General features: G+C 31.2%; 3 protein-coding genes and 2 long non-coding RNA genes across 20 annotated transcripts; 3 read left to right on the top strand and 2 right to left on the bottom strand.

Moving 5' to 3' along the window:
- Nucleotides 1-31,433: 31,433 nt before the first annotated feature.
- Nucleotides 31,434-34,341, bottom strand: LOC118443351 (uncharacterized). Of its 3 annotated transcripts, XR_014982527.1 has the most exons (4): nucleotides 34,247-34,341; nucleotides 32,622-34,120; nucleotides 31,816-31,983; nucleotides 31,434-31,669 (listed from the first exon to the last, which is right to left on the bottom strand). It is a non-coding gene; the product is annotated as an uncharacterized LOC118443351 (long non-coding RNA). The 3 variants fall into 3 exon arrangements; XR_014982526.1 differs by lacking the exons at nucleotides 31,434-31,669; nucleotides 31,816-31,983 and having other exon boundaries at nucleotides 32,006-33,374; nucleotides 33,530-34,120; XR_014982525.1 differs by lacking the exons at nucleotides 31,434-31,669; nucleotides 31,816-31,983 and having other exon boundaries at nucleotides 32,007-33,042; nucleotides 33,179-34,120.
- Nucleotides 34,342-34,400: 59 nt separating this feature from the next.
- Nucleotides 34,401-98,583, top strand: dsx (transcription factor doublesex). Of its 12 annotated transcripts, none has more exons than XR_014982621.1 (10): nucleotides 34,446-34,486; nucleotides 35,213-35,285; nucleotides 44,145-44,677; nucleotides 44,990-45,218; nucleotides 49,474-49,733; nucleotides 49,897-50,080; nucleotides 64,847-64,990; nucleotides 85,014-85,263; nucleotides 92,734-92,843; nucleotides 96,729-98,582. XR_014982621.1 is itself a non-coding variant. In XM_085659473.1 (10 exons), exons 4-9 carry the CDS (start codon nucleotides 44,630-44,632, stop codon nucleotides 85,256-85,258), a joined length of 1,110 nt encoding a protein of 369 aa, XP_085515599.1. In that variant the 5' UTR covers nucleotides 34,446-34,486; nucleotides 35,213-35,285; nucleotides 44,145-44,377; nucleotides 44,496-44,629; the 3' UTR covers nucleotides 85,259-85,263; nucleotides 96,729-98,583. The 12 variants fall into 12 exon arrangements, 10 of the variants coding, with proteins under 10 accessions (XP_035726083.1, XP_085515599.1, XP_085515593.1 ...); XM_085659473.1 differs by lacking the exon at nucleotides 92,734-92,843 and having other exon boundaries at nucleotides 44,145-44,377; nucleotides 44,496-44,677; nucleotides 96,729-98,583; XM_085659471.1 differs by lacking the exons at nucleotides 34,446-34,486; nucleotides 92,734-92,843 and adding exons at nucleotides 34,493-34,861; nucleotides 35,674-35,755 and having other exon boundaries at nucleotides 96,729-98,581.
- On the bottom strand, nucleotides 90,754-95,578 carry LOC118443352 (uncharacterized). 2 transcript variants are annotated; one of them, XR_004838649.2, is made up of 4 exons: nucleotides 95,387-95,578; nucleotides 92,658-92,763; nucleotides 92,398-92,592; nucleotides 90,754-91,357 (listed from the first exon to the last, which is right to left on the bottom strand). It is a non-coding gene; the product is annotated as an uncharacterized LOC118443352 (long non-coding RNA). The 2 variants fall into 2 exon arrangements; XR_014982624.1 differs by having other exon boundaries at nucleotides 92,301-92,592.
- A 3,563-nt stretch (nucleotides 98,584-102,146) lies between the features above and the next one.
- Nucleotides 102,147-103,110, top strand: Uxt (Uxt prefoldin-like subunit). Its single transcript, XM_085659318.1, has 3 exons — nucleotides 102,147-102,174; nucleotides 102,280-102,397; nucleotides 102,557-103,110. The coding sequence occupies exon 3, from the start codon at nucleotides 102,562-102,564 to the stop codon at nucleotides 102,991-102,993; it is 432 nt and encodes a 143-aa protein (XP_085515444.1). The 5' UTR covers nucleotides 102,147-102,174; nucleotides 102,280-102,397; nucleotides 102,557-102,561; the 3' UTR covers nucleotides 102,994-103,110.
- A 150-nt stretch (nucleotides 103,111-103,260) lies between these two features.
- Nucleotides 103,261-115,115, top strand: LOC118443267 (cysteine sulfinic acid decarboxylase). Of its 2 annotated transcripts, XM_085659317.1 has the most exons (11): nucleotides 103,261-103,785; nucleotides 103,905-104,148; nucleotides 104,218-104,416; nucleotides 104,499-104,875; nucleotides 105,838-106,029; nucleotides 106,543-106,579; nucleotides 111,626-111,816; nucleotides 111,937-112,017; nucleotides 112,440-112,602; nucleotides 112,855-112,994; nucleotides 113,549-115,115. In XM_085659317.1, exons 1-11 carry the CDS (start codon nucleotides 103,514-103,516, stop codon nucleotides 113,711-113,713), a joined length of 2,061 nt encoding a protein of 686 aa, XP_085515443.1. In that variant the 5' UTR covers nucleotides 103,261-103,513; the 3' UTR covers nucleotides 113,714-115,115. The 2 variants fall into 2 exon arrangements, 1 of the variants encoding a protein (XP_085515443.1); XR_014982575.1 differs by lacking the exons at nucleotides 111,626-111,816; nucleotides 111,937-112,017; nucleotides 112,440-112,602; nucleotides 112,855-112,994; nucleotides 113,549-115,115 and adding an exon at nucleotides 110,539-110,870 and having other exon boundaries at nucleotides 106,543-108,642.
- Nucleotides 115,116-122,526: the final 7,411 nt, after the last annotated feature.

The following is a 122,526-nucleotide window of genomic DNA, read 5'->3' on the forward strand; positions in this document are numbered from 1 at the left end:
TTACAAAAAAAAAAGAAAAAGATATTAATTAAAGGGATAGGACGTTCGTTACCAAAAAGTAAAGGTATCGGAAAGAAATGAATAGAGTTGATCATCGAGATTAAAATCATAATTGAAGAAAAAGGAGAGAAAGAGAGAGAGAGAGAGAGAGAGAGGGAGAGAGAGAGTGAGAGAGAGAGAGAGAGAGAGAGATGGAAAGAAAACATTGGAATGGAAAGGATAATGCGAAAGGGCGGAAAAGGACGACTGTCGACTCGCCGTTCCCCGCGGCCGGGACAAGGAAAAAATTCGCCGAAAATCCGGGAAAATCGAATAGAGCAAATAGCCTGCACGAAAAGACATGCACATTCTATATACCTATACGTGTTATATGTATATGTATATAAAACCGAGGAGGAATCGACCACGTATTATCTCGTCGCGCAGATCCGCGGAATTTTTTTAACATCAGTCGTATTGCGATCGCATCTTTAAAGTAATAAAAGATAGAAAAGAAAAAAAGGTAAAGGAAAGGATAAAAAATAGTGGAGATATGTATGATTGTCGTTATTCGCGTACGTTGCACGTCTTGGGACGCTCCGTTTATACGTGGCCGAATAAACTTAAGAGTTAAAAAATAATAAACTCTGGATTGCTTGTATAAAAAGAAAAAGAAAAAAAAAGAAAAAAAGAAAAAGAAAGAAATAAACGAATAAAAATTTAAAAAGAAAATTTCAAAGACATAAAGAAGATGCAAGAGCGAAATTTTAATTATAGTTTCAACAGATAAGAGACTATTTCTGATTGATGAAAATTATAAAAGTAAAAAATTGGAATTGAAAAATATAAATTTTGAATTTTTCGTGGAAAGAAATAAAAAAGAGAAACTAAAGCGTGTTCGTAGGATCAAAAAGTTTTTGTCTAAAGTTATAAATTAGATAATTATTAAAAAAAAAAAAAAAAAAAGGTAAAAAAAAAAAAAAAAAAAAAGAAAAAAAGAATAAAATCAAAAGAAAAAAAAAATCCAATTTAATTCTATCTTTCATTATTGGTATAACACTCGTCAAAGTTCGGCTACGGTGCATAGAGCTATGTCCCATCGTCGGTGACGTCCGCGCGATCGGGCCAGCTCGTCTAACTCACATAGATATTAATCTAAGTAAATTAGATCGCGATCGTTCAGAGCAGAAATCGAGAGCAGCGTGATGTGACCATCGACGGACGACCGGATGGTGTTTCGGCAGCAATCTTCAATTCGTCATCATCGTTCTTTTCGTTCTTAAACAGACCATAGATGCATTATATTCACTAGAGATACGCACAGGAATTCGTTAGATATATTCATACCGGATAGAATCGAACGCCAAACGGTGCGCGATTTCGTTCGTTTGAAATAACGCACACGAGAACCCGCCCTTAACCTTCCGAAGAACTCACGATGATCCAACCGACCCGGTCCAATCCGACAGTTGATAAAACCGATGTTAACCGCTATAACTGGACATACGAGGCAATAACGCTATACGACGCAGGGACAACACACAATAAACAATCACGTTTATATCTATAATCAATACTTAGAAATAATTATTTCTTGCTAACACCGTGGCACATCGCTCGTATCCTCTTGAGATCGAAGATACGAGAAGAACAAGAAAAATGAATTGTTACTCTTGGATCTTAATATGATCTCATTTTAAAAGAGGAAGCAACGTTTGGCTTTTATCGGTGATGGATAAGAATGTTTTCACTTGGATGACATAACCGAAACGAAATCGTACGATCGTCGTCACTTTCGTCGTATTCTCATTCACGACGAAAAATTCAATCATTATAATAAGAAACGCCAATGATATTATTCCGACGATAATTATCGGCACGATCGTACCGTACGTCGCAGAGTTAGGAAAAAATTGATCGATACTCAAAAAATTGTATCGTTCCTTTTTCTCTGCTTACTTTGTCATTCCTCAAATGGTATGATTTTTGTTCGTTTCGGTAATTCAATTCACCGAAAAGACCGGCGTTCGCGAGACGATGCGATGAGCGATACTCCTCCGATGATCGATCCGTGAAGAAGCCGAACGTATGCAAATACGAAAGGAAATAAGGAACAAAGAAAGAAGAGAGAGAAGGAGAAACTCGGATAAGGATAATAACGATGAAAAGGAGGCCACTAGCGACGAACGATAGTCGCTGGCCCATGAGCGTGGGTAGAGCCGATCGACGTAACGTAAAACCCAAAAAAAAACATAACTCTAAACGAATAATCGATGGAAACCGAGCACGCCGCTATATATATATATATCTAATATATAAAAACAGAACAGCGAAAGGATATCAAAAAGGCTTACATTATCGGGATGAATAAAGCAAAAAACAAAAAAAAAACAAGAAAAAAGCACAGAAAAAAAAGAAAAAGAAACGAAAAGAAAAGAAAAGAAGAACAGAATAAAATGTAACCTATGTACTTAACAAAACAAAAATCGCAGAAAAAAAATGAAAAAGTATTAAGAAAAAAATTAATTAATAGAAAATCGGAAACCTTGCCACTTGCAATTCGTTTTTAAGACGCGACGCGTTCAAAGCAATTCGCACGACGTACATACTATATGTATATACGAACAATCTTTGTAGGAAAAATGAAAAGGAGAGATAGAGAGAGAGTGAGAGAGAAAGAGAGAGAGAGAGAGAGAGAGAGAGAAAGAGAGAAAGAGAGAGAGAGAGAGAGAGAGAGACGGAAAGCTTGCGCGAGAGAAAGAAAATCGGAGAGAAAGGGGAAAAAAAGAAGAAGGAGAATGAAGCGAGAGAGAAAGAGAGAGAGAGAAAGAGAGAAAGAGAAAGTGAGAGAGAGAGAAAGAGAAAGAGTGAAAGAGAGAGAGAGAAAGAGAGAGAGAGAGTGAGCTGGGAGTAAGAGAGAATGCGTAACTCGTAATAAAAGAGATTTAACAAAAAGAGAGAATGAGCGAGAGAATCGGTGAAGCTGATCCGCTAATCGACATTCTGATTTTTCGCAGATTTTCGCGCGGGACAAGAGGTGTGTCCCCTCCGAGAACCTCATGACACCCGGTCCCCACTCCTGTAACTACTATCGCCATTACTTACCCCCACTCCTCCTTCTCCTCAACACCCATAATCCTTTCCACGTGGAAAAAGGTTTTGCTTCCAAGATCCGTAAAAAAAAAAAAAAAAAAACGCGTTATTGAAACCTAATGAAACTATAAACTACCTAAACAATAATTATTAAACGATAAAGAAGGGTTAAGAGTATTTGATTAATTGAATTATACCTAACGATTAATTAAAAGTAACTAATGACTAATGATACTTAACGATAATATGATTAATGATATATAGTATAAACGGTACGAAACAACCCGGTACATGGCGGCTAACAAACCACCCACCGTGACCGGACGGTTCTTCCTGATCGATTCTCCGACGACGATATTATAAGAGAAGAAATGATAAGAGAGAAAGAGAGTAAGAGAGACAGACAGAGAGAGAGAGAGAGAGAGAGAGAGAGAGAGAGAGAGAGAGGAAGAGAAAGAAAGAATAAATAAATAAAATAAAAAAAAGAGACGTCGAGGATCAGACCGCGACGTCGCGATCGTCCTGAAAACAGAGTTCCTTCGTTTCTCCTGCGAGCGAGAACGAAGTGTCCAATAGGAGACGCTTTTTTCCAGGATAAGAATCGATAGAAGAACTGTCGCGCGTCCGAGTGGTCGTTTCTTACCCATCATTTATACGCTAGCTTGTAACTTGAAACTTAAGTGTAATAATGATGAAAATGATACATAGGGAAAAAAGGAACACGTATGTACGTACACGAGTATACACAACGTGAGAGCGCGAAAGGATACGCGAGATGTGAAAAAAAAAGAGAGAGAAAGAGAATAACACTTATTACACACACAAAAAAGTACACGGAGAATATACATACAACACAAGCATTAATGATACCTAATAATATAATTATATTATTGATATAAACTTACGATTATGAGCTATCCTAGTGGTATTATAACGACGACATAGTTGATTGATCTGTTTAATATTGAATGTCTGTAGATCACGGAGCGTTTGGAACTCTATGCTACACCCTTTCGATCATCGATCGAATGAATCCCACCCCCTATACAATTTCCTCCTCCATTCTCCTCCAAGCCACGGAATTTCGATCCCACCTACCCCAAAAACAGCGCCCCAAATTATTCACGAGACATCATTTCTAAACGATCGTCGAACATCGATTGGTACGCTACCGCGATTGGTCAAATTAACCCTCGTGATAAAAAGAAAAGAAAAAAAAAAAAAACGTGAAAAAAAGAAAAAAAAATCCGCGAAATTCATTAATAATATGATCGACGAAAACAAGAATAAGCACTGAGAAACAAAACCCTTCGTTTTTTTTTTCTTCTTTCTTTTTTTTTTTTTTTTTTTTTTTTTTTTTTAAGGAAAAGAAAAAGAAACGAGCGAAGCTGAAGCTACCTCGAAAGTATCGCGCGAAGGATTGTTCTTCTTTTTGTTTTCGTGGTTTTTGAATAACCTGTTATGCGTATGCACGAGCAGTAAATTCGTACTACGAGCATATTTTTACGAGACACAATCTTCCCCTCGAACTGCATTTTCCGTTCGAAATTTTCTCCGTACTCGCGCGAGCTACGCGCGACAATTAAAATGTTCGCAGACAACTGGTTTTACGTTGATGTGAATACTTATAGCTATTAGAAAGCTCAATGTAGCTTTCTTTCGTTACTCATCTTCCGAGACAAGCTTGTACGAATACCTGCCGAGCATATGTCAAAGCTCGTTAATTAATTTAAAGAAATATTTGGACTTAACGTTAATACGATCACGATATTATCATCAGATATCAAAATCAATCAATGAACTTTCGAAAGGATCACTAATTAATTAACGATTCAAAAAGAACAATTAAAAAAAGACAAAAACACGATTGATAACGCGACAACCTTCGCGCGTGAATGATCGATAATAATACTTAGAGGAAGCAAAAGCACGATCGAGATTAAAAGGTAAAGATAATAAAAAGTATGGAAAAAAGAAAAAAGAGAAGCGAGGCCTAGAAAAAGAAAATTCTGTGTGAAGAAATTCCTCCAAACCCCTCTGCCTCTGTTTTTTAGGCATACGTGTCGCGTGACGTCCATCGATAAGAATTAATCAAGAAGAAGAAAGAAAAAAGAAAAAATAAAAGGACAAAAAGATCAATCGAGCCGATCTATTGTTTATCATAATAGAGTATATCCGATTATTTTAAGAGAATTAAATAATCCCGTTTGATACGGGATCAAACATTATTCTTCTCGATCGACGTCTCCGCCTGTAAATTCGCCTCTCTAATTGTTGAGTTTAAGTTTTATATATCAAGAACATCATCGCGCAGATCGAGGATTCGATCGTTCGATATCCTAGATCTCGCATGTTGTATCTTTGTACATTCTGCAAAACGTTCGTGATCTCAATGAGAGAGAATCGGACGATACTCTGTTTTTCCGTATTAACGATACGTTTTATCGCTAGTCAATCTTTTTAATGGAATCGCGTTCAGTGCCACTCCTTCCTCCCTATTCGAGTGGCCGGAACACGGTGATTCTCGAGATCTGTACGAAAAGAGTAAAATTGTTTTTGTTTTATCGGTTACATACTTTGACTTTACTGCTGTTGACTCGTTATCCAAGTTATGGAAACGAGAAGAGAAACGAGGCTGGTCCATCGTAAGTTAAAAAAAGAAAACGATTGTTTACCGTTCTGTTTTTCTTTATTTTCTATTTTTCCATTTAATTTCGTGAGGTGGAAGCGGCACTGTCACGGCTCTGATTACTATTCGGTGATGTCCGCGTTAAAACAAAATGGTTCATCGCCGGATGGCTATTGTACAGACTTCGCCGTTATCAGAGGGTAACACGGACAGTAGGGGAAAGCAGTATTAATGAATTAATTAGGGACGACCTTTAAGAGCCACGCATATTTAGTGGAACGCTCGTACGAACGTGATCAACTCGTCGGAGATTCTGTGTTATAATTTTTATTGTAGAAAAACAACAATTGGCGATTTAAAAATAGGTAAAATATATTGCTAATTACACAACAATAAAATTCAATTCGATATTTGTTAATATTTAATGTTGAACATTGAAATGATCGAGGAGTCGATGGAACGATCGTACGAGCTTCGCTTCCTTCCACAACCATAAGCAATGTTTCCCTCTCCGACGAAATTCTTCAAATATCAAGAAGAAGAAGAAATAAAACATGATACATTGAAACACGCATTTTACACATGCACACAGACGCACCTTTACACGCAGGTTCTTAGCGTTTTTGTCCTGGATTTAATGTACGTACAAGAATGGCCAATCTTTATGATCTATTACAAAAGATCGCGACAACCGCAAACCATCACAATTTAACGTGTAAATGATGCAGACAACGAGATGCCGCGCAGTGCACTCGTACAGCCTTCCCATCATTTCAACCGGATTTATGTTTCCTCAAACAAACGAAACGTCGACGAAACTTCTGTTCTGGCCATGTCATTACGATGATGTTATACAAATAATCGTACAGTATCGTGATCGTCGTTGATACTCCGGCGAATTACAAATAGTACAAAATAAAAAAAAAAAGACTGGTTCGCTTTTGGTCCGTACAACATGCGATCTTGGCCTTTATTATTATCATCATCGTTAATCAAAGTCACAACCGGATTTCGTTGAACATCACTCGACAATCTCTCGATTTTTCCATATTAAACAGAGACCAAAGATCTAACAGATCATATATTCCGATTTAACCGGTTTTAATTTAACCAAATTCCAGAACAACCATGTCCGATCGAATTTGTTGGATCCTGACCGTCTAGTACGTACGTTAATATCCAAAAGCCATCCTAAACCCTGAACCTGATCCCAGCAAAATGATAGTTTAGTTCGACCTGGGCAAAGTCAGGCGAGCGTCGGGCCGGCTCTCAATTTTGAAATAGCCATTTCGACTAAAAGCGAAAAAATGACAGACCCCCAAAACCCGATGCAATAGAGGAAGGCAACCGGATCAAAATAACCGCCACACGAATCAACAGTTTCTCGCGCGGGGCCCGGCCGCGGCTGCCATTAGATAACTCCGCTTAAGAAAAGGAAGAAAAAGGATTATCCTTGACCACCCTTCGTCCTTTCATATCCTAAATCCTTGAACCCTGATATTTCCTTCTCCCAAAACCTCGATCCTTTTCCTCTTACCTATCCACATCCAGGCTGTTAAAAGGCCAGGGACCTCAGAGGATATCTAAATAACTTTATTAGTTGCGGTAGCCTGTTAGCGCCGGGGGTGCATAAGTCCCTCGTGGGCCCGCAAAAAAAGAACGTCGCCAGGTTAGCCGCGGCCACGCAATCTGCGTGGATTCGGGTCCCGCGCCCACTCTCACTCACAGCACACACTGGGCCGACTCGTCCGATAGAATGTGCCTTCAGTGTTGATTTTATACGAAAAAAATACTAAAATTATACAAAGGGGCCCGACATAGACCGAACGCCCACCCAAAGCCTGACTGGTGCTCGCCCGCTGCCCATTTTTTTCATCCTCGACCGGTAACACGCAAAAGCACACAGGTACAAAAGCAGGCACACGCACACAAGTACACCTACACAACTGTCACTCTCTGGACTCAATTGACTCTGCTTTTTGGTATAGCTTACATTTCGTGATAACCTTAAGAGTACTCATAAAAATTCTTAATTTCTTATAATCATTGAAAAATTGAAAAGACACATTCGAGTATATAATTTGTAAGAAAATCGAGGAGACGAAAGTGCAAATAGTAACGTAATGCCTGTACCCTTATCTTAGGGTACCAAGAGAGAGGTTACAGGTAATCCCTCGAGCGTTTTCATCCTCGCGTCACAGGAGCTCTTAATGGGCTACCCTCGGAGAGCAGCAGCACGACCTATACCAACTCGGTGATTTCCGCGGAATATCCGCAACTTGACATATGAAATATTCAAGCTCGTACCTCGCTCGAGGCCTACTGAGTACACGCGACGTTTCCCTCGAAGTGTCGGCTTCTCCGCAAAGCAAAGAGTCTATCGAGAAAGAAGAGAGAGAGAGAGAGAGAGAGAGAAAGAGAGAGAGAGAGAGAGAGAGAGAAATAGAAAGATAAAGAGAATAAAAGTGCTTAAAATAAGACATCGAACACATTACATATGCACGCACACGCACATACACATACATTCTCCAAACCCACCATCCCAGCATGAAAGAAGTTTTGGTTATCGCAAGGAGTTCGGAACGCTGCTATGCACCGATAACACACACGTATATTGATTAAATGCAATTACTATGCGATAAGTATACTTACAATAATATATATGTGTACTATGGTCTCTCCCACTCCCCATCGAAAATGCCCGATCTTGTTACGATCGTGCAGCGAGCTCGGTGTGCCTCTAAGAGATCCACTAGAGTTTTGCAGTGATCGATCCTAACTCGACGGTGCCTCACACACAGCACACGTAACATCGATAAACCCCCATAACACCCGTAACCCTTGAAACTAACAGCCCTTCCCCCCGAAAACATTCCCTAAAACTATGCCCCCAAAACTACAAGCGTAGAATTAACCGCATTAACTATGAATGACAAGAGCTACGTAAGAGCTAACTAACTAACACTACAATTAAACTTACTTAATTATTAACAATTAACAAACAGTAAAGCAGTATAAACAGTAAACGCCCAGTAATCATTGAATTGTGTGTCGACAACTACATACTAACTACCTACCGTATATCGAAGTAATAGCCGTATGTAAAACGAATGAAAAAAAAATAACTTGTATTCTACCAGTTGTATCAGCCAATCCAGTTCTAATAAGCAAGCGATTAAAAATAACCCAATGCCCGATTTTAAGCCCGAACCGTTTAGTCCATCTTCTCCTCCGTTCCTATTCCATAGTCCTTCCTTCTTCCTTATCAGATACCTAATCCGGTGGATTAACCGAATCGCGAGTGCCGCGAGAATCGTCCTTCTATCCCTTCCGACTTATCCGATCTACCACCACTACTACCAATATCCGATCCAAAAAAAAAAAAGAAAAGAAAAAAAGAACTCCCGATCACTGATCAAATCCACGGAACGATAAAACTCCCTTCGGTATAAATGAGAGACGCAGTAAAACAGAAAAAAAAAATATAAACGTTAATTCCCGCTGAGTAAAAATAATAACGATTAGTGTTTTTCCGTAAACAGCTTTTACGAAGGACGAAGCAACCAAACCAAAAAAATTAAAAGAAAAAAAATAATAACAAACGAAAGGAAAAGAATTCAAGAAACAGAAGACTTCGTATCGTATTACGATTGTATGCACATGTGTGGGGAGACCATGTAACTTTTAACTCCGCCGCTCACGATCGCCGTCTCGGCACTCGCGATCAGTACCTCGGGGAGAATCTTTTCCCTTAAAAAAGGAGAAGGAGATCCTCGCGTGACGACCGATCGCGAGTACGAACGCGCGAGATTAGCCCTCGAACCCACCTTTACCCATCCTCCACGAACCGGCTATCATTAGCAGCTACGTCCCAAAATATCCAATCTAACCCACGAATTCCACCCACGAAAGACTAGTCACCACCACTATCGCAGCCACCACCGTCACGAACCACTACCATCACCGCCATCACCATCGTCCCGTCCTAGCCCTCTCTTTATCTACCCGCAACCCTCGATTCCCTACGTGTTGTATTATCCGTTATTTTCGATATAATATTATATATAGTATACTAATGATATTTAAAGATAATACGACGACGATAAGGTATGGGAGACGTTTGGTCACACACAGATAGGACATCACACGGATTACGCCATCCTCACATGACCATTTTGATCGACACACACACATACATACCTACATAATACATACTCGCACACATACATAGTCTACAAACGCGCGCAGACACCGAGGAGAGATATACTTACAAAGAGGGAGAAAGAGTGAGAGAGAGAGAGAGAGAGAGAGAGAGAGAAAGAGAGAGAGAGAGAGAGAGAGAGAGAGAGAGAGAGAGAGAGGGAGAGAGAGAAAGAAAGAGGGAGACACACACGTACACGTACACGCACAGCAACATACGCGCACGCACACTAAACAGGTACCAGCTGTAATAGACAGATGTAAAACAGGAAAAGTAAAACAAAAAACAAAAAAGGTAAACCATGAATAACAGAACACTAGTTGCCGTGCAGTTTGTGAAGAAATAATAATACAAAAAAAAAACATAAAATAAAATAAAACATACACGTAATGATAACCACCGACCTACCCGCGGGTCCGCTTCGTTCTTAAATAGCCCCGCGAGGCCAGTAGTCGGCACACGCCCTCTTTACTTTACCATCGAGATCGCTTGAGGAAGCACGACGAGGACGATCCGCAGGGATTCCGCAGAGGAGGACGCGATTATATATATCCCGTCCTCCTCCTCCTCCTCCTCCGCTAAACGAGCTCCTCCTCGTTGGTGCAAGATCCTCAAGCGAATCGGTTAGCGGGGCGCGTGAGTCGCCGGCACGGACTCAACGAGATCGGGGCGTGAGAATAATATCTGCCTCAGCGTAGCTAAACGTTTTTGTACAGAGGACTCTAAATGGAGATTGCATTTAACTTGATGTAAAATCTTGAGTTTACAGAGCAGCACTATACATACCACACAGATGAATGTATATATTTTTACGTTACAGAATATGCCTGAGCTTTAACAGACAGGCGCCATAAGACTGGTTCTCATTTCCCACGAAACAATGCGTATATAAATGCCACATAACTTTTAACGAAGAGATTGCGCGAGAGAGAGAGAGAAAGAGAGAGAGAAAGAGCGCGAGCGATAGAGAGGTATTGAAAAAAAAAGAGGATCCTATATTATAATGTAAAACCTAATGATATTTGTATACAGTAATGCGACCCACCTGGTACCATCGAACCGAGACACAAGGGGGTTGGAATAAAAAAAAGAAACAAACAAACACACACGTACACGCCAACGGTCAATGAGACTTAGGGCTGCCCGCTAGCAACACCAAGGTACCGCGAAGACCGTTTGGACAATTCGAGAGGTCGATTCGTGCGATCTGTCGATCACGGAAAAATCAAAAAGAAGAGAAACGACGTGAACGGGTGGGATAGGGAGTGGGCGGTGAGAAAAAATAATGTGACGAATCGATTCGACTCTCGAATTGGATCCAAACGATTGACGGGTACTAAACTCGATATTAACCGTCGACGAGGAGACCGAGGGGGTGTGAAAGAGCGAGAGAGACAGATAGATAGAAATTAAAATGAAAGATATAGCTGAACGGACGCTAATAATTGGCATTCGAATTCGCGACGCAACCCGTGAGAACGTTTTTTACACACCGTGCTAAATTAACATCCTGATTTTTACATTAGGCCGTTATCTCCGCCGAACCTTATCGAAAACTTCCAACGAAAAACCTCAAAAAAAATAGGGCGAAGATAGAGAGAGAGAGAGAGAGAGAGAGAGAGAGGGAGAAAGAGGGAGAGAGAAAGAAAGAGAGAGAGAGAGAGAGAGAGAGAGAGAGAGAGAGAAAGATAGGGAGGGAGAAAGATAAAGGATAAGTCGTCGTCGTCGAGACGGTATTGTTTGTCAAGACGGTCGAGATGTAAAGAAAAAGAGAAAGAACAAAAAAAAAGAAAGATAAGAATGAAGGAAGGAAAGATGGCGGCGCACGAAAAGAACCCAGGGTGTGTTGCCTGCGGGTACCCCGACAGAAGCATAACGCGGGTAGGAGTTTCTAAACAAGAATTCCCGATGCACTCGAGTTCCCCTGCGACTCGAGTCGAGCGGGAAGGTCCTAATTTTCAAAATAAAAAAAAATTAATAATAATGATAATAAAAAAAAAAAAAAAAAAAATACTAAATCCGTGCTCGCGGCTTCGTTGGTCGGAGTTCAACGCGATACAACGATCGTCTCGACATTGGCTCCTAGGAATAGATTAATAAACATTTTGATAACGTGATCATGGCTTGGAACAAACATTTGAGATATATGAATGGGAACAATATCGAAGACGATCGATAGATCGCGTTAAAGCAAAGATCGACGGACCGAGAGGCTATTCATGACACACGTTTGAGTTGCAGTGCAAGCGAACATCTGTAGAGCCATATACGTATAGTATGTTATTGTATCTTTAAAGAAAGGCGAAGATTAGGAGAGGATAAAGAGAGAGGAATGAAAAAAAAGAAAAAAAGAAAAAGAAGAAAAAAGAAAAACATTGTGGAAGAAAAATTTACTCGAAGACAATTATTAAGCGTAGTAGGTGTACATTTTTATAAAGGTCGCGGTTGCATTTCGACAAACCAAAAAAGAAACGTTCGATGCAGCAAAAACGAAATAGACAGGGAAAAAGAAATGGAATCAAGGGGTGACAGAATTTGTAGCGAGGAATCTTGATAATAATATTAATTCGAAACAGAGACATGAGAAAGAGAGCGAGAGATTCGAGCGAGATGTGAAACAAATATAGGAAGAAAGGGAATGTGTAAGAGCGAGTAAGATATGGATGCATGAGAAAATGAAAGATAGATAGAGAGAGAGAGAGAGAGAGAGAGAGAGAGAGAATGGGACAGAAAGAGAGAATGGAACGAATGAAACAGAGTGTAGAATGATAATGAGCGAACGTATGAGTGAGAAGTAATAGAATGATAGAAAGCGGGAAACGATGAGAGAAAAAGATAAAAAAAAAGTAAAGCGAAAGACAGATATGACAGAGAAAGGAGAAGGGAAAACGTAGAGAAGGGTCGTTATGATCCAACATCGCGATGGCGGCTTGGTCACCGGCGGCCCCGTCCGAAACGGGTGCAAGTAACTTTAGGTGTATAAAGGAAAAAAAAATGATTAAAATTTTACCTATCCTCTCGTGGTTTTTAGACATTATTGTAAAAAAAAAAAAAAGATAGAAGGGGAAAGAGAGAGAGAGAGAGAGAGAGAGAGAGAGAGAGAGAGAGAGAAAGAAAGAAAAGAAAGAAAATAAAGAAACGAAGAAGCTATTATAGGTAATGACTGTGTTATTAGTCGAATGTGAAGATGTATGAGAAAGAAAGAAAGAAAGTTCTAAGGATAAGCGTGAATGAATGATCGAAAGAGAGAGAGAGAGAGAGAGAGAAAGAGAGAGAGAGAGAGAGAGAACAAGAATAAATGAAATGAGAAGCCGAAGAAACATTTATTGTAAATTTTTGGAAGTGATTTGGTCGCTCGGTGACTGTGCCACGATCTCGATGAAGATACTCAAAGTTTCGTGCGAAAATTCGAACGGAAAGGAACGTAAAGATTACGAATTGTCGACGTTGTATCGATCAATTAATCGTCGAACTTCGTTTTGACGACGTCGTACCGACAGTAATTGTAAACGTTTCTCTCCGTTTGCCCATACGACAACGTATTTTTCCTTTTTCTTTCTCGCACGAGAATAGAAAGGATAATAATATTTCGCGACATTTTTCGAACAAAAATGAAGAAACGAGAAAGAAGACCAAAAAAAAAAAAAGAAAAAGAACAAAAAATAAATAAAGAAAAACAAGGAAAAAAGAGAAAGAGAAAGAAATAATGGAAACGAAATAGTTATTTCGTATTCCAAGGAGATCTAACGCCCGTGCTCACTTTCGATTAGAGCACATTTGTTTCGATTTCGAAATCACGTTTCTGGGGCTTTTTATATATTTTTGGCAATGATATCTCTTGATAAAGTTAAGATATATAAGCGCAACAAAATAATACATGACGATTTGGGGAATGCTGACGAAAGGGGCGTGCATTAAATTAAGCGAAAATACTTCGCTGATGTCTATTGTTAACTAAGATTTCGAACGGATGCGAAATAAAAAGAGAAGTGCACAAAAGATAAATTCAAAGAACATAATAAAAATGATCGACTTGTGAAAGGGAAGAAAATAGAGTGCGTAGACGAACTTGAAAAATGAAACATAGAGAGATTGAGTGTATGTGAACGTCTGTACGTGTTTGTGTGTGTGTGTGTGAGAGAGAGAGAGAGAGAGAGAGAGAGAGAGAGAGAGAGAGAGAGAAAGAAAGAGGAGGAGAAAGAGAGAAGAGGAAATAAAAGGGGAAAGTTGTGGTAAAATAATATTTAAATATTCGTATCGAAACAAGAAAAAAAATTGTGTAGGGCCTCGATATACTGGTGTACGAAAATGAGTGGAACGATATGAAAGCGTTGTGAAATGATAATTGAGAGAAAGAGCGAATAAACGAGCGAGCGAGAGAGAGAGAGAGAGAGAAAGAGAGAGAGAGAGAGAGAGCGAGAGAGAGTGATCGAGAGAGAGAGAGAGAGAAAAAGAGAGAGAGAGAGAGAGAGAGAAAGAGCGAAAGAGAGGGGCCGAAACTACTAAAAATATTTATAATATATGGCTACAAGTACAAATTACTTCGACTACTGAGCGTAGGTGTATTGATGTGTGAACAAAATTTGGTTGGCCGATGACCGTTTTTGAAAACCATCATACTGCGTATCAAAGTATGTAAAATTTATTGAATAAACGCTAGCGTATTATGATATAATGTAATCTAATAATGTAATATTGTAATGACGAGTCTAAATGATGATGTTAATTTGAAGTTTAGGAGCGCGCGTGAGAGTGCACATGAATGAAAAAAAGAGAGAGGACAAAAAAAAGGTTATTGTGCATACGAAAACAAAAAAAAAAAAAAAGAAAAAGAAGATAATGACAAATTACACCTTTATAACGATTATCAGTATGATTAACGATTATTGTATTGCGATTTAAAAGAGAAAAAAAAAAAAGAGAAGAAAGAAACGATTGTCAATCACTCGCCACATTTCGTTAATGCCGCCACGCGTTTTTAAACGATTTTACGCTCTTTGGTCTCACCCTTTGTTCTATCTGAACGTTTACATATGATTCCGTTCGTAAAGACGTTCGTGATTATAGCGGCGATCACCGATAAAAAAATAATAATAATTATTATTATTATACGTGTATTGTACATGACAGCGAGAAAAAAGGTATGAGTTGTTCACAATTTCGAGACACATATATACGTTCTTGGCAAACTATACAAAAAGAAAAAAAAAAGGGAAGAGAAGATCGACTCGAGCGCTTAAAAATGGGGAAAATGATTGACGAGTACGACAGTGAGAGAAAAAGGGAGAAATTGAGATATTGAGAGAGAGAGAGAGAGAGAGAGAGAGAAAGAGAGAGAGAAAGAGAGGGAAAGAGAGAGAGAGAGAGAGAGAGAGAAAGAGAAATAGAGAGGGTGATTGAATGAGTGTGTGTGATACGTGTGATATGTACAAGCATGTTTGTGAGCAGAAATGATAGAGTGAGAGAGTGAATGAGATAGAGAGTGAGAGAAAAAAAATATTAGAGAACGAAAGAATGAGAAAACTAGCAAGGGAGAAAATTCACACGCTGAATTACTCGCACGGGAACAAAACGCTCGACGGCCCGCGCGACTAGAGAAACAAGAATAGGAGAAATGCGCACAAATGATAAAAAAAATTTTCAGTCTCGCGAAAACTCAATCCTCGGCGACGTTCGGCATGGATCGGCCGAGGGATAAGATGATACAAAAAAAATGTAGAAGGCGACGGCTAACTGGCCACTTTTTCGGCGTACACTAATTCCATATCCGAGAAAAGATGGATATGAAAATCTCATGGTAAGCTTGCCCGCACCCGGCAGCGACGCACTCTCGGCGCCTCGCTAAATTCTATTTTTGTAAGCATATTTCTATAAAGGTATACTAACGATACGGCAAAATTTATTATTCCTAGTGTGGTGAAAATGAAAATTGAACGTTTAGATTTCGTTAGTATAGTGTAAAGATGATGATGAAATAAAAAAAATTAACGATGTCTAGGTCCTATTCGTGTACTTAAAGGTGAAGTATAAGAAAAAAAAAAAAAAAAAATAATAATAAAATTATATCGTCGGCGGCGTCGTAGGTTGTAAAATTGTACATAAATTATTGCAAGAGGAGGAGCGGTGGGTTGCCTCGCTGACGCTTGGGCGCGTGGCTAGCTTTCTCCATTGATCTTTCGGCCCAGAAGAATTATTATTATTGCCCCTCGTGGATGGGCTAAGCAAGCTTTTCGGCCAAGGAATCAAAATTCGTTTTCTCAGTTAGTCGTGCGAGCCGTTAATCGTACCCCGACGTTCCTAACAACGTGTCACAACCGCGAGAGCAAATAAATTTAAATGAAAAGAAAGAAGAAGATAAAGGGAAAAAACAAAACACAAAAAGAGAACAAAGACGGAATAAGTATGAAGTTTCAACTGTCTCGTCAAAGAGAGAAAGAGAGAGAGAGAGAATGAGAGATAGTAGAACAAATCTATGCATGAATGCGTGTGTATGCGTGAATGAGAGAAAATGAGAGATGTGATGAGAGCGAGAGAGCGAGAGTGAGAGAAAGAGAGAGAGAGAGAGAGAGAGAGAGAAAGAAAGAGACAACACGAAGGCTCTCCCTTCTCGATGACCTAGGGTGAATTCGGCGACGATGCACTGCCGCTTTTTGAAGCAAAGAAACAAAATAATATATATAAATATAAAAATATTATATTATATATATATAAATAAATAAATAACTAAATAAATAAATAAATAAATAAATAAATAAATAAATAGATAGATAGATAGAAGCACCAAAAATGGCAGACGGATATCGTGCGAAATTCCGTAACGCAATCAGGGTGAATCGATGGAGTGGCCTCCTCGAGTAGAAATAATTTACATATTTTTTTTTTTCTTTTTTTTTTTGTTATTCTAAAAATGAGATTAGAGCTAATTATTATCAAAATTGATCGTTTTAATAGCTTAACGTAAATTTCAACGAAAAATAATAAACCCCCCTTTAAAAACGAAACGATTTCCTATAATTAAGTGTGTATATGTGCGTGTGTGCGCGCGTACGTGTGTGTGTGTGTGTGTGTGTGTGTGTGTGCGTGCGTGCGTGTGTACGTAATCAATTTTTATTCGGTTTGTTTATAATAAATCGCGAGTCTGTTCGATCACGTGGATATTCATGAAGGAAAGGCCACCTCGTCGAAACACCAACGAAGCGTCGATACATCGGTAGAAGGGAGTGCAATGGGCACGTGAGAAAGGGCAAGAAAGAGAGGGAGAGAAAGGATGAAAGGTGAGATAGTAGCGAAGGCGTGAGTGAGAGAGCAAATGATAATGAAAGAGAGAGAGCGAGAGAGAGAGAAAGAGAGAGAGAGAGAGAGAAACAGAGCGAGCGAGCGAGCAAGAGAGAACGAGAGAGTGAGAGAGAGAGAAAGAGAGAGCGAGAAAGAGACGAGAGAGGAGATACAAGAGTATCGTAGTACACAGAGACACGAATCCCATACACGTTTACATACACATCACACGCGCGGACTTACACGAAGGATATAACACGCAGGATACATCCACGCGATTAAAACAATACTACTGACACACAGGGACACGCAATATTATATATATACGACTCCATAGATGATGGCGCGGCACACTCACATAGTGTCTCTCGGATTGTTCCACAAAACTTTTCATTCGAGTTTGCTTCAAGAAACCTTCTGTTTTCTAATGTATGACGTGTTGTTGTCGATATATAAAATAAACTTAATAAAAAAAAATACATAACTCCAGCGTTTATACTCATTGATCAACCACCCTCAATCGAAATCCATTTATTTCAATCTAAGACCAAGGACAAAGGTAAGATTTCGTATTATATATTTTTGAAAATTTAATAATCAATTTTTATTAGACATTCGATTAAAGTTATTAAAATCTTCGTACATTTAATACAATGATATTGAAAGTATATGTCGTAAATTAATAGGGCAATTTTTCTATCATCAAACGTTATCCTTATTTATAACGCTTTGTTAAAGATGAACATGTAATATTAAATGCTAAACTTGATATATAAATCGTGCAGAACCTCTTAGTATATTTAAAAAAGAATGTACGCACTTACGTATGCTGTACATACACTTATACACACACACACACACACATATATATGTATATATATATATATATATATATATATATATATATATATATCCGGTAGGTATAAAATGGTCAGATTGAAAAGCGCAGTCGCTTAGTTTAGTGGTCTAAGGCAGACCGTTTATATGTCGGAAGGTTTCGGATCTTAGATCGTTATTTAGAGGAAATGCTAATGATGAAGACTCGGTGAAAGGACTGAATGGAGTCTCATGGACATAGGAAAAGGCATTTTAGCTGAAAAGCTTGAGTACTGTTCCGTTCTTCTGTGCGACGGAGTATAGAAGAACCGCCCTGAAGCATGTAAATTCGCTTACGCGTCTCTAAGGGCCATCCACCCTTCGAACAAACATTCCACGTGAGAGAGACCTTACGCGGCGCGCTTCATTAGACCCTTAATGAAATTTCAACACTTTAACGCCCCGATGCCCCGTGAAATACATAACCAATGAACTCGTTTTCACGCACGACTGCCCCATATCTTCAACGTGGCCTCTCGGGTTCTTCTTTCACCCTCTTCGGGATCTCGTCTCGGAAGGAAAACAAGGGTAGGAATCACCCTCCGAAGAACATTCAAGTATTCAAGACGCCAAAGTGTTGCTTTTACATCGACGATCCTAGAGTAATATTCTTGAAACTTTTGTCCGAGTTGTTAGTACGGTCGATAAAATAAATTCCTTATTTACCGACGAACATAACCTCATTTACGTTCATTTACTCGATCATTTTATACATTTAACATAACACTCGATAAAATTTATCATTAATCCTTAATCCTATTTGAATGTATATATTACAGATATTTAATTGAATATTAGATATTTAATTAAAATTATGTTAATTTTATCCTTGGATAATATTCCTAACATTGGTAAGTGTTTTCTTAAGAGATAACTGAAGTATCAGTAGAAATCTGTAATGGATAATATGCTACCTTATGTTTCAGCTGGAAAACTACTAACGATTGGTCAATCAGTCAACAATGCATTGATTAACAGCTCTAGAAAATTGCAAAGTATGCTATTATTATAATTAGAAAATTATAATACTTGCGAGGTTAACATTTTTATTATACTTTTTTATACTTATATTAATTCTTTTCCTTACTAATGACAATTATAATCAATTAATGTTGAAAGCTTAGTTTTATACATTAAAAATAATTATAATCTATTGTTGCTATACTAAAGGAGATTACAGTCAACTGACAAAATTCTTACTTTAATTAAGAATTCTAAGCGAATGCAACTTATCTTGATATCCTCATTTATACTAATTCTATTATTAATTTGCGGAATTAATTTTTTCCTTTTAATCCTTTTAATTTATTTTTAAATAACAATAAAGATACAACGAAGAGATATTAATTTCACAAAAATGAAAACGTGAATTATTAAAATTATTGATTCAATTAATGGTTAAATAATCAATTAATTTGTTAATTAATTAATTAATTCGTTAAATAATTAATTGAAAAAGTAAATAATTGAAACTCGTGTAAAATGAACAAAAATTATGTTCATTGTGATGGAATAAAAATTTTTAACTCACAATTCTGTCATATTCGGAATTTCTTTTCCATTGATTAATATTTCCGTAAATATGTTTTCATTAATGTTAAAAGTATGAAAATTTGCTATATTTCGTTATTCATTGATTATACTAATCAGAAGAAAGTACTACTTTTTAAATTAAGTGGCTATGTTATGCATTTTCTTAGCAAACAGAATTTTATTAATCGTGTTTATTTTGCTGTAGCTTTAAAAGCACATGAATCATATAATACTATGCTAAAATTACAATATATTTTTTTATCTATCTCTACGAAATTCGATCTTAATATTTTAAAATTGAAAGCAAAATTTTTCTAATATGTTATATCAAATATATTAATTACGTTTAATCAAAAATGTATTACAACTAGAATGTATTACGTCTTGCATCGTTAATTACAAAAACTTAGAATTATTGATGGGAAGAAATGATAAATATAAATATATATATATATATATATAAATAATAAAGTCATGATATGCGACGAAGCAAAATTATAAACAACCAAATTATTAATCAAAATTTTATTGCAAATCTATTTCATTGTTAATTTCTGTCAAATTTATTGCGTAAAATCAACAACAAAAAATATTCTAAAGTTTTGTTATATTTATCGAAAAGAAAAAAATTATTTTGAAATATGAAAGTCTCAGTTGCAGAGTAGGTAGTCCATCATTAGATAAAACCGGTTTTTTGAGGCCATTCTGCAGACGTGCTGTCTACTATTCGTTTTGCATATAACTGATCTCGAAACCTTTTTTCGATTGATCGATTAGTTCCTTATCTTTTCACAGTGAGATGAAAAGTAAGAGGGAAAAAAAAAGGAGGAAGGGAGGGTAAATAGACAAGCACCTAACTTCAATTCCTAGTAAATTTATGGTGGTTGATAAATCATTGACTTTCAATTATGAAGTCTATTTCTCTCTCTCTCTCTCTCTCTCTCTCTCTCTCTCTCTCTCTCTTTCTCTCTTTCGTTCTTCAGCTTGTTTTTTTCCTTCATTATTATAACAGCAAAAAATAATCTCATTTACATATCCATGAGTTTGATTAACACTAATCTTATTATAACATTATTTTAAATCACTTTAGTGACTCATTTCTAAAGGTTCAAAAGTATTTAAAATTACTATGAAGTTATTTAGTATTTGAATAATTAAGAAGAAAAATAAATATTGTATGTTATATTTTTACAAAATTAATAAATAATAAAGATAAACATTACTAATTAATTAATGATTCTTTTTTCATTAACCATAATTCACACAAATATGAAGACTTTGTCATTGGCCCTATTGATTTTGCTCTTGAGAAAGTTACAAATATTCTCTCGTAAAATTACAGATTTGTAATATACAATATTTTTTTCCCGCCAGATAGATATTAATTGTATCGGCCATAAGTAATTATCAATATTTATAATGATTTATTAATTGTTTCAATGGAAACAAAGAAAAGGAAAATGGGAAGAATGAAAATGCTTTTGGTAGAAAAAAAATGTACATGTTATTGCAAAGTATAATAAAATTAATATTATTTATTGCAAATTTAATTATAGAAAAATTCATATTATTTTTTCTTTCGTATCGCATTTTGTCACGGCTATTCAAATAATTTTCACTGTGATATGCATATATATTCGCATAGATACGGATTGGTATGTGTTGGTAAGAAGGCAACTCTAACCGAAAGAAGGTACGATGCAAGTAGGCTCAAAATAACCATCAGTATAGCTGACCCCTTATATGCTGGCATAACGCGCCTACATGCGTCTTTCGGATTATCAAAATACTTAAAATATACTGACACGTTGGATATTTTCAAACGTTTAAATTGAGATTTATCTAACAAAAATCTCGTGTCGAATCGCTATCTACAAATTATTAGCAACATGTAATACATACAAACATGTATATATATATATATATATATATATATATATATCCTTTTATGAACTATGAACTCATGTACGTTTAGTATAAATTATTAATGTAAACAATAAATACAGATATAAATTCTGAAAAAGCAATTAATATATGAACTGTGACCTTTTGCGTGTATTTAAAAAAATCTTTTGCTTAGACTTTTGAAGCAAGCAAAAATAATTCATATTTTCAATGGATTCTGTTTACATCATCCGTTCACAAACAAAATTAAATAAATATATATATATATTCAAAATATTCATATATTCTAATATCTACATATATATGCACTTAGGTAAACGTGTAGTATAGAATGAATAGGATAAGTTGACAAAACAAGTTCTTAAAATAAATTTTCTTTGCCAAATGATATTAACTGGTCGTCTTTTATAGGATTATAATCATTCTGTAAAAGTAATAAATTCGTCACAACTTATATTTAATTATCAAAGTTGGAGGATGCACAAGTCTGATGTAAAGTTGCACAAATGATCGTTATAGTCGAAATTATATTCATATTAAATGTCACTGTACTTCTCTACTATCACATTAACTTGTGTAATATTTCGTAAAATTCGTTATTCAGTTTTCAACGAAGAATACTATAATCTACACTTATTTGTATTTTGCCAACTAAATATTTGCATCGTGTTTACTTTGATGAGAACTTCAATATATAGAAATAAATGTGTATAATAATAATACTCATTTATCTGTGATATTATTAAAGTTATTTATAAAATATATTTAAAGTTATTAAATTTTACAAATATATTAATTTTAATATCATTAATATGAGCGAGAAAAAAGATATGAAAAGGATTGTAGTTTTTAAAAATAAAAATACATCTTCAACTCAACTATTTGGAATTCAAGAAAAAAGAAAAAAAAGAGAAAGAAAGATAAGCATGCTCAATGATTGGTACGACGTGTTTGCTTCTGCATGAATTCATCGATCGTTCTATGTCTGTATCAAGCTTCGAAATTCACGATCAAAAGATACGGATCGTCCTTCTTTGAGCATTATCGATGATCGTTCAGTTGGCGATAAATGTATCGTCCTTCGAATCTGATGTCGCGCATATACATTTTTCCTTTCTTAATGATCCTCGTCTCCTACTATATATATAAACTCTTGTTTTAATGTTGAACACAATATTCATTGATAATTAATATTAAAATAATTATATGGAGGAACAAGTACACATATTTTTTTATATACATTTAAAAATATAAATATATGGATAATATAAAAAGGACGTATAATTTATATTATACATTCTGTTCCGTCTGCTTGAAATTTCCATTGACGGAAAAAAATCTTTCTATAGTACCCTTTTATAATATCTTGAAAAATATTACCATTTTCATAAATCCAACTGATCCAATCGCGAATAATTATGCATCAGCATTGTTAATGTAACTTTCTCTTTTTATGTTAATTTACCAACATTTTACCGATTGTATTTTTGCTGGTAGCAGGATAGAATTATTATATATCTTACTTACATCTCTATAATTAGATCTCATAGTAATATCTCGAGTGATTCGTCATGCTCGAGAAGCTTAACATTACATTTCATATTATTAATCTTATAATTATATTTCTTCGTACTACTTTTTGATTAAGATATAACATATAAAAATTAAATACAAAGGAACATATTGTTTAAAAAATTATATATTATTCGTATTAATATGATTCGAAAAAGATTTATCGAAATAAAATTTTTAGAAAAGAAAAAAAAAACAATAATCATACATTTTCTCTTTAAATTGCATTTAACTTTTAATTTATTTTACGTACGAAAATTTTTTCTAATCTTTACATAGACATTTTCAAGGAATCAGAATATCTTGCGAAATTATCATATGTTATATTATTTTATGTCGATGATGCAAACAATTCTAATTATCACTAGTGCAAATCAATCCTTTCAAATTCGTGCTTTTACACATACGTAATAAATGACATAATTTAATGTGTTCAATAGTATTTCCTTTAAACGATGATTATTGCAATTTCATGTATTCTATTCTGTGAAATATGATGAATATTCAAATTAAAAAATCAGATCATTAATCACTTAACTAATGTATTCTTATATTAAACAATATATATATATATATACTTATAAAATATTTACTCGCATAATGGTATACATGATCATACCATATAAAAGATTAAGAGAACTTTCCTTTATCCATTCATTGATCCATTACTATAAGAAATAAATATACCTATAGTTATATAAAATGTAAGAAAAATATATCCATTTTTATTCAATAGGCATATGTATTAAACATCGATAGAAACGAAATTACGAAAAATCAGGAGATAATTCATCGATGATCTGTAAAGAAAAATTACTATTATGTTAAGATAAAATTGAGGAAGTAACATTGAGTGAAAAAAAAAAAAAAAACGAAAAAGAAAAGAAGAGAAAAAGAAAAACAAAGAAATAAATCGCGTATGATGAAACCGAAAAGAGATTAAATATAACGAGTAGAAAATTATAGAGTCACGTATCCAACAAGATAAATTTTTTAAGCGAATGCGCAGTTTAATTAGTATCGTTGTCGTCGTAATCGTTATTATAGTAAAAGAGAAAAAGAAAGAGAGAGAAAAAGAGAGAGAGAGAGAGAGAGAGAGAGGGAGAAATAGAAAGAGAAATTCTACGCCTATGACAAATTTAGCCTCGAGAAAGATGGATGGTCGAGGAAGAGGAGTCACGTCTGCAATGTTGCTACTTTGTATGAGCTCAGAGGGACGTACAACGCGCGAGATCTGCTGTCGGTGCATCGCCGGGAGAACGAAATTATGCGAATGCTAAAATGTTACCGGGGAGCCATTCTATACTGTGCTGTGCTGTGCTGTGCCGTGCCGTGCCGTGGCGTGGCGTGCCATGCCATGCCATGCCATGCCGTGTCGTGCCGTGTTGAGAAACTTCCATGAGAAGGTAACGAGCGCACCAAAATCGTTCTACGAGTTGGCTCCATTGGCGTAGGCATCACCGATAGCAATGATTATTTTGCATTCATTTAATCACTCACTTTATTATACTTTATTTCAAAAACGAAACTGTATAATATAAATATTTACATTTTTTTTTTTTGTTTTGTTTCGTATATGCCTATATAGAGAAAAATGAGCACAGTCGAACTTTCAATTGATTCTTCTTGTTTAATTATTTCAATTTTAACAATAAAAATTATTGTTTGCATGGCAAATGTTTCTTTAATTAAAAGTTATTCTAACAGAATACATGTAACAAAAAATTACGGTGGAAAGTATTTTCGAATTTACGAAGAAGTATTGTTTAGAAATGATGATTTAAAAAAGGTACTCCAAAATTGGACACTCAATCTTTCACATATTAATAAAATTGGCTAATATAAACGTTTTTTTTTTTTTCTGTGAAAAATTAAAACAGACTTCTGTTATGCAATATAGAAAATTTTATTTAAGGGATAGGAAAAACTTTTAAAGGAAGGAAATATTTAAGAAATTTAATATAATAATGATAAATTTCAAAATTTTGTTTGTTAACTTTGTTAAAGAATATTTATCAATTTAAATATTAAGTTATATCGAAATGATGACACGTTGAAATAATTTCATAAATTTTAAAAATAGAAATCGTGGAATAGAAGAAAAATAGAAGAATTCGTCATTTATTAATGCTCATTAACAAATAATTGAACATAATTCTATTTCTTCTCTTTCTATTGTTATTCTGAAGTTCTGTTCATTACTAATTCGACTTTGCTTATTTTCCTCTATGAATATGTACATATATAATATTATAATTTTTTATAGTTCATATTATATATTATACACACATACACACACACACGCACGCATACACATATATATATAATACAACATACACAAAATAATATTTAACAATTTATGTTATATTACAATATATTTAAAAATTATATTTTATATTGTATAATAAAATGAAAATGTCTGCGTCAAACAAAATAAACTATATTGATAATGGACTACGACAACTATTTTTTATAATTTTTCCTGAACAAATCAGAATTTAGTCAAATCATAAATGATATTTAATAATGATCAATATAAGCAAATATAAATATTTTATTCATATTGTCCGAAGTTTTATGACGAAAAATTCAAAAAGTTGCCCATAGCCTGTTTATATAAAACACGCCGTGTATCTACTCAAGAAAGGTTAAAAAGACGGTGCAACGTGAAAGGGATCGACTTTATATATATCTTTTTTTCTCCAATCTCATTCGATCGAAGAATCTTCACTACGTTCTGCCTCTTTGGACACGCCTCTACACGCAAGATTTGCGCTGCGTGCTACTTCGTGTTCATCTTATTAAAATTTTTAGACCGAACCTGACAAGTTGTCCTGTCGGAATGCCATTGATTACTTTCTGTGTAAAATCAAAGTACTTATAGATATAGAGAATAACATTCTAAATTACATTTTCTTTATCTCTTACCTCCTTTCACCATTTTATTTCGATAAGACACCTATATAGCAAACTATCGAAATCAATTTATTTCTATTTTTTTTTCTTCTTTTTTCTTGGAAAGCATTGGAGTTATATAATCACGTTTAAAAATAAGAAAAAAAAAAATAAAAAATAAAAATGAGAGAAAAACGAAGAACTATTCTTAAAATTTATAAAAAAGATATAATCCCTTTAGGGATTTACATGTATATGTGTGTGCGTGCGTGTGTTTGTATTCTCGTACATGCACTTCGTTGCATCTATCAGAAACTGAACTAGTTTTGAATGGATTAAGAGAACTTGACATGTACTGGTCAATGGAGTGATCGAAAAGGTAGGCTGCCTATGAAAGAAAAAAAAAAAAGATGGTAACCAGTTAAGTGGATTTGTGGAGAGAAAGAGAAAAGAAAACGCTTGTTCTTTCTCTCGTATTCTCTTATAAGAGTAAGAAAAAGAGAGAGAGAGAGAGAGAAAGAGAAAGAGAAAGAGAAGGAGAGGGAGAGACAGAGACAGAATTGGTAACTTAAGATGCTGTATCGACGCATACAAAAATCCTGGTGCAACGTGCTGTTCTCCTTGGAGAAACGCATGAAGTTATAAAACGCTGGCCAACGGTATTTTGTTTCAGTGCACGAAGCAATTTGCAGCCGGTCTCTCTTTCTCTCTCTCTCTCTCTCTCTCTTTCTCTCTCTCTCTCATTCTTTCTCCTTCTTTCTTTCCACGTTCGCAATCAAGGAATCGCAAAAGTGTGGCCCCGTGGTCCTGTACCAAGAAGGCGGACGTGTGTCGGCTATCCAACGGCTCCAAGAAACTTTGATATGTGACGTAGCGTCTGAACCGATCATGGTGCGTCATCATTCTCTCATGCGTGAACTACGCATCCTAAAAAGAATCTCTCTAAAATGCCTTTAACATATCCCTCTTTCCTTTTGAGGTAGAGCTATCACTTCGATGTTGCATATTAGTTTGAAAGATGATAATGAGGTACTCTCGACGCGAGAACGTTTCTGTGCATTTGCATTGTATGCATTAAAATATCATGTGAAACGTTATAGTTACCACGTTCGAAATATTATGAAATGTAACAATGACGTTTGATAAAGGTAATATTTCCATTCTTTCATATTTACCATTGGCACGTGTCTATAGTACTCTAAATACTTAATATATTTCACAGATATCGTATCGTATCTGATCGAAAGTAAAGATTTCTAACTATTTATGGATAATATTATAGAAAAGAACGTTAATATGAGATAATTTATACAGTGTAATTGTTTATTCTTGAAAGTTTCAGAATTGATTTTCATATAAAATATAATTTTTTATGAAATTATATATCTCCACGGATGGAGTACATCTAACCAGCAATCGTTTATTCTCACTGTACACTTCGAAACCGTGTATTTCCGCGAACCTATCAGTCGAGTAATTTGTTTGCTTCCTCTTCTTCTAATAATTTCTTATGGACCTCTTACATTTACAGCCTCTAGGTATAGTATATTAAAGTATTTCACGGTCTCATAACTTTTGTTCCAATTTTCCTCGATTCGTGAGAAAAAAGAAGGAAATAAGAGAAAAAGGAAATGAAATAATTCTAATTTCTTTTAATGAAGATATGTTAAACGATTTTAAATACTAAGGAGAAAGCGAAGTATTATTGAAGTAATTTTTTAAAATTTCAAAATGACATTTTATCTATGTTAAACGTTATCTCGTTTATTTACTGTCGGTTAATATCTAAGAAAAAATATTTATCCAAAATATAGTTATATAAAATATATCAGATTATAATCACCGAATCATCTATGAGTGGGATAGCAATTTATAGATTAGTTAAACCTGTTACAATTGATGAGATGACATTAACTGATAGTAACCAAGCAAATTACCATTTCAATTCAATACATAAATTGTCGAGATAAAATCGTCCATGTGATTAGAATATAATTACGTGTATTAACAACGTACTAAAATATAGTCATTAATAATTTAGCTCGTCTAATAAGCAAAATTCGAATTTTGTCGTAATGTTATTTTAAAAGGGCAAGATACTTTAAAAATCATAAATATTTTCTTCTTTTTAAAGTCATTTTTACGAAAGTTTTATTTTTCAAAAAAATTTCTCTATTTATCGCAATTATTTTTAAAAAATATCTCATTGATAACATGAGAGAATGTAATTGACTATAATAGTAAGGAATTGAAAATATTTCTAATCTAATAAACACAAATATATCTTGATCTCTTGTTTCCATAATATATATACGAATATATATAATCTATGTAAAGCATGTGTGAAATTTATTAGCATACTGACGCTATTTAACAGTTCTGTTTGTTTAGCCTACTCCTATAACTTATTATAGTATTACATTTTTGATATTGATTAATTATCGATTTGCATCGATTGCGTATATCATGCATATACAATTTGATTAAGATTATAGAAAAAAAATAAAGGAAAAAAAAAATTCTGATCTATTTAGATTGTCTTAAAGATTGTTGGAAACAGTGCAAAGTGAATACTTATATAACAACATCTTTTACCGAGCTACCGTATAGTATCCGATGCTCATTTTGCTAGTCTTTAAGTTATATTGTGTTAGAATGCACATATTACACGCATGGTATAGTATACGTGTGGTATAAGCTACTAGCTATGGTGAGACAAGATCAGATACGATCCGATCGGCCAGCGGCCCGCTATTTCTGCCAGTACACTCTGCGACAAAACTTTTCTGGAACTGTGTTAACTAGAGGTAGAAGTAAACGACAGGGTTATTCGATGCACATCGACCGATAGTCACAAATAACTCATTGTAATTGCCCCGACTTAGCCACCATGATTAATGCCGCCGAATGTACATTAGATTTACTAAACTTGGATCTTGATTTCTACTATTTCCACCCCTTTTTCTCCCTCTCTGTCTCTCTCTCTTTCTCCCTCTCCCTTTTTTTCTATATATATATATATATATATATATATATATATATATATATATCTCAGAAATTTCATTTTTACAATTTTAGATTGAAGTAGTAGAAAAAGAGTTAAATAATTATTTCTTTTGTGGTGATGGCTGAGCAGAGCCTATAAATTCATCGGTAAGCAATTAATTTTATTTGCATGTTGATTAATTTTCTAAAAATTCTCTCGATTTTCTTTTCCCCTTTTTTCTCTCCCTTTCTCATCCATGCGCCATGGCCTTGAATATCCGAGCAAAATCTTAAAAGTCTACGTCCATCAGAAAACGAGCGTGCATAATTGATAGAGATCTAAGCAGTTTGACGTCGATATATATTCTAACTTGATTTTTCCTTTATAAAAAAGAGAAATAAGCCATGGATAATAAAATATAGAAAAAATTGTGTACAAAAATTGTATAATTGAGTACGATAAATATTGAGAAAATTGATAAATATCTACGATATTTTTTTTTTGTGTCATTTGAAAATATCATAATATATTTTAATTAAAACTGGTTTATGAATAATTTATTGAGTTATCTAAATGAAATCAAATCAACATTGCATCATCTATTGTGGTGTTGCCTAAGGACTTGGATCGTTTAATGAGGATCGTCGAAACCTTCTAGAAAATTAAATGCGAATAAAGCTGACTTGAGATATATGAGATATACGAGCAATGAATCAAAACGGCTGTTAGAGATATTAATTACTTTGTTTGTTCTTCTGTTCGAATTAAGCTGCGGCTGAGTTGTAGCTGCAGGTAACTAACGTTGATGTAAGCGTAAGAAAAGAGATAAGTATTGTGAATGAATAACTCTCATGATCATTTTTAGTTAAAAAAATGTTAAGAGAAAAAAAAGATAGAAATTTATTTTACGAATAATGATAAGACATGAAGTAATTTTTTATACGTCAAGTCAAATGAAATCGTTACTTTTATCGTCGTTTTATTTCATAATAAAAATTGGTAAATAAAACTTTTGATTAATTATCTTTCGAAAGGTTTCTACAAGATGGAATCTATTGATATTATGTACAAGATATATATATATATATATATATATATATATATATATATATGTATGTATGCATATATATGATACATGATCGAATTCATTTTGTCACAGACTACTTCGTAATTATGATCTTATACATTTACCGTTATAGTAGGATTGAAGAACAAATTCTCATAGCTCTTTAGCAGATTTTTCTTTAATTACACGATATAGGGTAATTTAAATTTAAATTATATATATATATATATATATATATATATCTAGAAAGATTATTATATACATATAATAATTATATATATATATATATATATATATATATTAATAGTTTTATATATATATATATATATATATTAATAGTTTTATATATATATATATATATATATATATATAGAGAGAGAGAGATTTATATATATATATACATATATATGCAAAAAAATTATCTTTTAGAATTTAAATAATAAATAAATAAATAAATATTAAAAATTTTCAATATCTTCCTAAAGATATTAGCATACATATTACACTCATTAGTATGTTGAGTTATATGTAAATATTTACAAACTACCAAGGATTCTTGAATGGACCGAAAACAAGAAATTTTCTTTTCTTTTTACTAGATACGTTTCCAACCAAGATACGTAAGTCCTCATTAAATTGATGCTCGGCGAGTTATTCAGCCTACGTAAATTTTTCACTCTGTTAAACATCAAGAAACATTAATTTATGACATAACGAATATATAGGAGGTATTTAAGTTGATTGCTCTCAAGGGTCAGCTTCTTCAAAAGAAACGAGCATTAAAAAAACGTGCTTTATTGTACAAGGAATCAATAAAAAGTGTGTTCGATGTAGACACTAAATATTTTATACGTTGCGGAACAGATGTATTAAATTTACGATCGGTTGAATTTCTTTTTTCTCTCAGAGTATCTCAGAGTTGCAATGAACTTCGATGCATGCCATTTAATACAATTTTCCCTATCGAAGTGACATACAATTAATCACGAATCTTATATCTTTTCTCTATTGATCATTTCATACATTTTACAATCTTCGTATTATAAATAATTAAAATAAAGAGGAGAAAGTGAAACCCAATGTAATCAAATCATTTATAATTAGAATTTTTCTAATTTCTTTCCAAAGGAACTGTTGTTTTTGAATGAAGTAATGGTTTATAATAAATTAAGATCATTACAAATAATAAAAAAAATGATCTATCATATACTTTCTAATTAACGTAAAAGTTTCATTCATAATAATTCTTTATGCATTAATATTAGATTTTATACGAATAATATTTCGTGAAAGTTTCCTGTTCAAATTTTATGAAATTTAAAAAAAAAAAAAAAAAAAAAAAAAAATCGATCTAACAGAAGATCGCTAAAACTAAAAGTTTTCTAGGAAATTTAAAAAAAAATTTCATTCGAGTAAAGTGGTTGACAAATTATTCGATTTAAATTGGCATTTAATCAAGTGAAATAACTCCCTTTCTCTTTCCTCTCCGTTTCACCGTCGTAATCTCCTCGTCGTTGATGATTATAGCCCAAAGAAGAGTTTAATCTTTTCGTAGAGTATATCGTACCACGGATATTTATAATTTCTCTCAAAATAATATCAAGTGGTCAATCTAATATATAACTTACTGTTTATATTTATTTATTTCGTCGGTGTCTCCTGAAGTAATAAAATCCTTTTTAATTGCAAAATTTAATAGATGAAAAAAATCGAAGAAGGAATTAGAAAAATAAAAAGAAAGTGAGAACCGCTTTAATCGACACATTGATTCGATCCTCAAATGAAACAACTTTCAAAAGAAGTACCAGTATTGTGTATGCGCCTGCTATCTCGCGTATCCACTTTTACGACCATTTACGATTTTACTTCTTTCCGTAACCGATCCAACCCGACTTTGTGACGCTCTCTCATGAAACTCTGCTATTTTCTTGATGCGTCAGGAAAGCTTAGGAATTTATAAAAGTAGTCGATATCTAATAAACAAGTAAAGATTCATTCAAAATCAATTTATCAAAGTGAACATATGATATAATTCTAATTATACAAGGCAACGGATGTACAATTTATTGATGATTTAATACAATGTTTTTTTGATTCTTAAGATTTATATAGATTCTTAAAAATTATCGAAAGACCCTTGTAAAACTTTACTGTTCGTTTATAAAATTAAAAATTGAAGTTAGGCAAATAATATTTTATTATTATTTATGAAAATAATTGGATTTCATGAATGATCTAAAATTTTCTCAAGGATCAAACTTTTTAAAGAAAAATCACTTTACAATACTAAATGAAAGAATCTATAATATAATCATATTTATTAATTTTTATCTTATTATAATTTTGAGTATAAGGATTTTTTTGTATATCTTTAGATAATAGAGAGTATATGTAGTTTGATTAGAAATTATCATTAGACGATATTGACGGATTTTATTCGGAGCAACGAAATACGTTAAAGTAGATGGATCGCATTTTACGAGTCCTCCTCAGGTAGTTTTCGCACACGAAAGCACGCACGTATTCACAATAGAGTCCTTATTTTCTTTATCTCTATCCCATTCTACGTTTCTCGCGTATCTTTAAAACGTTAAAGCTAACTTAAACTTACCAATCGTACTTTCGTTCACGTTCACACGTACGATAATAAAACGACATGTCGCGACAAATGCGTAACGTAGAGACATTTGTCGCGACACACAAGACAACTTGGTACATTATTCAAAAGTTCTTGGAAGACGTTTGACCGTTGATGTAAAAACAGTTAAAAATATTTCAGTTAATGTTTATCCTCAAATATAACAAAGAAATCGATTCCTAAGATCACAATAATATCAAGTGACCTACAAATGACACGTATATAAATACATTTAACATATTATAAATGAGTTTAATATTTTGTATTGAACTTGTTTATATCGATTTAGTTAATATAAATATTTTGGTTATACTTCGTTTTAACTATTGTACAATTTGTTACGTCATTTAATTATGTACATTGTATTACTTTTGCGTATATTTGAAATAGATTCCTAAAAAATAATTAATAGATTCTTATCAATCGACGATTTGTAATTTAACGTGAGTTTGTATTTATATATAAATATTTTTAATTGCCTATTTAGGTTTCTGTCTTTTAGAAACAAAAGATATAATATTGTTACTTACACGATATTGGTTTCAGCGTAAATCTTATGATTTACTTTGAAAGCAACGTAGAAGCATTTAAAAGAATGTTTCACCCCGTAGGTTGATACGGAATCTTCATGTTCGAGGATTGATTTACAAATCACGATAGGGTTCTTTCACTTCGAATATCAAGTTATTTCTATTCCAGTTGGAAGGATCTCTTCTCATGAAAGTACTTAAGAAAATTTATTTAACAAAAGTATATTAAGACAAGATAAAATTCGACATTTGTTTTATATGACATTTGTTTCATATGAAACAAAATCTTTGTTTCATAAGTCATATATAACCTATGTATTATTTTTAACAAATAAAAATATATATCTACACCTGAGAACGTAAATCTTGTCTATTGATTTCGCAGAGGAGTGAATACTTTTGTCCGTAGGTTTCTGACCCTATAAATATATTCAAAGATGTGATAACGACTGGTGTCTTTTTCAACTCTGTTTAGGTGACTGAAGACGTTAAGGCGGGCACTGACTCACAGACATTGTCCTTAATAGATCTCTGCCACAAATTGTCCTGATAATTAATGTCTACATAACTGATGTTTTCTTTGGATTTACATTACCTCGAAAGTTATTTTTATAACTTAAAATTAGAGAAATGAAAAAAAGTACAAAAATTGTCATTGTCCCATTAAATAACATATCGTCCATTAAAACATATTAATTACTAACGAATGGAAAGATCTCACGTGATATCTTCAAAATCGATTACTTCAAACGCACAATTGATTTTTCAATATATACATATAAAACTATGATATACAAATGGAAATATAAATACAAATACAAATTACATTAAATATAAATACAAATTATATATCACTTTTCATTTATAAATAATTTAACAACGTATTATTATCACACATAATTATCTTATTCTTGGGAATAAATATTTATCCAATTGTGTGTTCTAAAAAAAAAAAAAAAAGAATAGAAAAAAAGAAAAAAAAAAGAAAAAAAATAAAAGAAAAGAAAAGAAAAGAAAAGAAAAGAAAAGAAAAGAGAAGAAAAAAGAAAAGAAAAGAAAAAACCTTACGCGGCTTTAATAAGACAGACCACCTTTGGCGAACATCTTCGGCGGTGGCACCCCGCACTGGCAGCGTCTCTGACACGCACGATACACTATATTCCCCCTCTCCATTGTCTTTCTGAATCCCCACCACTCGTAGCAAGTTCCCCCACTACCATTACTCGATCCTCGCTCGCTCGTCATGCATTTCGTCGACGTGCCGCCGCTACCAGTGATTCTTACCAGTAAGTTACGGACCGCACTAAGGCGCGTATCACTTTGCTGCTGTTTATCCGTTCCTATTTCCTTTCTCTCTCACGCTTACTTAACTCATAAATATTCTGTCCTTGCCTTAATATATTCTTTTTTCCTATTCTATTTTTCCATTTTTCCACGTTCGCACACTACTTCATCGTAAACTTACGATCTATCTCGCGCGTGAAATTTCGTCGATCACATTTTTTTGCTCATTCCCCTTTCTCTCTCTCTCTCTTTCTTTCTCTCTCTCTTTCTCTCTCTGTCTCCTTTTCTTTCTCTTTTTCTCTCTTTTTCTCGTTCTTTATCTGTGTTTCATCCATTTTCTATTATGGAGTGTTCTATGTGAACCGTGCTTTTGCGTATCGTGTTTCTTTCTAATACAAGGTTGGAAATCAGATTTCGTGATTTCTTTTATTTAATTTTAAAGAACTGAGTGCGTCAGAAATAAGAATGACACGGTGTTTTTGTAAAAGAGATCAGAGAAAAACTGAATTGTGACGAGGGAAAAGATTGAAAGTGAGGAAGAGATAAGACGAGCATCATTCATCTCTGTTTCTATCTCGATAGTGAAAGAACGAAAGGTGTCGAGTGCGCGTGGCGGAGTAGTTGATATCTCTCTCTCTCTCTCTCTCTCTCTCTCTCTCTTTCTTTCTCTTTCTCTTTCTCTTTATCTCTCTCTCATTTATGTATATATTATATCCCTTTTTTATCCTTCTTCTTTTTTTCGACTTACAGAAGTAGTTATAGGATATTTCAGTCATATCAGACATTTCTGCCCACGCTGTGAAATGCGCTATGCAAAAATACGGTAAGTGCCATTTTCATTTTACAGTTAGATAATCCAATTATAAATTTATTTTCTTTATATATCGCGCAATATTAATAAAATTTACGTAATGGATATTACGTTTAATTATATCATTAAATTCTACGCGATTCATTATCGAGTCGTATTATATTTTTTTGTTTTGTTTTGTTTTTAAAGAAATAACTAGTAATAAGAAGAAGTGGATTTATGAATTGTGCGGAAGTAAAACGTTTCGTTTAGAATATCGATTAATCGTGCCAAGAAAACGAGTCACTATAAATATTAAAAGTAATAATAGATAAGATAATGTTTAAATACGATACGTAAATTATTTTGTAAAGTCAATCTTTTTCAAAGACTTTTTTCTGGTATACATATTTGGTTTCAGTGTGCGCCTACCGTCGGATGCGCGCGCGTGATAACCACTAAAATGGAGTGCGCGTGCCACATAAATCGTAAATACGTCTTCAGTAAGAATATTCGATTATTGTTGAAGGTTGAATTTTGCAAGAGCTAAAGTATCATTCATTTTCTTTTGTTCCTTTTATTTATTTATTTATTGATTGATTGATTGATTGATTGATTGATTGATTGATTGATTTATTTATTTATTTATTTATTTTTTTTTTTTAATTATATCCATTCCCGTACGTTTCTACTTTACTAAAGAACTTCTAGAATTTCGTTATGATAATCATCGAAATCGTTATCATAATCATCATATTCATTACCATAATGATCATCGTTATAATTAAATGACATTGGTAATGTCAATTTATATTAATATCTTAACTATCGTTCATTCATTAATATATATATATTAATATATATATATATATATATATATATATATATATATATATATTATCTATCATTATCGTTACAATTAATTGCTGCTATTAATCCTAATATTTTTATTCATATATTTTTTCTTTTTTTATCCTTTTATCATTTTTATTTTCTTTATTTATCCTTTTATCATCGTATTGCACAAAATCGTAATAGCCATTACTAAATTATATTTAAAGCAATGTTATGATATCTTTGAAGATTAGCAATGAGTTAGAAAAAAGAAAAAGATACTTTTTTATAAAGATCTATCGTCTGTTTGCGATAAGAAATATCGAACGATGATACGTAGTAGAAAGATACTCTCGCGACTCTAATGTTTTTTCGAAAGGAAAAATACTTGTTAATACGCTATTCCATAGTTAAAGATAGGTACTAGTTGGAGAATACAATCTGATAAAAATATGATCAAAGAACATAAAATTCTACCTTTGTCTCTTTTTTTTTCTTTTTTCTTTCTTTTTTCTTTCTTATTAACAAACTTTTTATCGAAACACTTCTGATCGATCCAATCGTACGGGTTTAAAGTTCGGGCTCCTAAATCGATTCGTTCGTGTCACGGTCTCGAGGACGATGACATGCTCTTGAACTTGTTTTTGATCTCGATTCTCTCTCTCTCTCTCTCTCTCTCTCGCTCTCGTTCTCTTTCTCTTTCTTCGAAAAAGAAAGGTCTTCGCATTAACTTTAAGTTCTTTTACGGCTTCAATTCTTCGTTCGAAATAGCTTCAAAATTAGAATATCTCAAATAATCATTCCACTTTTTCTCCATTCCATAGAAATTTCTTGACGAATTTATCATTTTGTTATTTTTGGTTTCTTTGTTTCTTTTTTTTTTTTTTTTTTTTTTTTATCTTTTTATCTATTTTCCTTTGCGTGCATGTACACATATATGCGTTTCTTTCTTCGTTTATTTTTTTCTCTTCCTCTTTCGTTCCCAACTACCTACGATTAGATCGAAATTTTATGACACTGGTTTACATAACCCTCGGTTTTGCTTCATCATCAATGTTATTTTACAATTGCAATGTTCGACCGTATTCGCGATTGAGAAAAGTCGTTGTTTTAAAAATGTTATCATCAAAGTATTATATATATATATATATACAGTGGTCGATCTTTATTTTACAAAATCAACAGAAATGTTGAAAAATTTTTAATGCACGCTCGATAGATCGATTATTGTCAAAACATAACATTTTAAAGCTAGCCACGATGTTCATTTTCAAGAGCAATAAAAAAATTCTCTATTTCCTTTAAATTGTCAAATTCGATGATTTAAATATCTTGAAGTTTTTTAAAACAAAGTTTACCAATAAAGCGGCAGATAAAGAAGTTCTCAAATTCACAAGTAAAAAATCACAAAATCTCAAGCTAATTCAAAACTTAATGATCACCAATTAAACGATCGAGTTTTATTTTCATCGTCAAAAAGCAGTAAATTATTAATACATATGTTATATCTAAGTCTTATTGATAATTATATAATGATGTAACTTTTGCATGAATTCTATGCTATTAAATGTAACATTACGTACACAGATGATATGCACTTCGAACTTAGACTTTCTCCTTGAAAATAATGTATAATATAATAATAATTAAGTATGCGAAATATATATATATATATATATATATGTCTAAAGATATTAGCTTGATTATATATTATCTTTATTATAATTAATGATCTAACTCATAGTTTAACGTTTCACTGTATCAAGGAAATAAAATTTTTCGTTTTTAATTTTTAAAAGAACAACAACTTGATTATTTCTAAGGTTTAAGAAATTTCGAGTGCTATTAAATAATCGAAGAGGAAGATCATTGAAGAAAAAGGTATCGCCTTACGTTTCCCTCGAAATGGCAGACCGAGGCACTACAAAAAAGAAAAAGAGGAAAGAATATCATTGGGGACCGATCAAATGTGGGGGAAGGGGGAAGGATTCTTCAATTCAATAGGGGTTAGGAAATAGGTGTATTAAAGGCAATCGATAAGAGGACAGTTATAGCTACGTACGTAGCTGTGTAAAAATAAGAAAGAGAAAGAGAAAGAGAGAGAGACAGTTCTTCATTTTATAGATAGTTCACTTGTAATTACATGAATCGCCTTCTTGATTCTTGAAATGAAATGACGTGTTCTATGTCAGCTATGATGAAGTTATCCCTTTTGATTTTAAAACGAAACCTATCGTGCTATGAAAACAGACAATTATCGATACGGTCACAAAAAATGTGAATTTAAATGATCGTTTTTCTTTCTTTTCCTTTTTTTTGTTCACTTGAAAAAGAAAAGTTATAATGTAAAACGCACTGTGAATTTTGAAAGTAAATTTTTTTTTTTTTTTTTTTTTTTTTTTTTTTTTTTTTTTTTTTTATTGAAACTTCACCGTCTTGGTAAAATATCGATCGAAAGACAATCAACAGCACCTTTACTTTTCTTTCTACAATTCGTTTACATTAGCTTTATCGACGTGAAATGAACGGAATATTTATTCCATTTTCATTCTGTTAGAAACTAGTATATTTCTTTCTCCCGCAAAGCATGACATATAATTATGGTTTAAAGAAAATATGTTGTTGTATTTCTTTTTCTCGAAGTAATATGACAAATATTTGCATTATTGTCATTAATTGTTTGGAAAAGTACAAAAAATATATTTAACACATTTGACAAATCTTTTTTCTAAAAATCACGAATCGAATTTGCAATATAAAATTTTTCAACTTCTATACGCCAAGATCCGTAGAACTACCATCGCGTCATCCGTCTGTGATCAATTTTATAATTTCCTTCTCTCTCTTTTTCTTTCTCTCTATCTCTCTCAAAAGTCTTGTAAACTGCTTTTAATCTTCGCAAGTTAAGTAATCTAAACTTTACGTCGGATCAAAAAGAACATTACACCAAATTTCTTTATGATTGAACAAAAATAGTAGAAGTTTATTGAGATATTAGAAATAAATAATATATGGCTTTTATATTATTGATAATATAAACATATATTGTAAAAATTTGTTAATTAATTTTATTCTTAATCATTAAAAAATGTGAACAATTATTTTTTGATACATAATTGGTAATCAGTGTAAATTAGTTTTATTTCTATCGTCCATTAATTATAACATATTTTGTATATAATAAATTCACAGAAGTAATAAGATCTGAATTAATTAAATGTGGTATTCTTTTATAGTATGCTTCTCAATGAGATTATAATAATTGACAATAATGATTGCCAGTGCAGGTGACATTTAAAATATCAATGATATTATTTTTATATCTTCGTACTTTTTCTATATTATTTTATTTTCCATATTATTTTAAGAAAAAAAAGCACTCATAGATATCGTAGTCCTTTTTTTCTTTTACGACTCTAAATATTTTAGACAGTTTCAGTATTTGTTTCCTTTTAACAATTTGAAATTAAGCAATGAAAAATGCTAAATTATCGATAGAAAAGTAGCAAAAAATTGTATAAAGAAAGTAACAACATATTGTAAAAATTGTAATGATTTTGAATTTTGTCGAACATATTCTGTTTTTAACAAAAAAAAAAAAAAAAAAAAAAAAATGAGAATTGATCAATAATATTCAAAATAATATTTTATAATTATATATTAAAAAATATATAAATTTAAGTTCTCTTTATTTTCATAGTTTTATTATTTATTCTATAGCAGAAATTAAAATTGTTAATAACAATTATTAATTATTGAGCAGCGTACTATTTATTTTATTGTTATTTATTATTTAGAGTTATTTGGATTATTTAAAATTTTTTTGTTTGATATCATTTGACTTATAGTAATTAATTTAGTAAATTTTATAACCATGATTACGTGTCACGGTTGGTGTAGCATCGAACGTGTTAAAATGTTGTCATGCGTTAGATGCGAAAACAGATAACACAGCCGTCTAGGTCTAAAGGCCAAGGAAATATGACATTGTAAAAGCGAGCTAGTATGTGAAAACAGAAATCTTTTTTTCAAATCAATTGACGATAACCGAGGATACAAAGTTCGAAAATTAGCAATCATTAATGTTGCATTCATATAAACGACGAGCACAACAACATTATAACGTTTGCGTTTCTATTTTTAATGTTGGAAATGATAAATAAATGTAAAATTAAAGCTGTTTAATATCTCCAAACAAATCATATTTAAATTTATATAATTAACTTGGATAAGCTGGTTAATTTACTTACTCTTAATTCCCAAAATCACTCATTTACGTGCTCGCGTATTTTTTTTTTTTTTTATATAATATACGATAGCAAGTTTTAGTATGAAACCTAATGATATTCACATATTTCCATATGGATCGACCAAGTAGCTACAATATTAAAATATATATACATATAATTTACATTTATTAGATATTCTTCGAGGATCATATATTATACATTTGGTTTGCCGATTTGTTTTGGTCAGTCTTGATCTCTTATCTTTTCATCGTAGTCTCGACGGGTGAAGTGAAAACATTTTTTTTACGAGAATAGTGAGATAAGCTATGCAAGAAAAATCAGTTGATCTATATATAAACTATTCTATATCAGTTCTTTTTCTTAGTTATTTTCCATTACTGCATCGACAAGAAAATTCTATATTCTTAACGTTAAAAAAAGTTTTATATATTTGTCTTCATGGAAGTTGAAAAAAAAATAAATAAAAAGAAAAAAAAAAATAAATAAAGGAAAATATATAGAATTTTATATTGAAAATTATTGTAATCGCATAATTGTCCATTCAAAGTAAAACAATTTGATTGTTATATTGTCTTATAAATATGCAGATTCTTTTATATTTTCATTTTTATAGACTAGCAATCATACGATTGCCAATACTTTATGACTTAATATTTCTGGATTGATTATGTGATATTTAGTAGCAAGAAATGCATTGCCGTTTGCTTGTATCGATTATTCGTGAATAACTTACTAGCTTGGAAATGCTATTTGAAGATGAATTACGGATCGATCAGTCGATAAAGTTTCACACGATGCTTGGCGCCGCCGTTTTCCTGTTCTTGCATCATAAGTGAAATTAATATAGCCTTTGTGTCGGAAAAAGCGTTTATACCACCACGACTTCATTGATGTCGGTTTCTTCGACCAAATAATTCATCCCGCCTTAGTTTTTTTCTCTCTCCCTCTCCCTCTCTCTCTTTCTCTTTCTCTTTCTCTTTCTCTTTCTCTTTCTCTTTCTCTTTCTCTCTCTTTGTCTCTATTTATAAACTTAAATCATACAAGTAATATATTTCCTTGGAACAAACGATAAAACGCAATGTTTTTATTCAAATAATATTTATTTCTTTATTTTTCTTTTTCTTTTTTATTCTTTCTTATTTTCTTATATAAAAAAAAAAAAGATTAATCATCAAATACGTTAAGTTATTAGACGTAAAGCAAAATCGAAATACTTTTATTTCCTTTTTTCTTCCGCGTCTTTTCGAATTATTCTTATTAAATATCAATCATTAAGAAAGAGTGATCGTTATTGAATGTTACTCGAAATCGCAAAAAAAAGGGTTAAAAATAAGGATTAATAAGTTTATTAATTTACATTAGAATTATATGCCATCGAAAATTGTTCATAAGTTCTATAATATATGAGTTGAAATTTTCCGACGAAAGAAATCAAAACTTCTCAATGTTAGCGTCATTATATATGCTAATGATTTATATTACATTATCCTTAAGGGGGAAGGCCACTGTGACAAGGCCGAAAAAATAATCGATTTCTAAGAATTTTTTTCACTGGAATAATTAATTAATAAAGAGATCTAATTGTTGTTATTTTATTAAATGTATATTAAATTTATTTCATATAAATTTTTATTAAAAATGTTTTAAAATTAACAAAGATATGAGCCTTGATTTAATGACTAAAAAAATATTTCCCCTCCATTATGGCATTGATATCTCGCTGAAGGGTTATCTGAAAATAAAAAATAAAATTTTATCAATATCGATACGAGTAGCTATCCTTATGCTTAGCGGTTTTTTTTTTGATTATTTACAAAAAGGCGATTGAATTTTTTTTTATTTTTAAATTCCTTTTTTTTTATTCAAACAATTTGTGAAAATAGTAATTATTAAAATTTTTGAAATCAGCTACGTACAACCACTATAATTACAAATATAAAAAAAACAAAATTGAAAATCGACTCGATTAAGTTTTCGAATATTCGTTTTGAAAAAAATCGTGTCAAGAAATACGCATTGAAAGTATTCGTTACGTTTTTCTTGGTATAAAGTTATATATTTTCTAAAATATTGATATTTGCATTAAATTATTGAGTCGCGAATCATATGATGGCTCTTCATCAATATCTTCATTGTTTCCTTGTCTTTTTTGATTTTTTTATGGACCTTATTCATGCAATTCTTCGCAATTTTCATCTGCTTCATGTCTCGTTCAACGCAGTACGAGTGAAGTATCGGTCCAACTTTAATACTCATTAATTCCACTAATTCAGAATTTTAACTTACAATTTTGATAATATATACTTTTAAGAAATGCAAAAAGAAAAAAAATTTTTTTCAAATGTTCACAATAGTCTTTCCCCTCAAAATACGGCTATTGTTTTCTATGACTTTATTAATATCTCTTTAACTTTGAACACTTTGTTTAATGCTGCAAATTTCTTTTGGCCTATTCATGTCATGCATAATTGAAGTTATGAAAAATGAACGTATGTACTTAGCATTCATAAATTATACTTCTCATTTTACTCAAATGTTTAAATACTCTTCTTTTTTTTTTTTTTTTTTTTTTTAATGTACTTTTCGGGATGAACTCTACCATTTGAAAAAATATAAGTATATGGTGTATTAGCAAGTCTTTGGCACGATCATCATTCATGAAACAGATGGATTAAACGAACATAAAGTCAAAAGTACATTAAATACTGATATTCGATATATTTATAATTTATCAAAAATTTTTCTTGTTGAACGACGATAACGATTTGTTATTTCTTCGATACGTTTTAATAGTGCCTAACGTTACGAATGTTCTATAATCAGTAATAATAATATCGAGATACAAGTAATTATGTTTATATATTTTGAATTTTTTCCCGTCAAATTCAATTATTCGATTGAGCTTTCAAATAAAATTAGACTGTCAGCTGAGTTATTCAAACGGTATAGAAAATAATTGTTTGTTATATAAAGATTTTGAGTAAAACAATTATGAAGAATTTTTATTTTTAATAACCATTATGAAGATTCCATTATAAAATTTCTTATTATTATATGTTTTGATTACGATTCGTATTTCTGTTCTCATATATGTTCCATAATCGTTACTTTTTCGATTCTATATATTGCTTTTGAAACGATTCTAGAATCGATTCTTATTTCGATTTTTCCGTTATTGATATCATTCCAATTGCAGATTATTGTATATATCAATATTTTTTTTTACAAAATTATTATAGAAAAAGGAAAAATAATTGTACATATCATTGATTTCTAACAAAGCATTAGAAATAAATAAAGGAGCTACATATTTTTTTACACTCTCACAAATGCTATATTATACAGAATAGGAAGTTAATAAAATGAAATTTCGATTTTTTATTTTAAACATTTATTTCATTTTATATCATATTTAATATAAAAAAATATAATAAAATGAATTATAGAAACAATGATATGTATGAATGTTTCTCATTTTTCTATAATGATTTGATTAAAAATATGTAGGTTAATATTTCGAAAAATTGAAACAAGAATGGATTTTGGAATCGTTTCGAAACCAATATATTAAATATAATTGAAAAGATTACAATTATAAAATCAATATGGGAACCGAAAAGAAGGAATCGTAATCGAAATAGATGATAGTTGAAAATTTTACTTTTTCATAATTTTTTAAATTTTATTATAATTTATTATTATTTTTATTATAATTTATTCATTGAAAAGAATTGTATAAAAATCGATAATTAGTTGGAAGATATCGCCGATAACGAATTATATGAAAATTCTCTCGAATTTGTTTCAGATCGAAGAGAAGACAGCAAGAATCGATGGTGTCCCGTGGACATTCTGAAATATTAATCATTTAGTGCTTATAAACGACGACGAATTCGCTTGAAAGTTCGGAATTATTTTAAATTCGAACGAATCGGTGAAGATAATGAAGCAGAAGAGTTAGAAAAAAGAAAGTGGCAGAGGAGAAGAAAGAGAAGTGCATCGAGAGAAAGAAAAACAAATATCGAGAAAATAATGTGACAGGCAAGTTGGGTCGATGAGTCCAGGTGTTGTCCTGTGATTCACTGTCAGTTTAGAATGGATCACGTGGATCAATCAAGTGCACGTACGGAGAATAACGCGTCCTCGAACATGTCTGTAGGTTCGCGAATAACGAGGAATTGTTCGCGATGTCGAAATCATGGACAAAAAATTGCCCAGAAGGGCCATGGAAAAGATTGTAAGTACCGCGATTGCGTCTGTGAACGTTGTAAACTTTTTTCCGATCGACGAAGCATGATGGCCCGGCATAATGAAATGAGAAGAACTATGGCTCAAGACGAGGTTAGAGAATATCTTTTATCAAATGTTTTCTATTTTCTTTCTTCGTTTTTTTTTTTCTTCTAATACTTATAATAACTTATTGTTATTCAACGAGTATCTTCTAATCGTTTCTCAATCGTCAGAGATATGAGATCGATTAAGTTTACGTATTATATTTAGATGTTTTCTTAGCAAAGTAATATTCGAAGATATAATAGAATCATTCCTAAATAAAATTTTAAAAAGTATTTCTTTTTTTTTTTACGAGTTGAAACTAATTAACCCGAACTCATTTGTTCGTCTCTCTCAGCGATCGATTTTTTCCACTGACAGGATTCAACATCACTCTCCATAGATGGATCCTCGCTCGGTTCAGGTCCGCAATCGGTGAAGAATCTCGAGGGAAGTTACGACAGCAGCAGTGGCGACTCACCAATCAGCAATCACGGAAGCAACGAAACTCAGGACGGGAACAGCGACGTTGCCGGAATTGCTTCCTCAAAAAAGGCACCGTCTTCAAATCGTTCGCCAGCCACAACGTCCTGGCCACAATGGCAGGCCGGTGAGTTCAAATGAAATTTACTTATTTAATTTTTTTTATTCATCAAAAAGATTCAACAATGAAATATATCCGAGCAATGAAGAAACAGGTATCTTCAATAAGTTCATCAATAAGTTATCTCAACTATCATATTTTTCATTAATCGATTATAATTAACGTTCGAAATATAAATGAGGAACGATAGGGAAATGCTAATAAAAATCGATACGATGTGAAGAAAGCGATAACGATTTTAAACATAGCGTTATTATTTGGATATTATTTAATCATTATATTACGCTAAAAATTAAACAATGAGTACATGGTGTTTACAATAAAACGCCTTGATTTACTTATTTATTTCATAACAAAATTTAAAGTGTTTCATTGCAGACACCCTGTACATTCAACCGGTCGTCCTTCAAAAGATCTCTTTTTGAATGCCGTTTCCCGGAATTTGATCGTGGTTTTACAGAAGAAAGCATCCATTGAACGAAAACTTGGACATTCTTGCTCAAGGCCAAAATTTCGTTCTATTGTGTGAACTAATTACGATAAACTATGCGACCATGATTATTAACAAAATATCATCATGCTATTCATTTTTAATATTTTTCCTATATCTTTTTTCAAATGATTATAACTTTGTTTTCACTTAATCTCTTTGATTTGTTTTTATGTACGATGCCATTGTGATTGCAAAAAAATAACATTTAGCGACAACAGACAGAAGGTTTTTGGCATGACGAATTTGAAGTGTCGGTTCTCGATTGTTTCAATGTGAACAATTGGCTCCTCTCCAGAAACGCATGAACGATTAGCACTTAATTGTACACCCTCTTTATTATCTTTCTATGGTGCTTTTCATTTTTCTATGCTCGTTTATTCGTTTACGCGCGATAAATCATCATGTAATATTCTTTGTTTCTTTTACTTTTGCTTATATGTTTGGTATTTTTACCATATTAAATCCATTTAATCTGTTAAATTATATTAATTTAAACCTACTCTCATTCTCTCTCTCTCTCTCTCTCTCTCTCTATTTATCTATCTCCCTCTCCCTCTTATATTGATTTAGAACTTTTTCAATGATAACGAAATGTTTTCTTCTAATTTTTCTTCTTTTTCCTCTTGGAAAAATCGTAAGATCGTTTAGGAAGATAGACAAAAGATGAATAGAAATTTTTCTTCTCTCTTTGTATTCGACGAGAGACAAAAAAGAAAAAAAAAAAAGGAAAACTATCTCGTATTCGGAAATAACATAGCGAAGTATATGTAATGACTTGAAGACTCGCATCGAAATGCCAGAACTTTTGGCGCGTTACTTCCTTAATTAACTTCTCTTCTCAAATTCATATGTCCGCCATAACATGGCAGAGCTGTTTAATTTACCTTCTCATCCATTTATTATTATCGTGCACCTGCTTATTGATGAATATACACATATAGGTTGCAAAGCAAGAGATTACCTACCTGTTGCACGCTCTGATTCATTTATTTGCTTTTTTTTCCTCGCTTAGCTTGTCTCCTCTCGCATTTCTCCTTACTCCATTTTAAAACTTATCATGAATGAAGATTTTTTTCCTTTAGCATTCTTCTTTTCTTTTTTATTTATTTTTTTTTCTTTCTTTCTTTCTTTTTTTTTTTTTTTTTTTTTTCTCTTTATTAACCAACGTAAACAATATTATCGCTAAAAATAAAGAAAGAAGAAAAAAATCAAATATTTTAAACCCATGATATTCTATTCGCGTAAATATGTTATAAATAGCTTACAGTTGTTTTTATATGATCGATCGATGATTAACGAGATAAAAATTTAATGGTCTTTGGATACAATTATACCGATGATTAAAGTCAAACGATTATATTAATGATTATTTTACAAATTATTAATGATTATTCTCAGATAAGAACTGATCATTATAGCGATCTAAGCATTTTCCAAGGAAATCATTTTTATACATTGATTTTATGTACATTCCCTATAACTATTTTCTATCGTAGTAAAATTGCTAGCGACGCGTACGGTTTGTTGAACATAAATTTAACCACAGGTCGATATGTGTTAATATGTAATTAAATAAGTATATGTCAGGGCAATAGGAGAATTACAACTTTTCAGAAGAGTCTATTCGTTCATGCATATGTAATTACATATAAATTTTTAATTATATTATATTTTTACATTTCTTTTTTTTTCTGTCAAATACACCCTCGTACCGTCAATTAGGCTCTATTAGGAAAAATTATTAGCAAACTTTTAATGATAGAAAGGTCGAAACAAGTTATGAACACATAGATGCGTCAGTTCACGAAAATGTTTCACGTGTTCCAAATTAAAGAAACTTTCAATTAAGTTAAATCAATTCTTTCTTTGGCATTAAACATTTGATTATTTGATTAAAAACTTAGGAATATATTTAGTATATGATATAGAGAAAGTAATTCGAAAAAAAAAATAAATAAATCAAAAAGTTGAAGAAAAAGAAATTGAAAAATAGAATTAAGGGAACATTTTTATATCGACAACCTATCTCTCTTTCTCAACCAATCTTTTTCATTTCTCTTCATTTTCCTCATATTTTTCATGCAACATTTTTCTTTTCTCGTTTCCGTTCGCGGATATGAATGATAAATAATGACAGAGACGACTTCTCGTTTCGATTAATATCTTCTGTCCTTATTTTCCTTCTTATCTCTTTCATTTTCTTTCTTTTATACTTCTTGTTTCGTCGGCGTTACGATTTATAAAAATAGTAGTAGAATGCTGTTAGACTTATAAAGACCATCCATCTTTGTTTCTCGGACTGCTATTTCGTTCTTTTTCTTTCTCGTTTATTTTGTTTTTTTTTTTTTGCGTTTCGTCCTTCATTCCTGGAAGAATGTTACAGTGTAGATACTAACCGGCCATTTAAGAGGTACAATTTCTTTTAAGTGAGATACCATACTCTTACGATTATTATCAAGTTTCTTACCGCCTTAGGAAAATAATTGTTCCTCGTAAGATTCTTCACGTTTTAATATGCTCGGTAAATGGACACATAGCCGGAAACATTTTTGATTAATTACAATATTATCTTATCGATAATTATTATTTGTCTTTTTGTAAATATAACAACGAAAATAATTCTATCGATTTTATGGATATATATATTTAACAATAACGTTCGAAAATCGTCGAAATGCCTTTGTGAAAAAAATTTTTTCAATAAGTCACATCGTTATGCAGAATAGTAATAAAGTAAAATTATTATAAAATAAATTATAACGACGGCGATAACGAGACTACTTTCACTGCAATCTTTCAAGAACAAAGGAGATAGTATTCAAAGGGTTTTAGTTAAAATGATTTATTACTTTCATGCAAATCCATCGTTGTATAGGGTGATCTTAAAATGTTAGGCTAAATTTTATCAATTTCTTTAAGTCGATAAAAGGAATGTTAGATAAGGGCAAATGCATAAATTTTATACCTCTGATATATACTTACGTATAAGTCAGAATCGTAAGATATAATTTATTCAACTTATAAATTGGTATTTGCATGTTTCAAATTAAACGTACCCATTTTATAAACACTTGATATCTTTGGTGAATTGCCATATAGAAAATATCCTGTAACGTTGGTCGATCTCAACTGAAAGATCATCATTATTCGATGAACAACGGCCGTCTTGTTTGTTCACATTCAAATATGGACTTGACTTCGTTCATTTCTCATTTTTTCCACATTCAATCAGCTTATTTTTTTTAATCTATTTCGATCATCTTTGAGTCTTAAAAAAAAGGAAAAATATTATTAAGCGCGATAAATAATACGAGGAATGGTTTAGTTCGTATAGAATAATAACGTTGCATTTTTATATCCATATTTATAGTGTTATGAAAGATATTAAATCGTTTTATTTGATCTTTCGAAATTGTTCTCTCATAGAATAGCGAAAATATTAAATAACGTACGGTAACGTTCGGATAAAGCAATTATTTTTATGTATAACAATTGATCTCATTATTATTATTACTAGTATAACTAAGATTATCTAATATTGGGAAACATCAAAGAGGATTATAATATAAGAGCAAGTACTCATATTTGGTTCTTTTTGCAGTAAAACGCATCTAAATTATATGTATATGTATAAATACCTTTATATAGATTGTATGCGTAGAGAAACGTATAATATTCACTTTTTATCTACGAAAATTATATAGAATAAGTTAATATTGATAGAAACAAAGTCGACAATAAAATTAATGTCAATGAAATTAAATTCAGGGGCGGATTCAAATGCATCTTGGGACGCATCCTCAACCTCGAACAGCGGCACCAATTCACGTACGAAACCGACGTGCACACGTTGCCGTAATCATGATGTTACTAGCATTCTTAAGGGTCACAAGAGGTACTGCGACTTTATTTACTGTCATTGCCCCAAATGCCGTAACACGCTTAAGCGGCAAAAGCAAATGGCAAAACAAACCGCACTTAAAAGGGCTCTTATACAAGACGAGGAACAGATAAGAAAGTATGGCAAGGTAAGTAAGATAATTTATATTTTTTATATAATATTTTTTATCTATAAAATTTCATTTCAAATAAAAAGTTAATTTCTAATAAAAAGCAATATTAATTAACCATGAAAAATATTAAGCCGAATCAAAGGCGGTCTCGAGAGATCGTAATCTCGTTAATTTGCAGTTGGTGATGCCAGCGATGCCTCCAGTAGAAAACAAGCATGTACCAACTGTTCCTCAACCAGCGTGGAACATCGAAGGCAGTTACGGTGGCATCAATGGCGTACTTAATACTCCAACTCCAAGAAAATTGCCAGTCGTAGATACGCATTTGCCTTCTTCGATTCATCAGATTCAACCACAACCTAGTAAGTCTACTTTATTATCACTTTGTTATTAATTCTCGCTATGTTTACAAAATCTTTTTGATAAATTGCAAATGATCCGTCAACTTTGATGACAATATCTATTCTGAAAAGTAAAGAAAAATCGTTAATTCGATGATCGATACGTTAAATATATTACGAGAAGATCGAGAGATTTAGGATGATCTATATCAATAAAAGGAGATCCTGAAGAGTGCACAATCGATTATAATTCGAGCGGAAGTTCCAAGCCACGTTCGATTCGTGCGACCGAGCCGAGGGTGCGCACACTTATAACGTCGTTCACAGTGATCCCAACGAAATTCAAGCCACTCTTTCACTTGACAACCCGACCGAATGTTAACCCTGCTTTTACGAGCGTTCTCATTGGTTGCGAAGTCGTTCGTAGACGGTTAATATAATACCAACTTATAACCAAAGCCGAAACCTAGGAGCCTCGATTTTTGCTTTTACGAGCAGGCTCGTTTTTAAAAATTATCGTTATTTTGCTCATTCTCGGTCGAAATAGTTTGTTCAGGGACATATAAATGACCTCTCGAAGAGGTGACAGAACTCATATTCGACAATGGCTTAACCACTATGTTATGGCATTTTCTTTCGAAAAAATTCTTTCCAACGAGATTATCTTAGTCCTTTTATGTCGACGATCAAAAAACTTTTTATTACGATTGAGAGCTATCGATGAGTATCCTTCGTTGAACATCCTTTTTCTTTTTAATAATTAGAAAAGTTTTACGAATCTCTCTGAAGTGTTCGAAAATTTGTTGAAAATAATCTGATTAACTCAATAAAATATCAAACGTAGCTGTAATTAAGAAATAAAATTTTTACAGATTCACTTTATAAGTTTTATTAATTTGCGAATGAAAATATCAGTTTATTCCTGAAGTACAAAAAAAAGTAAGCAGATCATTCGTAAAACTTTTTTCAAAATTTTTTCCATTTGATTTGTTTTCGGTCTTTAACTTAGTTATCCAAAGAGAGTTTATGATAGCCGTTCACAGGAACGCTCGTAAATGGCTAATTGATTTACAGTCCACGCATTTCTACGGATTCACGATGATGGAATTAATGCGGCGGACTCAACGTTCCGTTCTTGACATCGTCAGACAAACGTAGTAGTATTAATACTGGTAGTAATAAAAGTAGTAGGAGTAGTATTAATACTAGTAGTAATAGTAGTAACAGTACTATTAGTAATAGTAGTAGTAGTAATAGTAGTAGTAGTAGTAGTAGTAGTAGTAGTAGTAGTAGTGGGAAAATATATCGACGCGAACATCGATAATACGTCGAAAAAAGAAGCAAGGAAAAAAGGAAAGAACGCTTAACGTTGACGTGTGCCAGGTCTTACGTGCATATAATAATTGGATGTGTGTATGTGTGTGCAGTTAACTTAAAAGTTCGCTAATACTAGAATGGTGTGGTCGTAGAGGAGAGAAGGAGAATTGAGAACGTAAGGGGTGATTATGGTGAAGTATATGGGACTGTAAAGTTTCCATTTACGAGCTTGCATTTCGAGGCATCGAGTAGGCGCTTTTAATAATGCGAAAGTCGTTCGTTGTTATGCAACGAGTGTTGCTTTCGCGAAAACGTACTCATATTTGTACATTATTACTAATCTGTCGAGTGCTCGATAAGTCTCACAAAATTTTTTACTTCACCACCTTTTCTCCTAATCGTGAAATAATTCATCTTATCTGGAAGTTCTATTTTTTTTTCTTTTTTTCTTTCTCATTCTATCTAATCTAATTAAATTATTTATTTCTTACCTATTTATACGCCATAATACACACAAGTAACAATCGATTACTATTATTACATTGTCTTACGTTTTTTTCTTTATTCGACCAAAAATATTTATCATTTTTACTTAACAACGTGTTTACCTTTTATGTTTTTTCTTGAAAATACGCGTTTAAAAAATGCATGACGTTTACTTTCTATTGCGTAAATGAAATAAAAAGAAATATTTGTACATAACATTTACTTAATAACATCCAATCGTTTTTCTAGCTCAGGCTATTATTAGTTAAATCAGAAAAGCTGCCATTCTCGTACTCTCTCTCTCTCTCTTAAAATTATCGTAGAAAGTTTTACTTTAGTCGACCACTCTTTTCATTCTTCGATCTTCGAAAAAGGCTCGCTCGTAAATCACTGAAAATCTCATGATCGGCTTCCCTTTTTTCCTGTTTTACTACCGAGACGACGGCTTCTCGTTGACAGACGGTTAACTTTCGAAATTTCTAGTCCGTTTTATATGACACTTTCTGTGGAAAAAAAAAGAAAAAAAAAAATAGAAAAAAATAAGGAAGAAGAGAGAAAAGTAAGAAAGGGAGAGAATGTAAGCGTTTAGTGCTGTACGATACGATAGCATAACGTTTTTGAGGTCACATGGTAACATGAGGTAGTATAGTATTTACGATCATCTTGAGTTAGGTAACGAACGTTAGAGAGTTCACGAGTGTGTTCAAGGGTAGGTCAAGATCTTAAAGGATTAGACCCTTCGGTTATCGTTCTGGTCAAACAGATGTCAGAATGTATTATGTAAAAGAATTTCATTGAACTGTAGTAATATCAAAGCCATTAATTATATAATAAGTTTTTCACTTCACATTAATTAATTATGATAAGCGATTAATCACATATTAAAATATAATAATTTAATAATGTAAAGTAATTTGTCAATGTTTGGCTCTTGAAAAATTTTACTCGAAAAAATCGAAAAAATATATTCTTTTTTAGAAAGATGTATATAGTGGCAATTAAAAAATGTTAAAAATAATTTTACATTAAAGTCAAACGAATAAATGAATCAAGGATTGATTAATTAATAAGATATGTAAATGTTATTAGAGATAAAATACTCGGTTTTCATTAACGACGAATGATTTAAGTATATTTTAAAATATAAATGAATTAATGGACTCTACTTAAATTTATCTTAATCGAATCCTGCATACAGCGACGCTTTTAAAATGGAAGAATTCGCATTTTATCTGCCGATTGCTCGGATGAATTTTTAAAAGAAAAATTGTAAGACTCGTTTATTCATATATATATATATATATATATATATATATATATATATATATATATATACATAACCAAGTTCTTTTTTTTTCTCGTGTTTGTGTATATGTATATGAGACTTTTATATATTTATATGATAGCTCAAACTCATCGGCAAGTTTAGTATGTTACTTTCTTTTCCCTTTTCTCTCACACTTCGCTCTTCGATTGTGAAATCGTTCGGCTTCTCTGAGTTGGCTTATCCAAAGAATTCAGTTTATAACCGCTGACTCCACTGAATTTTATTACATCTTTCTCTATCTGTTTCTTTACCCTGTTTGCTCCACCTACTTTCTCTCTCTCTCCCTCTCTCTCTCTCTCTTTTATGTTCATCTTGGCTCTCTCTTTTCTATTCTATCGTTTCCTTTCCTTCTTCTCTAATGAATAGTTTCTACCTATTTATCTCTTTTATTTTCGTTCCACAAAACGAAGTTGCTTAGTTTCGACCGATGATCTTACCGATCGCATTCGCAAAATTTATGTATCTACTTTTCCATTCGTTCGACATCGGTCTTCTCCAAACGAAATCGATAATTTATATCTCATAAAATTCAAAACAATGAAGCCTAATGAACGATCAATTAGACAATAAGGAGAGAATAATTAAAGAAATAATTAAATAAATGTATTCATATAATATAATTATTTAATAACTAATGGATATTATTTATTAATTGATTTTTTGTTCGGTTAATCGGTTTTGGTTGAAAGTGTATCAATCAATTCCACAATTTTTATGGAAGTCTTTTTACAAGTACTTTATAAAAGAATGTTATTCATTGATGGGATGGCATCAATTGGATTCACTTAGGTCTTTTGGCTAGAAATATCGTTTGTTCATTTTCAAGATGCATCGTATTCCCACTTGGAAGCGTAAGATAGTCCGGGACCGTTCAACCGAGCGTGAGAGACACGATCGTAGCCTCCACCAAGGTTTCTTTTACAATTTTACGATGTTGCTTCGAGGCAGTTATGCGAATCCTTAGTGTTAGTCACTCGGCCGAGTCTTTATTCTCCAGCTACTTCTCTCTTTCTTGTTCTTTCTGCTTTTCTCTTTCTCTTCTCGCGAGTCACCCTTTGTCTGGTTTGCCATCGACGTCGAGGACGAAGAGGACGACGCCGGCGTTGGCACTGATGCGAAAGTTACGATCCTCTCGTCGTGCGATACAATTCGCAAGACGTAAAGAAAATTCACGGCTTTTAACGGAAGAACGAAAAGCATGACAACGATGATGACGACAACGATGATGACAACAATGACGACATGATCTCTTCTTTTTTTCTTTTGATTTACATTTATCGATTTATCGTTAATATCCTTTATTTCGTATCTTTCAAAATCTCGCAGCTGCATCATTTTTACTATTCTTCTTTATTTCTTTCAAATTAACAATATTATATACATAAATATCTACCTAAATAAAAGAATACAAATTTTCTGTTGAAAAACATATATTTGAATACTCAAAAAGTATATACATATGATTGGTATACATTGTTTTATTGTTTAATATAAACATTAGAAACGTTTACGTCGAGATCTACGAGCTAAAACAAGAAATAATTGATCAGTCACGAAAGAGATGCAACATGCGAGATTTTTGACGAAGATTATCTTGACGTTTATTCGTTGAAAGATGAAATAAAAGAATATGAATACCATTTCGTGTCATTACGAACACAAAAAATAACTCGTTTCTAATTGCTTACGTTGAAATTCTCTTTGATTGCCGATCTGATTTGCACGAAAGGCAACAAAAGATCAATTTCGAGAATTGTTTTTATTCGCAATAACAATCCGCAAAGATTTTTATACGATGTAATATATTTTCTTTTTTTCAACTTTAATCAGGTGAATTGTACATTTATTTCACGACTCATTTTAGATATCGTATTATCTCATGACACGCGACAAATAGATTTTTTTTTTTTTTTATATATATATATATATAAAAGTCCATTTCTAAGAAAAAAAAAATCGCGTATGAACTTCAACTTGTTCGCTCGAAGGTAAATAATCTTCTTGTGTACGACGTGAATCGTACCGATGAAAGCAGGTAATCTCAGTAGTGAGTTAACTGCGTGACGTCAAGCAAGGTCAAAAAAGCAAGGAAGGATCGAAGGGAGACCAAGTAGAAGGGGTAGAAATTCTAGAAGGGTGAATAGTAAGTTGGTCTAGCGAATTGCTTCTCTCTTTTTCTCTCTTTCACTTTTACGATGTACGGGGTTAAATGATCTGTCACTTTTCTTCCTTCTCATTTTTCCTTTTATATTCTGACGAGCCTCTATCGTTATAATAATATCATAAAATATAATATTTCAATGTTGTCTCTTAATAATCTTCGTTGACGTACGTTTAGTTAATATATTTCCTAAATATTATTAGTATAACGTTTAATGTCATTCAAATGAATATATATATATATTATAATGAAAAAAATAAAATTGTTAATTTGTTTAAAATTAGAAAATAAGGTAAAATCAATAACTGTACTTTTTGAATTATCGGAAAAGTGATAAAATTTCATATTAAATTAAAAGAGTTTTTATTTTTATGGTTAGTAAGAGTCTCTTTTGGTTAGCTTTGCGTGTTTAAAATCTTTACGGGTCTTTTTCTTTCCTTTCCCTCGCAATTTCTTCGAGGGCAACGATCCCTACGGCATCTCGAGTAATCCTTAGGGGTGTTGATGGTTTCTAAGTCTTTTTATGTTTCTCTTTCTCTTTCTCTACCTTTTCTTCTCATTCTACCTCGTTATAGAAATGACGAATACACGTTCAAGAATACGAACGGTTTTATGTATAGTGTGCGTGACACCATCGTTTTCCTTTCTGGACCGAAGATTCGTATTACAAAGAGAACACATTTCTGACAAAGTTACGTCGGCTATCCAACGTGTTCAATATACTATACTAACCTTTATAAATTTCGTGATGATCCTTCGAATCAAATGAACAATCGAACCGCCGTCACAACCCCTTCGAACATTTAGCAACGTATTGTGTTACACTCGTTGGATGCTTTTGAAGATTCTGTTCGATAGGTTTCCACTTTCATCTCTCCTATATTTTTTCGTTTTTTATTTTTTCGTATTTTATTTAATTTTTTCTTTTTTCTTTTCTTCTTCTTTTTTTTTTTTTTCCTAAAAAGATAAAAGCGTCATCGGTAATACGAGAAATAATTATATTGTTATATTGTTATATTGACAACAAGCTCGTTATTCAAAGAAAAAAAAAAAAAAAAAAAAAGGAAAGAAAAGAAAAAAAATAAAACTACAAAATATGTGTTGTCTTGCACCTACTGTGCAATCCTTGACCACCCACATAGCATGGTTTTCCTTCTATCTTTCTCTTACACAGACATACATATAGGCTAGCGTGTCACTTTGCTAGCTGGCCAGTAAGCAAGGATTTTATGGGAATGCTTGACAGGATAGAACTTTACTGCTTCAGAAATGTTGTATCTCGTAAAAGCCTGCCACACTTCACAACCATCCCTCTATTCGTCGGCCTCTTCCGTGAAAACTTATTCCGATTTCATCTTAACTATTCTTATAATCGAAAAAGAATTGTCGTTGCTAAAATATTATCATTGTTTACGATCTATTAGATACTATAATTAATGGATGTAGATGTTACGTATCATTTATTTGTACCAACGTTTCATATATAATCTAAAATTATTTAAATGATTCATTGTGTTTAGAAAAAAATATTACATTTTTTATGTCATTGCTATTAATCTTCTTTTCTTTAAAATAAAAATAGACTAAAATTAATGATAAGGTTGAATGAAGAAAACGTAAGACTAAATTCCTAAAAATACAAACATTCTCTAAACTGTATTAGTTTCGTCGACGAATGAATGACAAGGGACATTCTTTCTCTATCTCTCTCTCTCTCTCTCTCTCTCTCTCTCTCCCTCTCTCCCTCTCTCTTCTTCCTCTTTTTCTGTTATCGAAACGAATCCCTCACCTACGTCCAGCCAGCCAAGCAGGCTCCGATTACTCGAGTATACAACGGTATCATTGATACAAAGCCCTGTATCCAAACACGCTCATCCATCCATCCCCTGTTCTAGCATAACGCAGCTCGCAGGCCGTTTGAACGGATTTGTGACAGGCAGAAGAGAGTTGCGAGGGTCAGGGGGCATGGTCTCGTGCTACGTTTATCTCTTGCAACACGAGTACCTTCCTCGACAAACCCCGGAAAATAATTCTTTTCTCTCTCTCTCTTTTCCCCTCTCCCCCTCTCTACCCCTCTCTCCCGCTCTCTCCCTTTCTCTTTCTTTCAATTTTTCGTGAATTTTTCTACGATGCTCGATACGTTCCTATATTTTCAAGAGTATATATTTCTACTACAAATAGCTACTCTTCGTTCTCATATCGTACAGCTCAGCTGTATTTTGCGATTTAAAATTTAAAAACACAATAATCTCCATAAGGATGTATGATATCACGTTGAAATAGATAAAGAAAAAGAAAGAGAGAAAATCTATTTCGTATGGAGAACTATGTTTTTTTTTTTTTTTTTTTTTTTTTTTTTAGAGAAATGAAGCATTATAAATTTTATGTTTCGTTCATTTCAACGCTCGTAAACTGAAATTACGTTTTGAAGAATAAGTATCAGATGATTATCTTGTATTTCTACGGCCAAAGTCAAAAAATGAGTCTTGCACTCTCGTAGATTTCCCCCTCTCCTCCTTAACGAGTCGTATTTTTAATGTACCGAAGTGTTACGTTCCGTGAGATCAAAGGTTATGCCATTTTACGAGGACCTAACAAAGTCGAAGTTGTATTATATCAAATAAACTATGAACGATATTATTAAGTAAACAAGCCATCTCCATTTCGTGCATTCGGCTATAAGAATACACCCATAAAAGTATTTCAATAGCCTTCGTACTATCAACGACTATGTTTGAAATGTAATATCAATTGCATTATCAATATGATTCTGCAAAAAATGTGATCCATATTACCATTGGGTCGTTTATTATTGATAACTTTATTTAGGTCAAATTAATTAAACATTATTATCAATTTTATTTCCCTTAACGATTTTATCGAATTTGTTGGTACTTTCATAACTTTCGATAATCGTTTTTGAAAATATCACAAGTTATAGTACAATATTGTACGCGAAATACATTAAAAATTTTCATGTATATCGATCACAATTTTTTCTCCAATTAATTCCTAAATTGATATGAAATCATTATGTTTAATTCATGATGATAATGATTTTATAGCAGCTGATAGAAACGTAATATGCGCATTAAACGTTAAGACATTTTAATAGAAGCAATAATCAAGTTTTTTAATATATCATATTTAGTGTTTTTTTTCTTTTTTTCTTTTTTTTTTTCTTTTTTTCTTTTTTTATCTTTTCTTTTTTTGCAGGCATCATTACGATATTGTTTGTTCATTCGAAGTTTTCTTTTCGGCTGTTACTTTGATTACAAGCCAATTTTAACTTCCGGTTTCGCATGACTTATCGTAGTTTCGGTTATTGGACACCTCTCGTCGAGTAAAGAGTTAAACTTGACTCCGTTATATCGAAAAGACCCACGTTGAAATTGATATATATATATATATATATATATATATTTTTTTTTTTTCTTTTCTTTTCTTTTCTTTTCTTTTTTTTTTTTTTTCTTTTATTCCCTTTAGTCAACGTCAACATTTACCGATACATGTATTATTCAAATATAATGTTCTTTTTCCTTAAAATTAGCATGTACGAAAAAACACATAATAAAGTGGAATCTGTCCGACATAGTGGTTTCTCTTAGTATGTACCAAGTGTTGTTCGACACAGCAATACAGAAGAGAATAATAGCTTGAATTAGAGAGTTCGATTGGCTCGACATGTAAGTACACATGACTCGAACGTACTTGGCTGCGTGAGCACATGCGTGTCCGGTCGCTTCCGTTACGTCGTATTTATGCGGAAACAATTTTCCAAGGAGGTTTCTTAAGTTGTATACTTCGTATAGATCATTACAATAATTTTTTCTTTTTCGATTATGTCCATGCCTGGTGCATTTATGAATTTATTGAAAATAAATTTCAAGCGAGCTTTTATTTTCTTATCACGAAATATGAAATAATATCATTCAACGATTTTCAATGTATAGAAAATTTTAATAGGTATTTACTGTTATGAATACTGAGTTATACTTAGCGCAAAACCTTTGATATCGACTTTCTCTAACTCCGTTAAAACATATTTCATTTATATCGAATTACTCGAATTAATACAACATTTGACAATTATACAGTCGAGCCTATACCTTTTGACATTTTATACTAATATTTTATATACCTGTTACTACGTGATAGGATAACGTTCACATTTATCTAAACACATTAAATACACATTCTCTTTTAACACCATTAATCTTATTACACGTGCTTCGTTTCCAACGTCAATGACAAATTTCTCAATGATTAATAATTTAAGTTGATGGAAAAAAAAACAAGTGAACCTATTATTTCTATTTGATATGAATGCCCGATCGTGTTTATTCTCGTAATTGTTTACATTTATAACTTATCACAAAACTTTTGTAAGCGTATACGTACATAAGTATATACCTACATATATCGTCTCATTTATTTGTTTATTCACGATCATATTAGATGGAATAAGAGGAACGAGCTCGTATTATATCTTAATGGAAGACTTCATATCAGAGATCTTTCATAAACGAACGAAGCAATGTATGCGATCGATTTATCGCAATCTTCTTGGGAAAGTAAGCATTGAATGAATGACACAATTGTATTTTATAAACATTCTCCTACTCTCACAATCTCTAATATTTATCGTCGGAACTTTTTTCCAGTCAATCGTTTCGAGTAAGTCAAGCAATTCTCGGTTTACCTTCGAGGGAAAGTTATACTTATCAGTTATCTCTTAAAACGTTTACGACGGATAAAAGAATCAACGTAAGCTCTCTTCTTTCACGATTAGGAAAGAAAGTCAATGGCCCATATTTATAGTCGAGTGTCAAATCAATACTTAAGATGGTCTTGATCAAAACATTTTTATTTAAATCAGAACATCTTAAGATTATTGTGAAATTAGATGATATTCATGAAAAAGATTTTTCTCAAGTAAGAAGTGCTTATTTAAGATCAATGGTTATTCTTGAACGTGCTTATTCTCGTGATAGTTTCCTGTAATCTCCTACAATAGAAACATTGAAACATTTCATGTTTATATTAAATCTTGGCCATATTTGTTATTCTCTTTTTTTTTTTTTTAAATTATACAAATTTCTAATAAAGAAAATCGAATGTTTATAATTATATTTATATATATATAATTAATTAAATTATATATATATACTTTTTATAACTTAATTAGACGTTTTTGCTATTAAAATTTTATAGTTTATGAGTATGGTAAATTTTGTTATTTCTTTTATTTGCAATAATAAGTATTTCTAATAATATTACGTTATTGTATTTGCTTTTTTAATTTCATCATTTCCTTTTATATTTTATAATCTTCAAGAAAAGAATTTGATTATTAGATAACAACAAATATTGGCTATGTGTAATACTGTCCATGAAATTTTTTCTAAAGTCTTTGTTTATTTTTTCGACTATGAATTCTAGAGAGCATTTTAAGATCGAACTTAAAGTGACCTTCAAAAATAAAACTCGACTATGAATACGAGCCAATGTTTATATTCTAGAGTGGGCGTGTTCGACTAACTCTACGTGCATTACGAAAATTAGAAGATTTCATTTATCTTACGAGAACTAGCACATTACGATTTATTATAAAAAGAAACACGTTCCGATTTTATTCTTAATTATGTTCTCACATGTTTGACATATTAACCATGATATTCACAGTTCGCTATGAAAAATAAAATATTTTGAACATTATTTTATTTATTTATTACATTACATTAAATCGATTATATTAGATCATTTGTTTTATGACGACTGGCGCAATTCAAAGATAAAACGTGTTAAATTTTCTGAACAATATTGCTTATTGTTAACGTCGATACATGTTAGTTTCCGCAATTAAAAAGCATTGTAAATGCTATTCTTCGAATACAATAAAGGATGTTATTTTCCGAGAACATAATCGCAACGTAGCTACTTTTCGTGGTTCAAAAGTCCAAAGTGTTAATCACTGTGTGACAAATGAAACGTGATATATTTTTTCATAGCGTACGTCGAATTAAAGAAAATGAATAGGAAAATTCTCTTTTTGTAGTATGCATTGTTCAAAAGAAAAAAGAAAAAAAAAATAATAGTCACCAGATGAGAAAATATCGTTACTAAATTTGTTGAGATTTACCGTAAGGTAGTTAAATAAACATAGATGAAAGAAACTGTAGAAGGGTGAAGGGGATTAAAACACCCATTACTATTGTGAATAAAATTATGGAGGGTGAATTTACGGGTGCAGACAAAGAAATAACATTGGATCTATGCAACTAATAATGCGAAAAATATGAAAGAAGAAAGAGGTGTGCACGCGAGAGAGACATAACGTGGTTATAAATAATGAGCCACCGGTATTCGAGTAGGCAACAACACGAGCACATCGCGTTTCATGTTGAAGGAAATGTGTAATAAGTATGGGGTATAAAAGTCTTAAGGCGAAATAGGTTGAGTAAAAAGGGTAGCGTGTACATTTTAACAATATGATTAGTCCGTGTTACCTATGCATACAAAAATCGTAAAATTTTTTAAAAAGAATTTTAATATTTTGACCGACATATTAGACGAATGGTCATCAGTAACATTACTGTACTATACTATATTAACTTTTTTCTTCTTCTTCTTCTTCTTCTTCTTCTTCTTCTTCTTCTTCTTCTTCTTCTTCTTCTTCTTCTTCTTTTTCTGTTAGATATCATTAAAAGAATATATTCTAAAAGAATTTTATTAATTTTCTTTATTTACACCGTCGTATTTTCTCGTATTAATGCGAAAATTACTCGACGATAATATCATAGACATTTAATTAAATGCAATACCATACAATTCCATTCTAGCGGAATATCAATAACTTCGCATTTTTTCAGAATTTAAAATGTCAACTTATTGATGCAAAGGAACGTTCCTTTACTACCGGCTAGATAATATTACGTGTTTCAGAATAATGAAAAGAAAAAAGCGGATATATCGGTTCGTATCAGTAAAAGGATTAATAATGTATTCGGCAAGTTACAATCGTACGAGGAGTACGATAACGTCACTGTGCGATGTAAACGTGACACGAACATATTTGTTCGCCATTACTTTTTGAGCTAGTAGTTTTAAAGCGTGCACAATTTAGAGTCGTTTAATAACAATGACGGTAGGTAATAACTAAAGAATAAAAGGAGGTCAGAAAGTCTTGAAGAAAAAATATAAAGAAATAAGAGAAACGATTGAAAAAAATTTCCGTGAATACAAATCAATGACGTTTTCTTACGGGCTCATTAATATTATTGATGTGTACCATTGTAAAGATACAATACAAAATAATCTTTCGTAAAGACGAGGATAAAATCGTGTTGCCCGAACAAAAGTCACGAAATGCTGATAAATATTCTCTCGTTAAGTAATTCCCGTGAGGAAACATAATGCTGATCTGAAAAGTATTTGGTGTTTGTTTAAAAAAATCCCTCCTTACCCTGAAACCCCGTATAGAGATAAAGGCAATTTTAATTTGATAAATTCCATCGTCAAAATATTAAATCTTTTAAAATGATTGCTTGTCATATTTTTTTGAAACAAATCTTCCAAAAAAATAAAGATACCTAAAGTACTTAGTTTCACGTCCTTATTATTGCTATCCATATTATTTCTTCACGCTTATCCCTTTAGATCAAATTCGAAAGTATTGAAAGAAGCTTCTTCTCTCTCTCTCTCTCTCTCTCTCTCTCTCTCTCTCTCTTTTTCTTTTTCACATTATTACCCATGTATTGTATTAAGAAGTTAAGATAAAATAAAAACTATCTTAGGAACAATCAATCGAATTTATTTAACGATAGTTCCAAATTATAACATACATGAACGACATAATATTCGAACATAGAATAATCGACGTAAGATATCAAATATCTCTTTTAGTCTACTTTTTTGATATCCATCAGTTAATATTGAAACCTAATTTGGTATCATTGATGTTACGTTAAGGAAATAGTGCCTGACGTTAAAAAAAACAGTGCCGCGAAAGGAGAAACAAACAGAGTATATAACGTGTCGTAGTGGGAGATGGTTGGAGGAAGCGGGTAAAAGCTTGGTAGAAGGAGAAAGAGAAAAAGAAAAAAAGATGAAATGGAGGATACCGAAAGTATGGACACACTAGAGACTCCTGTCTCTTCGTTCTTTCCTCCATGTTGTTTTCCTCCCCTCTCCAACCCCTTCTCTACCTTCTCCCTTCTCTCTGGTTATCTCTCAACTCCCTCCTTTTCACCATTTAGAAGGAAGAGAATGGATCTAAGGAATGAAAACTAAAAGAGAGAGGGACAGAAAGAGATAAATAAATAGATAGATAGAGAGAGAGAGAGAGAGAGAGAGAGAGAGAGAGAGAGAGAAAGAGAGGTTTTCATTTGTTAGATAAAAAGCGGACGGAGTAGGGGTTGAAAGCGAGTAAAAAAAAAAAAAAAAGAAGAGAGAAGGGGTAGGTAAAAGCATTCTGACTCAATGCTGTCATCTACTTGACGCCCCTCGGCATGATATCAACGATGAGAAACTACAGTATTTCCGCCTTTTCAATATTATTAGCAAGAGCATGCACGTAGGCGGAGTCACGCCATCATGCTGGTTGCCTATTGGATAACCTAATGTTTAATATATCATGTCATAACGGAGAACCGTTGCTATCATTCCTTCTCTCTTTATCAACTTTACTCCATCCTATTTTAATGCTTTCATCACTTTATTATTTTTTTTTCTTTTGCCTTTACGATTATTGATTTGCGAGAAAAAAATTTATTTAACATAGGTAAGTAAATATTATTATTTACTTACTATATATTATCGATATTTCGAGAGAGTTAGAAGATCGAATAATAGAATTGCGCGCGCAGAGAAGGTTGACTTGTTCGACCGTGTACACGCCCTTCTTGTTCTAGTCCACGTGGTATTTCTACGAAGAATTTAGTTATTCTCTCTCTCTGTCTGTTCCTCTCTCTCTCTTTCTCTCTCTCTCTCTCTCTGCCTCTCTATCGCCCTCTCTCTGTTAATCTTTTTTTAATAGAAAAACATTAAAAAAAAAAAAAAAACTGTCGTTGAACAATTTGACGTCAATGCTTTCGTTTCTTCTGTAGTTCGTTTTCTTTGTTTCGTTTAGCGTATCAGTCGAAGTCATATCATAGCAGAGTAAACTTCGTGCGAGACCAAAATCTAAAACGATAAGTCTTAGTTTTAATTCTGTTCGACGAGAAAATTTCTTTTTTATCAAATAACATGTTCATTTCTGTATCTTTTATCTTAATTAAAATTAAACTAGTAGAAATTATAACTAATGTTAATGTGTGATTAAAATGAAAGTTTATCCCCGTTTTTTTTTTTTTTTTTTTTTTTTTTTTTTTTTTTTTTTTTTTTTTTTTTTTTTTTAACGAAAGCTAGTGAATAATTATTTGTAAATAATGGTACTTTTTCAGATAATTATATTTTAAAAATGTATTTATTTAATAATGTTTATTTATGTTCTCAGGCACCAACGTTGAAATTGTATTGGCACACAGTACGAATCTCCTGCAACGATTCCGATATCCTTGGGATATGTTAACACTAATGTATGTCACAGTGAAGTATGCCGGTGCAAATCTTGACGAGGCTCTCAGACGTATCGAGGAAGGTGAGATATATTATTTATCTATTATATTTTGAAGAATGAATTTGGACAACTAGAATAATTTTGAATAACTTTAACAGTTAAACATTGGATACCGGACGTTTACTCAATATTAATTATATATATAAAGAAAAATTTTTTATTACTCTTATACATTGCTTTTGTTATATGCACTTATTATTCAAAAATTGAGAAGAATTTCGAACGCGACTTTAATAACATTAATAATAATTTATTTATGACTTGTAAGAGGAATTATATAGACTGTTTTATTTATATTTAATGACATAGAAGGTGAATATAGATTTTCAGAAACAAACAAAAAAAAAAAAGAAACAAAAAACAAAAACAGTTATATGTTACTAAATCATTTTATATTGAAATAATTTATAATTTTTTAGAAAATTTTAGAAAATAATTTGTTATTGTCCATATTATCATAATATAAAGCTAATGATAATATTACTATTGTCATTGAAGTTGGCAAAGTTTGGCAAAGTTTCAAGTAAATTTAATCACGTATGTTGGATCATAAAAATAAACTATCTTCGTGCGCACAATGATACTCTTCTCTTAACTTATACCAATTCTCAAATTCGAGAGTGTAATTTACGTAGAACGATCGTATTTGTCAACCCAAAAATAACATTCCATCGTGTACGTTAGCAAATATGTTAATATATATATATTTATGAAATGCATCAAGTAGGATATAGTTAAATCATTAGATTTTATTGTTTTAACAGTTGCATTCCTATTTTAATAAATAAACACACGATGATATTTAATTCAATCTTAACGATGTTATTTACTCCTATATTATACTGCTTGAGTAATTTAAAGTCACTAACTCTCATGATGGATAATGATTGTATGCTCTATTAAAAAAACATTTATTAAACTGTTATTAAACAACTCGCATGGACTTGATTCGCGATCATGGCATATCTTACGATTGTAAAAAACAATTATCTAATACGTGATGAACAAACCTTATGCTTTCCTCTTTTTTTTTTTCATATTTTTTCATATATTTATTTATTACTAATAGAAGAAGGAAAGCGTAAAAACGTTGGAAAATAAACGGAGATATAAACTCATAAAGCGATCAAGATAATATTTTATATGAGTTACGTGAAGCGTAATATCAAATGTTTAATATTAAAAGCCAACGGTCATATCATTTGTGTTAGTTGAAACATAGCATTAGATATGTAAGCTTATTTATTGTACCGCGAACGATTTTACATAATGTATTTTACTACGTAGATATGTGTAGATGTATGAAAATATATAATATAACGTATTCACAGTTTTACTTTAGTCACCAAATATACAGTTCACGTATATAAAGTCAATTCTATAAATTAGACTACATCGTTTTCTATTAGTTGAAATAACATAGACGAGTTTTAGATCAAGTGAGGTTTTTTTAACGAATATTAAATTTTATCATTTTTTACTAGCCACACAACGAAAGAACGAACAAACTTTCTATATACGTTTATATTTCTTTTTTTTTTTTTAATACTTATTTATCACGCCGTTATCAAAACTAAACAATGATTGAGTTAAGAAAGGGTATCTTATTTTGTTATAATACGTGGATGAAATTAATTCGTGCCAACTTCAATGTGATTTGTAATATTTTCGATTGAAATGAGAATTCATATGAAATCCGACGTTCAGTCGATGTGACAAATGTCAAACGTTTATGGATATTTATATCTTCTCTGGAAGATCAGCATTGATTCAAGAATCAATCCACGATCTCTTGAAATTATCATCATTGAAGATACACGACGCTATGAAGATAATATTTTTTTTTTTTGGAATTGTTTTTATCGTTTTCTACATATTTTTATTTAATGTCATTTGATTCATTGGAATATCCCTGCGTTTGATTAAAAACGATTTATAATATATCTACGTCCGTGAATTTAATATAATTACTTTTCAACACGTCAAGATCATGGATGCCAAAGCACAAGGATTTTGACATTGAGATCAAGGTATGATCACAATGCCGGTATCTTTCTTTCTTTTTCTTTTTTTTTTTTTTCTTTTTTTTAATAAAGATACGTTTCCTTAGCTAGCATTTAGATTCCGATCAGTAAGATCCGCCCACTTGACCCTCGGCGAAAAAGCTTTGCTTTTTGCAATTTTGAGAACCGAATTACTTAGTTCTCCGAACTCATCTCCCTTTCTTTCAAATGTGGACGTAAAACCCTCACCTTATACTAAACTATCATCATAATAATTTTAAATCATTACCATTATATTCATAACACTAATTTCGTATAACAGTTACGCGTTTGAAGCTTTATATAGAAATTTCCTGGAAAATTGTCGATAAAATCACTTCGATCGTTTCGTTAATTTTTAACATTAAATTATTTATAGAATTAATAAAATAATAATTTTGAAAATTTCAAAGAATCAATTTGAATTTTAAACTTTGAATTTTAAACTTAAATGGTAAACTATTGGTAAAATTTTTGAAGATTTTTGATTTAGTTAATTCGTTATTATAATGGAGAGAAGCTTACATAAAACGTCGTGGTAAATATACCGTATGTTTCATTTTAAACAAAATAATCTCCGATCATTTTACAAATAAATGTTTCAAATAAAAATTGCTAGGTTTTGTGGGACAAATCTAATATTTATTGCAGCTATTTCATAAAGGTCATACTCTTATCAAGATACGTAAGTCATAACAATTTTTTTAAATGAAAATAAATATTTTCAAATAGAATTAAACAATGAAAAATAACAATAATTGTAAGTATAAATTTACTTTTTTTTTTTTATTTTATAAATTTGCATATAAATGCTAAAATTTCGGTCATCGATTGAAATGATAGTATTGCGATATTCATTCTTGTTTTTTTCAAAAGTCAAACTAAACACGTACCAAATCTGAGTCAAGTATAATAATTGTTATAGGATATTTCTACGATCATTAATGTTATTACTGTTTCCATCTTATTCTTTCCAGAGTAGCTAAATGTTTGGTATTGGAAAATAGCCAATCGAGTAGAAATTACGAGCTGACATTCTCCTCCAACTATGAGATTTATTTTATTCAAGGTTATCCCAATGACAAAGAAAAGAAAAAAAAAATATATATATATATATATATATATATATATAATAAAATGCCAAAGAAATGCTTAATTTTATTTGATTATTCTATATTGTTACATTTATCATGAACTTTTTTAAGCTACCTGTATTTTAAATTATTCATACATATTCTAATTATTCATGCTGTATTTCGAATTATATAATACAATAGGACAATATTTAAATCTATTTTTATTTAAATGTTATTTTTTAAATTATTCCGGGAAACATACAAACTACGATTTTCATTGTCGTTGCGAAAGAAAGATATTGCCATAAAGAAAAATAAAAAATGACAGGAATAAAAAAGTTATGTGTAAGAAAAGAAATTCAAATGTTTCATCAGAAGAATTTCTTTTTTATTTTTTTTCTTCAAGTGATAATTAAATACACGTGTAAGTAATCTATTGATAATTTTATTTATAGTTTAATATCTCATTGCTCAAAATTTCCATTCGATAATAATGATTACCTGAAAGTTTATCGAGTAACAAATTTTGTATATTTTCTAAATGCTCAATCAAAATTTGTTTTTTCTTCTTTTATATTTTTGAATTTTAATCACGAATTCGAAACTTTAATTTCTGATGTGCTAAAATCATCACATGAATTTTGCATAACAAATAAAACGTCAAAATATAAGTACTCTTGATAATATTAAATGATATTTCATATGTAACTTTACGATTAGATAATTTGCCTTGGAATAACGTAATAAATGGTCGTAATAGTTTTTTTACTAAAATATATAGAATTAATAATATCGATTATACAAATTTTTGTTTCTTGAGAAAACATAAGTACTTATTTAAATGCATTTTCATAAAGAGATATTTTAAATAAATTTAAATGAATAATGCAATACGTCAATCGTTTTATGTTAACCATTTTAATGCAATGCAATTTGTTGATAATATGATGGTAAATTTGCAAAAAAGAAAAATAACTGAACGTCATTAAGTATTTCTTATCTGAATTAACATACAAGAAGGTATTTAAAAGAGTATAAAGGAGGTAGTTGAGTTATTCATTAAGACACATGGTTGACTGTCGAATATCAGCTGATAATAAAAGTGAACCAATCATTATATATCACTTCTGTTTCTTAATTAAAACAAAAAAAAAATTATCACAAGAGTAACCCAAGTTACTTCTGAAAACAAATTGCCTCCAAATATATTATTTAATATCGTTAGAACGCTTTCTGACAGTAAAAATAATAATAATGTCATTAATACCTAATATTATCATTATTAGCTTATAAATTATATTACGTTGAAGTAACACGGCTAATTCGTACAATTAAATATATAGTAAAATACATTAGTAAATATATTAATAAAAAATATAATATTTCTTCCCTCCTAATGACGATATATAAATTAATGGAGGAAGTTATTAATATCCAAATGAACGTTTCATCAGCCTACCGTATAACAATAATTAGATATATTAGTATATATTCATCGTATATCATCTTTGATTTTGCAATGCAAACAATAATACAGGATTATTGTTAAAAAATAAGATTGAATTTTTCGTGATATAATTTTTAATTTTACATGCGTAAATTGATAGATAAATTTTTCAACAAAATTGATCAATTTCATAGAGCAAAAAATTTTTTTTTATTATTCAAATCCTCGGTACGAGTTTCAATAAAATAAATTACTTGCAACAATTTCAAATGACGTTGCTTTAGTTTTGTCTGAATTAATTAATAAATTTTTGTTGAATATATTTTCAATGTGAATCTATTTCAATCGATGAAGAATATCGAAATTTATTCCATGAATGATTTAATTTGCACTTGTAGTATTGCAACACATAATTATGAATAATTCCAAGTGTAAACTGCTTCGTGTCAAAAAGTTCATAATGCCAAAGGTGTCTTGACAACAGGCATGTACACTCTACAAGGAAAAACTTCCGTGAAAGGGCTTCCGAGCATTTGAATAACGATCGCCTTGGGCAGTGTTGCATTCTTTCATCATACGATGACATTTGCATTTTCACGAAGCTCAATGTTTCGAGATTTCGTCGAGTAACGTTTCCTTAAAAAAAAAAAAAAAAAAAAAAAAAAAAAGAAAGAAAAAGAGAAATAATAACAATTTATGATAAGTACGTATTACTGCTATCAGTTATTGGTATTGTATGAAAATGAGGAATGATAAATAGTAGAAGTTCAAGAAGAAAAGAAACATACAAAAGACAACAAAGAGTCATTTATTAAAATGGCACATATATTATCAAATAAAATTTTGTTTACGTAAAAATACTAAGGTTTTTTTCTTTTTTTTTTTTATTTTTTTTTTTTTGTTATTAGAAAATGCGCACGAACTTTAAAATCAATTTAATAAAATATCAATGGAATATATAAGAGATCGACGAAGTTCGTATATGTGAAAAGGGAAAAAGAAAAAAAAAATTTATCAAAATATCTATCAAAAAAGAAAAAAAAAAAAAAAGAAACAATGAAGAAAAAGAAATAAATTATTAGATTGCATCGTTTATGACGAGCACGAAGTAAAACGATTGAGAAAACATTTGACCTTGTGTAAGTGCATCGATGTTCATAGCTCACATGCACATCAAATTTGCGTACGAGTAAAGCAACTTCACAAACGCAAAACACAATGATGCACGCCTACTCGTCGATGATAGCTGGCAAACTTGTTTGTAATCTTGCTTCGTCACAGTAAAACGTAAATGAAGTGCTGTAAGTCTTTCAATCGAATAATATTCGTACAAATAATATTCGAAGCGATCTCACGTATTATGATACGAACACTTCTCATTAAGGCGTGCATCGGCAAATCAATTGTTGATAAAACGATACATTGATCACAAATTAATTTAATAATTATTATAACTTCATGATTATATACAAATCTAGTATTAATTTTCATAATGAAATTTGTAAACAATATCGATATATAACATTCAAAAAATAATTAATAATATATTATTCAACCGATTATGAAGAACGTTGTTATTTAAACGATTCTAAAATTAATATCACCGTTACCGCGTCCTTTCATACTCTTTATTTTTGCATAACGGCATAATTGGAAAGTAGTTTGTCCAGTGTATTTAATCCGGTCAAGATTCAATACCCGATAAGTATAAATTTCATTGCGATAAAAGTCGATGAAAATAGAAAGTCAATTTAAGTGTTAAGTAAATTTTTAAGAAATTTATTTGTTAAAAGCGGAATAATAATGATGTTCTTCCTCAAGGCTAATAGCCTCTAAACGTTAACATGCGTGCTACCATCCACGCGAGACTCACGAAAGGAAGATGAAAAGCGACAAAGTATTCGGATCTAGCATCTGCTAATAAATTAGGCAAAAATATATGTTTCTGAATGACTGAAACTGCATTGACCGATGGTAGAGAGGTAAATAATGAAAGAGTTTATGAACAATTTGTGGGAACAAATAATGGTCTTAATGATGAGAACGGATAACATGTTGCATGAGATCTAGGAATCTATCGATGCAGCTGAACCACGAAACCGTGGCCCTCAGGCGATTCCATATGGATAATTTAGTCAAATTACTTAGTATCTAAAATGAACCTGTACCCTTTCTTGAAAGCAACGTATTCATTTTTTCTTTTCGTTGTAATTCCCACGTGATTTTTTCGTCTTTCCTACGATATTCTTATCCTTGGAACGAAACTTTTAATATGCTCGTATATAGTCGAGAAGAAAAATTTTTCAAACGTTGCCATTAAACCGGTTTGTTAATTTTTTGATATTTGAAAAAAATCACGATTAAAAGCAATCGCTTGAAAACTTTGAAAGATTATATTGAATTGAATAAAGATAATTCTTGCAAGTGACTTTATAAGTAACTTGCTTAAAATGTCAATTCTGCTCCGTTAAACTGAGAAAGGGAGAGGGGGAGAGTGGGAATAATAAATAAATTAAACAAAACTTAAATTATCATTAGATTCGAATATACTTGTGTGAAGTGTAAATCAACGTCAAAATCTTTAGTGTTATTTATAATCTGTTTTAATAGAATATTAAGATAAACGCATCTTAAGGAGATCCGTTGGTGCATTCACTTTAGGTTAATGAACTTTTGCTTTGCTCAAGGCGAATAAACGATTTTAATACCACACCTTGAATCATCCGATATACTTCATATATCCCTCGTCAATTTTTCTTTATATTATTTTTCAATTTCATATTAACTTTTTTTTTCAATTTTTCAATTTTCTCTTTTTTTTTTCTTTTTTCTTTTTTTCTTTTTTTGTATCTTTCGGTATCTGTGAAACTTCAAATGTATTCTTCTGTTTTTTTTTTGTTCGTTATCCTTCAATGAGTTCGCTAAATAAAGCCACGTAAAACTTTTAATTGCTATTCATACACACGCCTATTTGTCACGAAGATCACGCGATAAGTTTGTCGACGTTTGTGTCGAGGTATAACTTTGTCGCGGAACATGAAATTCACACGAATATGTTGAAAATAAAAATCGTTCGTAGTATTATATGTATTTTCCCGTCCTTCTCGTCTTTAATATCGTGATGCATCGTATACGCTTAATGTTCAGCAGCGTCCTAATTGGCATTGGTAATAACACCTTGGAAGAGTGCACGCACAGTCACGGCGAGTACGAGCCTACATTGCCCGGTAAATGCGAAGTAAAAAAATGAGGAAAAAATAACTTATATTAATAATAAGAGAGGAAAATAAAGAGAGAGGGAGAGAGAGAATGCAGTTCTTAATCTCTTTTTCTTTTTTTTTTTTTTTCTTGCGTCCACACAACAGGAGACGTGTGATCATCGTTAAATGCAAATTAATTTGAAGGTATTTAATAATATCCAACAAGATACGCACTTTGAGAGGTACAATCGGATATGTTCTGAAGCCTTTCAAGCCAAAGTAGTAATTTGCAATTGAGAAGTGACTATTACTGGTTCCATATTTCATGTAAATATGCATGTAATATAAAAAAAAAGGGAAGTTAGAAAATGGTCAAAAGAAAAAAAAATATTCAGATAATTTTGCTTATTGAGTCATATGTAGATTTAATGAATTCACGTGGAACTAAAAATCAAGGTTTCGAAGGATTCTAAGGATATCGTAGTGAAAAAAGGAAAAGGGAGAGGTCGATCGAATCACGATTGTATCGACTTCGATCTTCGACGTAGCCTTTTTCGTTACAGATAAAAACAAAGGAACGAATCGTTTCAGGATCGAATCAAGTTTCTCAGACAGGTTCATCCTTGAAACGAATTTAAAAACGGCAAGTAGTGACCCTCGCAAAACGTGATGGCGCGTAAATTTGTACTTTTTTTATTTTTTTTTTTTTTCATCCTTTTTTCCATCGTTATTCTCCTTTCATTCTTTCTCTCTTCCTCTCTCTCTCTCTCTCTCTCTCTCTCTCTCTCTCTCTCTCTCTCTCTCTCTCTCTCTCTTATTTCTTCGTATCGGCAAGATAGACAAAGACGCTGGATCGCCGCATCTCGGCTATCAAAGTGTTTGACGTTTCAGATGAAAAGATCGGCCGTCGTTTTTTTCTCCCCTTCTTCCTTTCTTCCCTTTTCCTTCTTATTTTTCTTTTTTTTCTTCTTCTTTTTCTTTTATTTTTTCTTTAATTTTTTTTTTCTTTAATTTTTTTTTTTTCTTTTTTTTTTTTTATATGACGCTATTCTACGTAACGCAAGACTCTTCCCTGTATAAAATACGTGAAGACGTGGGATCTCTCGTGCATGACCGCACGAAGATCGCATTGAACGGAAGTACGTATTAACGCTAAAGCAAGAAATCTTTGTACTCTATGAAAAGCGACTAGCGTTATAAAAAGACCTACCGTATAATCGAAAGCTCTCCAACTAATTTTGCACCTCTTTTTCTCTTTTCTTTTCTTTTTATACGTTATTATTCTTCCATTCGTCTTCGTATCTTCGATTTTCTTACGCTTAAAGTTATCCATGTAAGAAATGTTACGGTCTTAAATGTCGAATATTTGACAAATTATATTACAATTTTTTTTTTCGTCTCTGAGAAAATTCTTTTTATTTATAATTACATTGCATCTTTTGGGAATCATTGATAAAGTACTGTTTTCTGAAGTTAATAAAATAATTTATGACAATGACAATGATTTAGCTTTAATAATTGATCCTTGAATGATTATAAAATATATTTTTTTATATCTATATCCTTCTCTTTGATATGAATGTCTAATATGAAATTTAGATTTAAAATTGTTCAGTTTCATATGATCTATAGAAATGAATCAAGAGACGTAAATAAAATAATCGCGTACGTTTAAATCTCCTAGTTCATTTCTTTGAACGTATTATAGATAATTTATTATCGGGATTTTTTTTTTTTGTAAAATATATCTAAGCTATAATTATCATTTATGTAATATATGTGCAAAGTACTTCTTTATTATAACATCGTATTCTTGACTTGAATGAAATATTTTACATTTAAAAAATTTGAAGAATTACATTTGAAAAATTTGAAGATTATTAAATTTCTTTTCCTTTTTTTTTTTCTTTTTTTCTTTTTCAAAATAAAATCCAACAGAATCGATACATTCATCGGTCAATTGTTTGCTAATAACGATCTATCAACATTTTTCTCGATGTTACTACAAGCAATAAAAATTGAAAAAAATAATAATAATGAATATCTACCTAATTAAATCGACACGATTCATGGAAAAATACTTGGAAGATATATGCGATATTATGAAAAAACGTAATTTTAGTCGAGAAATCATTTTACATCGTGGACTTATGTAATGATGGCAAATAGTCTCTAGAGCAATTAAATGTTGTTGCATTATTAGAAATAACAAGCTGTATAAAGGTGTTTCATTATCGATCATTTCTGTAGTGCGTCGTTTATATCGGTGATGAAAATATAAAAAAACGGCATCGCTTACGTTATAGATACAATGTCAAAGTCAAGATCAAGAGCTGCTCATGAAGTGGAATAATCGTTCAGCCGCGAATAAGCACGAACGAGTATGAGATTAGATATCGCTGAAAAGAATCTTGCAATCTATTTTACACTATATATATATATATATATCGATATCAAAATGATCGAACAAAGGTATCGAAATATTAAGATTTACGAATGATATGAAAATTTTTATTAATAGCGAGAAAAGGTAATAATTGTTCTTTGAACGATCGTTCGATAAATACATATTAATTATTCTAAATAATTTTCATGCAAAAATAGTAGTTAAATAGTAGACAAAAAAAGAAAAGGCAAGTGTTCTCGTATACATTAAACAAATATTCAATAAGATCAAGTATTATCAATAGTATACTGTTTCGCAATAGTCATAAATATTTCTCATCGTTCTTTTTTCTATTCTTTTTCTGCCATTTTTTTTTCTTTTTTATTTATTCTTATCTTTATTCGCGAGTGTGAACGTCTATATGCGCATGTATCTAGGTGCATCGTTAATGTATATTTTATTCGCATTTCGAAATACGTAATCGCACAAGTCATCTCATTAACATATTTCCAACCGATCGAAGAAATTAATCATTTGGTATTATGCGTACTAAGTGCATTTATTTATTTTGATGTTTCAAATTTCACATATATATATATATATATATATATATATATGTATATATAATTGCATATTTCACATATATAATTGCGATATCTTGCATTCAGTCAAATACGGTTATACGAAACGTTTCGATATTTTTTTTTTGTAATTAAAGTATTCTACGATTCATAAACGAGTATTACAAGGACATATATCAACTTACAAATAACTAATAAGTGACAGTAGAAAAAAAAAGCGGCTCGAAAACTGTATGGATCGATGATTAATCATACGAGATAAAAAATGGAAAGTATTAAAATTTGCATAAAGCTACGTTCATCATATATCAAAAATTCTCTCTTTTTAATTATAATTAATTAAGGTTTAAAGAGCTCTTAATTTCTTTTATTTCAAGCATGCTCATTCACAAATCACCTTAACCTTGGCATCAGTTACGAACAAAATTAGACAGTCTCGTGATTTTCTAATAGGACTATACTCTGATACACACTATTCAGATCCTTTTATCGTATCTTATATAGTGCGCAGTGACGACTCTGCACAATATTGTAAATTGCCGCGTGGCCATCTGTGCGGTGAGTGATAAAGGAAAAGGTAGAGATTGTCGAATTGATGAAGATTACGATGGTACAGGACCGCAGCTATTGTTAAAAAGAAAGAAGAATTTATCATTTATTTTTTTTTTTTGCTTATGTTCTAGATAGATTTTAAGATAATACTTGAGTTTAAACTCAAAGATAAGATTTTTATTTTTAATACATATAATTTTCATGTTTTCTTAGATAAATCGAAATTATTACTATATGTATATAAGAAATTATAAATTCGAGATAAATCATTCAACATTCTTTGTCCTTTCGTCGATAACCCATTTTAACAGAATCCCTAATTCTTTTTATCGAAATAATTGACCCTTAACGGCGGCCTTATGATAAAATTATTTCGACATATACATATATGTATACGCTTTTCTTTGTTCGGCCGAATGAATTTTCAATACAATATGACCAAATATAAAGCAATGATAAGTAAACGGAGATAAATGAAGTTTAACATTAAAAAAGTTATTTTCTATTATACGAATATTCCATTAATCGAATAATTTTGTCTTCCTATTGTTTCGAATACAGGAAGCTTTACTATATAAGTATTTTAAACGAAGCTTTATTCCGAGCTGATAATTTGTAATTGTCACAAAGAACTCGACTTATGCTTGATTAGCAACGAGTGCATTTTCCTTTTGATGCTTCCCTGCAGAAGGCCGAAGTGAGAGTGGAAGAGGTATAGAGAGGGAGAGAAAGAGAGACAGAGACAGAGAGAGAGAGAGAGAGAGAGAGTAAAGAAAGAAAAGAAATAAAAAATGCCAGTACATGTTCAAATAAAGACAGATGGAATGTGATCGTGTGGATGCAAAAATGAATGTTGTAAGAAGAGAATACCTTAAAAGCGATTAAGAAAAAAAGAAGATGAAAGAGAAACGAGCAGAGTGGAACAAATGAAGGAAGGCTGTTGAATTAAAAGATTAAAAGAGATAGAAAGTAAATGGTAGACTCGAAGGGCAATTACTTTACAGAAACGAAACCGATAGATACGTCAATACGAATATATGTATGTCATGGATAAGAATTTATGGATGATTCATAAGCTCTCATCTGATTACCTTTGAAAGAAAAAAAAAAAAAACAAACAAACAAGATACATTTAAATTTCCTTAAGTTTTTGCTTTTGAAATCGAAGAATACAGGCGATATCATTTATCACGTGTCATCGTTTATCACACTTCTTAAATACAATTTTTTTCATTTCTTTTTTTTTTTTTTTTTTCCTTTTTAACATTGAACTCTTTCAAAAGTATCTGTAACTCTGATATCGATTACTCGAAATTTCATTTTAGTTATAATTTCTTACAATCTAGTTCGATCCCCATTAGAAATAGAAATGACTGTAAGAGAGAATAACAGGATGCTCGTTGCAAATACTTGGCGATTCTATTTGAAATGAATTACATGCCAGATGCGTCGCATTTTCACATCTTTGTAGCATCTGCTTTAAATAGTTTAAATACGATGTTCGTGAGAACGAACCCATCTCGTCTCTAATATCTTCTCTTCTTCTCGATCTCTCTCTTTCTCTCTTTCTCTCATTCACTCTCTCACTCTCTCTCTCTCTCTCTCTCTCTCTCTTTCTCTCTCTTTCTCTTTCTCTCTCTTTCTCTTTTTTTTTCTCCTTCTGTTCAATTCAGAAACATCAGTATTCTTTTGACATCCGCGCTTTTCATAGTTGGTCACGCGTGTCGCGGTTTGTAACAATGCCAAGAACTCTTAAACCAACCATGATGTTAATACAACCGGCGTAAGATACACGCACGCAGAGACACAAATATACATCGTTCTATTTCCTCGTTCCAATTCTTCTACGTTTCATGATGCATATGTCACGAATATTCTGTTGCAACAGTATACTTTTTGATCTCTGCGGCCCTGTATACGATGTAGTTCTCTCGATCGTGCAAGTGAAACGGTATAATATATAGATAAAAATCGATGATGCACACCGACAACGATGTATCGTGGTTTAACATGCGATAGTACGATGAAGTTCGCAAGGGCAAACGATAGAGAGAGAGAGAGAGAGAGAGAGATAGAGTGGAAGATTGGGTGATAAACGATGGCAAGGAGAAGGAGAATGTTATTCGAATAGGGACAGGAGAAATGCATTCGGTGCAGGAACGTATACATCTCGATGAGAATATATGGCAAAAAACGTTTGGAAATATGAATGAATTTTTCTTCTTCAATGAAATTTATTTATCTGTATGAACTGTTATCGTATAATTTAATGTATTATACATTGGAAATTTTATAGCGACAATCGAAGTATTTTTATTCTTTCTATTTTTTTTTTATTTTTATATTTTTTATTTTTTTTTTTTTTTTTAATTCAGAGACCATAAGGTTTATGAACTCACAGTATTATACCTCAATACAATTAATATACACAGACATACACGTTATACTTATTGTATAATTTTATCAATTTAATTAAATAACAGCGATAATTTAGCAAGATAATAATTATTATTAATTTGTCGTATGAGCTAATGACATATCAATAAACGAATAAAAATTAAATTTTCTATTGATTAATGAATTGACTTTTAAAACGAATGTGAGAAAACTTATTGCCTCGATTGTTTTAAAGTTTATAAAATTAAGTAATATAATAGCATTATCTATAAAATAATTTAAATTATTGTTATTATTAACAATTATTGTTAATGTTAAATAATTTAAATTATAAAATAATTTAAATTATTTAACATTAAATAATGTTAAATTATTGTGTTTAAACAGATGATCAGAATGGTTTGATATAAAATAACGTGTTTAATGATTCATAGAAACACATATATTTCTAATCATTTTAGAGAGAATCGAATTAGACGTTAAACGTTGAAGAAAAGAGTAAAGTTATTTAAAAATTATTTAAGAAAAGAAAATATTTACGAAGAGCTTATAGAATAAGTTGAATTAAAAAGATATGGCTTGAATATTTTTAAATGAACTACTTTTTCGATGCGTTTCTCACCTTTCTTTTAATATTACGGTACTGAAGGAGAACACGTTTTTCTGGTTGACTTCATTTCCCAAGCCGTTTCGTTTTTGCACAGAAAAAAAAAAAAAAAAAAACTATATTCTTCATTATAATAATTATTATCGATTAAAATATGATTCGTTTTTTTGTGTTTTCTATTACTTTTCGTTCCTTCTTTTAAGATCTTTTATATATCTTATATATTATATTCTATCTTTTAAAATATATCAAGTAATTTTATCGATAGAAAAAGAAATACAGAAGAAATTCAGGCCATCTTTATACAACTTTCTAACATGCTTCTTCTTTCTTATGATACTATTCATTACGATACAAATGCAAATTACAATTTTTAAATAAATATATATTACATATATTCAACTGAAAAATAAATATTATATAATATGTGAATTTAATTCTAATCTTCACTTATATCGTAACGAGTGGTTGTATAAAAATAAAATGAGAAAGGTTATTAATCTGTTTCGAAAGATAATTTCTTTACTGTTAACTTTTTACCTTATCTTGAACTGTCATTTCGCACTCTTAGAATCGATTGGTAAGAAGAGAAAGTTAGATCTTATCGGTGCTTGACGTTAACACGAAAAGGGTCGTTCCTTCTATTGAATTTCATACAACGAAACTCGCTGATCCATCATTGCAATACTCTTTGCAATCTACTCAATTTTAATCGAACAATTTTATATTTAATTTGAAAAAAAATTTTTTGTAAATGAATCTTATTACAAATTTACCTAAAATATTCGAAATGTACAGGTTATGGAAAAGTCAAAAAATTAAGATACGAAATATTGAAAGAAACATTTAATTTCATTCATTCAACTATTCTCAATGATTTCGTTTTATTAATTGACAATTATTAAAAAAATGTAATCGAAAGATCGATTAAATCTTTAAGTACTTCAAGAGAATAAGCCTTTTACTTAGGCGTTGATTAACTTTTTTGATTCTTCAAGGCTAAATCTTTCCGGTTCTTCTTCCTCTTCTCAAGATCATGGAAAAAAAAAAGAAAAAGAAAATGATAAATATAAGTAGACAGATAGGAAGCAAAAGAGAGAAAAAGAAAGACGTTGCGAGAAGGAGGGTCAGAATAAGGTCGAAGCTCGAAGGCCCCGAGAACATAAAATGGTAAACGGACCTTTGCTCGCAGGAGACATAACAGCAGGGCAACCGATTTATACTCGCTCCTTAGCTCGTGCACGCGCTTTACGATATGTAAAACCACTGGTGCCACGGCCATTGTTCGTCTTTGCTCCATCGTTGCTTTGCCGTCATAAAATGTTCGACCATTCGAAATCTACTTTGAAAGATTCCCGAATGTGATATTGGAAGATTACTGTCACGTTCGTTTCTGTTATTCATGAAGAGACAAACACAAATAGAAGGAGAAACATATAAAAGAAGCGAAAGCCATATGTAAACAAACATTCTCTTGTTTATGTCGTAAATGAGGAATTACTATTATCAAAGATAGATCAGTCTTTTGCGTATCATAGAGCGAGATACATATAGAGAAACAGGAATTTGTAATATACAAATCAACGTTCATTTAATTATTTTACCTAAAACCAGATAATAAGGGAATAAGAGAGAAAGTATGATAAATAAGTAAGGTCAACGAATGAACATTTAAAAGTATGAAAAATTTGAAAGTAAGTTCCCCGTTTCGAAGCCAACACAAATAGGTAGGTACTTTGTATATATGTATCGAGTAAAACATATTGCTATTTCACGATAACATTATACTAATAGAAACGTTTAATGTACAAAATCCTGAACGTGACTTTATATAATACTTTCATAAAAGGAACGGAAGTTGTGGTAATTAAAGCAGTACAAGATTGTGCACTGGGGGACGGTGCACAGCTGCAAATACTATTTCTGTGATCGTTTAGTCGATTTTAACCACCTTCTTAAGATTAGTTGTAATATTCGCAATGAAAATTATTTTTCTCGCATCCTGAAACGAGATATTTTGATTTCCGTTTCCTGTAATACTATTGACTATTTCCTGTAATACGATTGACTCTATTGCTTATAAAAAAATTAATATATAATATATTATATAGGAAGTTGAGAATAAGAGCTATATTTCTTTTTATATAATTATTATATATATATATATATATATATATATATATTTACATCTGTACATATTTACGCTACCGCCTAATTACAAAGTTCGAAAAATAAATTACACGTACGTAAGTTTAGCGAATAATGGGTTGCGTTTTGCTGAATATTTTCTTAGGAATAAAAGTACTCTTTAAGACTCAAAGTATTTCTTCAGAGTATAAAGAAGAAACCGCATCGGTTAACTACTATTCGCAAAAGAACGTAGGAATCAATGGACACGCAAGACTGTACCATTACATATAACTTACGAGTAAAACTATATTTTTACGTTCAACTTTTGAACCGCCTCTCGTGAGAATCAATTTCTCTTGTCTTTTTCCTTTTCTTTTTTTTTTTTTTTTTTTTTGTGACATATGAACCGTATGTCATATATTATTCTATGATATATAAACCATAAGAACATTCGGGCCAACTAAAAAGAATGAATTCTTTTTTGCGAACAAAGAATCTAAATACATATATCTTTTCTTATTTCGATTAAATATATAATTAATCGAAAGTATATTTGTTACTTTTTAATTTTACAACAATATAATGAACTCCGAATTTTTTTCCAACATTATGTTTTTATTTTTAAAAATTTATATTATTGAACGCTGATGAGCTCACAATAAGAAATAAAGGTTAATATTTCGAACATGACTTATGGGTAAATAGCGAGAGAGTCATTAACGAGAAGATTATCCTATTCATAACGAGTGGTAAATTCATCAGTGATCTAAATCCGGGACGGTGCTTTGGATCGAGACAACGAAATGACTGACGTTAATGCGTTTCAAAGAAATGGTAGGGTCGTCGTGACGAATCATCCCCGAAATACTTAAAGAAAAAGGACTTAAGCCAATATTTTTATTTTCAACAGAAATGTAGGAATTGCGAGTAAAATTATCATTCGAGTTAAATACTCTCCAAGACGAAATTTAGATTTTATATAGAAGAAATTGTTTTTTGAAGATGGTATTGCTTTTTTAATAACGTTAAATCAAATTTATAAAAAATAATAATTATAACAAAAACAAAAAAAAAAAAAAAAGAAAAATGAAAAAAGTTCATGAAACGCCGTGAAGAATATTGCTATGGCAAAAAATACATTATCTCATAGACGATAATTTTTCGACGATCAAAGCGCATTTTAATTATCGACAATTCTAATATGAAATGTGCATATCATTCGAAATTTCGCTATATCATTCTGGAAGATGGCTAGTTATGATACAACCGGATTTCCATTTAGGATTTTTACCTGCATGCTGTTAGAGTGTGATCGTATCGATAAAAAAACAAATGTAGCTATTTTAAAACTTTTCTAAACCCTTTTTGTTCTAAAACTTTTTTATTAAATTAATTTTATAATTTTGAGACAATTAATAATATAGGAAAACGTACTAATTCAGACATAATGAAAAAATATATTTGAATTAATAATCTTCGATTCTAATGTCGTAATAGTCGATTGTTGAAATCTATGGAGCAAACATTAATTAACATTGTATATTTAAACATAACGTTTCGAAAAGGTGAATATGAGAACATTCAGAAACGAAATATCTTGGCAATTTACGGACTATGAGAGAAAAAGAAAATTGCACGCACGAGCGGAGCAACGCTAAATATAAATCCAAAGACTTCTCTCTTGTCGTGCTAGTTCAACTTAATGAGCTAGTATAAACCTGTTCGAAGGTGTAAAAGAGAAATAATTGCTTTACTCGTTGGTCATAATCGAAAGAACATATTCTCGATGACAAGACGGTTTTAACATTTTCTGATCGCGAATATTATAAAGTAATATAATAAACGATACTGCTGGATAGAGAAGTCGTTTACTATGTAGCCATCTTTAACTATTTCCTACAGAAATATATGATGAATCCTCGTCAAATAATAATTCTTTTATGAATATCTTATTCATGAATATTTTATCTCACAACTTATTTGAATACTCGAACATGGCGATATGATTATTTATTATAGGTAAACGTAGAAAAAGAAATATCATTATAATGAAAACAAAATAAGATTTGCCACGCAATACGGACTAATGATTCTAAATAAGCATTACGCAGTTTAATATTTATGTAATCGTTATGCTCTTATTGTTAATAGTTTAATAATTACGTAGAGTAAGAATTACATTTAATGATTTTACAAAAATTATTCGTGTATAGAAAAAAATGACTAAAAAAAAAAAAAAAAAAAAAGAAATAGCTATATAATCTTTTCTTAATACATTAAAATATTTTGCATATTTAATACTATATTAGTTTGTACAAAAAAATACATACTTTATTTTTTATTAAGTATTTTACTTTTTATTACATGTTTTTCATTGAGATAAAATATATCAAAGGAATATTATCTTCGTTTCGAATGAGATCTTTGCTATCATAATAGATAAAAGATTCTGAGGGAATTATATTCTGTTTGTAAAATATTTTCGAAATATTAAGAGTTGATATGAGTATCATTAAAAATTAAATTATTTGTTTCCACCTTTCTAGCTGCGATCCGTTCGTCTTTTATTAACTCCAAAGTAAATAGATCTATCCTCCCCGATGACTTTAAATTAATCATTAATTTTTTACCTTGCTTATATGTTTATAATTAATAATTATTTTCTGATGATTTATATTTATTAAGAATGAAACATGCTCTGAGGCATTTCCTTTAAAAAATTTGGAATTTTTCTATAGCACCTGCATTTATATGTTAGATCATAATAAACAATTATATATTAAAATGAGCCTTATTAGCAGTTTATATAATAATATGTTTATTCTTTTATGTAACTCTTTCGAGCAGAAAAAAAAAGTTTTTATGAAGGAAAAAGATTTTTTGCATTTGATGGAAAAAGGTTTCAAAAACAATGACTGCATGAGCCGAACAGTATCGATGGAAATTAATTGTTCGACGCTTAACAAAAAAAGAAAAAATGAACGCGTGATAATTGAATATAGTTCATTAGTAATTGGCTAACAATCAAGTAGGTTTTAAAACTTGTTCTTAGGCTGTAGGAACGACTCTCGTTTATATGCTAGTCATGTGAAAACCACGCCTCAAGGGGTCGGCCATTTTGATTCGCGAACGGACGAATTCCTATTGGCTATGTCTCCGCACGAATTCAGGCTACTCCACTTGTCCGTCACTGGGGATTCTCTCCTTGAACAGTGGCCGTTTGAAAAGTATATACAAATCTACGTCCTTCGCCATCTTCGAATTTACATTTTTCTTACGACCCGTTAGAGAAGCATCTTCTTCAGTTAGATCGGTTAGATCAAAGTAGATATGAAATTGTCAGATTCATTGAAATAATTTTTCCTCCATTTAACGATAAGTCCTATAATAAAAATTTAACTTGAAGCGACCATACTTAATTCAATCTTTGCATTAGTAAGTATCTAATATTTATTTTAAAATTGAAGAACTTAAACTTACTCCGTATAATTACGCTGTAACTAAATAACTTTTGCTATAAAAATGTTCGAATATTTAAAATTGCCTTGTTTTATTTTAATAATCAACAATAGGTATAGAAGTCCTATCAATGTTTTAAGATGTTAAATGTAATTTTTCTGAAACAGCAAAAGTCGATATAGAAAGGTTGGAAATCTTGAATATGGTGACAAAGATTTGGAACAACAACACGTTCTACAACAACACGTTTCCTAAGTACATAGACATCACAGATGCACCAACCTACGAGGGACAAGCACCATTCATTGGGGATCCGCCCCCACAACATCCTGAAAACTTCAGGTTACAACCGCACCTCCAAAACGCCCACATACCAACGAACGACAGCTCTTCGGAACATCATGCCAAGTAGCCCTGGTGAGTTCATCTTTTTTTCTCTTTCCTTGTTTTTTCCTTTTTTTAATACCTATCAAACTTATCTTCCATAATAACAGTTTACATGCCTAAACCTTTTTATTATTTTAATGGATTTACGCGATTCCATCATTCTTTGCGTGAAAACTTGGCAGGATGCAATTAACATCCTAAAGATATATATATATATATACTCAAGCTTCTCTTATTTAAAAAATTTCGAAATTTATATGCAGTCATTAACCAATACATGACGATTAGATCATTTTCTATTTCATATAAAATAATAAAGTAAATATTGGAGAATTTATGTTATAATTTTTATTGTTTAAGTGAACTAATTTAAATGTATTTTTTTGGCAAATAATTTGTTATTTTATTCGTAATTATCACGTTGATCATATGTCACAAGCTATAAATATATTTATTTATTTTTAATGTCGAATTAACGTACGTTAATTTTTTTTTTTTTTTTAAACAAACATTACATATTTTATAATCAAAAATTGCAATTTACTTGATTCATTCGTTTATGTTAAATAAAAATTATTTGTTGTATATATTGGCTTATTTATATTTTATTTGATTTTCTTCGTTTTTTTTTTTTTTACAATTTGAAACTCTTATGATTTTATCGCATTATCAAAAAATTATTGAATATTTTCGAGTACACTATTTACATTGATATAGGAACATAATTTTTAATCTTATTAATCGTTAATACTTGTTCAATTTATTTTACTGTTCAATATTTACATCAGTATTTCTGATATTATTTCTGATATTTTTTCTGAGTCTTCATAAAAGAAATAATTAAAAATAATGTTATGAGAAAAGAATATATACTTATATCTACTTACTTACACGTAAAGTAATTCGTTTGAGTATCAGCATAAATCAAAGACAGCAGATAATATGAGAATTAAATAAAAGTATTTTTAAAAACCATGTAATGATTTTTCGTTCATATTACTGACAGAAATTCGAGAATCATAAATTTTATATCCCCATTTTTGGAGAAGTGTCGATGGAATTCATCCCATTTCTTTTCATAGGTAGATAAAAATATTTTATTAATATCCATCGGGAAAAAATCATAATGAAAATGATGTCTAGCAATGACAAAGGCAACGTCCCATAACTTAATAAGAATATAGGTGTGATATTCGTCAATGAAACATGGTCAAAAATACCGCGTCGAATTGGTTATTATATTACGTTTTATGTGATTTTTACGTTTCTTCGAAAGTGGAATCGTGTATTTCCATTCTATTCCCTTAACCGCACCTATTTTCTTCCATTTCGAAATTCTTTTACTAGTGTGTGGAACCAGTCTAATAAACTTCATGATATTAAAGGTTTTAATTGAAATGAATACATAAGGAAGATGATCAATTTAAATCATCGTCTTTATAAAGGATGTTACCATAAATTATAAGTAGAAGATTAAACAAAACATATTTTTCAATTATTATTATTCCTTCACGATCGGATAAACACTTTAATTTAATTTGATATTATTTAAAGAGTAATTGTGTTCGTGCATTAATGTGGACCTAAAAAGAGACCTAAAGAAAAAAGTACACGATGAAAAGAAATAATTTACATCCGATTTTTCTCTCTCTCTCTCTCTCTCTCCGTCTTCCTATATCTGTCTCTTTCCTACTTTTTCATTCTCCAAGTCAGAATATTCTACTTTTGTCCGGGAGTTTCGTAGTCGGAATCGTAATCGCAAATCCGGTGCTCATAAAACAAATTCTAACCTATAAAATGGCCTTCTTTCTGAGAAATAATCAGGCTGCAATGCTTAGAGGAACAAATCGTATCCCATTTTTGAAATGGCGCGGCTCTACCGACACTTCTGTAATTATCTCCTATGGTCTACCAGGGATTCGCCTCTTTTTTGCAAGATCCAGTTGTCTTTGATGACGTCCTGGAAAGTCTTCCTTTCTTTGTTATTCGCTGCATTAATATACCGCGAACTAAAGCAAATAAAAAATCAATTACGCTTTTTGAGATTGTTAATTTTTCTTTTTTTATTTCTCTTTTTTTCTCTCTTTTTTTTTTTTTTTTTTTTTTTTTTATATATATATATATATCGGTCGACGATTAGAAACAAAGATCATGAAAAAAGTTTCAGGTAGAGAGATATAATTTTTGCAATAGAACTTCATCAAAGCAGCCGCCTCGCGAGCCAATCGAGGGTGAACGCAGAATTTGAAGGCTTTAACGGCTCTGCTTTAACGATGACAACACTATAAAAAATCGAATTTACGAGTACTGGCCGTCCTCCAACCCATCTTTATTCTTGTCGGTGGTCGACGACTACCTTGCTCGTTAAACGGGTTAGAGGAAACTGCAGCTTCCTTTTTTTCGTTTCTCCTTATCTTTGTCTGTATTAAAAAAAAAAAAAAAAAAAAAAAAAAAATACCGTTACGATTTGTTATATTAAATTTTATCCAACGAATAAAACTTATTTTTTCATTCTAATAAACAATAAATCTTTTTGAACGATTTTTATCTAATTTTTATCTAAACTAAAATGAATACTCGAGATTTCCATACGAAGATTCTTTTATAGATTCTATTAATATAAAAATGTATAAAATCGATCGATATCGTTTGATTTATAAACGTAAATGATGCTTCGTTTAAATATAAGAAGAAAGTTGATAGTTCAGCGAATTATACGTAAAGTAATCGTGATAGAATATAATGAATGATTTGCATTAATGAAAAAAACATTTAGAGAGCGAGATTGAAATTCATCGTAAATCATCTTATTCAATTGGATAAAAGAAAGTGATGTTTTCTCTTGGTTCGTACGTTCGTTCGTTCGTTTGTGTTCTTTCAAATACGATTTTCAAAGTAAATATGCAAAATCATTTTGAGAAAGAAATTCTTAAAGAAAAGAAACGACGAAAAATGTTTAAATAAAACTAAGCAGATTGTTTTTACAAGGTACGGATGTATCATAGACAAGGGGTGCGATTCGCGGATCAAGCACGAAATCAAAATTTATCGGTCGTATATCCGTCCAAGTAAAAGTCGTTGAAGTCGAAGAGGTATCAAGCGTCGTTGTCGTCGTCGTACAAATGCGCTCGTAAAAGCGGCCTAAAAATGTTTGGAATCGCTAAGCGACTGTACTACTATGACCGTAGAGGAATAACGAAAGAACGTGGCAGAGAGAAAGAGAGATAGAAAGATATGAAAATGAAAAGGACGAATAAAAGCATCTCTTGCGCACCCTCGGTTATCTTGAATACAGATTGCAAAGGCTTACGAGCGATTAGAGCCGTTAAAAAGGAGAGGCGATCTTAAAAGGTATCCATACGCAGTACAACAACCTTCATCCCTACGAGAATGTCTTTGAGGATATCTACGAAAGTATCTTCTCTCTAAGCCTCTAAGGTACTATTGCCAACTCTAAGACTCTTCTAACGATCCGGAATCTGGTAGCGAATGATTGGTATACTCGGCTATTAATCTATAAAACAATTAACGACGTTGTGCCGGTTCAGTATTAACTAGTCGAACCCAGCTGTTGTAAACATTTAACGATTACGATTATACGAAATATCATTTTAATTTTTTTTTTAATCGTATAATATGCAAAGTAAAAAAGAATTAATAGCTCTTACTTTCTCCTTTCTTTTACTTATTAAATCTTTTATCATTTTTTTCTTTTTTTTTTTTTTTACGTTGCAATTTTGAGATAAACAAAATATTCATCCTGATTTAAATAATTTATTTAGATCGTTGAAAAAATTAATTCATGAAAATGAAACGATTATTATTTTTTCGTGACATATTTTTCAACGAACACGAATGATCATTCGAAAATCATCATCTTAATCGTTCGACCGGTTTTTTTAACGGATCGTCAAAGGGTTTCAACCTTGACTTCGTGGTAAGTAGCATCAATGTAATCAGATAGGCTGCTCAGAACGAGTTTAACGACGCTCGTAAACGCAATATACCAGCAGATTTTTTCGCCGTCTTTTCTTTCTTTGTTCTTTCTTCTTCTTCCTCTTACTCTTCCTCTTTTCTCCTCCCCTTTTTCTTCTCCTCCCCTTTCTTTTCTTCTCCCTTGTCATATCTTTTTTCGTCCCATCGTTTCTCTCGTTCTTATCTTTCAGTGTTATAGAGATACTCATATTCGTAATCATAGGCGCATCCTCCTTTCTTTTTTCTCATTTTATTTTATTTTCTCACAATAAATTAGTTGATTTTACGCAACGAATATCGGACGCTAATCGAAGAGTCAATGACAATTCGTAAAATGTTATCTCAAAAAGAGCTGACATTTATAAAAAGTATTTCCGTTTTGATGACCCATTAATCAAATATATATATATATATATAAAAAAAAAATAAAAAATCCAAAGAAAAAGAAATATTGATTATGTTCAAATGAAAATAATAGAAATCGTGTATACAATATAACGATTTAAAATTAATTAACTGCTAATACATTTATACGCAATGCATCATATCTGAACAATAACGATTAACTCAAGAGTATTAATATTATCAGAGACTCAATCAGTGATATTATCAGATACCCAATTAATTACGGCTAATTACAGAAGTATTATAATTTACGATGTAAATGCTCTCTTCAATGGAGAATCAAATCTAAAAATAGACTAATAGCGTATAGAAGAGGGCTCTTTCAGATAACACTTTGTTTTGTTCTCAAAAAATGAGGATAATAACAAAATTGCAATATTGTAAACTGTCGGTGCATTCTCACGTTAATAATGAATGAACGCACTTGAAAAGAAGTAGCAATAACGATCGAACGAAGATCGAAATGGAATAAACGCGCTTTATTCTTCTTCCATTTTCTTTTTTCATTTTAATCATTTGATTTTTTGACTACAATCGTATTTTTCTTCTCAAAAAAAAAAAAAAAAAAAAAAAAAAGAAAAGAAAAAAATTATCAACTATTTAAACAAATCAAAAATTTCACCATACAAAATACTTCGTTTAACTTTGATAGCGTGCAATAATTAGGTTTATAGATGATCTGATCATAATTATAAGTACATAGTACATATGATCATAATTATAATGTCTGAAAAAAAAAGAGAGAGAGGAGACTATACCGTTAAAGATATTTCAGACATAACAATATAATATTCTTTGTCCATTGATAAGCGCGAACGTGTTAGGAGATGTTCTCTGTTTCAATGGTTGTAGAAGATACACGGTTGCGTGATATGCCTATTACTGCCAATGGATAAAAAGAAGAGAGAAAGAAAATTTTATTATTATCATAGTATTAATGACAAAAGAAAAAAGAAATATTAAGAAAGAAATTAGAACGATGTTAAAACTTAATTATTTTAATTATAAAAATTTTAATACCTTTAAATCATTTTGGTTATGAAAAAAAAGATTACACTAGATGATACTAAAAATATAGGATTTTCTTTTGTTTTTTTTTTTTTTTTTTTTTAATATGTAAATTGTAATACATTTGCACGAAAGATGAGGAAAAAGAAAAAGATAAAAAGAAAACTGGAAATAGGAAGAGGGTAAAGACAATATCTATGACCTTGATGGCGAACGTCGGCCTTATTTCACGAAGATGAGGGTGCAATTTTCGAGACAAAGCAATAATTAGCAGCACCGAAGTGCGTGAGCCGCCGCTGTTATTTATTTTTCTTCTTCTCCTTCTCCTCCTCCTTGTTCTTCTTCTTCGTTCACCTCTCCTTTTCTTCTTTTTCTTTCGCTTCATCATCATCGTCGCCCTAGTCGTCCTGTTCGTCGTCATTCTTCTCTTTCTCCATACGTCCCAAGTAAGAGTCGGCTGAGCGTTAAGTAGCATAGTAACAGGCCGGAGTCTTCTGGCAAAAGGAGTTTTACTACTTTCTAACCACAGTCACGGGCTACAATTAAACCCCCATAAACCTCGTCGTAACTTTTTTAAAAGCGGCCGACCGCTCTCTCACGCGTATTCCGCTCCCTTCGTTTACCCGACAAAAAGTCCGCCATATTGCATCCTTAATGAAGCCTCGAGACGATATGGGCGCCGTCTTCCGGTTGACCCCCGCGATTCCCTTCTCTTTTTTCTTTCTTTATCTTCTACCTTTCTCAAAAATGAAGAGGAACCATTGATTTATTATCTTCAAAATTCGAACACAAATCTCTTATTAATATATGTCCAATTATCTCCGCGTCTAATTCAAAAGAAATTTCAAAAACGAACTAGACGAGAAAGAAGAAAGAATAAGTGAGACTTGTTTTCGAGAATAGTTTGACAATGACGTCGGTCAAATCGATAAAGAAAGAACTGGAAGAAAGAAAGTAGAAAGGTGAAGACTGCACGAGAGAGAGAGAGAGAGAGAGAGAGAGAGAGAGAGAGAGAGAAAGGGGAGGAGAGGGAACCGAGGGTGGAAAGCGACGAGGCAGCCGTGCAGGGACTTTAGCGGAGAGTGACGTTTACGGCTCGGTGCGGTCGACCTAGCGCCAGTAAAACTTGAGAAGAAATACAAGCGAAGTCCGCATCGACAGTTAAAGTCATACGCGCGAAAATACAGCCGGGCTTCTATGAAATACGACGTACCTACCTACCTCGGGCGAACGAAACCACCGGAATCTTTACTCAAGATACTTGCGTCTCGTTAATGAAAAGGATTCTCAAACTCCTACCGATCATCTCGAATAAACGATAAACAAATATATTGGAAACATTAAACGACTATACTAGTTCTCATTCTTTTACAATTCATTGTTCACGGAATGAAAAATATTATTCGATTGTCGAATAACATTTTCTTCGTTTCCTTAATAAAATCTATTGAGAGATCTTAAATAGATGAGATATCTTAAATATTTTGAAAATACTCAATGTATAGAAATAATCGTAAGATGATTTATAAATTTTCTTATTAAATTTCAAGCTGGTATCTCTTTCTTTAAATATTTAGTCGTTGTCTTTAAAAAGTCTCGCCTCAATCGGAAATTTAACTCTCTCTCTCTCTCTCTCTCTCTCTCTCTTTCTTTCTCCTTTTCGAATAGAATAGCATTACTCGAAGTATCCACGCTGATTTTACGAGCCACCCCTTCAGCCTCGGGCGAGAGGTGGAAAGGTGCCGAAGAGGTGTTAGAAGCCGCGAAGCACTTTACCGAGAAACGATAAACCTCCTCCACTTTCGTCTCCAGCTCGTCCGGGAACGTTCTGCCCGTTTCCATTTTAGATACGTGCTTTCTGTCTGTCTATGTCTCTCTCTCTTTCTCTCTCTCTCTCTTTCTTTCTCTCCTTAGACCTCCTTTACGATCGTTCGAGAAGTCACAGTGCGTTCCGGAAGCCGCCTAGATCATCTAAAAGAAGAGATTCACTGTAAAAATAAGAAGCAACGTGTATTATGCGATACTTTCAAATTCACCATTTGAAATTTTACTTTCTCCTTCCCTTTTGTTATTTCTTCTCGTCAATTTGTATTTAAATCTTCGTGTTCACAGAAACTTCACTTTCTTTACCAAGACCGGAAACTGATTATAACAATGGAATAATGGAAGATGGTAATGTTAATGAAGCAGTCGAGGAAATCATTAGAAAGTGAATATGAACGGTGCGTTGAAAATTGAAATCCTAATATTGAAAACGTACGGGAAACATGGTTCTCGACGAAAAAAATAGAGAAGGCAAAAAGCAGGGAATTAATGACGGTACATACAATATATATATAGATACCTATGTATGTATGTATGTATGTATGTATGTATGTATGCATTTATATATACATACGGACACAAGTGACGGGTGGTGAAAATGCAGCCCACGCACGAAAAGGGAACCCAAACATCGTAAAACTTAGGTATTTCAGAAGGCACACCTTAACGCACATTCTTAACTGTATCGCCTTCGATCTCTCATCGAATCCTCTCGCAAGATTCTTCGTTTTTATTATTTATATAATTCTTATCTTGATAGGTATCTTTATTGGAAATAAAGAGGATAAGGATATCCTACGTTCTAGTATCTATACGCGGTTGTAAATATATGCAGGCCAATGAGAAAATTTCCCGGATGAGATTTTTCACGTTCTAGTGCATCGACTTCTCTTCCTTGATTATAAATCACAATTCTTCTTCTTTTTCTTTTTTGATTTACCGCGAAACTCTTTCCTAAGATTATATTCGTCATAGACGATCTATGTTTACGTTCAAATAGCACGAAAAACGTTGATGAACTTTTGTGAACAGATAAAACAAGTCCGAAGAGAGAGTGAGAGAGAGAGAGAGAGAGAGAGAGAGAGAGAACGAGAGAGATAGAGAGAGAATGCACATCACGTGGCTCAGCAGATTGCAAGGCGGTATAGTTGTAAATCATACTTTTATGAGGCACCCCATGGTCAATCGGGAGAACAGGACAGCTTTGAGGAAGAGTGGATCATGAACTGTGAACCGATGCGTGCCTCTTTCTTTCTCTCTTTCTCTCTCTCTCTCTCTCTCGCTATTTTCCTTCCTCTACTTCTTTCCATGCGAGTTGAACGTTCACCAGACATTGATCGAACTTTTACGAGTTTGTAATTACGACGGTCAACTTCGAAGTCCTCTTACAGAGTTTTTTCCACAGATGTAAGTATGAGAAACTCGTTTTTTGAAGAACGAGAAAAAGAGAGAGAGAGAGAGAGAGAGAGAGAGAGAGAGAGAAAGAGAGAGGGTAGGTTCTGTCAAGTGTTTTAATCATCTTCAATTATTTTATGTTTATTTCGAAGAAAAAATGGAAAGCAAATAGGTATGTATATATATAAATCTTTCGTTTTAAAGAAGTTCATATCTCGTCATAACTCCAAACAGTATAACGATAAAACGAAGAGAAGCAAGCTTTTGTCTTTACCATCCCTTCGTCAAAGTAATCGTCGATCGTTTCGTTTTATGACTAAGGAAATAATACTTTTGGCAACGTTGACGGGTTAAATATGTGTAACATTTTAATGGGGCAATTTCGCATAAAAGTTTCAAGTGTTATGAGGAATCTCGAATCTCTCATTTTCATGGATAACCTGTGTAACACTCCTCTTCCATCTGTCTTTCGAAGCAACCAACAGCCGAGATCGGATGATCCGTTAAAAGATTAGTATTTTGAAGAACGAACGAAGTGCATGTAAAAGGCAGAATTAATGCCGGCCATGAATAGCCTTGTCGTTTCACGTCGAAGCGCGAATACTTTTTATGGTCGTCGATAAAGTTATCGCCGTAAGGATCTCTCGAGGAAGTGACAATTTGTATCTTCGATTTAACCTTCTATAATTTACTATGACGAAAATTCAAGAAAATTATATCTAATATCTTTAACTTCATACTTTTTTCTTTTACTTTGTATAATGTATTAAAGATAAACTTACAAAAAATAATATGTAATTTTATATAACTTTGATATATAAAAATGGTATGTAATTTGATTTAAAATTGATTATAATTGATATAAAAAATGATATGTGATTTTAGTGTTATTCTAATAGTGAGTAAAAGACAGAGTCTTTCTTTCTCTCTATTTCTCCCACCGCCACCCCCTTCTCTCTCTCTCTCTCTCTCTCTCTCTCTCTCTCTCTCTCTCTTATAAGAGAAAACGATTTTAAACGATAGTGCGAAAATTCGTTTCAAAGTCGATTCCTTTAGTTAAAGCAGATTCAGCCTTTATCTCGACGATACTTTCGGGGACGCGCGTGTCTACGGTGTTTTACGATGCGCCCACGTTTTAGTACCGGACGAGGTTTCGCTTGGCCGAGCTCTTCAGGGCCTATCTCGTTTTGCTCTTCGTTTATAAGTTATCGTTCGCATAGTGCAAAAGGGAAATTTTTCTCTAAGATTTTATGCATTCATGAATTTCAACGTTTTCTGCTATCTCATAAAATTTAACGAGTGATATCAGAGCAATAAATTTATCAAATGAAAGATTGTCGCAAAAAACGTGTTGATTATATTATCTATGTTGAATATATGATCTAAATGTTCATAAATATGATATATGGAGATATTCGAAAATATATATATTATATATATATATATATATATATATATATATATATTTTCATTATTTATAGTTTCATAGAGATAAATGACATATATCAAATACAATTTATGAATACCAAGCTATGAATGAACTTACAATTAATTTACTCGTTTGTCAAAGCGTTAAAAGATATTTACATTAAAATCATAACTGCCCGAAAAATGAATTCTTTAATCCTAAGGATTATAATTGTACAAAAGAATCTTGTAACATGCATAACAGGAAGGAGGCCGACGAAGACGCTACCGTCGCCGACGTCGTCGCCGACGTCGTCGCCAACGTCGGCGACGGTCGGTGTACGTATGAAAACTAAGTCCAGGTTTCATTTGACTGGCTTTACGAGGGAGACATAAAATGGATTTTACTGTCGGGCTAGTTCGCCAGTTCTCGAGTTGGTAACATTGCTTTAGCGAACATAATATATCCCCTTTCCTCTTGACCCCCTATCTTCTTCCTCCCCTTTTTCCACCCTCTTTTCTCTCCCGTTTCGTCTCTCCATCTAGCATTCTCTTCGACTCCTACGAAAAGCGAGTTGGCAGCTTTCATTTACGTCGTTTTCTACGATGTTCTCCTTTTCTTTCTGTCTGTATCTCTCTCCCTCTCTTTCTCTCTCTTTCTCTCTTTATTTCCTTTTACTTTTCATCTTTTCCTCAGCACCGTCTACCCTTTCCCATGCACCCCGAGACATTTCGCGAAGCAACGCGAAACTTTTCGCATGAGATGCATCCCGTAACCGGATTTAATATCCGTCCGGATATAACATCAGAACGATCGTTAACCCACTCTTTTTGATTTCGTTTCCTTTGCCTGTCTCAAACATAAGAGAATGTTGGACTTTACATTATTTTCTAACGAATTTTTGTCATTCCCTTATTTTTTTTTTCTTTTTTTTTTTTTAATCAGTGAAAGCGACAATATAATGTGCCCGGTATTTATTAACTTTGAGAGCTATCTTACTACGTTCGGATAAAAGTTCGAGATAAAACGGATCAAATCTTATTACGCGTTAAAAAAATTTAAAGTTCTTTTAGCACGGAAAAGATTAGCTTCTCCTATATATCTAATACGTTGCATAAAAGAAACGTTGCGTAAGACAACATGCAATCAATTTATTTGTATTACCGCAATTACGTATGTACTAGCTATATTAAAAGCTACATCTACAAATTATCAACTATGAAAGTGAGCATTAAACATTGTACATACATATTGTTCCGTCAAGGACCACACAGTAATTAGATTCTGAAATTAGATCATGGCACGATAGATCAGATTCTTATCGTTGTTTCAATACTTCAAATCATATAGCTGTCATCGAATAATGGTCATCGATGAAATCATTGTCAAAACATTGTTGCAATAATTAGATATAACAAATACATATATATGATATATTAATGAAAGGCACTTTCGTATTTTTATAATTCGACCATTTCAGATCGATCAGCGGATAAATCGACAAGGAAAAATGGCGGGAGACAAAAAGGCCAAATCCAAAGAGGATCCTTCAGGGTGTTCTTCTGTTCAAGAGGAAACGATTTTCGATTAAATCCTCGATAAAGAAAACTAGGAGGGTAAGAAGATGAACAATTCCACACGCGAATGCTGTCAAAATTGAAAAAGTGATCAATGGATGTTTATGATATAAAGTTTTATCTTATAGTTTTGTTGAATTGCGCGATTTCTTTTTCACTGTGTTAAAACAATAAATTGTAAAAGCGAGAGAAATTTTAATTCGTTATTGGATGAGTTACTGAAAAGTATATTCTGTGTCTCTCGTTCTTTCAACAGGTCAACGTTGCTGTTAACAAATCTTTCTTTTTCCTTTTTATTCTCTCTCTATCTTTCTTCTTCTCTTTTCTCTGTCTCTGTCTCTTTCTGTCTCTCTCTCTCTCTCTCTCTCTCTCTCTCTCTCACACGTTTTGTCTCTTTTTCTCTGATACGATATCGAAAGTAGCATTTGTCTGCAAGTTGTCAAATTATTCGATAAGTATATGTGTAGTATATATGTTAGTAGTATAAGCATGTAGTTACGTCGAACGGAGAGAAGATTCTCTCGGGTTTCCCAATTTAAAATTGCAGTCTCGGAACTGTTAGCTATTCAGAGCGAATCACTGTACGTTGGGGAACAAAATTGCCCGAGAAAATCTCGAAATATATAACTTGCTACGAGCCGCTTACGAGCGCTTGCAAGAGGTGCTGTCTGGAATACAATTGTAATTGTAAGAGATGAATACAAGACCTAAGAATTTTTAAATTCCGAGGAATCTTAAATAATTAATCGACCTATAAAACAATTGTGTTAGGCAAGACTTCAATATTATTGCCTCTTTTATTTCAAATAAAGTAACTAGAACATTACTTGACTACATCTTTGATAGACCACTCTATTGATCGTTGACTACTTAAATCTTGATTCACGTTGAACAAAACGAATTTGAAATAGTCTTGAAACAAATATTGAAAATGTTCTGTAAAACTACGTTCCTGAATAATACGGATAAAGAAAACATAGAACGAGAAAAATAAAGATGAGGCAAAAATTAAATTTCGTGTATCGTGTATTCTTCTCATTAATGTAATAAATTCTTGCGTATCGTTGCCAAACTTTTTTGTTTTTAAACAATTTAACCATATTATAAATCTCACATCCTTACTGCTTATAAGGCCATATGTTTGGAAAAAGTTGGTTTAAGAAAATAAATAAGAGCATTTAAAATAAGTAAAAAAGGAACGCAAAAGTAAAAAAAAGAAAGAAAAAAAAATTTTTTTTTGTTAAGCGAGGAAAGAACGAATATTCATGAGAATCGTCGAGAATGAGATGAGAATGGAAAGATCGAAAGAATTTAGATTTCTTTTCCCTCTTTCTCTCTCTGTCTCTCTCTCCCTCTCTCTCTCTCTCCCTCTCTTTCTCTCTCTCCCTCTCTCTCTCTCTCTCTCTCTCTCTCTCTTTCTCTCTCTCTGTCTTTCTCTGTCTATTTGTCTGTCTGTCTCTTTTTCTCATTCTTTCTCTTACGATTTATAAATGTACCGAAATTTTTAGTGCACTGCCGTAATGAAGATAATGTTAATATAAACAATCATTTTTTCATAGAATTATTTAGACTTAACAATATATGATAATGGTGTTTAAATAAGGAAGATATGATACAGACAAACACATCTAATCGTAGATTACGATTTCTAATTAATACATGTCTCTACGAGAGCTTCTTTCTTTCCGTTTGAATTTTAAATCAAAAGATTTCTTCTGATCTCTATATTTCCATATAATCGTATCCTTGTCACGCAAGGGCTACCTCTCTAAAGAATAATATGTATATATATATATATATATATATATATATATATATATGTTGTTGCATTATCGTTACAAACGATTTTTGATTCTCTATGTTAATCGACATCGATTTAATAAGAAATTTAAAAGGAAAACTTTAGAGAGAAGATAGAATAGCGTCACGAGTCAGAGTGTAATTTCTTTTCCTAATAATATTTCAAAGACATGCGAATAAAATAATAATAATAGTTATTAAATAAACAAAAAGTAAGACGTTCTATACGAATGTATAATAAATTCGAAAGGGTTTGTCGATGACGTATTTACAGGAAACGTATTAATGTGACCTATGATTTTCTTTCTACGACAATGATAAAAACGTTGAACAATAGTAAAACTGACGTGACTTTTTACGTGTCTATGTCCGATAGATCAATGATGATCGTGCGATAATTCGAATCGATAAATAGCGTATAATAAAATAATACACTTCGGAAAGTTTATTATTTCTTCTTTCAACAGTGTGCAGTACATATTTATATATGAGCGAAATCACAACACGGCACGTGCACCGAACATGAAAAAATGCGAGAGGATTTTGCACATCGTAAAACTGTACCCGTTTTTTGTTTTTTTTTTTTTTTTTTTTTTTTTTTATAGCTTGTAACCCAGTCGGCAAAGAATGTGATGACTTAAATGAAAAGAAGTAGGATCAATGCACCTATATTTAATATGATCTTACCTACCTGTATTCATACATTCTTGTCCGTTGTAGTTATTTATTCTACAATCCTCGAGGATAGATCATTCATGCCACAAGATAAAGAAAGTACAACGTTTCGTAGAAAAGAAAGTATATTGAAATAAGTATGTGAATGAAGATAAATAAAAAAAGAAAAGACAAAAAAGAGATAGAATTATCGAGACATGTATTGATCATTCTTCAAGGATCGACCCTACTTTAAATACTTTTAATTGTTATACATATTATAGCATACAAAATAAATGCTGATAAAATCAAGTGTGATCGGATGTGCTTAATGTTGACACTCCAATTTTATTCCTTATCTGTTTTATTATTTTGTTTTTTTTTTTTTGTAATTGAAATCTTTGTAAACTTAGATATTATTGAAGTTTTCAATTATTTTCTCCTTCTTAATGTTAATAATATTCGATCGATATAAATAAAATCAATTGTGTATAATATCATATATATATATATATATACATATATAAGATATATCATTTGAATAAAAATATTTAGCAATACCGTAATATCAAAATTGTCGACAATGATTCATCTGCCATTTAGAATTGAGAATTTCTCATAGGTTTTTCGTAACTGATTAAAATGTGTCTCGAGACAAACTTCATCAGATATTGTAATTTTTATGAAAAAGTTCAATGGCAAATAATTCGTCTAATAATTTCTCTTTTTTCATTTTTCTTTTTTCTTTTTAACGTATCCTCGTTATAGCTCAACTCTTTACAGCTTTTCATAACATCTAGAATAATAATAATAATGATAGTAATTTATATAAGTACTTCGACAGATGGAAAAAGTATATTACGGTTAAAAGTTGAACAATTCTAACGACTTTCAATATTTGGTGTAGGAAATGTAAGATATAATATTAATCGTAATGCGACTTTACTGGAAACATCACAGAGTAAGATTCTCATCGTATATATTCAAACTTACTTTTTTGCATCATCATCTGCACGCAATGGTTTCTCTACAACGATCATGATAATATACGAACCACCTTGTAGTATATACACGAATATCTTGGCAGGCAAATACTTACTTTACATGAAAATAATTAGATAATACAATACTTTTTACCTTTTGTTAAGATTTATTTTATAAAATTCTAAAAAATTCAGACAAGAACAAATTATGAATATACTCTAGAAATGTAACTTTAATTATTTTCACTAATTAACAACACTTTGATTCCCTTAGCTTCTCATTTTATGTAATTTTTCTACAGTAATTATTTACATGATTACCACCGTGAAACTAAACGCAAGGAAAGATAAGCAATCTAATTACCGCTGTATATATACGGCATTTAATACAGTAATGTTAAAATGTATCTACTTGATTATAGTTAAAATGCACACAATTTCTTTAACTTTGAATATTTTAACAATACAAATCGTATAATTCAGGTGTGGCTATGTCGAAGAATTTCATTCCAACGAGCGTTTCTTTTGGTTACTATAGATAAACTTGTTTCGACCATTCTCTTAGATTCAAATCAAATTGATCTTAGTATCGATGATTTGCAAATCATGAACCATGAATAATTCATGTTACATATTCGATATACATTACAATATTTTTATAATGTATCATGACTTTTCGAAATTTTGCGATCAACGAATATATGATAATTAATCATAAATGATAATCAGTTATTTTTAAACTGCATGTATCCTAATAGAAATTATAAATCTAAAATCTGAAAGTGAAAGGAATAGTTTACAGAAAGTTCGATTGACTTAAATCGATAAAGTGTAAAATAAGGGAGCAAATTATAAGGGGATGTTATTTACAAACATTCGAATTAGCATAGCCATACAATCCGTTATCTCCCGTTGATCAATGAAAGCTCGAGGTGAGTGAATGCATTCGCAAAATATTTACTTAATTTGTGAAGGTATTATTACGGATACTCCTAACACGTCGGATGGCAATTGAACTCGTTGGTGGGCGTCAATGATTTAATTCATTGCCTCGAGCAGGGTCTTACCTGTTAAATTGGTATGTATTTCATTGGTGAGGAACGCTGAATATTTTTGATTCATTGTCTATACAGAATGGACTTTTAATTTCATAGTCTATAACAGTAGGAACAATTTTAATAGTAACTTTAGAAAGAAAATTATGATCTTTCAAGCATTTAAATGATATTAGATGTGAGTATTCAAAAGAGATAGTGAATTTATGGATTTAAATTGTTAGCTCTGAATATTGAACGAACTTAACGGAATTATTACATGCTCTGTTAAGCAAAGGTAGGCACTGAATGGAACGTTTGGAATGTAGCAATTACATTACACTAACGGTATTTGTATATTCATGTATCATTCAGCTATTACATTAATCCTCGTTAGGAAATGAACCATCATTTACAGAGTAATAAAACCAATAGTTGCATCTTTATGGTACATATGTTCTTTCATTTTTTTTTTTTTTTTTTTTTTTTTTTTAGAATAGAATTCTTCGAGTATTTTGGTTTATTACATTAAGAACGAATCCGATATATATAATCTTTTTGGAAAATTACTTATTTCTTCATTATTAAATCTTTGCTCTATGTGGTCATAATTGACACGATACTTCAGTTAGTTAATCATACGAATTAATGGGAAATAGTTTTATTTAAAAATTGCTTTAAAAATATATGTGTACGTACATTATATATGAAAAACGTCTCAATGATTTATAATTTATTTCTAATGTAAGAAATCCTGTTTATCGACTGCGCTGCTAGATACAAGTTACTAATAATTGTCGCTAGATGTAACTTCGATCGCTCTTGTATTATATATATATATATACATTCCAGTGATCATGAAATAACATCTAACATAGGCGAGTTGAATTTAGAAATGATAATATTTTTATTTGTATGATTTAATCAGTGTAACAGATACGATAAATTAAATGTTTTATAACTTAAGAATATATTTCTTATAGTGAATCTCATTTATAATTGGTGTTACTCTGTTAAAAATGAGTATAGAATATTCGTGATATTTTCTAACCTCCAAACATTTAATAAACTTCTTAACGCATCTTTCACAACTATTAACTGGTAAATATATTCTTTATTTATATATAAATGGACAGATAATGCATGTTAAAAATATTTTTCTTTTACTTAAACATTTCTAAATAGTGATGATTAATGCCAATATCATAGCGTTCATGCAGAATCATATTGGTCATTTTATTTTTTATAATTTAATTGCAGTAACTATGAATGCAGATATACAGAAGAAAATTCTACAGTTTGAAGCTTTTATAGATGGTGTGCTAAAGGCTGATCTTGCCAAATTAGAAGAAAAACTTGATAATAAAAATACAGATATTGCTGAATTTCTTCAACTAAAGAACATTATCACAACCTTTCAATCCAGCGACTTTAATAAAACAGATTTTAAAACTCAAGTAGATATTGGAAATAATTTTTATGTTGAAGCTCATGTCCAAGATGTTTCAAATATTCTATTAGACGTTGGTTTGGGACACTATGTCGAATTTAGTTTAGAGGAAGCTCTGGTAATAATCAATGTAAGAATTAAACTTTTAGAAAAACAGATAGTTCATATAAGGAAACAAATTGCAAGAACTAATGCCCATATAAAGTTAATTTTAATAGGTATCAGGGATTTACAAGGATTACAATAGTGAAATGTGTTATCAAATTGTACAATTCAATACTTATATTTTCAAATAGGTTTAACATATGTGTCATAGACGTATGTATATAATAAAATCCCAATTATTTCATATAAAGTGTATTTTTATAAATAAATGTATATGTTTATTTCAAATACTCTAATAATTATTTTATATTGTTTTGATAATTATCATTGGTAATTGTAGTTATATTGGTTAAAAAATTATATCTAAAAGACTATTTAAGGTCTTTGTAATTTCAAGAATATTGTATTTCATACAAATTAATCACGTTAGTGACATTAACTGATTCAGTATTCTATGGGGCTGTTGCTTTGTCTCCTTGTTAAGTGTAATTGTGGAATTTTATTAAGACCTTGTAGTTAGTTTATATATATATCAAAGCTTGGTTAAAAATGCCTCAGTTAATTTTACGTCGTTCAGTTATACAACATTTATAAGACCTTGTATACGGTCTGATATTCCATTTTTCTTTCTTTTTTTCGATATAATTTTCAACGAATCATTCATGTCTGATTGGCGTAGTATACCTTCTGAAAATAAGCATAGAGAATTTCTCGAGAAATTCAGTGCTATCTTAATTGATTTCGCATTCGAGAGTGTATTGCGAGACAATCCTGTCTCAAGATGGAGAGATGCAAATTATTTGCAAGAAATTTTGAATTTTGATCTGTTAGAAGAACCAAAATCACAAAAAGATCTTTTATTGGTGGCAAATAAAATATTGAAATATAGCGTTAAAACTGGCCATCCATATTTTATGAATCAACTTTTTTCTGGGTAAGTTTTATTCATGATTTCAATATTACACTTATCCAATATAATCAAGTCAATTAAATGAAAAAAAAAAGTTTCTTGTCAATTACTAATTAATGATTAATAATTATTTATTTGTATAGATTGGATCCTTATGGCTTGGCAGGACAATGGTTGACTGATGCCTTAAATGCTTCAGTATACACGTACGAAGTAGCACCCGTATTAACATTAATGGAGAAAACCTTAACTAGAAAGTTATTGTCTATGTTTTATAAGAATGATAATGGATGTGAATTTGGTGATGCATTGTTTTGCCCAGGTGGATCTTTTGCGAACGGAATAGCTATCAATTTAGCAAGATTTTCTTATAGATGTGAGAAGAAGGTAATCATTCTGTTTTCATCTATTGTATATAAGAAATATGGAAATTAAAAATAATCATCTTTCTTCAAGGATTTAATAGTGAAGCCAATTCTCTTTGCTTCGGAAGATGCTCATTATTCGGTATCTAAATGGGCAAATCTTTGCAATGTAGATGTCGTTCTCGTGAAAACGGATGATTTAGGTAGAATGAGCGTTGATGATTTAATGATCTGTATTCGGCAGGAACAAGAAAAAGGCAGTTCTTTGTTTATGATTATTGCTACAGCTGGTAATTAATTTTTTTTTTTTAATAAATATGAAATGATGTTAATAATTGTATACGATCATCGACAATATTTTCCAAATTTTAGGAACGACGGTATTGGGTGCTTTCGATCCATTGATCGAAATAGCAAAAATTTGTCAGGATTTGAAAATATGGTTACACGTCGACGCAGCCTGGGGTGGTGGTTTAATATTTAGTAAAAAACATTGTGGTCTTTTAAGAGGAATAGAAAGAGCAGATTCTATATTATTTAATCCTCACAAATTACTGGCCGTTCCACAACAGTGTTCCTTATTTTTGACAAAGCACGATAATATTTTAACCAAAGCACACTCTAAGGGAGCTACTTATTTGTTTCAAAAGGATAAATTTTACTCAGCTGATTTAGATCCTGGAGACAAGTATTTACAATGTGGACGCAGGGCAGATGTTTTGAAGTTTTGGTTTATGTGGCAAGCTAAGGTAAATTATACATGTTGTTTCAAATATTTCTATAAACTTTTCTTTTTTTATAAAATATCTTTTAAATGCTCTTAATCAGATTAGAAGCGTATATTATATGCATCATCTTTCAGATATATTTGAAGCATCTTTTTTGATGCGAACTTAAGACTTATGCATGCTAGAGAAGTGGTTCTTTTTTCCCTGTATTAGATTTTGAATGCAACCACTTATGCAAATATGTAGAAAACTAGCCTTCATAGCACTTTTTTCCCCTACCTTCTTTTAAGCATAGATCTTGTACTTTGGCATTTAAGCCATTACGGTTGAGGTAACAACTCCGTTGAAGTAAAGGGCTTGCATGTTCTGTATAGAGTGTTTGCTGGTGTACTTATGCATATATTAATTTCCCCTGTAGGGATTCAGAATTGTCCATACCTTATTCATTCAGTGAATTTTTAAGATTCCGAAAGAAGTTTTAAAATTTCTCAAGAGTTCAGCTGGTAGCAGTGTTTTGGGCCAATAAGTTTTATAGATCTTGCATGAAAGAAAGTAAGAATTTATTAAGCTAAATGAGACATTCTGTTCATTTGATGTAATTAGAATGATACATCATTTTTGAAAAAATATATATTATAGTATAATATATGAATGGACATATATAATTTCTATGGTATAGTTATTTTAATGCTTTTCCTTGCCTTTCTTTTAGAAGTGATCTAATTTTATATTGTAGTATGTACTTAAATTATATGAACAATTAAGAGAAAAAAAAAATGTATTTTTATTCATCTAGCTAATAGCTAAAGAAAAATTCATGACTTGAAAAATTATAGAATGAATTTGCATATATGGGCTATTGAGTAGATACATACACATAATATATGGCTTTGCATTTCTTTCTTTTATATTATTTACTTAGATCAATATGAATTTTTCTTTTTACATTATTTGTCCATTTTATTAACACTTTCTTTTTACAGGGATCATCGGGTTTTGAAAAACACATTAATCATCTAATGTCACTGTCAGCTTTCTTTAAAGATGAGATTGAAAAAAAGAAACATTTTGAGTTAGTGACACAACCATGTTTCATCAATGTATGCTTTTGGTTTATTCCTATGCATTTAAAAGATAAGGATTCTATATACAATTATGAGGAAGAATTAAGCAAAGTAAGCATTAACTACCTTATAATAGTAGTTTTAGATATAGTCATCCTTAATTTTATTTTTAAATAGAGCTTATTTGTTACAATTAAGACATATATAGATAGTTAGTGATGCATATTAAATATATTTAAAGTTTGTAAGCGTAAAATTGATTTACATATTTTTTTTTTTATTTTGATATTATTATGTATATACAATTTCTTTATATACAGAAGTGTAATAAGAAAATTTTGCATATAAGAAAATCAAATTTGTTCTTATAACATACGAGTAATTGATTTTATCGGCATATTATCTATAGAGAAAATTTTTTAAGTTATTTTTGAACGTTGATAAAGTAACTAATTTGTAAGTTAACTGTTGGTTAAGTAGGTACCATTTCTTACCGATTAGATTTATAATGCATATATATATATATATGTATCTGCATTAAAATTATAAACTTGATTAAGATTATAGCGAAATTAAAAATTGTATTATTTTAATATTTCTAAATAGTCATATTTTCTACTTTAGGTAGCTCCTAAGTTGAAGGGAAGAATGACAAAAAGAGGTAGTTTAATGATCAATTATCAACCATTACGTGAGAAACCAAATTTTTTTCGATTCGTTGTACAAAATTCTGGAACAGATATGCAAGACATTAATTATGTATTAGAAGAGCTCGAAAATCTTGGGGAGTCCTTGTGAATTCCAATATGAGGTTATATATAATCAAATATTTTATTAATAGCTTTTCTTTGATTTCTTTTTTATTGTATCCACTTTTGCTGCTTTTGGCACACGATATTAAAATACAATACAAATATTTTCTTAAGCTTTCTTGATAGACAATTCAAAGACAAAGATCAATAATTCATATATATATATTCGTTCATGTATACGATATATATGTCCCCAATCGAATTCCGAATTGGTGTTGGTCGTCCTATTAATAAGACACATTAAATTCGTGATACTAAGGTAGGAGGTCATTTCGTGATTGCGTTTGTCCTACAGCCCTAACGGCCTCACGTCGTATGCGAACGAGCCGGCTAATCCTGATACGACTGACAGCACACAGGGAAGCCATATATTCATATTACTTTGCTCATACTGACTTTCCATGACTGTACAACATTATGGTAGATCTCTGAGTGCTCGTAAAAGGAAATAATGCCAATAATGAGTGACACTTTTTCATTCGTTTTTTTCTTTTTTTTTCTCTCTCTTTTTTTTTTTTTCTCTTTTTTTTTAGTGCAATACATGTAATAGCTCGCTTTGAAATAATCGATTTGAAAGACCTATTTTTCGTGATACCAGTAAACTTTGCGAATCGACTTAATATAAAAGGAACGAAAGACTTCTTTCATGTCAATTATTAATTTCGATAGACTTTGATGAGTTTGCTTTTCATTGGATTTCATGATATTACTTTCAGTTAATTGCTTTATTTTTGTTGTTGGCACGATCCGTTAGCGCAATGGCGCACGAACTATATATACTTGCGACTTTTTTTCACAGACATATTTTTTTTTTAATCGATATATATATATATATATTTTTTTTAACCGATATACATTGATAGTAATAATATTATTTTATTATTGCCGCGTGTAAAATTCATAAAAATTTCTTAACGTCCGATGGTATTTATGTGATTCTTCAAAAGGTCTGAAAGTATAATTTATTCATTACTGCATTAGCTTATGCGAAATTGTTATATGTTGGTGCAGTACGAGTAGAAAATATACGATAATTGGATTATTCAAGATATACTTGAAAGTTTCATTTTAATTTTCACGAACAATAGATTCCTAATTATTTTTAATTTGATAAATAATTCGGTAATTATGAGCATGAAAGATTAAAAGCATGCACGGAATTTCGTGATCATTAAACGACGTTAAAATGGAACATGTTGACCTCATTCGAAGATTAATTGCAGAAAAACGGCCTTGACTTGTCTGTACAATCATAAGTTACGTTTATGATTTGACCTAAAACAGATGTTCCAATTTGATTATTTATTTAGTTATAATACATTTTATTTTCATCATATTTTCAAAAAACAGTAACGTTAACTTACGAATGACAATAATTAGCAAATATCGCAAGTTATTTTCAAAAAATAATTACTGTTTAAACGTGTGATAAAAGATATAAATAACAATTGTTATTGCCTTGAATTAAATTTAAGTGGAACGAAGTACTTTCTAAATAACCATATAATTTTTGGATTGGTTCTATTAAAAATTTAGAAGAATTTTAAAAATAATAAGAAAAAGATTAAAATAAATGATAAATCGATTTATTAAATATTGTATGATCTTTTAATAAAATAATAAAAAGAAAGAGTAGCGATCGAATAAAATGAAATTATAATTATTTGGAATCGTATATATTGCACGTGGTATCGCGCTAGTTTGTTACGCTCCTGAGCATAAGTCTCTACTAGGGGTGCTTGCCCTATGGATGAACGTAAGTTGGACAGTAGTCTAGTGCCCTGAAAGACGGCGATAACGTCAGCATACGCGAATAGAAAGTAAAATATTTCGTATAATAGTTTAAATGTCATCGGATATTTATAGAATTGAAACGCAAGATGCGGAAAGTTTCCCGGCTTGCGGATCGCAGGTGCGTCATTTTAGTTTCTTTTTTCATTTGGTTCACCCCTTTTCCATAAACCTGCGCACATCGTAGACTTTCTAGATCATCGTTAAAATGATCTCTCCGTTCAAATTCTTAGAGATCAAATTTTATTATCTTTGATAACACAGTAATCCTTTACCTTTGAGAAATTTAACGAATTCGAAGACAAAGTGCCGAGATTGGACTGCATCGATCGATTGCGGTTAACTAAAACAGACACAACCTCGAATTTAATCGTTCCAGAATGTTGATAAATACATTTAATTTCCCCGTGCAATCGAGTTATTAACATTGATTTAATTGATTTAATGTCGAATCTGAATTATTATTAATATGAATTAAATGTCGAATCGTGGAAAAATATTATTGTAAATAAAATTTTCGACATCTATCGTTTCTCGCAGTAGATACTTGTTTTATATATTTTCATTGTATCAAAAAAAGAGTTATTTTAACGCTATCTTCTTTTTTATCACGTTGAAATGTTAATTTCATATTTTACATAACGTTTTTGTCTTAATGCAATAGTAAATAGCTATAAATTCGGCCTTGTTCTTTATATATATATATATATTCGTGAACATGAGTTAAATTAAAAAAAAATATTTTTACTTGCCAATAGGTATGTGGAAATATTTAAAATAATATTAGTAAAGGTCGTTTTATTTTATTTTCCTTTTTTTCTCATATATTCATAAATACGTGAATGGAATTTGAAAGTATTCTACAGAAATTTATAAGATGTATCGTAAGAACTAATTTTGGAATGAAAAGTTCAAGAACAAATTTCATCTCATAATTTTGATCATCGTAGGCGAATACAATTTCGTTTTCGAGAGATTTTTAATAGATAGTTATGTATACCTCGAGCTAGTTATCAGTTTTTGTTAGAATAGTCATTGAATAGTAGAAGATCGTAACTCAACGTTACATTTAAATTATAATCAAGTTTTTATTATATAGATACATAATGTAGATATATAAATAAGGATATATTTTTATTATCCTTATATTTCTATGTTAAATGTAAAAAGTACACTACATTATTATCATTCTTTATATGGTCATCTTCTCACTTTCTTTAATATAATTTAGCATAACATGATTGTTAACCAGACAGATAACTTAATGGTAATAGTTATTTTATGGAATCAATTTTAAAGATCATATTATAGAATGTATTAAACATATTTTATTACGTTAGAAGATGTAATTGAAATATCTCATAACATTACGAATTTAATCCTTTATATTACGTTGTAATTCATCAAGCGTTTTAACTGACAATTTTATGCGAATTTCTATTATTTTAATTTATGAATAGCTTATTATATTTATATTAAGGTATTATATAGGATTTCGTTAATATACGTTTATCTGTATATATAGATAAGTTTTATCTCAGAAATGAATTCTGTATTATTTTTTATGCGAATTTATGAGATTTTCGAAGTTAGTAGATTTTCATTAACGAGCGATGTTGTCCTCGATCTTATCATTCTATGATAACAATAGTTAGTTCAGTAAATGTATTTTTTTTTTCCCACTTTTAAAAGATGTTAAAGAAAAAACTTCTAATGAAAGTTAACAAAGATTTTAAAGAAAAAACTTCTAATGAAGGTTAACATAGGACTCTTTTTAAGCGTATAAAAACTTTACACATTAAATGTAATTGCGTTCCATTTATTTCTCTTTGTTCGGCTCGGTAAATATATAAGGGGAAAGATATAACGTTGAAAACAAATGTTTGGAGATTACAAATTGCATCGACACATTGTATTTTTTTTTTTTTCATATCGTTTTAAATATTCTTTTCTTTGCATTTAAAATCGATTAAAATACAAATTGATATTTGAAATTAAAATAAAATAATTATTTCAGCAAATCTCACTTGATTTTATCTTATATCGAGATAGATTTGAAAGGATGGTACGAATTATGGCTTCTTTTTTAGAAGTACATGACTTTGCAATATATTATCTATATTTGCTAACTCGTTATTCTATCATTCTCTCGTCGGCTACCATCGACAACGATTGCCGTTGCACCGGTATCCTTTTTCTACAACGGAAACACTCATTCCTTCTTCTTATATTCATTCGCGAACGAACGAGCGACGCTGTTGGTCAGTGTTGATATTTTTACTGTTGTTGCTTGGCTCTGTGGAACATCGGACATCATTCTCCTCTTTTCTTGGCGAACTTGAACGGTAGAACATGGACATTGCGAGGGCTTACAATTACCTCTTCGAGGAGATAGCAGGTGAATGAACATATTAAATATTTTATTTTATTTTATTAGTAGAATTACTTTGTCCGTTAACGGTATTAGTAGTTTAAAATATTTTTCATTTCTACAGGATGATTCAAAATCGATGGTCCAAACCTTTTCAAATATTACTCGATGAAATAAACATCAAAGTTTTTCTACCTATTTTTTTCCTATCTAAAGAAAATACAATATATTCAAAGAGAATTAATGTTTTAATTATTTCCTTTTTATTATTATTATTATTATAATTATTATTATTATTATTATTATTATTATTATTATTATTATTATTATTATTATTATATATGAAGTAAACTGAGACACTTTATTTAATTGATAAAATAAATCAATAGAAAACACTTTTCTTTCAAAATTATTTTATCTTAAAATATACAAGATGTAGAAACAATCAAATAAGAACTAAACGAGAACAAAGTAAAAATACAATAGTACCTTTATGGTGAATTAATGATCTTCTGTCTAATTAGTATGAAATGTAAAGTTGATTTTTAAATTTGTTATTATTAACATTTCTTTTTGTATAGTTTGGATCTTGAATTTTGCAATACTTTAATATATATAATACCAACAATTTAAATATATATACATTTCAACATTTTGACCATTTGGACAGTTTAATAATTTTCTAAGATTTTTTATTTTCTAACATTCTAATGGTTGCAAATATTCATTCTAGATCCCAGAGTGGCAAACTTCCCTCTGATGCGAGATCCGTTTCCAATGATGTTAATCCTACTTGTTTATCTAGAGTTCATTCTTCATATTGGACCTCGTTATATGAAACATCGGAAACCTTACAAACTGAAGAATTTTTTGATTGTCTATAATTGTCTGCTAGCTATCGCAAGTGGAGTTACATGCTATGGAGTAAGTGAAGTTAAATTTTTTTACATTAAAGGTTTATGTAATATACAATTACGAAAATAGCAACTTCATCATATTTAAATATACATGAATATATTTTTGAAGATATTTTTCCTTTTGTAGATTCTAACGTCGGGTTTTACGACGAATCTTTCTCTAGGATGTGAACCTTATAGTATATCTTATGATGCCGAACCTCTTAGGGTGAGTAATGTATATAAATAGTAATAATAATAATAATAATAATAATAATAATAATAATAATAATAATAATAATAATAATAATAAAAATAATAATAATAATAATAATAATAATAATAATAATAATAATAATAATAAAAATAATAATAATAATAATAATAATAATAATAATAATAATAATAATAATAATAATAATAATAGCAGCATCGTGATTGAATGACATCAGACGATAAATGTTTAATTACATTAACGAATTCACGATACATTTCAGACATTTCAGATTCTTTTATGTAAGGATATAAAATATGAATTATTTTATTAAATAATTGAATTAATTGATTATAAAGTAGATAAGAATTTTTCTAGAGAAAAAGATTTCTATGACGAATGATCGATCATTAATAATTTTCTTTATTGATTTATAGATGGCTAGTTGGGTTTGGCGAGTATTTATATTGAAGGTAATCGAATTATGCGACACAATCGTTTTTGTTCTTCGAAAGAAATATAATCAGACATCTTTTCTTCATATTTATCATCATAGTACGACAGTTATAATGGCATGGATGACTTGTAAATATGTTCCAGGTATGTGACTTCATGATTATTATTTTTACTCAAGTTAAACATTTTTATTATTATTATTATTATTATTATTATTATTATTTTATCTAATGAGAAAATTATCTTTTTTATCGAATATTAATTATTCCAATTGAATTCGTTAATGGTCGATAATAATTTTTTTTTTACAGAATATCTTTATTACAATCTTTAACCGATAATCATTTTATATTCTTTTGAGTAAAGAATATATAAATAAACGATTATTTTTTTCAGGTGGCATGTGGACTTTCATAATAATACCAAATTGTATCGTGCACGTATTCATGTATACTTATTATTTACTGTCTGCTCTCGGACCAGGAGTAACAGAGAAGATTATGCCGGTGAAAAAATATATCACAAAACTACAAATAGTATGTATTAACGTAATATTATTTTCTTTTTAGAAACAATGAAGCGATATTATAAGCGGAAACAGATTTTTGCATTGTGTTTTCTATAAAAGAAATCCGATATTCGATTTTCCGTTTTCACGATTCGTTGTACTCAATTCACTTCCGTTTTTTCTTTCTTTTAATCCTGATCTTTCTTCTCGCCTTCTTCCATATTGTATTTGAAGTTCACGGAAAAGGAACGCTTTTCTTGGCGAGCATTCGACTGGAAGGTGCATATATCGCACTTTATCCCGATATCCTTGTATTGCAACGGGCATTTTCTTTCGAAGCAAAAATCTATAATAAAGGCACTTTGCTCGTAATAACATTGCCTTTTCTTTTTTTTCGAAAGAAAAACATTTTAATTGCTTCACTTATTTATCTTTAATTATTCATAATATTTCTTTCTTTTTTATTTTTATTTTTTTATATTATAAGGATTTATTAGCTTAAACGGAAAAACAAAAACAATACATAAAACTCGCATATATTACTTTTTTCTTTACTCAACAAATATGTTTATATGATTACAGATACAATTCATTATTATGCTGTTGCACACAGGTCAGGCACTAATGCCTTCTTGCGATCCAAATAGAAAATTTGTTGCTTGCATATATACGATGCAAGTAATTATAATGTTATACATGTTCTGGGGATTTTATAAAAAGTCTTATACAAGAAAGAAGCTGGAGTGAGAGATCTTCGATGATCGAATGAATAAAATATAAAGTTATTAGAAATTTCTTACGTGGGATAATAGATGGATTTTCCATCTATATTAATATTTATATATCGAATAAGTATAATCATATTCTTATATATGATTTATAATTAAACGCATTTTCTTTGCAAAAATATATAAGACTATTCGTAATAATTATTATATAATAATAATTAATGCGAATAATTAATATAATTAATTATTATATTAATAAACGATATATATATATATATCGATTAAATTTTGTAGAATGATGCTTTTCCATTGCGTTGATCTTAAAAACGAAATCCTATAAGACTATTTTGTATTTTATTAATGGTACCCATAACTATTGAAAACTTTGTCATTATTTTATTTAAACTATAAGAAACGTAAAGCTTAACCGATCAGTTATCATTTATTATTTGATAATATATTATAACACATAATATATTCTCAACATTGTATGATTAATTCTCTACAATAATTCTTTATTGTATCGTATAAAATAATTAATACGAATAGTCATAAATAGTTTTACAAAAACAAAAAAAAAAAGAAAAAAGAAACAAAAAAGAATGCGATCAATTATAAATCATATATAAGAATATGATTATCCTTATGCGATTATAAGTGTAAAATATTTTGAAATTGCTAAGAATATATGAGAAAGAAATAGACTGGCGAAACAATATTACGTTTATTAATTAATAGCTTTTTATTTAAGCTCATGTACGATTGCGAATATATTGGTATAAACTGCAGGAAGAAGGGTTAGGGCTTATATAGGACTCCATCGCTTTCACGCTCTAAAATTAGCATAGCGGATTAGTGTGTTTGTGGCTTTAAGTCGACACGCATGGGCTACCACCGATAAGAGTTTATTAACGTGAAAGTGTATTTATCTCGACCCTCGAGGTCTTGTGGGTCCTCTGCGTTGTATATTCTTTGATTTTCTCTCCCTCTTTCCTTCGGAACCATCTAATCGCTTTCACGCACTGGCTTTTTTTTTCTAAACAGTGTATTTTAACTTGCAATTCGTTTCTCCCATAATATAAACTATTAAATAACATTTTAAATAAATAATTTCGTATATGCTCTCTTGAATCGACGATGTTGAATACATCGTTAAAATAGTAATGACGTATAAGCGTTATACGAATATACGACGTGAAATTTTCTCTAGCCAGATAAGATGTCTTATATATTTGAATAAATGAACGTCTCTTTACTATTACATTTCGACGTATCTTTTATTTAAGAATATAATAAGAATATTGTTATGTATTTAAATGATTGTATATGTGTATCCAAATCTTTTATTGCTTCCAGCGTGATGTTCGTTGAATTCTTTTATAAAAATTGAAAAAGAATGTATCGAATACTTTTTACAAATTAAAAATCTTAGCAATTGATAGAATATATTTTTTTAAATAATTTTAAACGATTTTCAATGAGTTGAGTTTTTCAAGGTACGGAGAAAATTGTACTTTCCAGATTCAGTCTAAAGTGAATTACAGATAAGTAGATAAAATTTCGAGTACAATATATATATATATATATATATATATATATGTATGTATGTATATATGTATGTATGTATGTATGTATGTATGTATGTATGTATGTATGTATGTATGTATGTATGTATGTATTTCCGTATTATTGATTTTATTTTTAATTAAATTCGAACGTTCGATGGTTCAAAGGATTAATTAATAATTTTATCGGGTATCGAAAGTTATCGGAGAGGGCGCTAAATTCAATTTTCCTCAAAGCTATTTCCGAGTTATGAAAACTCACTCGGTATAATTCACCTACATAAAATCTACCCGATAAAAGACACTATTTACGTTCTATTAAGGTATATGTGTTTTATAACGATGAAACGTTTGTACTACATGCGTTTAAGAGTCAGGACAAAAAATTTTTGTATCTCGGAAATTTCAATAAAAGCGACGATCGATTCATAGATCGTGAAAAGTTAACGCAAAACTCGCTTGCATTTGGTTTCACTAGAAAAGCAATCAACGCGAGGCTGCTGCTGTTGCTGTGCTCGCGAAAATAACGATCGAACCGACGCGTGTGCAGCCTATGCAAATTGCAATTGCAAAGGTAGCGTAAACTAGTTGGACCGAACGTGCTGCTCGAAAGAGGGCGAGTGGAGACTCATAGGAGGGAGTCATTTTTTGTTCCCTTCTTTCTCGAAAATTTTCATTCTCTATCCGGTCTCATTATTGCCGGCCATGCGTAGCCGGTAACTCTCGAATTAACGGCTCGGCCAATTTCCTGAAATTTATAAGGTGGGGTAATGGCACAGACGCCATTGCCATATTACGATCTTCCATTACGATCGTACGGTATACGACATAATTGCTTGCTTAAATAGCAGAGTTTACGCATACACTGTAGTCTACAACTACGTATATACGTATGTTTGTATGTGTATATATATATATATATATACACAAGGTGTCTCAGTAACTCCGTTACAAAGCAATATTTCTATTACTTTTAATGATACGAAGTAACTATTTGATTCAAATGAACACACATTATCGTATAAATCGATTTTTGCTCAAGATTATTTTCTTCAAGATTTCGAAATCATCGAAGATTTTTTTAAATGGTATAAGGATCTTAATGTGACCCACTGAATCAAATATTTCGCACATTCGGTATTTCCTTGTATCGTTAAAAGTAATGAAAGTATCGCTTTGTAACAAAATTATTGAGACACCCTGTATTCTATTCTCGTTCGTATGAAAGCACGAAAGCTCATCGATTGTACGAAAGCCACTAACTCTTTTCTACGATACCGACGAACGATTCTAAAGCTCCTTTGGATTGTCTCTCGTAATCGTATATCTCGTCGAAATTTCTCTTAACCTGCCATTCACAACGATCGTTACGAATTAATCTTTAAGATTTCGGGTATCGTCATTAAAACAGTAGACAATTTTAGATTTTCTAAAAGCTTTTATTCTAGTATAAAATTTATTTGCATATACCGATTCATTAAAAAATTTAGTTGCGATAAAACATAAGCGAAATTATTATCGATTATTCGTTGATAGGACAGAAAGAAGATTAGATTTGAATAGAAGTTTTAGAAATTAATTTCGTATCCGATGCTAGAGAAGGATCACCTATCGTTCTGTATGTCGCTGCTCCTTTCACCACGGGGGTTGAGTTTCGGAGACCGTAAATAGGAACAGAAGTGGAGTTCCCACGAGGGAAGCGGCTTAATTAATTGAACTTAATCTAAATTTAATTTAATTTCTCCTACCCTATATCCTTCGACGACGATGGTCGTGTTCTATCACCGTCCTGTGTGTCTTTCGAATTGGACATTTAAAAGGACGGTACATGAACGAGCCAAAACAAGATGGAAAGAAAATGCGTTCTTTCTTAGATGGAATCGCAAGAGTTCAACTAAAATCCAAATTAAAGTAATGAGGATAAGAGAAAAAGAGAAAGAGAAAGAAGAGGATGCGATGATTTAAAAACTCCTGTTGTGTAATTCACGTGTATATAAGGAACTTTTATATCGTAAAGTTAGGTGATATATTTGAAAAAAAAAAAAAAAACCAAAAAAGAAAAAGATACGAAATGACTTTTACTTTTATCGTTAAACTATTCGGAGTCATTTACATTATAAAGAAAAAATATTCACAATGTTTCTCACGAATATTATTAAGATACATCGTTTTTTTCTTTTATACTTTTATACTTTTACGTGATGCTAAAGTATTCGTGTAGGTGACGTCACGACAACGGAAATTTATCAAAACGATTATCTCTTGCATAAGATCGATCCATCCTGGGTGGGACAATGCATCTGCAATTTCTCAGGCAACGCGTTAGCACATGGAACTTAAGCAAATGGTGGACTCGGAAGATTAATGAGCGCAAGAAGAGGAATACGATGAGACGGAAAGGACATCCCCCTTTTGGCGTTAGGATGATATAGCAAAAAAAAGAGAAAAAAAAAGTAAAAGAAAAGAAAAAGAGAGAAGGAACGTGGAAAAATGGAAAGAGAGAAAGAGATAGAGAGATATCTCTTCTTTCGAAAAGAAATCTCTTGCAAGGGCTCAAATTTTCCATGCTATTTTTCCTTCCTCACTCGTCAAACCTGCTTTTCAATATCTCAAGGTGAGTAAGAAAAAAAAAAAAATAGAAAGAGGAAAGGGACAAGTGAAGTTCGAGCCATGTGTAATCTTGTATGATTTACTTTGGGTGTAAATCACCGTTGTTACAGGTGCCACGCTCGAAATCCACCGCAGCTCGTTTCTCTCGAGAATTTCGTGAGATCGCTGCCACGGTCCGAGGAGAGTTCCCGGACCTTCGTTTATATCGAAAACTTTTTCGAACTTATTTCTCTTCTTTCATTTTCCATACTTTTTCTCTCCCTTCCTTATCCGTATTTTTCTTCTGCTTAGAATTTTATTTGAAGATAAAGGAAACTAAAGAATACAAATTTGAAATACGACTGGTATTTTTACGTTTTGTGTAATTTGAGGAAGAGACTTGTCTTTGAAGAGAAGAAGAAAAAGAAAAATCTTGAATACTTATGTTAGATTAGGAACGTCCTTTGCCGTCCTTTGAAATTTATTAGCGAATATCGATGAAATTCGGGCGCGGTTAGACAAACTTGACGACGAAAAGAAAGAAAGAATGAATGAATGAATGAATGAATGAATGAATGAATGAATGAAAGAAAGAAGAAACGACAAGAAATTCAGGGAAGAAGGAAAAAAGAATGGCAGAGGTTTATTGAATTTCGAGATTGGTCTCGTATGTAAAATATGTAAAAGAAATCGTAAGGGCATTCATAGAATCCACGATTGAAAATTTCAATATGATTTATTTTAAAAGAAATCATAGACACAATGTGTCCTTATATAATTACGACTATTACTATGATAATCATTGAAATGAAATTAATGATTTTTATAAAGATTAACGAATCGAATTTAAATTCAAAAAAATTATTGAGGTAAAGATAGATGTATTTGGATATATTAAATTTACTCAAAGGAAACGATACGTCTCTAAGAAAATTTTCTTCTTCTTTTTGATACGATAATTTGATATTTTTTTTTTTTTTTTTGTCAAAGAAACCGTATTAAACAGATAAGTAAGTACATTTTCTTTACAGTATACGGCCCTTTGGATCCAAGAACTCGGTTATTTGTTGGTAGAGTTTTACATATCTATTCATGAATATTCATCATCGAAGTGGAATAAAGAAAGTTTTATTTATAAGAAGCTGCCCGACCTACTTTGTTACGTTACTATTTTCCGATCGGAACTTCAACGATTCTTCCAAGAATTTTATCTGAATAAGGATTTCTTTTTTCAGGGATTAATTTTCTTTCTATCAAAGAAGCCTTGATCTATAATATTTTTTCTGTCAAGTATGGAATCTCGTTTAACGTAATTCGAGTATCGATTCATGAACAAATCACTGGAAAGAAAATACGAAGGGAGAAAAAAGTAGAATGTTCTATCTTAATTCCTAAAGTCGTTCGATAAGTAAAGACGAAAGAGAGGGATGAAAAGGCAACGAAATAAAGACAGAGAGAGAGAGAGAGAGAGAGAGAGAGAGAGAAGAACTTGAAAGGGAACGTCGTTGATGGAGTAACTAATGAGAGAAAGCGGAGGATAATGTCGTTACAATAAGTATCTGCGGCAGTGTTGTTAAAGTAGTGTTTTATAACTTATACCGCACTGGCTACGATTTTAAATGATCTCGCGGACGTTAAGTGACTCCAAGTGGAAGTCAGATAGCGTTTTATTACCATCGAGCATCCACCTCGTCTAGTCTACCATTCCTTTCTAAATATCGGCCATTCATTTTCATTGTAAACTCACGAAAGAACGAAGACACGATACAATGACTTCTCTGCTTTTGTTCTGATAATCATTCTTCAATAAGATAAAATAACGCTATAAGACGAAACGACGTTACGTTTTACGGAAAAGAAATCGCAGCGTTTTCTTCGTCGTTTCGAAAACAAATAACTATAGCAGGTAAAAGCACAATGGGGTTAAGTGCGTCCACTCTTTTCGGTGCTCTTCGATATCCGGCGTAAATGCATCGCGGCGATCGTTTGGTGAAATCCTTAACACTGAATGAATGTTCTTTTTCTAGATATAGGAAGAACATGGAATCTTTCTACATGTGAGCGTCGAACAGGCTCTTTGTGCAGCACAAATGCGCACTCACGTTCATCGTCCTTTTCTAAGAGGTTCTTTTTTCCAATTGCATATTCGAGCAAAGTATGAGGGCATTTTTCTGAGAGGTTACCAACCGAATAAACGACTGACATATGCAATCGTAATGCGGTTCCATTGCTCTTTCTTTTACTCTCTCTCTCTCTCTCTCTCTCTCTCTTTCTTTCTCTCTCTCTTTCTTTCTCTCTCTCTTTCTTTCTCTCTGTTATTTTCCTTTTACAAACGGATGTATAGGTAGCTGAAGTTCAACGTATTGTACTTATGGCAAGAAATATACTGGAGTCAATTTCCCAAGTGCATTCCCTTATGTACATGTCTTAAACGTGTAGTTTAACGTAAAATGAGAAAAAATTGTACGATACTTATTGAGCTAAGATGGTTAGATCAAATTATTATCCTAGACTTCTCTAAGGTATTCACTTCAATTCTGTAAAGAGACACTTCTTGAGATTTTTACGTATATTGAATGTCTTTCGAATTTTTCAATATTCTCACGAAGAATTGGCACTCATCGACACGTGCAAAACATAATAGAAAACGGAAGAATGGAAAGATAAGATATGGTAAGGGTTGTTTGAGGAGGGTTGGTTTGGGTGTGGGGTGGGGGATGGGGGGAAGAGATAACGGTGGTCGCGGATATCCAGCTCACTTCGGGTCCTCTTCGTCATCCTGCGGCTTGCCGGAGACAGCCGCAGAAACTTGGAAATTTATGGTCTTGCGGCCTGCGGATTTTCGTTTTCAACCGAACGATCCGTCGTTGGAAATTCCACGCTCTCGTACGATGAGGAGAGAACGCCGATGGGGACTCAATTAATATTTATGGGAATGCTGCCCTTTCCTTTTGTCTCTTTCTCTTTCTCTCTCTCTCTCTCTCTCTCTCTCTCTCCCTTTCTCTCTCTTTCTCTCTTTCTATTATATCCTTCTCTTTGCAACTTTTGGCATTACAGGAACGAACTGCAGGATCGGTAGAGTTTTATAGATGACCATACAAGAAGAGGAAATGAATTACGTTTCGCGATCAGTCCCAATGTTCTATCGCCTTTATTTTAATCCTTCAAATTTGCAGACACAACATTTACCAAGGATACAAGCTATTTGTAGCAACTATCCATTTCTTCCGAGACTCGAATTAATTTTTAAAGGGTATCATCGAGATAGAAACTTTCAAATTTGAACAATCGCTTCGATTACATCAGGAAATTATCCTTTAAATTTCGTCGCTCTTTTAATTTTTTTATTTATCTTTTTTTTTTGTTTCTCTTTCTCTATTTTCAATAGACAAAATGATTAGGAAACAAAAGCGTTAAAATCATTCGAGTAGATCAAATGTTTTTTTATATGTTCCTATTGCGATATATTTCTTTCGAAAGCTTCGGTCAATTTAGGCGGCATTAAACCTATACGGATACCTTTTTCATTAGCTAACAAGATTTTTCTATTACTAGTAGTCTGTATGAGAGAACGATATTAATGGATGTTGGATCTGTAGTGGAAGAAAAATGAAGTAGTGAACGATTCCTCGGGTTTAGGAAATTAATGAATGTAAATAAGGAATTCATTGACGAGATACGTTTCTATAGTATTGCCTTATACGAAAATATTGATACTGTAATATGTTCAAAAAAATATCTGATAACTATTTACTCAATATAGAAAATATATTGGGAAAGATGATAAATTTCCTACGAATATTTTTACTATTTTGTTCGTTAAAAATTCCAATATTTCATACGAAGAAAAAGCCAAATGAAAGTAAATATTATCTTAGAAATAATTTTGATCGATTCATTTAGCATTTTTTGTTCTCTAATTCCTTTGTACTTTTTTTCAATTCGTTGTATATAATATGATCGTGACTCTTATATAAGGGAGATATCGGTGCGTGGTCTTGCTTTAAATTCTGAACACGACGAGTGGAAAAACCGGAAGCTCTGGGAAATTGAGAATAAAAAGGATGAGGAGGAAAGCGTGAAGGATTTATAATTTTTTTCTTTCTTTTCTTTTTTTTTTTTCTTTTTTTTTCATCTCACGTGGTGCAAGCACTGCAGTATTAGTATTTGTATATGCACCTGCGTGTTCAAATATGTGTGCGTGCGTGCGTGCGTGCGTGTATGTGTGTGTGTTTACGTATATCCATATACGTGGTTCGGTTGGTTCCGGTTAAAAAGCTCCGCGAGAAGCATGTAACGAAAAATTCCCCGGACGGAAATAAAAGTAAATTAAAGCGTACGTGCTTTGCCGGTTGTTTAAAATGTAACAGCCAATTACTGACTTCCCGCTACGGAGTCGTCGATCGCGTGAACGATCAAAGCTCTACTCCCTTTTCTTCGTGATTTTTCTCGAGGATAGCTCACATCACGGAAGTATACCAGTTCCCTATGAATTTTCCTCAGTTACGTTCACCAAAATTTTCATATATTTAATTTTAGTATCTCCTTGAAAGTTTCGTATAAAGGAAATGTCTGTATTATGAGTATTAAAACGAACCTGTGTAAGACGTATAATGGCCAAATAGCTTTCTACACTTTATGATCGTACTGTTTCTGACATAGAGGCAAATTTTTCGAA

The sequence above is a fragment of the Vespa mandarinia genome, chromosome 9 (assembly GCF_050613455.1).
Source record: "Vespa mandarinia isolate Hongniang chromosome 9, ASM5061345v1, whole genome shotgun sequence".
NCBI classification, from domain to species: Eukaryota; Metazoa; Arthropoda; class Insecta; order Hymenoptera; family Vespidae; genus Vespa; species Vespa mandarinia.

Coding starts and splice junctions, on each gene's coding strand:
- dsx (XM_035870190.2), top strand. CDS start 44,432: ATGGATCACGTGGATCAATCAAGTGCACGTACGGAGAATAACGCGTCC. Junction 45,219..49,473: donor CTGGCCACAATGGCAGGCCG/GTGAGTTCAAAT, acceptor AATTAAATTCAG/GGGCGGATTCAAATGCATCT. Junction 49,734..49,896: donor AGATAAGAAAGTATGGCAAG/GTAAGTAAGATA, acceptor GTTAATTTGCAG/TTGGTGATGCCAGCGATGCC.
- Uxt (XM_085659318.1), top strand. CDS start 102,562: ATGAATGCAGATATACAGAAGAAAATTCTACAGTTTGAAGCTTTTATA.
- LOC118443267 (XM_085659317.1), top strand. CDS start 103,514: ATGTCTGATTGGCGTAGTATACCTTCTGAAAATAAGCATAGAGAATTT. Junction 104,149..104,217: donor CTTATAGATGTGAGAAGAAG/GTAATCATTCTG, acceptor TCTTTCTTCAAG/GATTTAATAGTGAAGCCAAT. Junction 111,817..111,936: donor GTGGAGTTACATGCTATGGA/GTAAGTGAAGTT, acceptor TTCCTTTTGTAG/ATTCTAACGTCGGGTTTTAC.